Raw genomic sequence first — 114,132 nt, 5'->3', positions numbered from 1 at the left:
ATGCTTGAAGCGAGAAAATAAAATTAATTAATTAATTAATTTTATTAAATAAATTATATACATAAAAATGATAATATTACTATAAAAACTTGAAATTTTATAAAATAAAAAATAATAGTATATAGTAGTTGTGTTTATTCCTCACGATATCCAGAAAACATTTGAGTTTCTTATATTATATTTATTATTTACTATTTAGTTGGTATATCTATTATCCGCTTAATTGGTATTTTGTGATATCTGTATTGTATGGTAAATTGGTAACACCGCAATAAAAATATCTTAAGTAAAGCAAATTTTTAATTCATATAATTTAATATTAAAAAAATGTACGAGATAAGTTTTGCAAAATGTATTTAATAATATACATATTTTTAATTCCTTAAAACATAGTGTATACATATGTTGTTATTCTAAATCTGTGGTTTCCAAATTGTGCACCACAGTCTACGGCTTATATTAAAAAATTTATCGTTATAAATGAGACATGAGTATTCTTTTGTTCTATCTTTTATGAAATTCACAACAGGGTACCGCGGCTAAATTTGGTTTAAAAAAAAGGAACCACGGAAAAAACGTTTGGGAACCACTGTTCTAAATCATTTAAATATTGATTTTATTATAATAATCTAAAGAAAATTATTCATTACGCAGTTAATATTAATATATATTTATATATTATTAAAATATATAAAAAGTATTTTATAAGTCAGTTTAAAATTAGTCTAAAATAAATAATTACTTGATAAATATTATAAAATATTTAATTTAAATCCATTCATTAAATGTAATAAAAATGAAGTTATATTATTAATATTTGAAAACAAGCAACAATTAATCTCTTCAAAGTTCAAATTAAGATTCAAACAATTTAGTCAGAATTGATTTAATTTGAAGATCAGAATCATAAAAACTATATTATGAGTCAGTCAATATAAATCATGTCCAATAATGGTAGAAATAAAATACATATATAGAACATTCTAATTCAATATAAAAATAAATTAATTCAAATCCTATTATTTAAAAACGTAAAAACAAGATAATTATAGAAATGTTAAAATGTTATTAGTTTATTACCTTGCTATACCGAAAATATTTATTTGCGAGAATATAGTTTTATATATAAGAAACTGTAAAATTATACTAATGGTATAATTTTATAGTTAATTAAATCATTAAATATCTACCTACATCCTACCATTAAAGAATATCATAATAGGGTTTTATTTTTTGTAATGTACTAAAGTAAACACAAAACTAAAATTTTGTTATGATGCGTTCAACTTTTTTTAGTATACTAGTATTAAAATAGTTGTTACTGTTTAAATCTTAATCGTTAGAATACAAATATTTTTTGCAATTACTTGAGAAATAGTTTTTATAAAAAGTTGTTACAACTTAAACTTAAAAGAGTGTTATCATTTTGAATTTGAAAGCAACGAAACACTATTTTCAAAAAATTACACATTAAGTCTTACAATTTATTAAACATATGTTATAAATTATAACACACTCAAAATCAAATCGTATATATATATATATATATACGATACTTATATTATAAATTGTATACAAATCGTTCAATAATAGACATTGTGGGTTATCACAAATCTTGAATTATCAAACCCGATTTTTCTTAATTATTAATAATTATGGAACATGGATAAATATACTATAATATAATTATATAGTTATATTATAACTAAATTAAATGTTTGTGCCACGTTATATTTAAAACTTAAAACAGTAGGTATATTATTAAAATTATATTTATGACGTATATAAAATATTTCAAAGAAAAGTAATCAAAAAACGAGTGTTTACGAGTAACTAAACAGTAAATAACTTATAATATCTATCTATAATTTAATCGATGTTTTTAAAAAGTTAAACTACTTTAACTATAACACATTAATACATTTGATACATATTTAAATTTAGTAAGATTATAGAAATAACTCTAGAACAATTTTTATAAGAATACATAACATTATAAATGTAATAGTATAGTGAGAATGGTGACATTTTCAAAAATTCCTATTTATAAAACTCAAATCGTAGCTAAATTTTAATAATAGATTTTAATGTTTTTTATCCCCGCAAGTCTCAACCAAAAACAGTTTGGATAACCTAAATAAAAAAAAACAATTTGTTATTTTTTTTTTTAGAAAACAAAAATTTTTATTTAGTTTTACTAAAAGTTCAAAATAATTGAATGTATTTTTCTACTTTTTTATATCTTTTTTAAGAAAAATTATATTATAATTTCAAATAATGTAATATACAGGATGATCCATCTAATAAGCTTCTTCATTTTCTTTTATAATAGAGTTTAATAAAATTCTGATTTATTTTTAAGTATTCTTAAAATGATGCATGTTTCAATTTTTAAACTGTTTGGTATTCTATTTAAATGTTAAGGCATTTACTGTGACGATAAAAACTTCCTTTTTTCAATAGATAAGCAATCAAACGTATACTTTTAACAGATTACTTTTTAAGAAAATTTCGTTGTAATTAAATCAAAAACGAGTAGTTTCTTATTTATTAAAATATTTATACTAATTGTATTAGTTTAAGATTATTTGATTTTGTATTTTTTACACGCTTACATTTTAAAAAAATTATACAATGTTGGTAGATTATCTATATGTCTATATACATATGTTATAATTATATACCTATGTATTTGAAAATATATTTTTTAAGTATACTTAGAAATTCCAAATAACCAAGAATTATAATAAAATCGGAGAGAAAATGCTTGATGAATTACCATGAATAATATTAAAAACTTCTAACATTAAAATCTATAAATGATATATTTAAAATAATTGAGTAAAGATAATTTTGGATCATTTATTTTAATTAAGGTATTTAAATTAAATTAAAGTTTACATATTTTTTATGTAGACAATATTAAGTTTTGGTAGTGTTTTTAAATCGAATTCAATGAATATAAAATATAAAATTTGTTGTCAGTTTAAAAAATTATTTTAACATTTTTATTATTATTTAATTATATAAAAAATGTCCTTTAATAATAAAACAAGTACGATTTGTTAAGAAACATTTTAATATGTTTCTATATATTACATACTAAATGCTAATTTATCTGCTTACCTTGCATTCATTATCAGTTAAATTTTTGCGTTCAATGCACTCTGTAAGCATAACAAAAGAGCCATAACATATATTTTATTAAAAACGTTATCACACTGTATGTCTCGGTTGGTTGAATGTAGTGGTATATTCTTGTACCATGTGTTCTCTTAAGTAATCCTGCATGGCACTTTGGCAGCAGTGCTGACTTAGTATTCGATGCTATAGTTTCTATTTGACTGCCACGCTCAAAACAGCTCAATCACTTCCCTTAATAAATACATTCCCTTGTGTAGTATTAAAAAATGAGTTCATTAATATATTTATGAATTTAAACTGTTTGCTATAGACATTTTTTTTTTAATTTAGTTGATTTTAAGTTTTAATTTAAAAATAAAAACAGTGCATCAAAAATGGAGAAAAGTACAAATATTGATTTTTATATGGATCATTTAGGTAAGAAATAATTTTTTAATACTGATTAATTAATTTATTATTAATACAAGCAAAATAAATTGAAATGTATATCAGATGTTCTTTTTTTAAAGTACATTTTAATTTAAAATTTTAAGTGTTAGAAAACTAGGAGTACCTAACTATTTATTTTTCTTTTATATTGATCAATAAAATATATAACAAGATAAGGTGGCTGTATATTTTATTGAAATTACAATAGTTTTTAACATGAACAAAACTTTTTTTACGCAACGTTTTATGAATTATTTTTAGAATATATTGTGTATAGTTTGTATCATTCATCTAAGATGATATTGTCTAGTATTATGATATACAAATTAAAATAATAGAATTGCAAACTTGTGCATTTAAAATTAATTATTTAGTATCTAATATAAATTTATAATAGTATACATATATGATTTTTTTATTTTATTTAAAAACGATTTTCACTAACATAGAAAAATTTAAATTTTAGTCAGTCATTTAGTAATTAATGGAATAATATTTACTTAATGCGTATATTATATGTATATTACATAGGCGACATCAATAATTGTATTAAAAATATGGTCAAGGTTATTATAATTCGTAGTCTATTACATTTTTTCGGTGTATTTTCTCTAAAATATAACATAATGACCTCATATATCATATAGGTACATTATACTTACATTTATACATTTATCGGGTTATCAAGACCTCAATTTTAATGACTTGAATTTGTAATATATATAAAACATTTTAAAATGAACTTTAAATCTATTGAACACGTGTTATTTATCTATATTTACAAGACTTGCTATCAACAAATAAAAATTATCTTTTTGTTTAATGAAAAACACAAAATAATTTATTGTGTTGAGTTCATTGTAATTAATATACTTATAAAGCTACTATAGTATAGTTTTATAAAATTATATGAAATTCCCAAAAATTGTTTATCGTAGGTACCTGATAAATAATTATTAGACAGATAACAATATAACAATGTTTTTAAAAGTTTAAAACGTAAATGTTGATGATCAAATTATTTTATAATCATCAAGTTTTCTTTATAAGCTTAAAATCAAGATTTGTGTTATGAATTTAAAAAAGTTTTTTTTAGAAATTATTACATTATTACCATAATTTGTAGTACATTATTCATTTTAAAAATATAAAAATTAGGTCAATTTAAACGTTTGTTTGTTAAATCACAATTTTTTAACATTGAAAATTTATAAATTTTAAATTACACATAAAATATTATAGACAATTGTAATGTGTTTATAAGTTAAATATCAACAATAATAAACATAAAATAAATTGGTTCTAGAATATGCACTACTCGTGTTTTATTATACTAACACGTAATTATTTTATAATTCTCGGACAATTATTTTCGTAATTATCAAATACTTTATTTCATGTTATCGAACAATTTAAACTAATAATAATGATTTAAACATTAAACGAAATTAATCTTATCGTTGTGCATAATAGTTTTGTTCATCTCATTTAAATGGAATGAAGCCAAAAATGCCCCAACTACCACTAACTCAAAATACATTTGTCGCAGTTTTACAATATATACTTTATTGACGCAAAGTATTGAGCTAGTTCTAATTTATTTTGATCAGAATTCTGAAAGCCTTTTGGGGCTTCATTGACCGATATCCACAAAACTAGAATGACAAATATAAAGAAATAAATTCCCTACCTAAAATTTTATTTTTATTTTTGTTTTACATTGTGTTTAACGTATATAATATGACGCCTACCTATGTAAATGTAAAATTATTCTATAATATTTAGTAGAAATGATGAATATTATAATTAAACTGTTATCTGTTATCATGTTTAGTATAACACATTTATATTATAAAATCAATAATACATGCGTATGTTTAATGTTATATTATATATACCTGTATCAAAATAAAATACTGTCTTAGTAAATATTATTATATTATAGATCGATATACACGTAGTTTGTGATATATATTCCTTGAATCTAATATTAATTTATATTCTTGTTAAATTTGAGTGTGGCGATTTTACATTTACAATACTGTGGTTTTTTATGACGTCATCTTTAGGATCAGTTAAATAGGTTGGATCTGGTTGGTACACTTTTGAGGAGTAAAAATTTAAAAAATAGTACTTTTCAAAATAAACGGAAAACATTTTTAAACAAATCAAGAAAAATCTAGAATATATATTATACACGACATGAGTTTTTGACAAAATCAATTATATTTTTCTTTTTATATTAAAGTTGAATACCTGTACAGACTTTAAATCACCATCAGCTATTGCAATAAGTAATTTTATACATGATATAGTTTTAAAAATATTTAGACTTTTAGATTTACCTATTTATTTAAAATTTAAGATTTGTTTTTCGATTCTTTTTGGTAAAAAAAACTGTATGTTAAAGCTTGAAAATATAACACAAGGTTCATACAATTTTAATATGATAATTTATAAGTATCAAAAATACAATTGTGCGAAACCATTCATTTAATGTATATTATTTATTAGATAATCACACGTTAAATACAAATATTTTTTGTTATTTTATAATTAGTAAAAATGTCTCGTATAAATTTAAAATGTTAGACAATCACTTAAATTATAAGTTTTAATATTATTTTTATTTATATTTTTTATTAAAATTTTTAGTTTTCATCCATTATTTTATTTTACTAAACACAAATACGTTTTAATTATTTATATCTATACCACAAACTAGTATTTATACCGGTCTACAAAATTCGTGCCGGTATACTGAAAACCAGTGGTGTATTTATATGCAAACATAAGGCATAAACACGTTTCCACAGCAACAAATTTTTGAAGGGAATATTTGTTTTTATTATTGATGGTAGGTATTGACTATTGAGGGTATACGTCAATTGAACCAGAAATAAGGTAGGTATATTACATATAAATTAAAATTAATTTTGTTATGTTTGATTGTATTTGAGTCTTAATAAGATGTAATTCTCAACAAGTTATTTTACTTATCGTTTTTGATTGTTACTTTAGATTAACGCATACGTTATAAGTTAATACGTATAACTGATTACGATTTATAACAATTAAGACATTTTACACTTCAAAATTTGTATATTAGTATTTATCATTATTTTTTTAAATTTAATTAAAATAAAACATTTAAAAAATAAAGTGAATGTATTTTTGTGGCACAAAGAATACCTTTTTAGTTTGTGATAATTCTACCGGCGTATAAAATACGTATACTTACTCGTTTACATGTCTAGAAAGTCGATGAAATTAACAAACACAGGGTGTTACATATATATGTTACGGGCAAAGTATAGGCTTACCGGCAATGTTTTCAATGCCCGGGCATTATGGTACCGCCCAATTATGACGGGCAATGTAGGCAAAATTATACATTGCCGGACTGTATAGAATTGCCCAGTAAAACTTGGGCAATATAAACCAAAAGTTTTTATTTTAAAATTATAAATTTTTCTAATTTTATCAATCTTGCTAATTATTTTATAAGTTGAATATTATTACCTTAACTATTTATTTTTACGATTACCATTACATTTTTGATTGCAATTACATTAAACAATACATAAATATCATCACCTTAATTATTTATTTTTGCAATAATTATTAGAATGACATTTTTTCCTTAACGCCTTACATTTATATTTTTTGTTTGAACATTGTTGAGTTCAATTACATCTGTCATAATCCTGTTCTCCTATGTATGAATATTTCCTCGTTGTTTCTCTCAATGTAATAGTTAGATCAGGCACTTCTTCCATAGTAACCAATTTTTTAATTTTAAACCAATTTTAAACGACGATAATTGATGAGATAATATCAAGAGCTTTGTGTATTGATACCTGGTGGCTCATACTAATATTTAAAGTACTAACACACAATGGTTTCATAATATTATACTATTAGTTCTATACTCTCATACTTATTATTATACCTCAATACCTCATACCTGTCCTCACTATACCTACTTCTTTTTAACTACTTAACACATTTAAAAAAAATGAGATCCGAATATCAACCTAATTTACTTATATTTTATGGTAATCAAGTGTTAATTCTAGAGTATATTTTTTAAGGGAGGAAATTTTCCACATACCTACAAGCGGGAAATACATAAATAGGTACACATTTACTTAAAATTTAATAATAATAACATAATATATGCTATGTATCTAGCATAATTTAGTTTAACCTAAGTACTATGACGTATTACTATTAAAAAAATAAATGTCTAGTAGTAAAAGAAATAAATTATAACTTAACCTTTAAAAATAGAAGCTGATATTACGACTCCACTCAGAATCGTTTTTTGTATACAATGATTCACCATTTAATTCAAGTAATCACAGTGACAAGTCAAGTTCAAAATTAGTGGCGTAATTGGGTAAGAAAATAGGTGGCAAAATTTGTTCACTAAAATCGAAATTATAATCTAATCGATTGTTTTTACACAAGTCTCAAAACTCATTTTATGATTTGAAAACAAATCTTAGGCACCCATATCGTCGTTAAATAATATAAAACACATTAGTCATAAGAGTTCCTAAAAAAGGTATTATAACTTGATTGAAAAAAAAATGATGTGATGATAAATTGGTAATCCTGTAATCATAATTTATGAAATCATGTTATTAAATTATTTTTGTAACACACTGATAATGCGATAACGTTGACAAGACGTCAAAATATATTATATAACAGGTAAAATATAAAATAAATGCATACTTTATGTCTTGAGAATTTAATATTTTTAACTTCTAAATGTACATCAAGTGCATTTTTGCTTTGTTTTAGATGATTTAAATTTTTCTACTGTTGCTATATTTGGGGGCAAAAATATACTTTTACGGCCCTCTTAATAAAAACATTTTTATGGGGCTAATACTTACCCCCGCACTTCAAAACTATGCCACTGTTACATAGTACAGTACAGGATTATCAATAGAACTATATTTCTATACAATAGTTATATTTTAAATTAGTACTAAAATACTCTAAAACTAAAGCTTAAACTTTCAATGTGTTTCAATTCAATCATCATCTTGATGTGGTTTACTTTTTAGTTTTATTTGTAGAGCTATTTTTAAATTTTAAGTAACTTGAAAAAATTAAAAATTAAGATTTTAAATTTGAACATAATATGTTATTTTATAGGGAAACGTTATACAAAGATTTGTTGTAATATCAAATTATAATATACAAACTAAAAATTATACTTAAATAAATCTAATAATAACATAATATTTATAAATGAATTTAAATGATATGCTGTATGTAATTCAAATTTATACAAAAGTGATTTATCCGTTTACTACCGATTTTTAATTTTTTTTTTTTTAATTATTGTAGATTTATTTTGTATTTAATATTAAATGTCCAAATTTAAATAATACAATCAAAAACAATTAATTGTAAAAATTAAAAATATTATTATCATTATTATTTTGTAATTTTTATTGATTTGCTAGTTTTTGCATTTTTTCGCGCATAATTTTTTTCCCTCCAAACTGCAAAAATCATTACAAAACAAAAATACACACAACATTTATCATAACTAAATTATTTAGTCTAAATACAAAATATAAATTATAAAAAATTAATTTTAATATTCTACATTTCTACCTACTATCTATATTTTAATTTTAAGATAGGTAGTACACTTTATTTAGTTTCTGAGATATTTAGAGTTCTAGATTATTAGCGTTACAGAAGTGATCAATAATTATTAATTGTGATTTCATTGATATTTACAGAAATATTAAAATGTATAATATACATTGTATATTGTTCTATTACAATAAAGTTGAATTCTGATAAGATATACTTCATAAAGTTTCAAACTATGTTTATATTAAAATAAATATATTTCTAGTTGATAATTTACTAATCAAACATCTAGTATAATACTTATTAACATTAATTACTATACATAAATAAAATATAAATTTCGATATTTATAACTACAAGAATCATTTACCAGATGATAAAAATAATATTTGCTTAAAATACTCTTCATGTTATCAAAAACTCCAAGATATAAATTTTTATAAGTACCTAGTTTTACACTATGTTGAGATAAAATTAAATTAATAAAAGTTTATTTTCAGTTTATTGATCTCGACCAGTACAGAGTAACATTGAGAGACTATTTGCTAGGCAGTCAGCAGTATATATAGAGTATAGATGAGACATTAAACGGCCTCCATATTACTCATGTGTGCTTAACTCTCAAGCTCTTCATAATTTTATTTAAATTCGTGAATACATTTCATTGACAATAATTTTTATCTTAAATAAATGTACCATAGGTACTTAATAGTTAATACAATTGAAACCGTAAAACATTATGGTAATATTTATTTCGTGTTAAGTATTTTATTCATTTAATTAATTATTATTTTTTATGAGGAAAATGTATGTAGGTATTACGTATAGATGCATAAATTATTATGATAAAATAAAAAAACTGAACAGAATATTATATAGGCTAAGTATTGGGTTTCGTTTATTTTAACATAGTGTAATATGAAATGATAAATTATCATGTACAAAAAATTAATCTAATCAAAATATTTTTACACTTTACTATAATTCAACAATCGCCAATCACCAACTTGTAGTCTGCTAGAACATTTTAATAGTGATATAATGTATAAAACAAATACAATTTACCATTAGGTAAATAAGATAATGATCCGTAGAATTTAAAGATATTGATTCATGAAGTCACGCGAATAAGGATAAGGTTGTTATTTGTAACTATTCAACTTTTAAGTCATGTAAATAAAAAATACAACATCTATTAGTAATTTAGTTTGTATTTTTACTTACAAATGGTGACAATTTAATTTCTCTATGATAATTTATTTAAATCACAAAAGGTAATACAACTAAATTCGTTCTCGTTAGAAATATGTATACATGTTTATATTAAGAACTCTACAAAAACTTTATTAAAAACCCTTTTAAAAGACAATTTTTATTTCATACTTGACTTTACTCAGCGTAATAGTTAACCTACAATTAAAGTTAATTAATATTTTGTGACTTAACGTATTTTTACTTGACAAACGATATATTGATTTGATAGGTATGAAAATAACTATGTTAATGTTAATATGTTATGAAATCAATGATAAAACCTTGAATTTATTGTATAAATTAAAAAATGTTAAATTTTCTAAAATATTATTTGAAGTATTTATGTAGCTCAGTAGTTTTCATTACTAAGGTAGTATATATATATAAATGTGTATGTGTATAAATGAAATGCTGCTTTATTATGTAAAATAATATGATGTATAAGATATGGTGTCAAATTTTACTTAGGTATATGTTTGTAATATGTTACTCATTAATTTTATATTGTTGTATACCAAACATTTTTGTATGTATTTTTCATGTAGGTATATATATATATATTATGTGCATATGTTTTAGGGGACTTTGGATCATACCAACTGCGGCAGTTTTTACTAAATCTGATGTCAGCATTCACAGCTGGTCTACACATGATGGTATTAGTCACTGTTGCTGCTGTACCTGACTACAAGTATATATAAAATTGTCCACTCGTTTTCTCAAACTAACAATAATAATATTGTCAAATATTTTAAAATATAAACTCAGACTGTAGATACCTATACAATAAACAATCAAATTATTCTCAACCCACTTAATTATACTTATTCTATTACACCTACGTCAGATAATATTCAGAAACTTCCTACGCATTGCATAAAATTAAAACTAGAAAGTATAAATTTGTATTATCTGGTAAAATATTATAATTTTTCAAAATGAGTTTATAAATTGTAAAATTAGTTTACGTTAGATAATACCCAATAACATCAGAAATAAAAAATCTGATTTAAATTATTAATTTTCAAGTAATTCATTTTTTTTACAAGAAGAAAGATGATAAACCTAATAAATGATTAATCTGATCAAATCGTCTATATCGTTAACCTTTAATTTATAAATTATAATATTATTTTCTATGTATAATTTTTAAATATTACCTAAAATATAATATGTTGTTATTTATAACGGTTATTGATGTATAAACAATTTTTCGTTCCTATTATGTTAAATTCAATCGAAATATAATTCAAATGTGTTTTCTATCTGCAGTTGTTTAATACCGGATTCGGAATCAGGATCAAATATCACAAATTGGATTGTGGCACCAAAATATAATAACGATTCGTGTCAAGCATTAGATACTTATAATAAAACTATAAACTGTGAAAAATGGATATTTAATGAAACATACTACGGAAGTACTAGAGCTACGCAGGTATAATAATTAATGTAAACCAATTTATATCGTATGTTTTAGAAACCCGTTATATTTTAGTAAATCGTTTGTTATTTAAATTCAATTGAGAATATCGTAAATGAATTCTTACTATGAGTTTGGTTATTATTTATTTTTACTATAACTTTATAATTATAATCTGTAAAATAAATTAAAGTATTGGAACGTTAGAACTGTAACTGTATAGGTTTATCTGTTGATTTCTAGTGGAATATGATTTGCGATAATCGATGGATGGGATCTTTAGCACAGATGAGTTACATGTTTGGAGTATTTACCGGCTCAGTTGTGCTTGGAAGTCTTGCTGATAAGTATGCAATTTTATTAAACAATATATAATTACGTCAATGAATAAAATACTGGGTTTATATACGTTTTAGTTGGTACACATTAAATAATCGGTCATATTAGTTATTTGATAACCTTTTGATTATGTTTTTGCTGGGTCGAGGAGAAAAATAATAATATTAAAAGCTACCACATAATAAACCATTATAAGCTATTATACCTTTTTATCGGTTGGTAAAACTCATTTGTAGACTAAGATTAATTAATTATTATAATTAAGTCTAGTGATTTTTTTATCGAACATACATTTCTGAATGTGTAATGTTTTGTCGAAAGGTTGAAAATAAATTAAACCAAGATATTATTTAAAACAACATGTTTATAATATATAAATATACAATTATAAGTACCTATAGCTAGTTTTGTTTAAATGCAAATTTTCAGGTTACAATAACTATTGATTAAAGTAATAACTTATTTGTTACTGGTAGATTAATATATAATATATAATTATTATATAAACAATGGGTAACCTAGTGTTATAATTTAAAAAAATATTTTTTATAGTAATAGTACGTAGGTAAGTATAACTAAAATTCAATATCTTGCTGAGGATTATATTACTATATAGACGCTATACAGTCTACTTCCTTATGCCAATTTTATGTAGAAAAAAGTCTGTAAATTTGCGTATTATACAAATAATTACTACAAATTGTAAATATTCTTTTTAATAAACAAAAAACTAAAAAAAAAATATTTTTAAAAATATGTTTTAATGTTTAAACCTAATATACTAATACTTTCATAATTACATTACTTATATAGGTATCTTAATATATTTTAGTTCTACTATTACTGTTAATAATAATACTCATAGCATAGTAATTTATTTTATTCGAATATGCCGAAACGTAATTTATATACAATATCTACGTCTACATCTACCTTACCTCACGAATTATGTAAAAATATATTAAAATAACTGAAGTTAGGATTATAAATTATTATTTAGAAGTGGATATAAATTATATATCTATCATATAATACTTTAATGGACGTAAAATATAAATGTTCGTCGTAGGTGTTTAACAAAAAAAAAAAAAATTAAAAAACAATAAATTTCATTAAAAATTAGGTATCTGCCTAATAAAATCACATCATTATTAAATAAATTATATAGCCATTATGGGTATGTACCAACTACAATTTAATCTACCTATAATCTATATATAGTTAATTAAGCGTTATAATATATTATATAAGCTAGATAAGTATGTCGTACATAGGTAATAATATAAAGTATTTTATTTCTTTTTTGTAAATTGTTATAGTCTTTAAGACAAACAATCAAAGAATGTAAAAATATTCGTATAATAAATATTATAATTTTTAATTAATATCTCTAACATAATTAATAATATAACCTATTGTAGGTAGTGTTAAATACAATTATCATACCTACTTAAAATAGTCTGAGTCAATTAAATTTAATAATATCAACTTTATTTAACTAAAATAGAGAAAAAAAATGGAAAATTATTATCTACCTACTATAACTTTGTAAATTAAAATTATCAGATAATATTAGATATATGTACCTAAATATTTCTAAAATAATTCAGTGATGTATTTTATATTTATTATTTTACATTTACTTAACGATATAATATTCAATCCGATGTGCAATTGTCTAAGATAGATTAGATTAAATTCAAGTTCCAAATACCTTTCATATACTCACATATCAAAATAATAAATTAATATGTGAAAAATTGAGTATATTTAAAACTTTATAAATATTGAAACTTCATTATATTTTAATATTATTTAACATGAAAAAAATATAGCCTTTTCCTAGGTATACAAATGTGATAAAAAATATATATTGTAAATTTTAAGAGATAAATGTGTGTTTTTTTTAATTTAATTGTATGCCAGTAGGCTGTGCCGGATATATAACAATATAACGTACATAATATGCATTGATGCACGGGCATAGCACACGTTATTCGGTGTGCAATTGAGTATAGATAATTTATTCTTATTAGTTATTATTTATTATAATCAATTTTTGTTATTCTAACAATTTAAAGTTTCATATTTTGTAAACTTAAAGTTTGTAATCGTTATAGTCTTACACATAGTTTCATGATACATTTGATTTATCATACCTAATATTATATTAAAATACACAAAGCATATAATTTTATTAATTTGAATCATCTATATATATTAACAGATTTGGCCGTAAAAAGATTTTCTGCATTTCAGCCGTAGCACAATTGTTTCTTAGTATCGGAGTAGCATTTATTAATCATTATTGGATATTTATAGCTACCACATATGTATATGGAATTTTCGGTTCATCGGGGTCTTATATTTCTGGATTTGTGTTAAGTATGTGTAATGTGTTACCAAAAATACATTTTCGTCAATAAACTTGACATTTAATTTATTTTATTCGTGTTTGTTATATTTTTGTTATATAGCTATGGAGTTAGTAGGACCCTCAAAACGTTCAGTATGTGGAATTCTATTTCAAACTACATTTGCTTCTGGTATAATGGCCGTAGCAGCATGGGGATATTTCGTCAGGGATACCTTTTTACTACAAATTATATATGGCTTACATAGTTTAATATTAATTCCTCATTTCTGGTAAGTAATTTAAATTGATTATTTTTATGCTTAGTGAGTTAACAGAGGCGACACAAATTATAAAAATAATTCAGGATAAAAAGTGTATAGTTCTAATAATCACGAACATAAAATAAATAATTATAATCTTAATTATTATTATTAAAAAAGTTAGTTTATTTATTCATTCAAAGTATATTTAACAGTTTAATACTATACATTAAATTTAAACTGACGCAATATAATAAAAATATTCTTAAATATTAAAAAATTTTGAAACTAAATATTAATTATAAAATATATACTATGATCAATTATAAATGTAAGTTGAATCAATTGATTCGCTGAATTTAAAAAGAATATTTACGTATTGTTTACCAACGAAAATAAGATTGAGATATTTTGTCAATCACATTAATAATTTTTAATTTTGGTTGTTTGAACTAGGATTTATTTTCTGATTTTCTTTTTTTATACGAAGAATTATTTACCACAATTATAAGTACACTTTATAAATAAATTAATATCTATTTACTATTATTAAATGCATTTTTTTAAATATAATTTAGGCTGATTGATGAATCTCCAAGATGGTTATGGGGTCAAGGAAGAAAAGAAGAAGCAATTAAAATTATACAAAAAGCACTGAAGACCAATAATAACACAATGCCAATATTATTAGAAAAAGAACAAATGGTGTCATTAAATAATGATGAACCCGTCAAAGAAAACAATCAAAATCGATCATATTCGATAATAGATTTATTCAAAACTCCAAACCTGAGAAATAATACAATCAACGTTTGTCTTTATTGGTAAAGTCACTATTCTGTGATAAAATATATTTCTTATAGATAGATCGTGGATTCGTGGATAATACCTATATGTATTAGATATATTAATCGATTTTATGATTGAAATATATGTTATACTTGGTAGTTAAATAATTAGCTAAGATAATAATACACATTCTATGCATTTAAAAATTATTAACAAATTTATGTTAACAATTTAGGTTTGCTGCTAGTTTTGGGTACTATGGTATTTCACTTCGAACCGGAAATCTACCAGGAAACCCTTATTTTATGCTTTTTGTGATGGCTGCTGTGGAAATACCTAGTTACATATTTGTAACATTATCAATGGATCGTATGGGAAGACGGTTTCTTAGCAGCTCAATGATGATTGTAGGAGGAACTGCTTTGCTTGTTTCTGCATTTTTTCCCTCGGGTAAATTTATTTTATTCATTGATTTCTGTATATTAATAGTATTAAAACAATTTACGATTTTAGATCCATTATCACAATCAATATCTACCGGTATTGTGTTCCTTGGAAAGTTTTGCATAGCTGGAGCTTTTGCTATTATATATAATTATACTGTAGAACGTTTCCCTACTGTGGTTCGTAACACTGCTATTGGACTTGGAAGCATGTTCGCGCGTTTAGCTGGAGGTTTTACTCCTTTAGTTACCTTATTGGTTAGTTATAATAAATATTTTAATACTTAGAATTAATGTATTTAAATTTCAAAATTTTCGGTAACTTATAATTGTATTAATGATACTAAAAATAATTTATAGGACTCATATGACGCAAGAGCCCCTGCTATAACGTTTGCTCTGGTGACTCTTATATCTGGAGTGTTTAGTACTTTACTTCCTGAGACACTTAATACAGTAATGCCACAAACCATGGCCGACGGTGAAGAATTTGGAAAAGGTGATACATGTTTTACAACTGGATGTTTTGGACGAAAAAAAAAACCACAGCCAAAACAAAAAGAAATACCTGCTGAAGAAAGTTACTAATTGTAAAAGAAAACAATATAACATAGCATTTTAGTAATTGAGTTTTTTTTATATAAATTATTTTTAAAAATGTATATTTTGAAGATAATTATTTACATTTTATACATAATTTATTTTTTAACTCATTCGTTTTTATTAATCAATATCTGCTAAAATTTAAGGATTACAACGTCATTTTTATAAACAAATATAATTTCCTATCAAATTATAAAACAAAAATATAGCTTAGACGTAATCACAATAATTTATAATATTATTATTACTAATAAAAGTTTAATATTTTAAAATGTGGGAGCAAAGTACAAATTTAAAATATCTACTTATAAGTCATAATATAATATTAATATCATTAAAAGTAATTATATATTTATAAATATATAAATTTACGTATTTAATTTATATTTTTATAAAAGCAATAAATAGTTGAATACACGTTTGTTCAAATAATTTTTTTGAGTCAACGATGAATTTAATTTTATAACTATTATTATCTTTAAATCTTTTTAACCTAACCTAATATAGAAGAGAACATTAGTTATTTGGTGTAAGTTTCGTTAAGGACTCAGCAAAACCTTAGAATTGAATGCCATACGACCATATTAGCTCTAAGCTCTAAGAGAAGTTTATTATTATTGTAACCAATGAGTTTATATCTAAGGAGAAGTCCTTGATGATGAAATCGATTGTCTAAACCTAATATTTTAATGTGTATATGGGAACAGTTACTTGGCCTCAGTGTAAATGTACAATAAATAGAACGGGATTTGTTCATTTCAATTTCTAACTCTACTCTTTTTACAGATTTAACTTAAATTTAAAATAAACGTTATATTCCTCTGTAATTCTGTCTGTCTGTCACGTTTTCACGCCTGAACCGCTGAACTAATTTTGATGATATTTAGTACAGAGATAGATTATACCTCGAAGAAGGACATATAGTCTATATTAATACTCAAAACAAATCAAAATTACAATTTTTTTTCATAAATTATATATACATTAAACATTTTTTATAATTTTTTATTAATATGTAATGATTTTTATAATATTTAGGTATATGTATTATAATTTTAATTTTTTTATATCAGAATTTTTAAATTTATTCAATAATAGATATGTAATATGTAATATTATATGTATTAAAGTAAATCAAAATTAAAACAAAATATATAGTAAAATAAAATTCATAAATATGTAATTCAATTTTTTTTCTCACTTGGCCTATAAGATTCATTCGATTATAAGACACTTTGTGCTGATCCCAATAAGTCCTGTGTGCTGGTACCAGTCTTATAAGCGGCGTCTACTGTATTACCTCCAATACGCGTTAACTAAATATCCAACTAATAATTACCAAATAAAAAAAAACCTACTAAATACGCATTACTAACTACATATGTACTTTAAAATCATTAATTTATAATACAATAAATAATAAATATTTTATCATTTTAGTATAATAAACCTATATTGATTAGCAAATATATTAATAATGTTTTCAATACTGATATTGATATTTTTTTCAATGTATAATATTGAAGAGTTATTAAATTGTTTAATCCGTCGTGATGGTCGCCCGGTGCGTGCCGATGACGAGTAGGTAGCTAGATAAATGTTGTAATAATTATTATATTGACTAAATTTCGGGAAAAATAATTTTTTTTGAAGTTCCAAGATTTTAGTAATTGTTGTAAAATAAGTCCGATGTCCGGCCGGCTACATGACTTTGAAAAATGTTCAATAATTTTGGGGGGCTTTCGATCTTTTTTTCTTTTCTTTTTTTTTTTGGGGGGGGGGGCTAAGCACCTCCAAGCACCCCCTAATCTCCGTCTATAGCATCGTGTAGGTATGAATTTTTCCGAGAAGTAAAAGTCGACAATCTATCTATATACATATAGACAATATAGTAATATATTCTTATACATAGAAATCATGTTTACTCGGGATGAACTCCGAAACTATAAATAATTATAAACTAAAATTACTTAATCCAAAATAATATATTAATTATATTATGAATCTTCTTGATTTTTTTTTTTTTAACGAAATAGTATATCACGGAGGAGGTTTCTATCGCAATAGCATTTGTCTAAGTTAAAAAACCTCCGAGTGTCTGAGTTATCTACTAAAATAAACGTATATTATTAACGTGTTAATTGTATAAATCGTACACCTATAAATATACGAGTACATATACACATAGGCGTAAATTGCGGGGACTTAGGGAAGTTTACCCCCCCCCCCTACATATTTTAAAGTTTTTCAAGAAATTTAAGGTTATTTATCAGAGAAAATTATAAAATGTAAAACGTAATTCTTTATCAGAATATCCGATAGGTATATGTGTAAATGTAAAATGTGTTATGCTTGATGTATGATTTTCAACAAATGATGCATAATCAGTTAATCGATTGAAAAAATGCAACTCTATATAGGCAGTTATAGGCAACCAAACTTAACGCAGGTGCATTTTGTACGGGTGACGAAGTGCACGGGGACAGCTAGTTTATAATAATAATATTCTTTTAAATTGTTTGACTGTCATAAGATAAGGGAATAAGTTATGCCACACGTAAAGAGAGATGTTGTCAAATATCTCTCGGTAAACAATGTTATGGACACTAAGCAAGTAACGTCATACCCTATAGTTTCTCAATTCTTTAGAATTATCAGGAGTAAGGCTGAAAGTTGGTTTTCGGGTTCTGTGAATGAGAAATCTAGACGCACTAAGGCTATGTAATGGTAAACGGCAACTAAACACTTGTGACACAATATTATAAAAGCTATAATTATGACTGAAATGACACCTATAATCTATATAACAATAATTATAGACAATAATATTTTTGAGGGTTTGATAAATTTTTATTCTAAATATCGTCTCAAAAATATGAAAATTGTAATTAAATTTAAATTTATTCTTATACTTATTTGTTATTTTTAAAGGTAATATATTTATATATTAACAAAAAATAAATAAAATGTAAAGCCGATATCTCGAGCTCTGAAAATATTATTCTGTAAATGTTCGTAATATGTGTATGTACAATGTACAATTTACTTAAAAAATTATTCAAGAACGAAAAAAAAAAAAATTAAAAAACGATTTAGTTTTAATGATTTTTAACTACGCTGTGCGTGGTTTAGATAGAGAATAAAAATAATGTTAACATCAGGCCCGCCTGTACTTATAGTGGGAGGCTAGGGTTAAGAATTTCACCTCTTCCAGAAATTGAACTTAAAGGGTGATAAATGTGTATACATTTTGGTATTTATATATAAAATAACACAATGTGAATTGTTTTTGTTTATATTGTATTTTTGATTTTATGGTGAAAATTTAAAAATTAATTCTATACATTAATCATTTTTTGTAAAATTAAACACACGTATGAATAATATTATTATAATTAGAGCAGATTTAATAAATCTTATAAGTTATAATTAAAAATTAATTTAATTAGCGTGAACTTATAACAGTAGAAGTTCATGATGATTAGTAAAAGGTTAAGTTTAAATGTTTAATATCAAGCGTGATATAAGACAATGGACAAATAAAGATTCATAATATTGTATATGTATATGTTTGTGGGTATAATTTATGGTATATAGAATCTGACAGTGGTCAGTGATGTACCTAAAATACTAAATAGGTTATCTTTTGACTTTTACACCGTGTGGTTAAAATTTAATTTTTAAATAATCAATAGGTAATTATGACACAATTTGATCAGAATATTCATCTACTGATCTACTTCAAAACAAACAAAAAATTTTTTAACGGAAAACTTAACTCAACATTTTATTCCACTCACCTAATCATATTTTTATTAATAGAAAAAGATATCCAAATGATCCAATGTACAAATACTAGCGCGAAATAATACTAGGTATTTAAAAAAAAAAAGCTTATTGGTAAACAAAACATAAAATTGAATGACTTCCAAGTATTGTGTTTATAGTTTTTTAAAACAGCCTGTACTATAAATGTGTAAAATTAATTTTATGATTATTTATTTTAGTTAACTTAAACTTATTTTATATTGGGTTTTTGGTTATTTTGGTTTTTTATCCAAAACTATTATTGCATAGTACATACTATTTTATTATTTGCAGTATTGAAAATAATACGCCAAGAAGTTAGTTATAAATTTATGCAAGAGCAGTTGTTTATTGCTTATACTTGTACAGTAAAACCTGTTTATGGAACCAGGATGACCACTCTTTTATAGAAAAATCACTCGGTCCCGTCGACATTGATATATTTTTTAATACATCATTCCCTGAATAAGATGGAACCTGTGTAACATACTAACATGGACTAACAAACGACATTTTATTATCATACATCTGTTTATAATAGTAATAACTATTGACTATTCTAAAATTATTAGACAAATTCCTATCTGTCTAATCTAATATATATATAAGATATTTGCGTGTTAAATACTTATTATTACATACATATGCGTGTCCAGACCTCCATGGTGGGGGGGCGAATTGTAAAATTTTAGTTTTTACATACTATATAGGTTTGGTACTGGTTAGGTAAAAACCTCTAACAAGTCGCTGGGGAGGTAGTTGCCCACCCTGCCACCCCGTAAACACGCCTAAATTTGAACTTTTACTAATCCTCAACCAAATTTGTGCTACAAAAATAAAAGTAAGTAATCTTTGCCCTATTTGTAAATTTCTATTTAATTTAAATCTTACAAAATATATTAATCATATTTTCATTTTACCTTTTTCCAGCACAAGTGGCTTAATTATTTAAATATTGTAAATATATTACATTTTAACATATTTAGAACTATAGTTAGCTAGGGAAACTATTTCACAAAAACTTAAACTAGAGGTAGATCGAATAGGATCAGTTAAAGACATATTTTTTAGGTACCTATGAATTATGATATAAAACGTTAAAATAATTGTGTGTTTTTAAAATCAATGTTTTAAATTTTAGTGAGAAACTTACCTAAAATTGAAACAAATTAAAAAAAAAAAGAAGAATAAAACTACTAATCTATTCAAAAATTTAAATATTATATCTAAACTAAATCTATAACTGACTATAACTATATAAAATAATATAGAATAGAAAAATAAAAACAATATTAAGTTATAAATATTATCCATTGTTAATGTGTAAAATGTAAATATAAGTGTAATATCCATTGACATAGTATTTTGATATATTATGTCTATGCTTATATCACTTATCATTTGTCACTTATCACAACGACTATGATTTTTTATTACAATTTATATCTGTATTTAGTATTTACATTTACTGCCACGGCTATAGATACCACGCACATAACATTTTATATTTTTTATATATATATTTATGTAAACAAATAACAACAATCTACATGTATAACTTAAGCATTTTTTTATTAATAAGTTAACAATAAGTATTACTTTAAAATTGAAGTTTCGTTTTATTTCGTAACTAAAATTTCTTTTAATAATTAAATTATTAAAAACTAAAAAAAAAATAGAAAGTATCTAGACTAAATGAATCATGTTACCAGAATCTACTTCTATTTATCATGAGAAACAAGTAATAAATAAAAAACGATTTTATTTAATACAATTTCACTTATACAGATTTATTTAACTATCTTATTTAATGTAATAAGTCAAAGGAATTATGTGCATTACATGCTCTCAACAATTTGTTTCAATCAAAAGAGGCATTCAAGCAAATGGAACTAGATGCTATATGTTTTTCACTGTCGCCTAACAACTATATAAATCCACATCGTTCGATTTTAGGTATCGGTAACTATGATGTCAACGTTTTGATTGCTGCATTACAAAACAAAGGCTATAGTGCTTTTTGGTTTGATAAAAGAAAGTTAGTATCATAATAATATATTATAACTTTTAATACACGACTATTTTTATAAGTTCTGTAATTTTGATATATGGTTAATAATAATTAATTAACTAACCAAGGCTAAATCGTTTTTAACTTATCACTATTTTGGGAGAATTGTTTGATGAATATTAATACAAAGACAAATAATAAAATAAAAAAGGTAAATATTAAAATCATTTCTAAGCTGTTATACAGTGTTTTATTTATTTTTTAATTGTAATTGTGTTTTTGCTTATAAATTTAAGCAATACTATTCATAAAACCCTATTTTTTAAAAACAAAAATGTTAGGGAATATATAAATAATTCAAATTAATGAATAATGTAAAAGTTACTTAATTTTATTACTTTCTAAAAATAATTTATCCAGCATTACAACGTTTAGTTATTAAGTTTATAGTAGTATGTTTTTATTAATACATTTTTCTTTTCTGACATTGAATTCTTTTTAATTCTAGTCTAATATTAGCCAGTAGTATTGTTGTAAATATTGTTTTTGGGTATACACATAAATTGAGCAATATATAATATGTGAAAGGCTTTGCCACCACACCCCCCATAATCTAGTTGATTTAAATTTATTTAAATACATAATAATATATAGTTCTATCATAGAAAATTTATTTATTATTATACACTTTTCTATAACCAAAAGATTAACAAATCTATGCTTCAGCAGTCAGCTTCCAACATATTTGATCGAGTTCCATACATTAAGAGGTGTTCCATTTATATTGATATATTTTTATTGTTAATTTGAATCTTAAATCTGAATATATTATCATAGGGGTGCGCACGAGGGGTTACGAGTGTGCCTGGGCACCCCCAACATATAATTGGGGCCCTAAAATTTAAGTCCTATAACATATATATGGGTCTATATTTTAACTAATGTTACTAGAATAAAAATTATATTTTTTCTAAAATATGTTGTAAAAAACTATGTTTTGAGATAAAAATAATAATACAACTTAAAATATTTTAAATTTGCGTGGTAAAACTTATTATGATTATAACAGCTGAATGTTATTGACTACAAAAGTAAAAATAATAAATAAAATATATTGCAATGACAGATGTAGGTATTTAATAATAATTCACAGTCCAATTTTTGTATTTCATTTTCACCGTGTTTTATATCAACATCTTTTGGCCATGTATTTTTGTTCAAAATTTGTATATTATTTAATGTTATGTTTCATTTTTATTGTTGTCTAGTTAACAGAAATATAGATTATTACATATACTTGTTATGAACTGATTTGACTTAATACAAATTAATTTTTAATTTTTAGTCAACGTGATTGTTTTGAAAATCATATTTATTTGAGCTACCTTTGCTTCTAAAATGTTTTATTCATCCTTAGTTTTAAATGATTTCATCACTCTAATAGTCATTTTAATAAATTGATGTGCTTATTATAATGTAACCGTATGACTGCAATTAAGTAGATAAATAAAACAATTCCATGAACATTTAGTAAGTGTCAAATCTAAAACAAATTGTGAACTTCATAATTTTTTATATAAACCAATATACTTGGATTGAGTTTTTTTTAATCTTTCATTGTGTCATTTGAAGCATTATATTTATATATGATTTTATAAATAAACCTAAATACACTACTACTTGATACTATCTTCAAAACTATTTGGCTTTGCTTTTGCTATTTTTTTGAAGAATTCATGTAGGAATACTTTTTTTTATTGTTTAATGCCATTATAAGAAAGGAATAAAAAAATCAGACTTTTTCAAATTATCAAACAGGATACAATTATATAACTGTGTATTTGTTTTATTTTATTTCTTACACATTTAAAAATGTTAGCGTTTTGGGTATACGCCTTTTATGCGCGTATACCTACCACTACATCACTGATATTTGCTTATTATAAATAATAATATCTATCTTTTAATACTTCAGTTTAATAAAAAATTACTTATAACAAAAAATAGTATTGGTACTTTTACATTTAGTATTCAATAAAAAAAAAATACTGATTTTATTAATTTATATAATCAGCTTAAATAATTTAATTTTAATTTATTAAACATTTGAATATGTGACATAATTTTGTATCTTTTGTATTATTATATTTTGAAAAAATACTGAATTAATTATTTATAATAATTTTTGTTAGTTTTAATAAATATATTGAAATAAATAATTATAATAATTATGATTAGGCGCAGATACAAGGGGGGGGGCTATGGTGGCTGAAGCCCTACCCTTAGGCCTAAGGTAACTACTTAAAATATTTCAAAACTTAAATTTAATGCTTATGCTTTTGTGCTTGAAGTAAATTTTTTTATTCAGCTCCCCCCCTTATTTAATTTCTAGATCTGCGCCTGATTATGATTATAGTTTATCTGAAGATGAAGTATATTATTGTATGTAAGAAATGTAAAAAACATTTTTTTTTTTTTTTTTGCAATTGAAATAAGAATTTTTAATAATGTTTTATACTTTAGGGATCCAAAAATGTTGAAATTGGATAAAATATTTGGTTTTGTTATGAACATACCCAGTGAGTGTCGTTTAGGATTTTTATGGTTGCCATTAAAACGAAGACATTGGATATCCATCAAAAATATTAATGGAATTTATTACAATCTAGATTCAAAATTACCTAAACCATCACAAATTGGAAATGTATGTCATAGTTTTATTATATTTTATTTATAACTATTACTACCATAAATTAATATATTTGTTTACAGGAAGAAGATCTTTATAATTATTTCAGAAATCAACTTCATATAAATGACAATCAGTTATTTGTTGTTGTTACTGGTGATAATTATAATTGGATTGAGTCAGAAGACAATTCAACTTCAGCTGATCAACAACAAATACAGTCACTTGATAAAAGATAGTCTTGTATAACTAATAAATATATATTTTTTTTTTATTATAAAATGTATGCAACATATTACTAAAATCTATGAGCTAAACCATTTTTTGATTTTGCATTAGATTGGTATATTTTGTAAAAATAGCATACTAAAATGTGATTTATAATTGTTATATTTTGTTACCAGTATTTATCTGAAATAATATTAATTGTTATTTTAATTTATAATTGCACCTCACATTCAAATAAAAATATTATTTTAATAACAATATTATTATATATATTTTTTTAAATATCTTAAACATTATCAATCCATCTTAAAAAACTAAAAAAATGTATTTAAAAAAAAAAACAAATTGTAGAAAAAAATCACAAGTCTTGTTCAATGTTGATTCTAAACATTTTTAAGTTCAACAAAAACAGTTGATATTTTTAATAAATATAAAGTTAACTTAAGTGAATTACATTTAATATACAAATCAAAATATTTATATATAAAATAGTGCATAAAACAAAATATTCTCTCTATATTTATTAACTAATAAATTAATGCTTGAATAATAAATAATCAATAATAAAAATAAAAATATTATCTAATCTAATCATTAATCAAATGTATGTATATATAAATATATCAGTAATAATTTTGTACAAAAATAAAAATTTAAAAATTTTGCTTATAACAATAAACAGTAATATTATACAGAGTTGGATAATAAATGCATTTAAACAATTTTGTTTAACATATAAACAATAATAAAGATAATATTTCATTAATGAGAATTTATTGTTTGAGAATAAATATGTATAAGAATTGAGATTAAAAAATAATAATAGTTTAATTTGAAATTTAGACCAAACATTTTTTTATCTTATTTAGTTATGACAATGATAATGGCATAATTTGTTTGCTTTTATTTTATTTTTGGATATCTAGCATATTAAATGTAAATAGTTACTAAATTTGATTTAAGGTTTAGGAATAGATAGTAGAATGTACCTTATATAGAGGAAGATAACTGTAAGTTGAGATACAATGAAAGATTCATGATGAAATTTAAAAAAAAAAAAATTACAAAAAAAAGTTCATAGTTTTGTTTACAATAAACATTTAACAAAAACCGGCATAAAATCAAAAAGTTACTGAAGCATTAATGATTCTAAATTTCTATGTAAAATTGTATCTTTAACAGCATTAAATACAACTTTAATGTTTTCTGTGTCTACAGCAGTTGTAAAATGATGAAACAATGATTTTCTGGGATCCCGTTTCGCTTGACGAAAGAAATCTAATAAAAATGTTTGTACATCAGGCAAACTATGAGGATCTCCTAAAAAACATGTAAATAATATTTATAATTAAACTAAATATTCCTATAAATAAAATGATTTAAAAATTTAATTTTGAAAAAATGAAACTCACATATTCTCATAAAAAATAATAATGGGCAAGCTTGAAAACAATTAAATACAAACAAACATATTTTATCATAAAATTAATTATGTTAATAAAACATTGGTATTGGATATTTTTTATAACAATTATTTTGTATACTTCATCATAGATAAAAATTACCTGCAAAATGTGGAAAATAATGCTTAATATTTGTTTCTCTTCTTTCTAATTTGTCAGCCAATAAGTCAGTTTTGTTCATAAATAGAATTATGGAAACTCGTCGGAATATTACATTATTTACAATAGAATCGAATATGTCTTTTGATTCTTCTAATCTATTTGTTTTTCTAAAAAAGAAAAAGAAGTGTTAAATAGATAATTTCATCTAATGTATGATTTATTTGGAGAAAGAGATTATATTTTTAAAACCACTTAAAATTAAGTAAAAATGACTAAAAGGTTGATAAGTCACATAAGATATGAAGATTGCAGGGAAAAAAGAATTATAATTTTATTTGCACCTGTTATGATTGTTCAAATAGTAGCTATTAATAATGTTTGGTTATAAGAGCTTAATTAAAAACTATGTTAAATTATTTTTTAGTAACTCAAAAATAAACAAGTACTAAATGCATGTGTTGCCTTAATATTAAAGTAAATTTACCTATTATTAAAATTAAAGATAAAAATATTATAAAGGGCATCTTATAGGCTTATATTGATATTATTAAGTGAGTTATAGTTATATACAATTTTACAACTTTAAAATGATGATATTAATAAAACCTTATAAGATAGGGCTAGATGGCCTAGATTATATTTTAACTTTTTTGTTTGATAATAAGTAAATTTACTCTAATATTAAAGCTCACAATAACAAATTAATTCTGCTGAATGCAAAATTGATATATTGGATATTAGTAAGATGGAGACAACACATGCTAATTTTAATACCCACACAATAACAAAAATACAAGAAAATATCTAAATTAAAAGGATTTATGGTGGTTTTTTAATTTTTTTTTTTCAATATGGAAATATGATACAAAATATTGAGTAAATTAACAGTTCAATATTTTATGTTTACATGTAAATATTTTATTTTTTGGGCGATTAATCAAGTATTGTCACCTTATTTTGTCCTTAATAATGCTTTTATAAAAATTCTAAGGAATTTATAGTTTAAGGAATTTTTTAAAAACAATTAAAAGTTAAAATTCATATTTACTTAGAATTTTATTCTATTTAAGAAATATTTTATAACGCAACACTTTTTATTGTAAATGGTTAATCAGATAATTATTAATGAAAATTGATTTTGTTTTTTAGATGTAACTTAAAAATAAATAAATGTAGATACTTGAATTTTTTAACAAATGTTTATAAGATTAATTTTTATACATAATAGTATTTCTACTCTTTCTAAGTTATTCATAGACATTCAAAATTTTCCATTTTTTTTTTAGCTTTGTTATAAATGTTGATAAAATTTAAATAACAATATTCATTATTTTAGTTCAAAAACATTATTCACGGAGACCTATTGAATTCAAACAAAATATATCCATTACAGTGATCCATTCGATATCTACCATACAGTAGAACAATTCTCACTTCCCACTTTTTTTATTTAAGTTATATTACATAAGAAAAGATTCTTTTTGATTAGTGTATTTACACTGTCAATTTGATTTATCCATTATGATTACTTATTGTAAATAGATCATTAAAGATAATTATACTAAAATAATATTTTTTTATACTAATCCAATCTAAAAGTTAAAAATGTAACATATATAATAACATAGAAACTGAAAGTCATTTTTATAATCAACCCATTTATTCTAATAGTATTAGACATTTTGAAACAGATTCTGTATAACCCCAACAAAGTTTGATACTATCAATTCCTATTTAGCAAGATTACTGTACTAGATATTTTATAATTTTCAAATTAACACAAAACATACCTGTCTTCTACAAGAACTTGATCAAATTCAGAAGAGGATACAAGAAATAATATTGATGTGACAGAATCAAAACATTGAAACCATTTCTGTCTTTGGGATCTTTGTCCACCAACATCAACAAATCGAAATGGAATATTATTTATTGGAATAGTAAATTCATAAATGCCTTTAGTAGCTCGTCTAGCGTGTAAAATATCTTTATTTGTTGGTAAATAGTCCTAAAATAGTAAATTATTTAAGTTATTAAATTAATATTATAAATTATATTATATGATAAAAGAATAACTTACACTTCGAGCAATATTTTCTATATTATCAAGAAAATATTGTACTGAGTCACTAAGTTGAAACTCTCTCCTTCGTTCAAATGCTCTTTTAATAGCAGCATCTTTCCACAAGCAGTACATTGATGGAGCATATGATAGGAATAATCGTGTATCCAAAGTGGTGCGATTGTCAAAACTCAAAATAAATTCAGCATTTTTATTATTATCAGGATTTTCCCATGGTATACCCAACTTTTGCCTAGCATCTGCTAATACTTTCATACCTATTTAAAATAAAAATTTAAAATAATCTTGTACAATTTATATTGACAAAAATATTATTACCTCTCAAGATGTTTTGATAGATTATGTGCTGATATTCGATAACAAGTTCAGGTTCAAAATGTATACCGTGAATAATGCGCATTTGCTTGAGAAATGTTGATTTACCACTTTCACCGGCTCCCAACAATAGTAACTTTACTTGTCGACGCAACAGGTGTTTATCTTTGTCTATAAGTTTGTCAATTTCTTTACTTCTATACCGTTGTTCCATTTCTTCAGCGCTGAACTTGAATCGCCAACAACACGGACATGTAATTGTACATCTTGCCATTTTTCAGGTCCTATCATCTTTTTCCATAAAACAAATCAACAAAGATAAGAAGTTCCTTTGATTTCTAAAAATACAAAATTGTGAATTAATAATAATATTGTTTCTTATAAATATATTTACATGCACATCTAACACAAAAGCGAACAATAACTCATTTTAAAAAATAACTACTTATTTATATACATTGAATAACATTAGAACAATATAAAAATAAGGTGGATTAGAATATTCATTTAAAATATACTTTCGTACTATACAACTAATACTTAAAACATATATTGTTAAATAACTTACAAAGTTCAGAAAAAAAACATGCCTCATATTTAATCATTTAGACAATTAATTAGAATATTGTACTCTGGTCGGCAATAACATGTAATAACGTCAACTTCCAAATTAATAATATTAATATTAAATACTCTACTTTTTAGGGCTTGTATCATAAATTTCTTTTATTGTGTGTGTTTGTATTGATAAGAAGATAACATATTTCCACGGCACCGCGTACTAACGCTATCTTGCGGCTTATTTAATAGCTATTGAGAAATAATTATCATAATTCAGAACACAAACAATCGCCACTCGCAAGCTGTAGAATATCAACAACTACAACAGCCGTACAGCCGACAACGTTTATGATTTAGTAATTGGAATTATTTTACTAAACAAATTTTCAATTTTCATTTCTCAATATTTATTCAAAATGTATTGGAATAATGGTATGTATTTAACTCTTATATTTTACACATTTTATAAAGTTCCTAACAAATGAAAATAATTGGCGTTTAGCGCATCTATAACATAATATTGTAACAATTAACAATTTAAAAGATGCTATACATCAGCAATAAAACTATTATATACTAACAAATTATGCATTTAAAGATTTTCAGTGAGTTATTTTATTCTTGAATATAACTTTTAGAGGTACTTTAATGAATACTAAACTACATTACATAGGTAGCTCATATTCTACCATAATATTTGTACCATAATGGTGCCGTTGCATTTAAAATATTTATTTATATTTAACAATTTCGTTTTTATTGTAGATAAATTGCTATAGTTTAAATTTGAAATACTCACTTAAAAGTAAATGATTATTTAATATAATAAATAACTATAGGCAATATATTTACATCCAATATTTAATATATAAAGAATTAAACAAAAAATGAGTTTTAAAGTTTATTGAATGCTATTGAATTTTTTTCCAAAATTAAAATTATGAATAAAATTTAAATGAATATACTATGTACAATTGTGTATTGATTATATGTTGAATTCATTAATACAAAATTATAGGTATCTGTGATAAATATACTATTATCAATAACTTTTGGATCTGACCCATGTCGTCAATATGAAAACATAACAATCTACAACATTCTATTAATTTATCATATAGTACTAAGTACTAACTATAATAATTTTAGTTGTAATATAAGTATTTATTCTAAAAAAATATAGATTATATTAATTGCTTGTTTTAAGCTAAATAACTGTATAATGCTTGGTTGAATAAACAATTACTAAACATAATGAATCAGTAGTGATCTAATGTTCCTTTAAACATAATAGTACTTATAATATCATTTATAAAAAAAAAACTATGTTCCTTTTAGGAATAACTACAAGCCTTATAAATTATTATTATATTCATTGGATAATAAATGCTTTCAAATACAAAAATGAGCCTAAAAAGATACTAAAATTATATCTATTAACCTATTTATAATGATTAACATCAGCCCCAAGTATATAAAGAAATGTTTTTATTTTTTGTAATTTTATTAATTCTATGAACAGAGTTTTTTAGTAGCATAATTGCAAATATTGTGTTGTACTACTTATTGAAAAGAGATCAAATGTGGACTTAACATTAGTTCTAAGAAGTTATTTTTTCAATTTTCTTATTTGGATATGTGAAAATATTACAGACAACCATTTAAAATGTTCTAATTTTGGTTTGAATATTGATTATTAGACGATAGGTAAAGTAATTTATACTTACTTCTTAACCATAGAAGTCTAGTAAAATTGTAAGTATTATTCGTGCAGTGTATCATCTATTATATAAAATATGTACAAATCAAATAAGTTGTAGGTATTTAAACACTTATGAACTTATGAAAGAAATACTGTAATTTAAAATATCATGACTGTAATTCACTATAGGCTAAAATGAAGTTAAGGATATATTTAAATGTGATCAGTTTATAGTTTGTACTCTATATAAATGGGATGTTTGAATTTTAAACAAAAAACAGTGATTGAAATAAATATAATAATTTAATGGTCTATTATATTTATTTATTTTAAATTAACATTTAATGTGAATTAAATACACAACAGTAAAATAAAATAAACTTAATTTATTTTTTTAGAAATTATTTTTTAAATAAGACTGTTCAAAATTAAATATGTCGAAAAGAAACAATGATGAAGGGGGCTCTGAAGAACCACCTATGAAAAAAGTTCAGTTCGAGCCTGTTAGACTTGGCCCTATTTCTACTATGGAAGATTTAGATATGAAAGTTCTACAATACCAAAACAAAAAACTAGCTCAGGTTAGTTAATATTTAAAAATATAATTTATAGTTAAAATAGGCAAAATAGTCCTAAAAATTATATTATTCAAAATTTTAACTTTTAGAGATTAGAACAACGAAATAGACTGGAAGCAGAATTAAGAAATAGAATAGAGCAGTTAGAAAAAAGACAAACACAAGATGATTCTGTTTTAAATGTTGTAAATCGTTATTGGAATCAATTAAATGAAGATATTCGTGTACTGTTACAAAGGTTTGATGCCGAGACCGCTGATGAATTAGAGAGCAAAAGTAATTTTATTTTAGTGTGTAATAATTTTTTGAAAATACATTATTCATTTATATATTTAACTAAATTATTTATTTTTAGATGAAAGTGAAGCTACAACTTCATTTTTAGTACAATTATCAACATGGGATAAGGAAGAATTAGATGAAAAATTAGCTAATCGAGTGCAGGTATCAAAACGTGCAGTAGCAAAAGTTATACAAGCTTTTGATAGGCTTATGCAAAGAAATGAAAAAATTACCCTTGCTCTAAAAGGAGAGTTTGAAGGAGGTAAGAATTGTATGAATTTAATAAATTATTAAAATATACTAGTAATCTTTAAATACTAACATTAATTTAATTTTGATATTGAATTATAAAATATAAATAAATATAGTTTATTTCTAAAATATGGCAATTCTTCTTCTGGTACAATTACTCTCCATCACAATCTCCCTCCATTTCTCTCTATCCTGAACTAATTCCTTCCATTCCTACACACCCAATTTATCAATGTCTTCGCTCGCAACATCCAACCATCTTTTCCTGGCCGCCCTCAAGATTTTTTTTCTATTGATTTCCTATTTATAACTGTTCTACTTGTGTCCCAGCTATCATTTGTTTTTGTTCCCTTATGAAACTAATAACTGATGTGATTTCCAACTCTTTTTGTAGTTCTCTGTTAAATTATCTTCTCCAAGTTACCTATTCATTATATAAATTGGTCCACATATTGCCCTCTAAATTTTATTTTCAAAAGTTCTAAGCTTTCTCTTGATTGTACTGATGGTAGTCCATGTTTCATACTAATAGGCAAGTGTAGACCTTATTACTGTATATAGTGTTATTTTAATCTTTTTCTAGAAAAATTTTGAAAAAAAAATATTGATGTTAATTTAAAATGTTATATCATTATTCTTTTATTGCATTCAATAACATAAAATTAATTATTGAAGATAATAATTTAACATACACGTATAATTTACACTTTTTAATATAATAACTAAAAATAAAATAAATATGAATTTTAATAGATGAAGCTCCTAGTATGGACGAAACAGTTCGTCAAGCAAATAGTGAACTTCAAGCCGAGAATCAGAAGTTGCAAACTTTAAATACCTCTTTACATAAAAAGTATCATACAATGTCATTGAAGGTGATAACCTTTATTATAAATTATATATAATATTTATTTAATATAGTTTTAAAAAATAATAGATTTAAACTGTGGTGATTTATACAAGATTTGTGTCCGATTTCTTATTATTTTAGTTAGCAGGCTTACAAGATAATGTAAACTGCAAAGAAACAGAAGTTGCTGAAATGCGAAATCAGATTGAAGAGTTACAATATGAATATCAAAAAATTCTGGAACGAAATTATAAACTAGAAACTCATTTAGCAGAAGCAAGAGATAAGTTAAAAGGATTGGAAGCAATGCAAATTGATGACAGAGTTATTTCAAAACCAGATACATCAATTGCACAGTCAAGCGTATCATTGCAAAAGGTATGTTGTATAATCAACTTTATTTTAAAATGTAATTATCCAATATAAAAAAAAAAAATCACTAACTTGCAAAGAAATAGTACCATGTAATCAAATAAACTCAAAAAGACTGATAGAACTATAGATTAAAAAGTAATTTTTGGATTAGGTACTAAATTTATTTTTTAGTTTGATATAATGTATAATAAAATATATTTTAGAATATAACTTACCAAAATAATATACCATATTATAATCATGTATATTAATTATGTTATAATTAATATTAATTGTGTATCAGTGTCTATTAATCTTATCAGGCGATTATTATTTAAATATACAGTAAATTCCCGTTACAACTAAAAATCTCGTTATGACGAAAGCCATAGAAGTCTCCTGTCGAAAATCAGGGCTTATTCAAATTTTTGTTACAACAAAATTTACATTATAACGAGAAAAAAAAATCGGTCCCCCAGAGTTTGTTGTTACAGGATTTTACTGTATATTAGGATATAATTTTAACATATTTTATCTAAAATAAAATAGTATATATAACATTGTATAAATTAAAATAGGTAGAAGAATTGCAAAAAGAAAATGAAGAACTTAGAGAGTTGAATAATAACCGTCTCCAAGAACTTGATAAGTTACATCAACAACATAGAGAGGCTTTAATGGAAGTAGAAAAATTTAAAATGGATGTATGTATTAGTGTGTATACAATAGTCTTGATAATCCATCACTAGCACGGTCTCGTAGTACTGCTAAATTATTGATAAAACTATAAATATAAATAGAAAATTTATCTATCACAATTTAATATGACTGAAACATATTTGATTTATTTAATAATTTAATATACTAGTAGTTTGAAATGATATTATTGAAATTATAATTCATAAAAAGAATGTATTACACAATGTAATAATTGTAAGCGACTAGTTTATAATTTTTAATAAAATCCCAACAACATTGTTAAAAATGAATACCATACTAACATATTATATCAAAATTTGCAATTAGAAAAAAAATTTGTATCGTTACTTGTTAGATTTAATTTTACAACGAATTGAACCAAGCTCAAGACACAGTATATTTTTATATCAGTTTAAACAATAGATATAGAATAGAAATATCTTTAAAAAAAAAATTAAGTAGATACTTATTTACTTTTCTTCATTTTTTTTTTTTTTTTTTTTTTTTTTTTTTTGTCACTTTCATTATCTTGGTATACATATTTTATTTTCCCGATAATTGATTTAAAGTCATATTTATGAAGACTGTTTATATCCTACTAGTATATTTATTAATTTATGTTGATATTAATCAAAACTATAAAAATATTATTTTAGTATACAATAGTATATATTTCAAAAATGTCTAAAAAACAATTAAAAAACTTTGAAATATGCAAAAAGTTTTTATAAAGTTTTCATTTTTTAAATCATTATATCATAAAACAAATTTTGTGCTCACTTAATATATCATACAATCAACTAGAATAAATATGCAAATGCATACAAATCCGGGCTTTAATGATAAATAAGAAATATATTTAATACTGGCAGTCTTTAAAAATACTAGATTGTTGTTGAGGTGCTGGATTATCAAAACTCAACTATATATTATATTTAAAAAATATTGAACAATTAATTTTTGTTTATATTCTAGCTAAGACAACTTCCTGAAAGTGTAATCATTGAAACAACAGAATATAAATGTTTACAATCACATTTTTCTGTTTTGTATGGTGAATTTATGTTAATGAGAAATCAACTACTTGAATCAACAGGACTACTTCAAAACAGTAAAAATACTCATTTACGTCAAATGGAAGTAATGGAGGTAAGTTATATTGACTAAAAATATCTAAAAAATTGAACAATTTTAAATTTACTATGACAATAATAATTTAATTTGATTAATCTAATAATGATAATTACAACTATGCAGTTAATACTTTTTTTTTTTTATTTTTTGTATTTTACTCAATATTATATTATAATATTAATTTTGACAGAGTGATGAATTATCAGCTCAAAAGAAATTACGTTCAGAATTGATGAATTCTGAAGATGTTAATGCTCAATTACGTAAAGAGTATGAAATGTTACGTATTGAATTTGAACAGAATTTGGCTGCTAATGAACAAACTGGACCCATAAATCGAGAAATGAGACATTTACTATCATCTTTACAAAACCATAATAACCAGCTTAAGGGTGAATTGCATAGATATAAGCGTAAATATAAAGATGCCAATGCAGAAGTACCAAAAGTAAAAATGAATTTATTGCTATATACTTTAATTAGAACTAGTAATGTGATAATCATACATTTTTAAAGGTAGCTTAAATGTATACATATATAGCTTTATGGTTAGCCTCTATAAATAAAATATTATAACATGGTGAGACAAATATAATTTTAATCTATTTGAGTAACTAATTTACTTATATAACAATATTTATCAACTTAATATAATTATAAATATTTTGATTCTTCACTATTCCTAGATATATTTTGCTTAAAGTATTTTATTAAAACTATAATTATGTTTTATTTTTTCAGTTAAAAAAAGAACTAGAAGAAATTAAACTAAAGTTGGGTCAACAAATTACAACCCCTATACTAGATTCAAAAGAAGGGTTATTAGAATCTTGTAAAGAAGATGAATGTGGAGTAAATGAAAATATTAAAGAAGAATTTTCATTATCTCAAGTTTTATTAAAAAAAGAAGAAGATTTAGAAGTAAATTATTCAATTATATAATTTGTGTACATCAATTATCTGTATTTAATTTTTAAGGGTATATCTCAATTAATGGATGAAAATGTTCAAGTCGATGATAAAATTGATGTTAAAAATGTTAAAAAAGAACAGATAAAAGACGGACAACAAACACCTAATAAGACAACAACAGGTCCAACTACTACTCCAGATCAAAAGACTGTTAACCAAAAAGATGTCATCAGGAATTGGGAAAGTGAAGCTCTCAGAGATTTAAAAACGCAACTTAAGTAAATATATATCATATAAAAATAAAGTTAATATTTAGTTGCATGTCCTGAGTGTCCTGTATGAATCTCAATTTAGAACTTTTCTACTTTTGGATTGTTTTACAATGTATTTTTTTTTTTTGTTGTATGCATTTATATTCACTATATTAAATTTAGTGATCGGTATTTAATAACAAATATATTATAATAATATATTTATATTACAGAAAATCTGTAAATGATCAAAAAGAAATGAAATTATTATTGGACATGTATAAAGGAGTTAGTAAAGATCAAAGAGATAAAGTTCAATTAATGGCAGCTGAAAAAAAACTTCGAGCTGAACTTGAAGAAGCAAAACAGGCTCTAAAAAAAATACAAGTAAAACACTTCAACATTTTTTGTAACATAACTATGTTAATATTTTTACTTACATTAGGAAGGCAAACGTGAAGAACGCAAGAAACTAGCTGATGAGGATGCCTTACGAAAAATTAAACAGTTAGAGGAACATATTGTTCAACTTCAAAAACAAGTTGCTACTCATAAACAAGTATGTTTTAATTTAAAATATTTTAACTTAAAACAAAAAATTATTATTATTTTTTTAAGGAAGAAGAGGCGATGTTAAGTGAAATGGAAGTAACAGGTCAAGCATTTGAAGATATGCAAGAACAAAACTCAAGACTAATTCAACAATTACGTGAAAAAGATGATGCTAATTTTAAATTAATGACAGAACGTATAAAATCTAATCAATTACATAAATTAGCTCGTGAAGAAACTGATACTCTCAAAGAATTGGTTAGTTTCAATTTATTTTTCATAGAATTTATATTTTAAATAATTCATTTTTGTATAATAAAAATCTAGATTAAAACTTTAACAAATCAAGTTGAGATGACAAATACAGTAGTTCGAAAACTAGAAGAAAAAGAGCGTATATTACAAAATTCTTTAGCAACAGTTGAAAAAGAATGTACAATTAGACAGCAAGCTATAGAAATGCACAAACGAAAAGCAATTGAAAGTGCTCAGTCTGCAGCAGATTTAAAATTACATCTTGGTAATTAATTATTATTTCATTCAAACATAGATATGTAGTATAATAAAATATCTTATTTAATATTTATTAATGATTTTAAAGATAAATATCATGCGCAAATGAAAGAAGCACAGCAAGTAGTAACAGAAAAAACCAGTGCCCTTGAGGCTGAAGCATACAAAACCAAAAGACTTCAGGTAAATACCTTATTAAGAAAACATTTTACCTGCATGGATTATTCTGTTTTACAGAATAGAAAATTTTACATTCAAAATAATTTAATTTACCCTGTTATTATATTTATTTAATATTTAACTGAATTATTGTATTATCAAATGACAAATCTAAAAGTAAAAATATTACCTAGAGCTTATGTTTAAGATGATAATCATCTTACCTAAATTAATTAAAATCATTTTCAGCTAAAACAAATTTTATTTTTAATATCACTAACAATTTCTAATTTATTTTATAAATATCATTAATAATATAAAACTTAATTTTATTGAAAACATTTCAGGAAGAAATAGTACAATTAAGACGGAAAACTGAACGTATGAAAAAAATTGAACAAGCTGGTACATTAGATGAAGTTATGATGGAGGAAATTAGGGAATATAAAGAAACACTTACCTGTCCATCATGTAAAGTTAAACGAAAAGATGCAGTACTGACTAAATGTTTTCATGTGTTTTGTTGGGATTGTTTACGTACTCGTTATGAGACAAGACAAAGAAAATGTCCCAAATGCAATGCAACATTTGGAGCTAATGATTACCATAGGCTTTATCTTGGATCATAATTATTTTTGAGAGTTATTAGTAAATTATGTAACTTATTGTATTGGTATCTTGTAACATAATTGTTTTGTCGTTTTTCAGTCCTATTTTTTTAATTATATTTTGATAATTGTTCCAAGATTTGTCTAGATTATTTTAGTTCAATATTATTCCTAATCAAATGGTTTTCAACTACATTTATTAAATTTAGGAAATTAGAATTAAATGTGTTGCAGTTAAAAAAACAGGATCTTTAAATATTTATTGGATTTTACATAGTATAAATATATATAATAAAATTACACATAAATACATGTTTCTTATAATTAACAACTAAAATTTTGTTTGTATTATACATGTTATTTAATGTTATTGTAAAAAATATTCTAACACTATAAAATGTATTACATCTTATCATTAAACTGTGTATTAATATATTGTAAATTATTGATGATAAAAAATAATAAAAATAATTTGTTTCAAAACCAAAGACTGAAATAAATTAATATTTTATACGATCAACACTTTTATACATTATCAATTGAAATGACCAAGTTGTAGTTATTATATATTATTTATATATCAATTGGAGCAGTACTTTTTTTAATGGTTAGTATTATTTTTATTTTTACATTATTTGTATAATATTAACTAAAATTGTAAAAATCAATAAACTCTTGTTATTAAGAAATAACTGTAACTATTTTCTTTGGTTGTTAAACATATTAAAATTAATATATATTGTAATAAATTGCCAATGTATGTCTGAAATATTGTGATGTTTACTTTAAAATCATTTACCTATTATAATATAGTTTATATAGATCATAAATTCATAAATATTATTCTACTTCAATAAACATAGAACCAGTAACGAAGTTGTATTTTATTTATAAGTAAAAAATAGAAACCATAATATTGTAGTATGTAAATAATTTTGACTAAATATTTATAACATACAAAATAGAATATTTATAGGTTAGGTTCTTTGTGTATTATTATTGAAAATATCTTTAATAATTCATCATTAAATCATTGTTGTTATTATATTCATACCTACATTTCTTTGTCTTTAAATATATTATACTACCCCATTTTAAGTTTACAGTGTTTTTCAATTATTCAGTTGCTCAATGACGCAGTACACTGACAAATGGTTGACTAAAACACGATGTTTACATATCTGTAGGTATTTGTTCTTATACACACATAATCATATTTGTATTAAGAAACACAAATTGTTCCAAGTGCAGTAAGTTTCCTGGGGGTATAATTTTGGGAAATTGGCAATTATAGTTTAGTGTTAGGCAAAATTTTAATTCAGTTTTCATAAATAAGCATTCTGACCATTAGATGCCAAGTATTTTAAACATAATTACTGGTAAAATAAATCTTACTAACACTTCGTACATATTATTTGATAATCATGAATATACGGGCTATTTTTATTTAAAATATATTAATTCCACTGAAAATTAAGTTTCTTTTTAGTCAAAAGGAAGAGATGATGTTATGAAAACAAATTTAAAAGCAAAAATTTGAGACATTTTATTAAGCATATTTGGAATATTAAAGTATTACATGTTTTACATTGACCACCACATTTATTAATAAACATTTTTTTTTAATATTTTACTTATGATAAAAATTTTAAAAAGTAAAAATTAATTATATAATTTTTGGTATTAAAAATGATTCAATTGGTCATATAATATTAATAATAATAAATAGATATAAGTATATTACACAGTGAATACACAAATATATATAATTGTTAAACCATATTTTACAATTTTTACATTGTGATAATTAATAAATATAGGTTGTTTCATACAGAAATTGTATTTTGACCAATTCAATCCGTGTTTTCTAAATATTGTAGACTTCAATTGAACATGATATTTTATCTAGGATGATGAGGTGATTTCTTATAGATGATCTAGTACACCAAATTATTGTTCAATGACTGAAAGGTTTTTTTTTTTTAACTGTAAATAAAACAAAAATTAATAGTGTAAATTAAGATATATTGGTTTTCTTTATGGATTAGCATAACTGAATCAAATTTAAATATTTTGAATGACTTGTAGTTTGATACCATTTCTAAAGAAAAATTGGTTAGATTATTATTTATGTACAATAGGCACATAAATAATCAATAGTTGTAATGGGTTCATTTAACTTTTAAATACTACGTGAAAATACAATAATTATTACAAATTAATTTAAAATTATAATAATTAGTATACAATATAAACCACATAGTCATTCTCAAATCCAAATATACCTTAGCAGAAATTTTATAACAGAACCAACATTTGAATAGTTTACTTTTTCAATAATGAAAAATTCATTCAACTTAAAATTTACAATAAAATATAAATTAACTTATTTACTTTAATGTAAATATATTAATTAATATTATAACTATGATTAGATTAAGTATATAAAAGTTACTAACGTTTTGTAATTTTTTCTCGGGCTGAAAATTAATTTTTAAATTTTATTTATAGAATAAAACAAAATATTTAATAAAAATAAGGTTCATTTATAAATTCAAAAACTTTTCTTTTTATTAAAAAGAGAACTACAATATTACAAATATAATTATTTACGGTAGCGCATTGGTGCTGGTCTTCTCATAAAACGTTCTGGAGTAGTTATGCAAACATCCAAATAATCACCAATAGTAAATCTGAAACATAATTATTAAATAATCAATACATTACTAAATCAAAATATACCCTATTTATTTATTATATTAAAATTACAAAATATGCATTCAAATAACAACTCAATAGGATCAAAAATTGAAAACAAATCCTATTTAAAAAAAAATTGTTTGAAAGATAATTCTTGTATAAAAATTTACTTCATTTAATTTATATTGTAATGGAATAAACATAATTTTATTTTTTTTCCCTATTGTCATTAGTTTTTGATATTTTGAGTTAAATTATTAATTTATTACAATCACTTTGTATATATTATATACAGTAAAGAGTTTGCAAAAATCCCAAATTGTTAATGATATATTTTATTAATATACTATTATACAAGAAAGTAGACACGTGTTAATACTTTTTGTGATCGTTGAAGACATTTTCAATGTAAAATAATTTTTAAGTTGGAATGTTTATAAAAATTTTGTCAAAATACAAGGTGTCTTGTGAGAATTTACCCATTGCGATATCTCCTGAAATAATAGATATCATAATTTTGATTTTTTTAATAAGTTTCACAGGGACAAGAACTACAAGTATTTGATGTTTTAATTTATTTTAATGTTTTGGTAAAAAAGTTAAAAAATATATTTTCAAAAAATAGTAGATAGCCATTTTCTAGAGTTTATTTTTCTGTAAATATTGACATTTCAACATTTTAATTTCATTAATCTCCTGGTTTTTAATATTTTTTCTAATTTCGAAATAAAATATGAAATATTTTATACTATAGTAGTATCAATGTATCAAACATGTCGCTCGCATGTTCGTACGGCTGCCAAACGCTTTCAGTGTATTCACAATTTTTCTCGAAACTAGAAAAATTATTAAAAATCAGGAAATTAATGAAATTAAAATGTTGAAACGTCTTAATTTTCAGTAAAATGAACTCTATAAAGGCTATCTCAATTTTTTTGAAAATAATTAAAAAAATAAATATATTTTATAACTTTTTTACCTAAACTTTAAAATTACATTAAAACATGAAATATTTGTAGTTCTTGGCCCTGTAAAACTTATTAAAAAATCAAAATCATAATATATCCATTATTTCGATTTTCGGGAGATATCGCAATGGGTAAATCCTTATGGGACACCCTGTATATGGTTAGGATTTTTATTTCAACACAATAATTAAATCAGCTATTATATAATATATATTTAAAGCAAGATTTTTCGAACTATAGCTTTTATAGGCATTCTAACTGCAGCAAATCATTCAAAAACAAAATATTGAAATGTATGTACTGAGTGAGTAAATGTAAATTAAAATCTTTGGCCTGCAAATTTAAAGGTTGAATAGTCCTCGATTTAAAGTTTTATGACCCTATTTAAGAGCTTTAAAAATATATAATAACTATAACTTTTATATACCTTGTGTTTCCTAAAGTTTTCGAATCATCTGGAGATCTATTTCCAGCTACAGTATGTCCGATTTCAAATGCATTAAATCTTGAGTTATTATATTCCGGTGATACTAGAACAAAATCAAATGTTGTTCCACGGACTCGAGACTCAATGTTTACCTCTTTAATCAAACCAGTCAATTCACGTAGTGTAGCATCCATCCTAAAAACAAATTAAAATTAATATTGTTTAATACCTGAGAGTAGATAGAGGTAGATAGTCTTATGGAAATGTAAGACTAGAGTGAGCAACCCCATATTGGGAGAGAAAAATAAAAAAATATGAAGTTGTTACTCTAGAAACTAAGAAATATGTACCATGTATATATTTGAAGTTCATTCCCAGGTACGGCGCCACGATAGTATTCCGATAAATTATTATGATGTCCCATTGCACAGAACACTCTTAATAATAATGGGCAAGTCTGAAATAAAAAATATTTATACTTATTAGTAAGCCAATATTATTCGAAGTATTAATATTAACCTTTTCTCTATTAACAGGTTTTTCTTCGACTTTTACAAGTGATTCAACTGCGGCCATTTCTATTGTATCAAGCATAAACTTAAGTACTAAAATGTCATATATCAATAAATATTTACTTGGAAATTCTCAAAAAAAAATTTAAAACACAATACCTGAATTAATTTATTAAGACGTGAATTGTATTCTTTATTTTAACTGTACGAACTATGGAATATGGAATTTAATTCTAATTTCTAATCTATACTCTTACTATTTGTATTATGTACAACATTAAATATAAAAACATTTTGAGTACAGTGTGGCGTTAAGGCCAAAATAAAATATCACAAAATAGTTGTTCCAAAGTCAATATAATTTTTCTAGTGATGGCTAAGCTGAATAAATTCAGTGAACTGATAATATAGATTGATACTTGATAGTGTGATTTTTGATTATATGATCTACCGCGTGTCCGCGTGGTTTAAACGATAATACATGTCAAATGTCAATATTCATTATTCACTATTCACTAGACCTGACATTCAGAGTACAACGAATAACGATTAGTTCAAATTCTAATCCCTATACTCTATAGTAAGGAAAGTGAGTTGTGGTGACTAGTTTTGGTATTTTATTCTCTTCGGTCGGAACAACGTTGTAAAAACAGTTACTAAAAAATGTCTGAATCGGAGCATGAAAGTGAAGAAGAAATGGTTGTTGAAAATGAAAACGACGAAGGCGGCGAATCGTCTGGCATAGTTAATAAAAAAGAACCACGACAAGTTTACTTACCTGGTCATCAGATGCAGGAAGACGAGTCTTTGGTATTCGATCCATCTGCTTACCACATGCTGCATGACATCGATTCCGGTACATTTAGGCGTTGGATAATTTGTTAAATACTATCCTTATTGTTTTAAATGATCTATTTTCTATGATGACTATTAGGTTTGCCATGTTTGAGTTTTGATGTGATCATTGATGACTTGGGCTGTGGCCGTAGTGACTTTCCACACTCTATGTATTTGGTTGCCGGAAGCCAAGCAGAAAAACCCAAAGACAATTGTGTGTTTGTTATGAAGGTACGTACGTACTTTTCTCAATATCCCTAAAATTAAAATTTAAACACTGTATAAATTATTATTAGTGTGAAAAATTGATCTATTATAATATTCTATAATTGTTTGTTTTAGCTATCCAACTTGAATGCAATTAAAAATGATGAAAGTAGTTCATCAGATGATTCAGATGTCGAGTCTGACAGTAGTGATGATGAATCTAATGATCAACCTGTGTTACAGATATCTTCAATTCCTCATTTGGGCACTGTTAATCGAATTAGGGTAAATTACCCACATTTTTATTTATATTTTAACATGGGTTGTGATAATTATATCATAGGTACACTATATTATTAAAATAATGTAGTACATAGTATTAACACATAGTCAGCAAATATTTATTCAGACTGCACTGTAAAGTTTATTTTAAGCATAATAACTATTTACCAACAATGAACAATTATAAAATATATTTATTTTTTTGACACCTAAAGTAAACTAAAAGTACATAACCTACTCTGTTCCTCTATTTCTACCTTGATTGACATCCTCTATATTCTGATCCTTCTACTTAAATGTTTTAACATAATATTCATATAAAATACCCCAAAACCAGTCTTTTTAATCATATTCTCTATAAAATTTATAAAATTGTTTCTTTAATAGAATACTACAGTTGATGACAAAGTATTTGCAGCTGTATGGTCAGAAAGAGGTATTGTCAATATTTATGATTTAAATACTAAATTGAAAGAAGTCGAAAAAGCTAATAGAAATCGTAAAATTGGAAGTGAAGAGAAGAAAAAAAAGTTTGGTAAAGCTGCTCCTAAGAGATTAATGTCTGAACATAAACCTTTATATTCATACTCTGGACATAGAGATGAAGGTTTTGCTTTAGATTGGTCTTCAAAGTCTCCAGGTATTATTTAAATTTTTGTCTTTGATAATATTGAATAAATACTAAATTAATTTTTTTTTTTTTATCAGGATTTTTAGCTAGTGGTGATTGCAAAGGAAATATTCATACATGGAAACCAAGTGAAAGTGGTTGGGTTGTTAATTTACATTCATTAGGGGGGCATAAAGAATCTGTTGAAGATTTACAATGGTCTCCAAATGAAGTTAATGTGCTTGCTTCTTGTTCTGTAGACAGATCGTAAATAAATATATTACATTTTATGTTACCAACAATGTAAATGATCCTACAGCTAAATATTTCTTTACTATTTAACAGACTAAGAATATGGGATACACGGTTAGCACCAAACAAAGCCAATATGTTGACAATTGCTGACGCTCATGATAATGATATTAATGTCATAAATTGGAATAAAAAAGAACCATTAATTGTTTCTGGTGGTGATGATGGAAAACTTATGATTTGGGACTTGAGACAGTTTAAAGTATATACTTTAATATTTATATGACATAGTAATATAATTCTAATAATAAATCATTAAATTAGAAAGATAAAGAACTAGCTGTATTCAAACATCACACTAGTGCTATTACAACAGTCGAATGGAGTCCAGATGATAGTTCTGTGTTTGCTTCTGGTGGTGATGATGATCAAATAGCAATTTGGGATTTAGCAGTTGAAAGGGATACTACTAATGATCAAGATGACATAAAAGTAAATAAACTAAATTAATTAAAAATTAACATAATAAGATGTTTATTTTAATAATTAACATAGTATTATATTTATACCATAAAAGTGTGCAGACCTTGTAAACAGATATTACTATTTTATAAAAAGAGACCTATAAATCTAAAGTATTCCAGTATATTTGACCTATTTAATGCAACAAATTAATAAAAAAAAAAAAAAAAAAAAAAACATTTTATAGCCATACATACTCATACAAGTATTAAATTTATTAATATATTCCTTTTTATGTTGATTACTGAAAAATATAATTTTTAAGCATTTTTTTCTTTATATAAAATAAAATTCACTGATAATTAGTAAAGGTTCTATTATCAAAATACTTAGTTATTTACCAAGTAAAGTAATTATTACTTATTAGGTGCCAAAATAATAAGTAGTGTAAATGAAAGATTACTGGCAATATGAATTGGCTAAAAGGCCTATCTGTTGATTACGAGAGTAAAAAAAAAAAGGTCTTTCTAAAATACCGAGTTTTTATGGGAAAGATCGGGGCCATTTTGATTTTTGCATCTAGTCCAAATTTATATATTTACATCCATTTAATAGAATAATATTGTAAATTAAAAGCTATTCATCTTCTTTTCTTTATTATTACTTGTTATAACTAGGGAACCGATTTTATTCTACCTAAATGCTTATTTTTATTGGAATGAGATATTTTAAATCTGATAAAAAATGTGTACGATTTAGATTTTTCTAATTGAAATAAATCTAAATTTATTTTACATATTTTTACATATTTAGGTATAAATACATATTTTACATATTTGGTAAATAAGTATATATTTTAGTAATTCTTGATTTTTGCCGGCGTTTAACACCATCTTCTTTGTCTAAACAACAAGATATGTAATTTTTGACATAAATAAATTGAATTCACTTCTTCTGATATAGCGAATAAGAATTATGCCTTTATCACGTCTGTTGAAGTATAACGGTCTTTAAGCCACTACAAAAATATTCTCCGACCAAACCGTCGTAATTTTTTATTTGCAAAACCTATAACAATATGTTATTTCTCATTGCTTTATTTTGGGGAATAATATTCATGATTGTATATACCTACATCATTTGTATTACTTTTATCTAATATTTATAGTTATAAAATATTTATTTTTTGTAATTTTCAATACTAATACATTATTTCAATATTCACGTATTTTAGATTTTTTATTCCATATTTCAAGAAAAATTGATACATAAATTGATTTTTTTATTACAATAAAATCCATTCCCTACCTATAACATTTTATAATGACATAAGTAAACAAGTCTTAGGCCTTAGTATTGCCGAGCAGATAAGGTCCAGATCTATGATCAATATGCTGTTAACACTTAATGGTTATAAATGATAAATAACCCTTGGGGACCACTTAAATTGTAATAAGAAGCTGTATTTAGCAGGTTCTACTATGAATTATATTTGGTGTATTATATATTCAATTATTTTATTTAGGAAATTCCACCACAGCTTTTGTTTATTCACCAAGGACAGGAACACATCAAAGAACTTCATTGGCATCCTCAAATTACTGGAGTTCTTATTAGTACTGCACAAACTGGTTTCAATGTTTTCAGAACCATAAGTATATGAAAAAAAATGTATAACAGATAAAAGTATATTTATTATTTGCTTCTATTTTACAGTAATTTTTTTAACATATAATAAACATAACACACACAATTTATATTTATGTTAATATATATATATATTTGGAATGATTCTGTTTCTTTATTTGATGGTTAACGTGTTTTCCTTTTTCACACTACAGTGATTCATGTATGCTAAAAATGAACTCCAAGCTAGACTGCATAGACTAACAAATGGAATCCTATTTTTTTCTGGAATCATTGTATAATTGAATACTTGTAGTAAAGGCCAAACTGCTACACCCACCTGTTTTATAAAATTATAAAATAGAGTTGTAACAACATAATATAATGACATTTATCAATATAATTTTTTAAATAAGACAACAAAATCATAATAAAAAAGCAACAGAAAAAGAGGTTCATTTTTTAAAAACTACAAATATATAAGCAATTGATAACTAATAACTGTTAACTATCAGCTAATTGAAGTTATTATAATTTTTTGGTGGAATGGCTAAAATTGTATAGTCACTTGTCTGATTTTGAAATTGTTTGTTGATGTTTTTCACTGTACAGAATTTAGTTATATCTAGTGAATTCATTATCACTATTTATGTATAAATCTAAACAATTTTGATGTTATAGAACTAAATTGAATATTGATTTTATTTAAAATCGGCAAAAGTGGCAACTTACCATCTCATAGAATTTATACTAGATATTTATGGTTATAATTAAAATTGTACAACGTAAAGTATTTTAAGTACATATATCTTAATATCTATAAACTATAATAAACCACAGAAAAATATTCAAAATTATAGATTTTGATGCTATTATAAATACTATAGTACTTATTCTTGAACAATAGAAACTCGTTTAACCGTCATTCTTTGTTATCCTTTATCATCAAAGAAAAAAAAACAGTTAAAGCGGCAAAACGTCGCTCAAAAAGCTTGATCTTTGAAGAAATAAAAAGAGATGACGGATTATTTTTTTAGTATGTATATTTTATAATATGTTTTTATGCATATATGTTTATTTTAATCTAACTGTGTAATTATAAATTATAACCCACTTGTAAAATATATACGTCTATTCTATTGAAAAATAGCAGTTAACCATCATGGTCCCGACAGTGATGGTTAATCGAGTTTCTACTGTATATCGGTAAAATAAATAAAATTGTATTTTAGATCACTAAAATGTATAGTTGTATAGATAATACAGAAACGCCTTCATATAACTTCAAACTGGCGTTTTTATTGTTTATACTATTTTCAGTTAAATGTTTTTGTGATGAATTAAAAAAAATTTTCCCAAAAATTAATCTCTAATTATTATAATTACTAATCTTAAATTTTTATTTTTATTATATTTTTGTAGGAACTTATTTTTAGCTAAAATTTGATTGTTTTGGGGTATTATTAACAAATATCATAAAATTTGTACCTGATATGTTGGTAAAAATTTTTTTTCTACTTCTTTTTTTGCTTCCTCGACCGTCTTCCCTTCCAGTAAAGACATACCAAAATAAAAGCTCACCATTGCACACGGTGAGTATGTTACTTGCTCCAAAAGTGCCTGATAAATATTAATTTTAACATTATTTGTATAATTTTATTTCTTTAACTGTTTGGTGTTGGTGTTGAATCTTGTTAGCTCACTTTGATGATTGCGCTACGGAGATCATTCTTTGGATATAAGTAACGTGCAACAGTTAGCCATGCATTCAAAGTTGGGGCCACATAAAATGCTCCAAACAGTCCAAACCGAGCAGCTCTAGCAAAGTCAAATTTGTCATCTCCAAAAGCTAATTGCTGTATTAAACATCCGGTTGGCCATATCACTGCATACGAAACCATTCCCCTAGTAACTGGGTAGGCGATTGAAAACTTTACTATTCGGGCGAAGACGGTCGTCATTTTTGAAGATAGTTATTTTTCACGCGGGACCTACAACAATGTGAGCTGTGAGACTGCATGACGGTTAGGAGGTTCTCATTATTTTTATGCGTGTTATTATTTATAGATATGATTGCGGTTGCCAATTACAAAATTGGGCGATCTTGAACAAACCTTGAAATTGACCATTGCCAAAATTGTACGCATACAACTATACAAGTATTATTAAATAGGTACATAATATGTTATTGATTATTTATTTTTAATTTTAAAAATGGAAAAATTGTTTAGGTACGAACAAACGTATAATAGTAATCAGATACCACGCGTCTATGCATAAAATAATAAAATATATTTTTTAAATTTTTTTTAATTATAATTTAATACATACACGGTACCGCAATAAGCATGAGTGTTCAATGAACAATAACAAAGGATATATACATTTGTTGATGAAACTATTTAAAATAATATTAATTATAAACAGCGTTTACTAAAAACATACATTTATCATGATCAAAAGCCATTGGGATTTACAAAAGAAACGTACAAAATATAATATACTCGTACATAGAAGATAATAAATTTATAAATCTTGTACAATAATTAATTAATTTTAAAATGTATTTATTATAGATTTGAGAATATGAAGTCGACTATTGATTTGAATTAGTCCGGAGAATTTCTAAGCGCTGTGGACATCTACTCTGATAGAATAGCCTTTTCCCTGATGAAAATGTGATGCATTCCATTAAGATATGTTTAATACCTAGTCAGTTGGACTCCTCATGAAGGGTGGGTCTTCTTTGTTCGTTCGGAAGCTGTGCAATATTTGTAAATGGCCAATGCGAAGCCTGTTTATTCCTACCCCAAATTTCCTTTTCCTTGACATATCTAATGGATGTGACCAAGTTTAAGTTTTTATAGCTTATGATATGAATAGGTATACAGTATTATAGTAAATCAATAATCAATATTACCATCCACCAGTTGAAATCAAATTATCATCTCTGAAATAATAAAGTTAGTGAAAAATAATATACTTTATGAGAATATTCTATTTATAGATCATGCATAGATACTATTTTAATTATTTCTAATTATTTAAGCTCAAACCATCCGTTATTCATTTTTATTGACAATTGATGAATAAAGTATTATACTTATACTTCAGTATTATAAGTGTGTCATCAGATGGGTGACTGCGGGAATGTAACATTTATCTCAACTTTAAATCGGACAAAATTGTCAACACCATTTTCTTTCTATTATTTTATTAAATTATGCCTACATTTAACATTGGCTACATTAAATTATTATTGATTTTAAAAAAATATACTAGATTCGTTTTTAAATTATCGGTAAATTATATGATAAAATTAAAAATACGATAAACATAGGTACTATTTATCCTTATATTATGTACAAAAGAACAGACCTTTTTTATGTTCCAATTTTTTGATGACATTATTTAACTTTTTTCTAATTTTTTTTCACTGAGATGTTCCAAATACTCTTCTGGGTATTGATTTAAGAATCATTTAGAGAAAAAGCAAAACTACAAAACTAAGCCGGGTAATTCAGTTATTTATTGTATTATAGTTGATTTTTTATTAGAGATAAAGCTTTAATTCATTATTAAAGGAAACAATGTGGTGAAAGTATGCTATTTTGTGAATCGCCCTGTAATATGTGTTACAGTGGAATTCAAGGGGGCTGAGGAGCCTGCTTCGCTAGCCGCTTGTCAATTTATATTATGTATATATAGCCCAAAATCAGTGATAGATCTAGGATTTTTTCATGGGAGGTGCTAAGGTTAAGGTCTCGTATTCTGTATACTCCATCCTGAATGCAAGGTCTTTTTTTAGTTCTCAAAATTAGTGTGCTTTAGTGTTTAATATTCAAATTATCAAAAGGATGAACATTTTCTATATGAGTAGCAACTTTAAAAACAAATCTAAAATAAAAGGTGAGCAAAAAAAGTGGGTATCGCTCTGCTGTATAATAGAATTGGAAATTAGGTCATTATGATGGATGCGTTAAATTTGAATGCAATATAACAATTGATGTTGAATGAAATTTGATTCACCCTAGCACCGGCCCCCTCTGGATCCGCGCCTGCCTAAAATCACATCCTGAATATTATGTTATGATATGAATATAAATAATATAATAATAAATAATAATAATATGAAAAATGTTACCTCCCCCCCCAAAAAAAAAGAAAGAAAGAAAAAGAAATCTTAGATTCGCCACTAATGTGTTGGTTACCTACCGGATTAATAAATTACTTACAATTACACCGATTTTATAGTAAATACTACAACTAGGAATAAGGTTTTGTCACCATAAAATTTAATATTTTCAACTTGATAATAGGTCAATTTACTCTAATACTAAGAGGACGTTATACCTGCATGTGTTGTCTCTGTCTCATTAATGTAGAATATTGTAGATCATAGCAAATTTGCATTCAGCAGAACACATTTTGTGATGTTAGCTTTAATATTACAGTAAATTTACCTATTATAAAATTTAAAGGTAAAAATATTATCAAGGAAATGTCATATGTTTTTTGTTGGTATATTAATTTTAAAGTGAGTTATGAATATTTTGTAATATTTTACATAGCTATAACTCAAGGTTTATAATCTATAATGATATAAGACTATAAACCTTGGCTATAACTCACTTTAAAATGATAATACCAATAAACGCATAAGACATTTTGTGGATAATATTCTTATCTTTAAATTATTGATATTAGGTAAAATTACTCCAATGTTAAAGCTAACATCACAAAATGTGTTCTGCTGAACACAAATTTGCTATGATCTACATTAAAGAGACATAAACTACACATGCGTGTATAACAATAAACAATAAACATAATAACAGAGTAAAACAAATTCTTCTGAACGTTAAATTGTCCATGTTATACGTTTCCAAGATGGTGACAAGTGTTATACGTATGCGGGTATATCGAGTTACGACTTTCTAATAACTAAAAAACTATACTCATTTGAACTTTGAAATCAAAATTTTCAATAATTGAATTTATTGAACAATATGTAGGAAAAAAAAATATGGATATGATCAAGGCCGTCTTTAACCTTTTTGAGACCCTGGACAGTGGTATAATGGGGCCCCTAGTCCCCTACAACTTAGAGTAATATTAATTAATTATTTTTCTTTTTGTAGATGCTTGGATATGATGATCGCTATCGATTGATATCAGTTTATCGCTACACCTCAGTACCTGACGCAGGTATTATATAATAATATAATATTATATTATACATGACTTCAGTACCTCACGCAGTAAACTCAGAGAATCTATTAAACTCTAAGTATTTAAAAGTATGGTCTACACCAGTGGTTCTCGACCTTTTTTATGCTCACTGCACATTTCTTATAATCATACATTTTGACGAAACTCTATAGAAATTAAGTAAGGGAAATTTTTATTTTTAACATCTAATATTATGTGTACCACGTGTTAGACTCTAAACATACAAATTTCAGAAATGCTTGTTTGAATAAAATCGTAATTAGGAGAAAAAAGAAGCGAGTTTATTTGGTGAATTATCATTTATTGTTTTATATAAAATACATCATGTGAAATGTGTTTATGAATAGGTAGTAATATGGTATATTTACCTAATATAGACTTACCTACCTAATACACATCAATAAGTTATGCACCTTCTCAAAGAAATGCAAAATCTCTACATTATATTTAGCTAGGTTTGGTAATTGGAATCAAAAATAGATTTTGTACTTACTTAACTTCAAATTTGAGAAAACATGGGGGGCGATCGCCTCAATCGCCCCCCTCTGGATCCGCCTCTGCATTAATGTATATAAGAATATAAGATATTTTTTATCTGTAGACACTAGACATGACCTTCGTTAGAAATCAGAAAATATAAAATTTTACTGTTTTACACTTACAAAGCTAATTTTAAAAGCAAATTTGGCATTAGCCAATATAAAATAGAGGCACAATAAATTATTTCAAAACTAAATAAATGTTTTAATATTTGCCAATATAAAACAATTTTAATAAATAGTGTGCCAAAAAAGAACTTACAATTAAATTTTCGTCTATTAAATTTACCAATAGTTTATATCCTTGCCATGAAGAGATAGAATAATTTATTAAAAAAAAAAATTTAATTTTCAAGTAGGTAATAATATAATAATAACAGTAAGTAATAATCATAATTATCAATTAAAATTATCAATTATAACCATTACATGACTACTAACAGTACTGAGGCAGATTCCAATGTATCGGCGAAGTTGCAGATACTTATTATTTTTATATACCTATAAATTGTGTCGAAAAATTGAGAGAAATTTAAATAACAAACCTATAGTTAGGGTTACCACCTTTGAAAGATTGCAAATCCGGAGATGAGACGATAAGCAAAAAAAAGTGGTCACCAATTTTATCTTATCTTATGGTGTATGAAAATCATGCTTATCGACAAAATTTATATAATTATATAAATAGTACTAATTAGTAATTTTCGACGAACCGGAGAATAAATTCACCAAACCCATAACTCGTAGATTTATCTGTAAAATAAATTTGAAACCCGTAGAGGTGGCAACCCTACTTATAATAGGAAGAGATAATAATCGAATTTAGTCAGGGCCCAGGGGAATTAATATTAACCATATTATATTTATTGAATCTAGGAAAAAATGACAAGGGTAAAAAACGAAATTTTATAAATAAATTATACAGATATCATATCGAATAGTATACGACACGACAAAAAACGTTAAATGCAGTTAACTTTAAATTTCAAATAGGTATTAATTAAGTATAAATATATTATAAAAAGTCAATTATTTTTAGTTAATTATTAAATTTTCGGACAGTATCGCGTATTCACGTCGAACAATCAAGACGCCTAATGATTTACAAAATATAGTAGAACCTATAGTTTATATCCACAATCTTACCATAACATCCAAAGTCGTAATTTAAATTTTTATTATACTCAATAAGTAATAGGTGTCTGTTCTCTCTATTGTTATTATTATCGTTGCGACTTTGCTCATCAAAACTACATAGGTACCTAGGTATAAAATACGATTACATGTTTAACGATAAAATTTGGTTTATCGCAACCCATGTGTATCATTTTATAGGTACCTATACAAATATATTACTTCTAATAAAATATATATATATATATATAACTTACATATTAAAAAAATTAATATAAATGTAAAGTTTATTTCAACAAGCGTGCTTTCGAATTTCTGTGTAATTTAAAAATAATTTTATTTATGATGACAATTATTTTAATAACTTTTAATCAAAATTAACGTTTTTCACTTAGTCGTTTTTTTCCGTGTCATTTTTTACCCTTGTCGTTTTTTACCGATTACCATATTTATTAGTTGTTGGTAGTTGTGTTCTATATATGTACAAATTTACAATTTATAATTTTAATCGACTCATTTTCAGAGTAATGAACACCAATCTTAGCAAAATATCTGCTTAGTTTATGTATTGATTATAAATACTAGTTTTTAATTAGGTAGGTATTGGAACTTGGGGAGATTAAATTATTTTTCTTTTATTTAAACAATTCTTGGTCTACAGTCTATTAAATTTAACCTATATAAGGTTTAACATAATAAGTGGCTATAACTATAATGTAGGGAATTTCGGTAAAATAATTATTATCCGTCTTTTAACAGATTATTAGATGGAAACGTTTAAGATTTATTTGAAAATACATTTTTGTTGCTGTTAATAATTTATTATTTACAATTACAACAGCACAACTATTGAGGCATTGAACCATTCCCGTGGCTGTAAGATTCACTGGATTATAGTAAAATAAAAACGTCCATATGCCATATAAAGTTTTATATATTTATTTAGCAATTTTTTTTTTTTTTTTTTTAATAATAATATAGTATAGCGTGTGTGCCTATTGCCTAAAATTCCAAAGTCATTTAGGTATCGAAATCCAGGGTTAGGCAAGATACTAAAAAAAAAAGTGTCATGATACGTGCATTTAGCGTACCTAGATACAAGATACATTGTGAATGTAGAAAAGATACAAGATATACACGTATCTATTTATGCTTTGATACACGATACTTTTATATTTCCAATTGAATTTTATTAACTATTAAACATAGAAGGTCTTTACAGTATACACAATACACTATACTGTCCATACTCTATATTCTATAGTAGTTTAGCATTATAACATATAGTATATAGGTCGTAGGTACAATAAAGTCAGAAATATTAAATAAAACAATATTATAATTCAAATTTAAAATTATTACTAATAAATTACTATATGTATTATGTACACACAAAAATGAATAAATTACATAAAAATTACAATTTAAATTTTACTTATATATAATTATTATACATGTGTTTAATTGGTAATGGACTTATAGTTAAAGATAAATATATAAATTTAATTGGTTATAGTTTTATGGTTAGTTTTTAAATTAAATGTTATTTTTATAAATAAAATTTTGATTTCCTTAAAGAAAAATTAATAAATAATAAAAATTATCATTACATATTGTTTCATTTATCTAAATTTTGAAGGTTCTGCAAATCGAATTCAAATTTCTTGGTACTATTCAGTACAAATATTTACAATAATAGTATTTTGTATCAGTTGTATCTTTTGACAAAAAAAAGATACTAGATACTTCTAAAAAATGTACTATGATACATGATACTTGATACCTACTTTTAAATTATGTATCACGATACAAGGTTAAGTTAGGTTTTTATACAAGATACAATATTGTATCTTTGATACTGCCCAACCCTGTCGAAAGTATTGATGTCAATTCGTAGTTGAAATAGTTTGTTTATTTAATATAGCACAAGTAAGTTTTATAAAATGTACAAAAGTGTGTGGCGTGAAGGTGCTAAAGACAGTAGCCAGGGTTTCACTGTTGCGGTTCTTAGAAAAACTGTAGGTACTTAACGAATACAATCAAATCAACGGGTATAATTAATGAATACAGACATAGGTACAGTCAATGGACCATGGATGTATTTAACGGATTTAGTGGTTAATGATTAACCATAAAACTCAGACTTGGGTAGTATTCGGAATACAGTATTTCAAATATCTTTTTGAATACTTTTTACAAATATTCTTAATACAGTATTTGGAATACATTTTTACCGTCTAATCATACTAAAAATAATTTCATTACTTCTTCTGTCATAAAAATTGCTTTTGCACTTGTATATAACTATATAAGCACCTATAATCTATGTATATTTCTATTCAAAATATTTTATAGTAGGTAATATATTATTGTTTTATGCTATTTTTAGTGGGTAATGTTATTTCTAATTTGAAACGTTGAGTTTGTAATTATTATTATTATTGTACTACTTTTTATAATATTAATTAAGTATATTATAATCAAGTATTAATTAATAGTTTTATTTTGTGAGTATAATGTTCCTTTATTAGGTTTTACTAAAAAAGTTGTACATTTTATTACTTAAAAATGAATCACATAATATTATAATTTGAATATAATTTATAATGAATAGATTGCACAATGTTCACTTATAAACACTGAATTGAAAAATATTTTATATTTTTGTTATTGAAATCTAAATCTACTAAAAAAAAGTATTTGAAAATTATTTGGAATACTTTTTATGAAATATTCCAAATACTTGGAAATACTATTATTATAAAGTATTTTACCTAAGTCTGATAAAACCACATAATATGATTCTCATATTGGATAAATTGAAATAGACGCTAATTGAATACAATAATCTTAATTGTTATTCATACATTAAGATATTGGCAACACTTTTAAAATATCATTATGACAAATGATAATATATTGTATGTTTGTCTGAGTTCCGTGAGAATTGTAACTTGTAAGCTCGTTGGAATAGAACTAATATTGAGCTGAAATAATAAAACTTGCTATGAGACTATGTGAGTGCCCCATTTCAGACGTTGATTAATTATGGTTCCAAGATATTAATATATTTTCTAATTTTTTAATTATGTCAGATGAATAATTTTTTTACTTTCTTGATTTTTAATTAAGTAAGAATGGTAATTGGAATGAAAAAAGTCTGAATTTTTAAAACTTAAGAATTTATGGAAAATGATAAAAATGTGACTCAGTTGTAATGAGTAGGTGGATAATAATTAAGCTATCTTTAATATAAAATATAAATGAGAGATCCGAAATCACACCCTAGCGGCATAATGATTTGAATTCACAAAAACGTAGGCGTGAACAGTCTCAAAATTTCTATTTTTTAACTTTTCTTGGTTGATAGCTCATTAAAAAAGGATTATCAAGTAGATACAAAATGTGAGAATAAAAAAATTTTCAAAAAAAAATTATTTAATTTTTCATAGCTAGATTAGGTTAGGTAGATTTTCATTTAGTGTGGTAGATTACAGAAACTGGAGAACGGATTTTGTTATTTGGGGTCTTGTTAGATTCACATAATTGGTTAGGAGAAGTGCTGTGAAGATTTTCAGAATTTTATCTTCAATCATTAACTCACTATAAAGCTATAAAACTGAAAAACATAAAAAACGCCCAATAAAATGTGTTTTAATTTTTTTTTTGAAGCTCAGTAGTGAATTTACTATAAAAGACAAAGTTCTAAAAATCTTCACTGCACTTCTCCTAGCCAATGTGAATCTAACAAGACCCCAAACAACAAAATCTACTCTCTGGTTTCAGAGAATTATTTCACTTATTGAAAATAAAATAAAATACATTATACATACATATTGCATACAATTAATAAATTTCTAAAAATTTTAAATCAAGAATTTACATGCCGATCTTTGACTTGGCAAGCGGTTTTTATTTAAAATTTGGTTTGTAGTTTTTTTCCTAAGTTCTTTAGTTTGTGTTCTTGAATAAATGTATTATTACTTATGTAATAAGTAATGTATTTCTTTTTAATTTAACCTTAAATTATGTTTGAGAATTGAGAAATCATAAATTTACTTAATTAGTACCGCAACTATTAACTCTGAGACACACATACAAAATATATTTAGAGGCCTCAAATTAATATTATTATTTTTTGCTTGATTTTTGTATTAGTAGAGCAATTAATCAGTACTTTTTTAGTATTTTAATTTGTATGGAATAATTTCTGATCTTATACGTACATCATACTAATTAAACAAGAAATTTACCTTATTATTGAATGTATATACTATAGTTATTATATTATTAATGTGAAACTTTATATTAAAACTATTTTCATAAATTATCTTTAAATTAAACACATGCATGATATTTTGTAGATTTAAGGTTTAATTGAAAGCCACTTAAAAAAAATTAAAATATTATTTTTGACATTTCTGTGATTTATAAAATAAATAATAATTGTTATTTATTAACTAATTATATAATAAATAATAATAAACTAGATGCTAACATTATAGCCCATAGGGTTAACATATAATTAAAACAAAACTGAATATAAATAACCATTTTTGTAACAACTCGCTACACTCGTTGCAAAATGTGTAAAATCGAGTTTCCATAAAAACAAAACAATGATATGATCTCGATTATTGATACCTTTATACAACAGATCTATTAATGCATATTATAAAATGCTTAGTACTATTATATTTTGGTGTTAGGCACTTGCATACTATTTATCTCTACTTAATAATTATGCATACAACTAATTTAATTTAAAAGCAACAACCTAAAATCAAAAAATATTCGTAACAAAAAAAATATTGAAAAACAATTTTAAATTTTAGATTTTTATTTTAGGCCCCTTAGAGCTAGATCATAGAGACCCGTGAGCGTGCATACCTTGCACACTCAATAGTTGCGACGCTACTTACTTTACCTATCAACTTCTGCGTTTTGGCAAGAATTTTTCTAGCCATATAGTTTAGAGTATAAGTATTAAAATAGTATCATCTTTCAATAATTTCAGTAAAATAGTTTGATTTTAATCATATCTTACATTTTTCATTATAAACTGTAATTTATACATTGTCATAATTTATTTTACTTTGAAAACGGCGAAAATTGACTAATAGTAGTGTATTATAACTAAATTAAACATTAAAAAAGAGTCATATAAAATAAGTATAAAATAAAATGTATGCATAATATTATATTGTACTTTTAAAAAAATATATTTATATATATACTAACATACCATGTATAAAAAGTTAAATAACTAGGTTAAAAATTAAAAAAAAATTAAATCAATACATAATTCATATTTATAGACATTTAGTGATACAAATTTATATCAAAAGATAATTGCAAACTTTATCAAAGGTTCTATCTGTTAAATTAAGCTCATTTAATCCTACTGCCTTAAAAGCATTACCTAACAACCAAGCACATTCCTCATTTAAATTGATATTTCTATTATTAATTAAAATATTTCTTATTATAGATCCTTCTTCGGTTTTTAATCCAATAAGAAAAGTGAGTGCTGAAGAATTAGTTGAATCCTTAGCTATAATATTACTGAATGTTCTTAAAATAGGCACTAAACATTTTATATCAATGATATCTTCATGTAAGGCGTCCAATAAACGATCTATACATTTTGAATCTTTCAAGGCAGAATCTTGACAACAAGAAATTTGATACACTATCCAAAATGAATCTTTCCATGTACTCAATCGTTTATAACATACATGTAGCAATTTGTTTAAATCATCAATCCTAATAACATAAAAAAAAATAGTTTTATACAATATATTATACATAATAGTTTTAAATGTTTTAATTTTCAAATAATTTTTTCTTACGGTAAATAGTGCAGGTAGGTTTTAAGAAAAAGTCTTAAGGTATAAAAGGTATCAAAAATGATTCGATCACAGGTTGAATTTTGTAAGCGATCAACCAGTGTACCAAAGAAATTTTGATTTTGAAGCAATTTACATGCATCTAGACTAGAATCACTCAAATTCCCAAGAGTCCAGATAGACATAGCCTAAAACAAAATTAATTAATTAATAATTATATAAAACTATAAACAACCTTAATGTAAAAAATAAATTAGAAAATAAAATGTTTAATGAAGGAAAATAAAAATTAATATTTAATAAGAATACTAAAAATGCATAATACAGGGTGTCCCGTGAGGTTTTACCCATTGCGATATCTCCTGAAATAATGGAGATATCATAATACTGGTTTTTAATAAGAGACAAAACTACAAATATTGAAATATTTCATTCTAGTTTCTAAAAGCCCACTACTAGCATCCGGGTTATATGTTTGATACAATGCCACCACTATCGTATAAAATAATTTGCCGTTTTTATTTTTAAACTATAAAAATATTAAAAATCAAGAGATTAATAAAATTAAAATATTGAAAGGTCAATATTTTTAGAAAAATGAATTCTACGGAATGGCTATCTTAAATTATTTTGAAAATGGTTAAAACATGAAATATTTGTAGTTCTTGTCTCTGTGAATCTTATTAAAAAACTAGAATTATGATATCTCTATTATTTCAGGATATCGCAATGGGTAAATGCTCACGGGACACTCTGTATGTATAATATCAAAAGTTCAGAGCTGCGTCATAGAAACACTAGTTATTTTTTTTCAACATTTAACATTACAAGTAATAGAATTATTGTTTTAAATTAAATATTTATCATTTTATTTATTTAAATACATTTAAACAATTTAAAGTGGAAAAACTAATAGGTTGATAAATTAAATGTTATAAAATAAAAATATGAATGAAATCACCATATAGAATAGACTCCTAATTATCTAAGGAAAAGTTAATCCTTAACTAACTAAACTATATTGAAATAAAAAATATTATAATTATTATAAATTAGTAATAAACAAAAAATAAATTATTACATAGCTTTAAACCTATCGTAATGATTTGTTAAACCTATTTGCAATATTGCAATGAAATATAATACGTAAACTTCTCCTCACTCAACAGCAATATCAGACTTTTAGAAAGCACTTGGTAAATTTCTCTTCAAAATCTAGTCTGCAATTTTTATTATTACTCTCCTATTAGTTTATTTTAAGATTCTTCGAGTGTAAATTGTACATTGTATTTATTTACTGTAATGTTATATGTTATTACACAGATAACCATAGTCCATGAATAATCGGGAGTTTATTATTTTTTTAGTAGTTAAAATGTAAATAATTAAGTCATTAACTTACTGATATATTAAAATTCAAATGATTGATGTACATCATCAAGTATGGTGCAACTAATTTTGTCAATTTGTAACATACTTCTCTATCTCCTAAGCCCATGTTACAAAAACATTGAATTGCTGTTAACTGTATTTCTTCATTTTTATCTGGAATTAAATAAAGTAATACTTAGTAGATATATAAAAACAAATATATTGAAATAATAATGATATTAATTTACTAGAGGCAAGATGAAGCAAGGAATCAACGGCCCCTGGAACATTGTAAAACAGTACAATAAAGTCTAAGTAATCCAGAAAACCATTATGTAACAATTTTAATTGTTTAACAGTAATTTGTTTTCCACGTTTAATTTCTAATGCCATATTTTGCATGTCTTCAACAGTCAACTCATTATTTAAACCTTCATCTTCGATTTTAACTCCTCGTCTCGAATTCATAAGTATTTGTTTGTTTAGCTGACGATGGATATCTACATCATAACGAATCTTCTCTTTTACTCGAGCTGTTGAGGCGGAATTCATGTTAATGAGTTAATGGTAACACAATTTAATAAAATGCACAAAATCAAAAACTGTACTGTCCGACTGTGTCAACTGTTAATTGAGTTAGTCATGCCATAGAATTATTCTGTGGTTATGCCTTTAGGCTTCAGTATCAGTCATTCACTATGCAGTAATCAGACATCAGTATGAACTATTGAACTATGAATATGATGAAATCGTTATTTACGTTTTAAATAATAAACCACGGACTAATCTTAGTCCGTGTAATATACTTGGCATAATAATGATAACAGATAAGAATGAAGAATCATTTCCATAGTCCTAAAATAATGTAGTGGTTGCCTATATCATATTCCGCATATAAGTTGCATATGTTAGTCCCTTAAAATAATAATAATTTTAATATTTTATCGAATATATCGACTATGAATAACAATGATAGTCAAGGGCGATCATTAGGGGGTGCAAGGGAGTGATACCCCCCCAGGATAGAAAATGTATTGTTATTTTCTTAGTTATGAATAATGAATTAATTTTTCTAATGATAATATTACTAAAATTTACTTATGATTATGATTGTCACCCCCCTAGGTTTTGACAGATGGGCGCCCTTGATGGTAATCAGAAAAAAAAACCACGGAAAGAAATATATAAAAAAAAAATAGTGGTCCCTTAAACACGATTTAGTGGCCCATGATTGGTCCATTAAATTTTTGTGAACCATTTAATTTAATACATTTTTTATGCAATAGGATTGGACGGATTCATGGATTAGTGTTGTAAATTATATTATTAATTCTAATAATAATTGCTGAATTAAGGATTATATATGTTTGTAGATCGATCTAGACAAAAATGAATATTACACTGCTTTTAGTAATAAGTAATATTTTACTAACACATGATGTATTGACGTAGGTACACATAAGTGATAAGTAATATTATAATGTATAGGTAGGTAATGCCTACAGTATAGGTACACTAAAAATCGCGTGATTTAACAATTTGCGAAAAACTATTGTTATTATTGCACAATGCCGCAACACGTTACTTATATTATACAATAACAAATTATATTCAACGCAGGGCCTAAAATTATGTGCAGTAGCAAATTTAAAAGTTTACAGTATTTTTTTTTGGATTTTTTAAATTTTTATTTGATTAATATTCAATGTTGATTGTTGAAAATTATTAATTAGTAGAGCACGGATGTTGTAGTACTAAAAATTAGTAAAATTGATTTCAGTATACACTAAAAAATACCAAAAATTACACTTAAAAGTTAAAGTATTAAAAATTGCATTAAAAAATATAACAGCGTTCTGTTATAAATGTTTTAAATTTACTGCTATCTAAAATTCTGCCAAAAATATAAATATAAATAATTCAGTATTCTAATCGAAGTAGCTGAAGAACAAATTATAACTTTTATAAATTATAAATTATTATTTGCCTTGTTAGAAGGGGGGCTAAAATTATAAACATAGAACAGACCCGCGGAGGATTTCGCTCCCGTACCCCTACGGCCCTACATATAAATTTTACAATTTTATTGTAACATTTATTGTATAAGATGTATATAAAACTTCAAAATTATTTACTTAACGGCATATAATAGGTACATAACTTTTTATCGTTATCGTTATAAAATATTATAAGGTATACGTATAGCTCAATCATTTTAATTGTATTACAAATTTACAATATAAAATGCATACATGAAGCTTAAATGTTCACATAACACATACCTATCGGATATCCTGATTAGGAATTGCGTTTTACATTTTATAATTTTCTCTAATAAATAACCTTAAATTTCTTGAAAAACTTTAAAAAATGTAGGGTGGCAGTACAAGCGCGTACCTATACAGCCATACAATTTTGAATTTGTTTTATTAATTGTATTTTATATGATCTGATAAACAACATTCATATTCCACATAACACATATAATACATTTACAATCCTTGTACCTAGTTTATTTATCTATCCTTGCTGCTGTATCCGCTGGTGTTGAATTTACAATTCACAGCGTTTAATGAAGGTATATACGATCACGATGTTTCAACTATTTTTTGAAACATTATTTAATATATTTTTAGTATTTATAGCGCATGCAGTTCAATACATCGACCATGAAGTTGTTGTTCATGTAACTCTATATACAAACGAATCTTCTGTTAAGTACTTATAAATAAATATTATATATTAACAATTTTATAGCTCTGAAATTATGTCAATAAAAAAAACTCATATATTTAATACGTTTTTAAAAATTGAATTAATTTATAACATAGGTTATACTGGTTATAGGTATATAGTATATTTATAATATGACATATTATGATATACATTGTATAATTTAAATATTATTATTTGGTAAAACATTTTACATAATATTCTCATTTATTCTGCAATGTCAAATGTCATTTGCATTTGAATCTGATGAATTATTCTTTGAACTGTCGTCGGTGTTGTTTTTGAAGTCATACATCAGTAGAGTGGATCATAAAGTTCACCAGGGTATTAAAAAAATCTATTAGCATGTCAAACATTTTGACACTAATGTTTAAAAATAATTAATTTTGCCATATAACCACAATAAAATTATTTTTGTGGTAGTATTATACTAATGTGTGCCGCCACAATGTATGTATAAATAGGGGGGACTAGTGAGGGCTTAGCCCTCCCTGAGCTATCTTAAGTCCAACTAAGATATTTTAATATGCAGTAGATACCTATATAAATTACTCGGCAAACAGTGATCGGGAGGAATCTGTTCCTTTGATTTCGTTCCATTTTTAGGAACTTATCGGGAACGTATTGGAATTTCGTTCACGTTTTAGAGGAACATAATATGATACACATCTTCGTTCATTTATTTTTAAATAATAGAACTTAATTAAATCAACAAAAATGTATGGCATCTCTTGAAATTTAATAGCTAATATAAAGAGGTACATATAAAAATAAACCTGTATACGATATTATTGATAATGTTTACAAAAGTTAAAATAAAACTATTACTTAATAACAATGTGTAATGTTTAAAATTTTAAAATTAAAACAATTATTATAGTATAAATATGTACCTATATTTTTTTTATTTTATTTTACTTCACATTAAAAAAGAACGAAATTTAATTATTAAGACGGGAACGGTAAAGGATTTAGTTCCTTTTTAACAAGAGGAACGTGAACGTGAACTAGTTCCTTTTTTAAAGGAATTTTCCAAGTATTGTAATGGCAAGTCAATAGACAGTAGATATAGCTGTAATTCAAAAAATAAATAAAAGTAAAAAATAATTAAATTTTTTTGAAAATTTAAAAATAGTCATTTTGTAGAGTTCTTTATTTGGTATATGTATATATTAATATTATACATGGAGAAAAAACAAATTTGAAATCGGTTAAATTTTGAATGAACGAAAGAAACTTCTATTTCAAAAATACAGCATATTGCTATTATATATATATATTCGGTGTGCACACTGAGTACCCTACAACCATGGTAATGTTGTTATTCTATGATTTTTATTTAGAAACTACTAGATGTAGTAGTAGTAGTTGTAGTAGTAGTAGTATAATATAGGAAATACTGATAAGAAATCTTGTGCTGACAACACTTACTGACTCACTGCCACGATTTAAAATACTATCTTAAATCGTGCTCACTGTTCACTGAGCCTCAGACAAGTCACTAGTTCACCACTTGTATCAGATCGCAAATGCCAGTATTCCTTAAATTTAATTCATTTGTGGTCTGAGTTTTGAAACGTTATCAAAAATTATTCTAGTCCTTACTCCTTTCATTTTACAATTTGACCTACAAACTTGAAATAATTAAATACTATTGTTGTTTTTAAACTCAAAAAATATGGTGAGTGAACAAATTTTAAAATTATAGTTAACACTTATTTTTGGACCTACTAACTAAGCTTTGAATTAATTACATACTTATTTTATGTACAATTAGGATAGTAATATTCCAATTGAAATCCATGCTCAAAAACTAAGTGAATGGCTAATGAGCAGAAAACACTGTAAAAAAGATTGGCATTCACATATACAACCCATAAGACAGAAAATCAATGTAGCTATACAAGATATGCCCGAAAACAACGAGATTGTACAATTGTTGTCTGGGGCATGTAAGTACTTAAACTGAGATTTTTGTAAATCTTAGGTAATTATTTATAAATTCTGTTATTATTTTTTTTAGATATTAATTATTTCTATTGTAAACGTATAATTGAAATATTAAGAGAAACTGAAGCAGATACAAAAAATTTGTTTGGCTCATATGGCTCACAGAGGATGAAAGATTGGTTAGAAATTGAAAAATTGTATTTAAAAGACAATGTTTACCTGGCTGAGGCTTGTGATCTTCTTGTACAAAACATCAAATATCATATACCTGCAGTCAAGAAGCAAATAGCTAAATTACAGTCTGGACAAACTGTAAATAATTACAATTTTACAATTATCAATATGACATTTTAATGTTTATAAGTAACAAGCTAATTATTTTATTTTTATATTTATGAATATTATATAGGATTGTGATAAAAAGATTGAAGATTACACTAAATCTATTCAAACATGTAAAAAAGATTTGGAAACATTGCGGAAACAGTTCTCTATTGTTGATGACAACTGCAGTTTTAAACGTACTCTTATAGGACGGCTATGTGAACTTCAAAAAGTTTATGATGATGTTATGGAACATGTAAAAAATTTAAAGAAAGCCAATACATATTTTTCTTTATTTGTAGCAAATATTTTAGGTTCAGACATTAATTTAACAATGCTTCAATATATTTTGAGTAATTATTGTTTTCTTTTTAATTGTTTGATTGTGATCTAATAGTTTATACTTTCAGACAATGGTAATACTACCTATTATGAATATCTATACGGAGAAAAACCAAGTAAAATTGAAGAACCTGTATTAACAATCGAAGAAGATATTAAAGTATGCAATTTTCTGTTTTTATAAAAATAAAGAATTAAGGTTTTAAGAGTATTGAATTTATAGGATACAACTGCTGATGAAGAAATCGATTGGGGTGATTTAGAGAACCCATCTGAGGTTTGCAATTTGTATGAATTAATTTTTTCATAATTTTTTAAAAATTATATTTAATTTTTGTGCATTTAGGATATTGATTATGGTATTTCTCTAGAAGAAAGTGGAATAGTAGTTGAAAATTTACAAGCTGATGGTAGTATTGCCAGAGGCAATGAAGCTTTGACTTTATTAGATAATTTTAAAACAAAAAATGAATTTATGAATGATATTTTAGAAGTAAGATACCACGAATTAAAAAAATTTCATCATGTAGTAGGATTATATTAATACTATTGTATTATAGTTAGAATCATTTTTAAGTATGCGATTGCTTGAATTATCAAATGAAACAAACTCTGCATTATCAGTCCATTCTGGTGGAGAAATTAACGAATCTAAACCTGAGATTGCGTCTATGTTGGACGTTATAAAAATAGTGAAACAAAAGCTTAATGATCCAGTTGTGCAACATTTGCAGCAAATTAAACATTCACCAAGGTAAATTTAATGTATTATCAACTATCAAGGCTATATTTGTGTGGTGTGTTTTTGCCCTCAAGTAGCAATTTTTCTTAATAATGTTATCTTATTAGCACAAATAACTTAGTCAAATAAACATAAAGTGATTTAACCTTATCATTAATTTATTATTACGATGATGTAATAAAAGAATTTCCAGTAAATTAAGGAAGAAAATAAAATTAAAATTTTTTATTTTCATTATTTTTTAGAATAATATTATTAGTTAATTTTAAATTAATTCAATTTATTTTCTGCCCCCTATAGATAGGAAATTTCTAAGTATGGCCCTGTTTATTATGCTATGTATTTGATTTTAATATATATAATCATTTGTTTTATATCATCAGATATCTAAATAAACTAGAATCAATGTTTCTTCAAAAAGTCAGCAATATTGAAAAAATGATAAATTCTCAAATTGCCGTTTCAAATAAAAAAAAAGAGTTGGCTGAAGAATATGATCAACTGGTTCCAAAGCTGAAGTTGATTCAACAAAAAAACAAACAACTAATAACTGAAGTAATTTTTAGTAAAAATAAATTATTTCTTTAACCACATTATAATCTTCAGTTATTTTTGAATTATTTATTCTTTATATGTTTATTTCAGATTGAATTTGATATATCAAAGAAGTACAAAAACCGTCCAGTGTACATTATCGGAACTTCAATATTTGGTTCTTAATAATAATTAAGTCACTAAAACAACTGCAAGTTGTAAAGTGATGCATGTTACACGCATGGTTTATTTAGCTTTTAGCTATTTACATTATACAATTAGTAAGACAAATTTAAGTGGGAAAATGTTTTTTTTTTTAAATTTTATTGTTCATAATAAAGTATTTTATTTTTACATGCCAATTACACATTATTATAAATTATGCTAAAATTCATATTTAGAAACATTAAATAAATATATAAATTCTATGTACTAAAATGAACAAGGGAAACACAAATGATGTTCACAAATACTTAATACACAGTATAAAAACAAAATTGTGAACTATACACATATTATCATCAAAAAAGGTTGTTTTCAGGAAATAGAGAAGTTGAATTGTTAATACTTCATGATCCTCTGTAAAAAATAATTTAAAAAAAAAATTAATGAAATATAATAAATATTATATTATATTAATATTTATAAGATTTATTAACATATATTACAACTAAAACAAATAAATAATTATTTATAACATCTTTGTTAGTATATTTATTTTTAACTGTCATGCGTTCATTAAAATAAAATTATTCCTTGCTTTTCTGTATTTTCAGACTAATAATTTAAATTAAGTTGGGTGAATTATAATTATGTTTTAAACTAGTTAATAATTAATTGATAATTGTAAACAATATAAAAATATATAATTCCTAAAAATGTGATAAAATATTTATGATATCTAATTCATGTTTATTATACAAATACATATTAAGAGCATGTGATACACACATATTGTTTCAATCTTCCAAACGTACAGCTTAATAAATCTAAATCAGTCTTCAGTAAAATTACTTTGTGTTAGTTTTAATTAGCCTATAAATTTAAAGATAGAATAATTCTTTTTCTTGGATTTAAATTTTAAAGTAAAGCAGTTTAATACTTAAAATTTTATAAATTCACTTAGATATAAAAAAACAAAGAGAATGTTGATAATATTCTCACATTTAAATTTAATAATAGGTCAATATAAAATTTGAATTAATAACAAAAAATAAATTTCTACTGAACGCAAACTTATTATGTTGTACATACGTAAAACAGATAAGATATATGCAGATATTGAATAATAATATTATTTTACTATTCAATATTGTAGGGTATTTTCATTATCTAAATAAATGAAATCAAATTATCACAGATATGCGAGCTTTTTTTAACTTAATAATAGAAAAACCCATAATAATGTAAAATTAACTGAATAATTCTTTGAAGAAGTAGTACTTACACAATGATATTGTTGATGGGTATGTGAATAAGTTTAACAAAGAAACCGATGAAACCCATAATGCAAAAACCAATGGCCGTAGCAATTGCAATTTTTTGAAACTCTGTAAAATAAAATTTAGTTACGTAAAGCACAAAGAACAATTGAATGGAATAAAAATCGCCTTTACCTTTTCGGTCAGGTTTAGTACATCTTTTTACCAGTCTAACTGAGTCTTTGGAAAACTGACGTCCGGGTTCCAACACTTTTGTAACTTGATCCATATTTTTTTCTGCGTGTACTCTGTGAATTAAACAAAACTTCTGTTAGTATACCGGACAACAATCATATACCTGCGTTTAGTATACTTATGAGAACGGCGAGTGACAGTACCGAAGAGAGTTCGAGAAGTGAAATGTGAATAAATGGGGTCGTTTTACGAAGAGTTTACAATGTAATATGTGCTACGTTGATCGTTCCACATTACTCGTTGGATATTACTTATTAATGAGTAGTGACACGTTTTGATTGTTCTTATCAATAACGGTGTACGTAAACATAAGATCGATGCAACGTCATCGTTAGCGTTGGAACACTATAAAACCAAGGACTACTTATAAGTAATTGGCGGCTAAGCGTTCGTAACATCCTTGGGACGTATATAAGTGCTGAATGCTGATACGCCGTCCAGCTGTAACAGCAGCTTAAGCTCTTTCAATTCCCAGGTCATACTAATAATTATCACCATTCCGGAAACCTGTTCGACCGCCACCGCCGCCGCCTTCGGATAATAATAATGATGATTGATTGTCAATAAATAATTGACACCAGTTGGCTGGTTAAGCTTCTGCTCTGCGTTTCCTTCCGTGTTTATATGGTTTTCCTGAGCCGGAAAAACAGTTTTACATCTCAGGAGACCAACTACACGATAAATCCGTACACGATTAGCATGCGTGGTGGCCAATAAACAATAATGGCTTTTCTGTGTCCCGTGAGAATACGCCGAGGCAAGAAGAAAAAAAGTATGATGATGATGAACAATACTTACCCGTCCTACTCTTCCTGCACCACCACCACCTACAACATAATTAATCCTTTTCATTGGGGCCCTTTGGCTTATCTTACTTAGTATATTTTTGTTTATGTGTTTTAATTGCTGTTTGCAGGTGGTTCTACTAGTGACTTGGACAAAGAGGTGTTAAGAGGAACCAATGCTAATGGACCGGTTCCCGGCATGGGACGTATTACGGGTAGTGCATCCATAGAAACACTAGTACGTGTTGGGATCGAGAAAGAAAATGGTTTGTCGCCTGATAGCAAAATGGTTGTACTTCATGATTTTACACCTTGTGTAGATGATGAGCTGACTGTGAAACGAGGCCAGGTAAGAATATTAACTGTACAAATATTATGATGTATATTGTATATACTACAAATAATATATTAATATTTGAGGACCAGTAACTACATTTTAGTTTTTTATAAGTTAAAAAGTATTAAGTTATTAAATAAAGATTAAATACTCTGCGTTTCTGATTTATGAAGTAAGTAGGTAGCGCTAGCTTAAATAATTATAGTAACTAAATACTTAATTAGTTTAATCATTTTCCTGATCACATTAGTGAACTACTTACTCATTTTAGATTTGAAATATTATCTTTTTTATTTTTATAAAAACATTTTAAAGTTTAATTATGTTTATTAGAATAACATTAATTGTATTAGTTATATATTTATTTATTTTTATAATAGTAAACAATTTTTCTTATACCTTTAATTTTTTTAAATTATAATATATACGATTTATCTATTTTTAACTAAAATATTCAAATGATACTCGAATAGGTATAAATAACTAATAAACAATATTTTTTTAATTTTTACTTAAAATATTATGTAGTAAAATGTTATAAATTTATTACCATTTTTTCATCCTTTCTTTAAACAAAAATTATTTATTATGTTCTAGGTGGTGAACATTCTATACCGAGAGAATGACTGGGTATATGTAATTGCTGAAGACAGTCGTCAAGAAGGATTTATACCTCATTCGTACTGTACACCTTATAATTCACAACTTGGTGAAATAGCTTTAAATAATGTCAAAAAGAAATTACCACGTGCGCCAGCTGCTACACCAACTGAAACTGTTGTTGAAGTTGAAATCAATGAGCAACCAAAACATGGTTTGTGTAATTGACGTTTAAAATATTGTTTTTAATACATAATTTATTATTTTCATACTTATATAACTGTTTTATTAGGCAATTGTGGTGATTTATCTGATTGTGAAAGTTTTGGAAATAAAAATCAAAATAAACAGAATATTAGTAGTTCTAGAGCATCTTTATTAAGTGCATCTTCACATCCTGAGATTCGGCCATTTTTTAAAGTAACTTAATTATAATCAATTTTAATTTAAGTATTAAAATAATCTTTGATCATTTAGAAATGAGTAGATCTAAGAATACAATTATTTGTAACATAGTATTACTGTGAAATACAAAAATTAATATTACATTAATTTTATATAATTAAATTAAATTAAATTAAATATGATATACTGTCTTTAACAAATATTTAGGACCCTGCCGGGCGTTACATTGTGTTATACACTTTCATAGCAAGAGATGAAAATGATGTAAGTGTTGAGAGAGGTGAATTTGTGACTGTATTAAACAGAGAAGACCCTGATTGGTATTGGATTATTCGTAGTGACGGACAGGAAGGTTTTGTTCCTAGTGGCTTTGTATATCCAGCTGATATAATACAAGGTACATAATTTAAATAATGTTAATGAATTATGATTTATCATGTTGCAATATTATAATAGTTTTGTTGAATAGGGCATATAAATCAAATGAATAATAATCAATGTGCTGGTACTACTAATACTGGACTACCTCCGGTTACACGAGCACGGCCTCGTAAAAACTCTTGCGTGGCTGATGATGATCCAGCAATTCATGGTACTGAAATGGTAATGCTTTATGATTATAAGGTATGTTTTAATTCATTTATTTTTAAACTAACATTTGGTTTGCTCAATTATTATCAATTAATTCATTTTTCATAGCCTCAAGCCCCAGATGATTTGTCAGTTAAGCGTGGTGAATGGATATATGCAGATCTTGACAATCAAATGGTTGAAGGGTGGTTATGGACCTATGCTCCCAAAACAAGAAAATATGGTTTCATACCTAAAGCATATGCTCATCCACCTGCTATGACCAGTTTGTAAATATATTACAGCTGATATTGTTGGATAATTCCTGTATAAAAATACTATTTTAAGTATCAAATAAGAACCCAATAATATTATGTAAGCTGATCATAACTCCTTTATTTCTATTTATTATTCTTCTTATACCTTCGATGATCTTTCAAAACTAATAACTGTGATATTTTGTAGGATAATGGGATTGGTAATGATAATTATTTAGACATATTAATATAGTTTTATAATAACAATAGAATATTTAAATTTTTATGATAGTAACATAAATCATGAATCTGATTTGTTTTAAAGATATGAATAATAAAAATAAGACTTAAAGTTTATCCTTAAAAAGGTTATGTATAAAACTAAAATTATTTAAAATATTGTTAATTTTAACTTAATGAGTAACTTAAACCTTAAATTACTCTTGTAAATGATACTTGAATAATGCTCTAACTTTGACTTATATAATAAATAGATTAGGGAAAACGGTTGATAAGTAATGTCCACAAAACTTCACTTCCCTTTATTTAAAATCATTCGTGATTAAAAATTATATAATGTAATAGCAGTTGAAGTTAAAAGATGAAATTTATCAATAAAAAAGGTCAGAATACAGAAACCTTCTATATTCTTTCCGAATGACATTGTAAAAGATTTTTTGAGGACTTATTATTTAGGTTATCAAAATTTATCTCGACAAGATTTGAGTTGTCAGAATTTTACTATTTAAAAATACATAAGAGATTTAAACTTAAATGTCTTAAAAAACTAAAACAAAAGTTGTATATTTGTATGTTTTTGATTTTTTATAGTTTATGTGCTAGTTTTATTAATTGAAAAATCCATCGCTGAATTTAAAATGTTTAATAATACTATAAAGTTTTTACTTCTATTATATTTTTAATTTCAACATTTTTACTATAGAAATTATTATTTAAATAAGATGGTGCATACTTATTACATTATTTTTGTATTAATAATGCATTTTAAATGAAAAAAAATATAATTTTGTAGAATCAAAAATAATATTTTATTAACTAAGTTGTATAAAAAAAATATTTAATAATTTGTTATGTGATATTTTATTGTTAAATCAAAATTGTAGTAAGTAATAACAATATATGACTTATTTTTGTGCAACAAGATCTTAAATAACTATATATCACTTGATATTTTTTCACTTTGTTAAAAAAATAATTATATATATTTTTAGTTTGAATATAGGTTTTCTAATGAATACAACCGTTTTTTTATGAAATCAATGTTGGAAACATTTATTGTATTATGCTATTCAATAGAATTAATAGTTATAAGCTTTTTATGTTATATATTATAAAAAACTAAGTATAATATGTGTAAGCAATTTTGTATTACTTCATTGCTTAATTTGTATCAATTATCTGGTTAAAAGTATTTTTAACTGTTTTTAATGTATAAATTAATAAATGTATCTGTGATGATTTATAGCCCACAACAATCGATTTTATAAGACAAATAATAGTGGTTAATATGTTCAAATCCGTCCATTTTGATCTTGTGCCATACTGCCATTGTACTTTAATAGTTTATTAAGACTGTATTGCTCTAAATCACTTTTATATTTTATTACATTTTGATACACATTAAATGTATACAATAAATATTATTGACATTAATTTGCAATTTTATTTTTATAATACATTTTAGGAATGAATGTATTTTTAAATATTTATTTTATTATTAAGCCAAAAAAATTATTACAGTTGTCAAGCACAAAAATTATGTAAAAATTATTTGTATTTATTTTTTTAATAAATAGTGTTGTGAACTTAAGAACATCATAATTAGTTGACAGTGTTAAATATTTTATGAATTATAACTGTTCATATGGTTTGGTGATTTAAATAATTGGATGTAACAAATAGCTAGAAATGTTCAGTATTCCTCATTTATGCATTGACATATGGTCAGAGTTGTATTTTTTATGCTTTTAATATAATTTTCAGATACTTGAATTATTTTTTTTTATTGAAATTGTTTAAGATAATTGCAAGAATATATTATGCAATTTTTATTTAAAATGTGTGTCTTATTAATTATCCTCAAATGTACAGCCAGTGAATTTCAATGTTTGTCTTCAAATAAAAACATCGATAAATGTCAAGATTGGAAACAAATGTCTGTACTTGTGGCTGACCTAGTGGGTCGATCAATTGTTGATAATAAAGTTGAAACAAAATCTAATATGTTAACTCTGTTGATTCGTGCAGCTTCAGGAGTTATCGGATATGGCTCCAATGCTCTAAAAACTATTATAGTAAATGGATTGGTGCTTCTGACACAAATTGTAAGTTATCTTTATGTTTTATGGAATGACAATAGTATTTTGTACAAGTATAATATTTATACATTATATGAAACATTATTTAGGTTTTAACTGTTTCTGATTATGGAACAACCAACTATAGAGCTACTACTGCTACTAGCCAAAAAATCAAGATTTTTCCCGATGGCCGTCCAATCGACTGGATTATGAATAATCCATATGTATGAACACTATAACTAATTATTTTGCACTTTAACTACAAAATTGTAACCAATATATTAAATCTATTCTATTGTAGTAGCATTGAGTGGTACAACTAGGTATGGCAGTACCCCCAAGCAGGCGCGTAGCTAGGAATTTCAAAGGGGTGTTATTCAAAATTAATGTTGTTACTACACCTGTAACACCCCTGGCCCCTTGTCTACACGCCTGCCCCCGAGTTTCCCAAATGGTTACAAATGTTTAATTGATTAATAATTATACACAAATATTTTAAAGGCTCCTCTCAGCTAGTCAGCTCTTTTAAAAATTCAAAACTTTGATACCTTCAACAGCTCCAATATTTCGTTTCCAGTTGTGCCTGTATGTTTTAGGTACCTGTTATATATTTAACTCGATTTCAGATCAAATCGATGATGGATGATGCAACAAATGAAATGTTACCAGATCTGTTGATCGAACAGTTGGCGTCTGGCTTGCCGTGTGTTCAATTACTTCTTTGTCGCCTGTCACCAATCATACATTATATGCAGCGTCAGGTAAAGGAGAGTAGACGCAGTTCGTCTCACAAATGGCTTTCATGGAATGTGTCTGACTGGCAGCGAGTCAAAGGGAATGCAAAGCATTGCGTTGAAAAACATAACGACTGTGTGAAAATTATTAAACTGAATTCGTTTAGGTGATGTGAATCACATATTCACAAATTATAAGTAATATCATCAAACGTAATATTATCTAGTGTCTACGTGGTGACATTTCAGTTCAAAATCCGGTTTTAGTGTTTTACGTTACAAAAATATTATTGATCGTAATATATTAAATAATAACTATTTTACTGTGTGTAAATATCTGTATTCTATATTTCTATACTTCTGTGTATAATAATATACAAAGGCGTATTTTGAGAGGAATGGGCAATTGCTTTGGCCAGAACATTTTAAATTAATTTTAATTTGATACTTAATTATATAAATTATGTTAAGATAGGTAGTAAGTGTTATAGAATATAGTATATCTTATAATATTTCCGGGGATGTGGCCAATATGATGATGGTGAAAAAAATCGTAAAAATTGTTTAGTTATTTAAAGCCTTTGTAAATTTATTATAGTTACAAATGCCGTAAATTTAAATGTAGACAATTCTTAATATGGCATGGTGTATTGCTTTGTTTATATTCTATGTATAAGTATTAAGTACCTATATAATAATATAATTAACAAGTGTGTCAATAGGACGTGTATAGGTACGTTGTTGCCTAAATAGCGGTTAGGTTACGAGCTATACGCATATTGTTTTTTAATCATAGATTATAATTCTTGTAATGCTGGTTGATTCATTTAATGCCCGACAATCATTTTTGTAAAGACAATATTTACGTTTTTAATTCCTTATTCCAAAACTGAAATTAATTGAAGTATTTTGATTACATAAAAACTCATTTTATGACCAGTACTGAGTAGTTCGGTAGTTACAAGTTATTACTGTTACAATAAGTACCTATAACTAGAGGCGTAGCCAGGATTTTTTTTATGGGGAGGGGGGGGCTAAATAATTTTAACTTGTTATTGAAAATCAAAAACAACAACAAAAATACTGGTAACATATTAACGTTGATTTGCCGTTAAGTTATTTAATATTTTAAATAATTACAATTTGTAAGACTATTTCCATTTTAAATTTAAAAAAGGTGTGCATTTGATGTCGCTCTGCTGTATGGTAGAGATGGAGAGTAGGCCACTTTAATAGATGTGTTAAATTTGAACATATGACAGGTATCATTGTATACGAAAAACGATTTTGAATGGAGAATTGTCAGTCTAGGATAATTAGTAGGATATATTATAGTATTACTTATATTTAAATTGTAATAAATCGTTATTTTACTTGATTTTATAAAAAAATAAATTTCATACGCTTATAATTTTTTTTCTATATTGACGCTAGAGTTTTTTTTACAGATATTTTAAGAAAATGTAATGGAGAATCTTGTATTGGGTTTTTTAACCTTTGATATAAATCACAAAATTTTTATGAATTTTCAACTTAAAAATTCCTTGCAAATTTTCGCGATTTTGACATATTTTGTAAACATTTGAACTTTAAATGCTTATAAACAAAAATTGTGACTAACAATAGTGATTTTTTTTTTACTACGATAAGTACAACTTATAATAAACCTTCTATTATTAAATTATAAAGATTTTTTGGAATGCCAATTTTTTTTTATTCAAATTTAAAAAAAACTTCAAAAAATCAAAAATTTCAATTGCCTAAATTCTAAGCTTAAAAAAAGTCAAAATATTTTGAAAATTTAATCTTAAATAGATAACATTAATATAAAGACTTAGAGAAAATTTCAAGTATTTACAATGATTCGTTTTTGAGTTACAGTAAAATAAAAAAACGATTTTTTTCGAAAACTGATTATGCGTAAAAATTTCCATAATACGTTACTTTTTTAGGATTTTGAAAACTATTGAAAATTTTTTATTTTTGACCCCCCAAAGGACCAACTACATTAATTTTTTACTTTTTTACTTTTTTAAAGAGGGGCTGAAGTTAAAAATCAAAACATTTTTTCTATTCCAAACGTGATGACAGACACAAAAATAAAAAAAAACATACATCATTGTAAAATCAATACATTCCTCACTCCGCTCAGAATCTAATATTTCAAAACAATATAAAAAATACGGCTAATGGGGGGGCTATAGTCCCTTTAGTCCCCCTTGGCTATGCTGCTGCCTATAACTAATAAATTAGGTACTTAATACTTATCCAAAATTTGATTTTTATAGAACTAAATACTCCTATAATAATCCTGATTAGGAATATGAAAATGAAACTATAAATGTATATTGTCATTCAAAAGAGTGAAATTTAAAAATGATAGTCATAAAAAATTGTAAATAAAAATATTTTCAAAAACGTTAGTATTTTCTGAAATAATAAGTGTAGTCTTACATTAAATATAATAGTTCACCCCGTATTGTAAATTTGTAGATATAGTTTTAAGCAAGTACACGTATTCATTAAAACCTATATATTTTAGTGTGAACTCAACATATTACATAGGTAGTAACAACATAGCACCTACATTTTAAATTTTAATGGAATTTATGTAAATATATATTTAGATATTACCTAAAAAAACTATTTCCGGAGGTCAACTTCATGCAGTCCCCTCCCTCAACATTATTCAATAGGTTTGAAAATTCTGAATTATAAAAGTTTTTTACCGGTTTCCCAAAATGGTTTTTAGCTTATAATATTTTAATGATTTATTTTCAAATTCTAAACACTAATTTACAATTACATACAGGTGTATAGTGTATTCGTGTATTTATAAGTATATATTTACTGAGTAACTGGATCTGCATAGTGATATTTTATTAAAGCTGATTACACTATAACGGTATTATTAAGTGGGGGTATGACTGGGAATCCGGTTGGCAACAAAAATAAAGCATAATTTAATATGTGTACTTGATATACACCTAGATAACAGAATATACCTATATAATGCAATATTTTAACGATTTTTGAGGCGTGATGAGTGAACACATAATCTAATACAGTAATACGTCGTATCGTTAGTCGTTGCAATTTCCCTATATTATCAACATTTTTATAATTAATCTGAATATATATCTATACATTTTTAGCATAGGCAAACATTAAGTCTGAAATAAAATAAAATCAAAAATCATTATAATATAATTAATTAAATTTTTCATGGTACTTGAAATTAAAATATTACGCATAAATTATCGTACATTTTGTAATTACCTAGCTAAAAGTAGGTATATTATTAAATTAGCAGTGACTATTGCAGTGTATATATAGGGGTGACTGGGGGAACTACGATGAAGTTATACGCAAGAATTGTTATATCTCAGATTCTAAGACTCTAACTCTAAATGTTATGGTACTACAATTAATGTATTTATTCGTGGATGCATAGGCATATTGACTATACCTACATTATGTCACAGCTTCAGATTTTTAAAACATAAGGTTATATATATTTATTTTTAATGCAAATGACCGGTATTGCTCTTACCCCCGGGGAATACTGTACATACATAAAAACATGCAAAAAGATAGGGATAAAATGGTTTTAAAAAAATTCAACTGAATCAAACTGTTTAAATTAAAAGTAGTCTTTAGAGATAATTACTGAAAACTAATACCAATAGGAAATACTGGATTATAATATAATATCAATGAAATATATAGTTTTGATAAAAATAAGGTTTCGTTATCATTATTAACGTATGCGTATAGTCCATGATTAACTAAGTTAGTTATAATTCCAAACAAAATTAATAATTTTAATATTTTAATATAATTATGATCGTAAAATTGGGAGGAAATAAGCCTAGTTATAATTTTAGTTTTTTTTTAATACTCGTCCATAAACATATATTTCTCTGGGATGCAAATTGTAAAAAAAAGGCATGTGCGCTGTAATCTATATTCCATAATTATCTTCTTTCCTACAAATACGTCACTGATTATTTTATTTTTATTTATTATTTATTTTATTTAAATATACGGACATAAGTCCTATTAAAATTTTTAAACAATTATGTTCAGACAATTTTGATTATCTATCAGTGTTGTAAAGATTTTTAATGCTTATTGTTGGAAAAAGGAATAATACTTTGAAGATAATACAGCTGAGCGACGTCTCCGTTTTTTTTTCGGTTTTGTATGAAAGGGCCAGTATTAAATATTTACATATGCCTTTATATTTTGTCTACATTTGTTTAAAATCCTTCCTTGATTAATTCTAGACTACACCACTTAAGACATGCGGTGCCATGTATAAAAATGAGGTCTCTTGTGATAGATACGACTACTATAAAAAAAAATATATATAGGTAGTATATATACATCGTTTCTAATTAGTCTTTAAATACCCTTTCTATACCCACTGCAGTGTTGTCTCTATCGTACAACATGTAAGTGTTACGTTTACAATAATCTATTTTACTCTGTTATTTTTAAGATTAGAGTGAATCATAATGTACCCAGTCTAATAATATACCTACCTACTATAAAATTAAAGGTGAGATTATTATCTAGGGCAATGATTTTTAATCTTTTTGGGTCCACGGCTCCTTTTGATTTTGGAATTAAATTTACAGCTATCATACGATTAATAGTAATAATAAAAAAAATTGTTTGCAATTTTATTTTTAGTTTATAGTACAGACGCGGCTCCTTTAATAATAACCGATGACGCCCCTGGGAACCGCGACGCACAGGTTGAAAACCATTGATCTGAGGCATACCAGAAACTTTTATTGATATTACACTTTAAAGCAAGTTATGAACGTTATGAAATTTATAAAATATATACTATTTTAAAATGTTCATAGTTTATTTCGTAATTAAAATTGAATTATTGTGAACGAAAAATTTGCCATGTTATATATTATGTTTGTAACTTTGTAAGACGGAAATAACACAATGCAGACATGGTATGTTTTTAATTTAAAATTTATATTATAGAAATGTATTCATAATTTTATTATATTAGAATCTTATTCAAAATTTAGTTATAGTATAGGTACTTAAATAACCTGGTATATATTTTTTAAATAACTTGAAAATACGAGTAATTTTATGCTGCGGAGAATTTATTAAACTAAAATGTATAGTATAGAAAATACTTTTATTTTTAACAGAAATCACAACTTAAATTTACAGAAATATTCAATCATTTTTTTCTAAAAAATATATACAATATTATTATATAATATAATTACTTATAATTATAATTATATATTTATTATAATTTGCTAATAATAATGGTATATAATATTTATTTTAATTTTTTTTTCATTCCAGCTAGGATAATTTTGATATTCATGTTAAATTGTTATTATGTATTTATGTAGCAATAATTAACGAAGATCTATAGTTTTAGATGCTGAACGAAGCGATGAATGTAGGTATTGATTTTACAATGATGCATGTGTTGTTTTTTCTGTCATCATCACCTTTTGAAGTATTAAAAGTGTTATAATTTTTAACTTCGAGAGTGGAAAGTTTACAAATTAGATCTAGTTGTTCTTTGGAGGGCCAATGAGTCAAAACTAAAAAATTCACAGTACTTATTTTTTAAAATAGGTAACCGAGAAAAAGAAAAAATAATTAAAGAAAAACAGGAATCCTTTAAACCTACTTAAGTATATTTAACATAATAACATGTGTATTTTACAGTTAATAGTTGACACTAAAATACTTGGTACCTACTACGAATATATATGCGTATAATATTAATTATCTAATGGATACCTAAATACTAATCCCCTGTGGAAATGTAATTATAATAAACAGTCATAAGAATACAATTAAACAAATATGTGCTTAATATTTAAATATATTTAAAGTATCTTAGTTTTCTTGTTGTGATATAATATAATTATAATCTGTATACTTTAAAAGTAAAAGTAGGTATAGTGTAGGTTATAAAGGTTATATGTGTATAAAAGGAATATAGAATATAAAATAATAAAATAAGTCCTAATATAATTAGATACCTAGACAATATAGCGATATTCTCGAATGACTTCTGTGAATCGTAATAATAAAAGTATAATATAGGTATGTCATAATTTATATAATATAATTAATATATTTTAAACTGCAATCAGATATTTCAAGAATAATAAGGTGCTATTTATTTCAACATGGTATAATTATGCAGTAGGTACAATTAGGTTTCTATAAGAACTTGACACATTGCTAAGTTAGTACTGTCTTAACTATGGCCTATACTCAGATATTACTTGCATTAATGAATTAAAAGAAATATATTAATTAAGGCTATTTCAATGCATTTAAATATAATTTTTTTTCTAACAAAGAATGTTTAATAAGCGCATCTTTTATGCATACATCGTGGTTTTTGAAGTTTTAAGGGATTCTAAATTTCTTTCTGATACTATAATATTTCGTAATGTGGTTTAAAATATTACAGGTTTTGGAGTTATACGTACATTATATATATATATATATATGTATACATAATATTTTTATGTAGATGCCACATATATAATATATAGATTCAATAGGTATATATACTATATTATATATATGTATACCTATTATAATATAATATATTATACTCAAACGTGACGAGAGGAATACGACTAATCATTTATTATATTTAATAAGTATTATCCTCGAAAATAACAGTACATTTACATCATTCCTACACTATACCCAGAAGTACCTATACTCCATTAAAAACACGCGTTCTCAATTACCTACACATTTCATTATTTGCTATTATAATACATAAGTCATACACAAAACAGTACGAAACATCGAGCTATGTGTATTGTTTTATTGTAGCTTATATAGATAGTAGGTAGGTCTAAATATATTTTATATATAAAAGTTATAAGTAGATACCTACATATCAAAGGTTAAAAATTGAATTTATTGTTTTTAATACCTATATCTACCGAGCTATTTTTATTTTTTTAATTTATATTTTTACAATTCTACACACATATTTTTTATACTGCTATATAGACATAATAATTTGTATATTATAGTGGATGTGGTTATTAAAATAACTATTACCTGTGGTGTATTATGAATCATAATTTATGATGTATTGGTGTATAACTAATCGAATAATTTGTTGAGATAGCTTACTGTATATTCTTTACTCTATGCTGAAAATATATGCCATATACGGGCTAATTTTATTGTAAAATCGACATCTTTAACGTTTTTATAACCATCTAAATCATATATTTTGTGTTATTCAATATTTATAAAATATTTACCTGTATAATAATATAGAAATAGGTGCCTATGTTTTTTTTTGACGTTTAGAGATTTAAATATGCACGTGCTCTATATTTTTCAATAATGAAAAATATGTTTAACAATAATAATAATATTATTATAAAAACTACTAAGTAATAGTTATATACTTATATATACCTACCTAATAAAATGAAATTTAATAATACACGTTTCTATATTTTTTTTACACTATATTTATGAACCGGTAGGTATGTAAGAATTTTCATCTTAACGAACTCGGACAACCGTTTTTGTTTTTATATCTAAAATAAAAATAAAAAAAACCTACCTATAGGACTTATATCAACATATTCAACCTAAATAACATTATTAGAAAAATTACATTAGTCAGAAGTAAGCATTTTCTATATAAATATTCGTATAATTTTCTTATACTGTAACACATATGCAACAAATTATATTCATGTTTCATTTGTATAGGTTTTTCATATGTATTATGAATACATAAATATAATACGGATATATTTTAGACACACATCTACTAATCTATTTTTTAACATAATTTGATTAAAAAAATTTAAAAGTTAATATACTATAGTACTATACATGTACACATAATACCTAATTATAAATTATCTTTACACTTAAACATTTTTGTGTATGAAAAATTACAATAAGTGTCTATCTCATAGGCGCAGTTTGAATTTTAAATTTAGGAGGGGCTATTATAATTTGCATGTATGTACTGTGTGTAATGTGTATGCTCCCTGAGATATATAAAGGTGGAAAGGGATATATACGAACCATTTGATGGGACTTAGCCCTCCAAGCCCCTTTCAAATTGCGCTTATGATCTGTCTAGCTATAATTGCAAATGGTTATTTGTATGTTTTTATAAATTATATGTACAAGTATGTGCGAAGAAATTTGTTTTTGCGAAATAATATAGTATTTTGTATTATTTTCATTGCATTTTTATTGTTTGCGATATGAAAATAAACCATGATAAAATCGACACTACTGTATTATATATAGGTATACGTGACATGATTATAATATTATACTTCTAATAACCCATTGAAGTAGGTATCGAATATTCCCACCATAATATCATAAATAATCCTATGAAAAATTACTAAATATAATATATAACATACCTACCTAAACCTAATACGGCTTATACAAGTATAAACGAACAAATCGTTATTCATTATTGTAACCTACATTCATATAAATTAAAAGATATTTAGACGAAGCTACAAGCTAACGGCTATATTCGTATTATAATACCATAAAATGTCTGTTCGTTTTCGTAGATAAATTCAATATACTAGGTAATATTAAAATATGTATACTGGTCTTGAAGCATTTTCCTGGTGCAGTAATGTGCCTGATACAATATCAAACGTCTTCATTCTATATAGACATATCAATTTGACAACGAATGTGTTTAGACTTGTAGAATTTAGAGCAATTTCATAATACATAATAATTAATAGACATGACATAATATAATATATTAATATATCAAACATCATGGGTATTTATTTTGAAAACGTATTCTCTACCGGTATTATATGATTGCAGATCCGCTTCTCTGTGGATTCGCAGTGTGTGCTTAAAAACGGAAATTAAAATTAGTCATGACAGGATTTAGATTTTTCGTTGTACAATGATACAGGCGTACATATAAACTATATTAATTGTATAAATTATGAAATTAATATGGGAGATATTAATATTATGTGTTACATTACCTACAAAATAATATATATTTTTCTACATTGTATCGCAGTATTCTAGGATATAGTTGTGTAAGTATATATTGTTCGTCATGCCAATTGAAAAATAGCGGTATCACGTGTTTCGAATGTGACAAAATGTATACCTAAATTATTTGTTATTAGACATACTTTATTATTATATTTTATATTGTAGGTATAAAATGTGTAAATGATCAATCTCTTCACTCGTCATTATTATATTATAAAAAAATTATTTATGATGGATAAAAAATATCAACATACATCTGCAATTTTAATGTTATGAATGTTATGATATGTGGTGGTGATACATCATCATCTTATCATTTACTCTTTGTGTCACAAAAGTAGAACGCGCTGCAGCAGTATAAGAAAATACAATTCATATTTGTAGATTTAAAAACCATTAACAATATATTTAACGATGAAAAGGCCAATAAACTATGAATGGTATGTATTATATTTAAATCCCTTATTGCTTATAGTGTATAAATGTATAATGTATGTTATATAAATGGAATAGGTATTATAAGATTAATTAATAAGCTGCAATTCCAGTTTTTACGAGGAGGGGTAGGGTATTGTGGTTTTCCAAAACTCTTTTGGATTCATCAACTGCATTATCGAATAATAAATAGATAATTTCAATTTTCATAATACGCCACTTATCACTATAAGAACTATACCTACATAATATTATACATAATGTATACTGCAATGCGCAGAGTAGTAAATTTATTTTGTTCACTCCATAATTTTCAATGGTTCTTATTTCTCACTAACCTATATAAATATAATGATCATGTTTTGTCAAATTTTACGAATATTTTAAATTACAAACCAATATAGACTATAATTTACTAATTAGACTATTATTATAATGCATTAATTTTCCTATTTTTTTCATTGACCTATGCTTACCGTAGATGTTGAACAGTGAAATTCATCGGTATAGGGACCTTTATAATAGCTGCGTGACTCGTCCTCACTTAAAATATATTTGTTATTATTGCATATTATATTATTATGTTTCGAAAAAAAAATGAAACCAGATACCTGTTGACTATTACTTTACTTATACTTGAAATTATGGCAAAAAGTACTGTCGCTTTTTAATTTTTAATCGATCCTTATTTGTCCAATGAACGAACAAGCATAAATGCATAATATATTATAGAAACATTTTTTTAACTATAGCATCAGGTACTATACACTTTCTACAGTACCCGATCACTTTTAAACAGACCGATTATTTTAAATGAAAATAATTTTATCTTCGATTCGGATTGGTACACAGGTTATTGTATTATTATGTGCCTTGCAGTCATTTAAAATGTGTTAGTAGTGACATTTTTATTTTATCGCAAAGGTTAGGTTAGGTTATCCTAAAGACGGTTATAAAATGTATGTCCTTTGGTAGCTTAATTGGTACATACGTCAATAATAAAGATTATACAATGTAAAAGGATTAATAGTGACCTAGGTAAACCAAAATCCTATGCATCGTAAACGAAATTATAAGTCATCGTCTATATATATGTCCGTTTATACAAGCCAGCTTGAATTACATGTTGAATTATTCATACATTGGACCTCAATATAAAGAATCTTTGTGGAGTTAGTTCTCCTCCCTTAAAAAAAAAAAAAAATAAATAATAATTTCTAATTTTTCAAGATTGTATTATGTTATCAATTATTATTTATTAACACATAAAAATAAAATATATTATAATCCTTTATTCAATTTCTCATTTTAACTAATTTAAAGACTTATACATTTATTACAAATGTATCATTTGATTTTTTTTAATAAAATCATTTTTTTATTTTACTTTAAAAAAAATGTTGAATGTGCGTATTAAATAAAAATTTTGTGGAATAGGATGAGATCCTTAAATCAATGATTTCCTATCCCGGGATCATTCTTCCTTGTCACCCTTGATTATGGATTTTGTGTGGCGTATAATTTGATTTACTTTTTAAGTAGTACATCTTTAATTGACTCTTGTTTGTAACAACTCTCCCTTGTAAAAAATTGTCTATAGTTATAGTTATATAAAGCTATAAAAGAAAAAATTGATAAATAGTCAAAATAACAAAGATCAATTCAAATCATTATTTATAAATGGAACAGATGTATTTTAATTATCATCGCCGGATTGTATAAAATATATATATTTTCAAATTTGTATATTAAGTTCAGTTTTGGTATGAGACTGTTATACAAAATACAACTATATATTTTATACAAATATATCAATTTACAAGTTATATTTATTGTGTAAAAATATATTATGTAATTAAATAAAAAGTATATCCAAAAATTAAATTAAATTATTTATTATACATCGGTATGATCCACCGTTATTTTTTAATTAAATAAAAAAGTAGAATACGCTATGTATACCGTTTACAAGATACCTACCTATCATTGCAGATTGAGTCAACGCATTTAATTATTAACCTAAATAATAATAATTTTGTTATGTTCAAAAATAGCTACTATTACAGTGTCGTAAGTATGCAGAATTAAAAATCAAAATATTAATATAATGTTTTGTAATTGTAAATATAATAATATTTGGACATAAATGTACACTTAATATTATATTTATTTATTACTTTAAAACGTGCCTAAATAGTGTTATAGTGTTATAGTATTCTATAAAAAAATAAATTATTATTTACGTGACGTTAATTTGAAAAATGATCTCGTTTGGAATAACATTGTTTATGATACATTATTATTTACTTATTTTTAAAAAATATTCCTCTATATGAATATAATATATTAAACAAATAATTATAATATTAATCGTTTAGATATAATATGGTACATTATAATTTATAATATTATAATATATCAATATATGTATATAATTACATTTAAATAATACATTCAAATGGAAATAATTATACATAGTTGGAATTTGCCATTTACAGGTATCAGGACAGGTAACTTATTTTATTATTATATTTAAAGTTTTAGTACTTATTAAGAAGACGTAGAACCCGCATGTGTTGTCTCCGTCTTACAAACGTGCGACATAACAAATTTTTGTTCATCAGTTTCAATATTGTGCTTTTAGTTTTGATATTAAAGTAAACTGACCTATTATAAAATTAAAATGTAATATTATTATCCAGGGCCTCACTTAGCCTTTTATTGATATTGTTATTTTCAAATGAGTTATGGTAATTTTGATATGTACAGTTTCAAAAAGATTATAACTTACTTAAAAATAATAATATCAATAAAAAGCTACGTGGGGCCCTGGATAATAATCTTACGTTTGCATTTTATAATAGGTCAGTTCACTCTAATATCAAAACTAATGTCTAACAGCACAATATTGAAACTTGTGAATGAAAATTTTCTATGTCACATTTGTGTAGGACGAAGACAACATATGTGGGTTCTATGTTCTACGTCGTCTTAATGTTTTTACTTTAGAAGACTGTGATTATTTTAAGCATTTAGACAGTTATACTATGATTACTGTAACCTGTTCAAAATAATTTATTAAGTTCATACCTGTTATTTGATCAATAAAAAAAAAAAAAAAAAAAACGGTAAATCTGCAGCGTATCTGAAAAAAAAATTGTTAACACGCGTGCAGTGTTACATATACATATTACGTACATAATATTATATATATTTTTATATTTACCTACTTTATGTACCGATTATGAAGGGATTAAAATTTGTATTATTGAAAAGCAAATTAATTAAATTTGAATACTCGTCATTATATTTTTATTAGAAACCAATAGTAAGTTATTTTTAGAAATAAGATGTGAGACTTAAAAACTACCAGTAATAAAAAGAAAAGAAATATTTTAATGACTTATAAACTATGAAAAAAATATCTAAACATTTTTAAAAATGATTAAAGCAATATAAATTTCAATTTAATCTTGTTTATCGGAATAACATAATCAATTTATAAACAAAATATTCGATAGCCGTGTATATTTTTGGTATATGAGCGTCTGTAATATGTTTGTAAAACTATATTGTGTAGTATGACACGCAAACATGCATGCAGTAAATCTAATCACAACAAAAAATCTACATATAAATCATATAATAATTAAAAATATCCAAAATTCAAAATACAATTAATATAATACTGTGAAGAATGAAACATGTAAAAAGTAACATTGACATAAGGTATTTTAATCTTATAGGATTAATATAAAGGGGGGGGTAATAAAAAGTCATCAACATCCTATCTTTAATTATATTATGAATATCATGTTTTTATATTATACAAAATACACACATATATGGATAATATATATCAGATACTTCTATATAACTGAAATATAGATTATATAATATTATTATAAATAATATTTACAATTAAACCAAAAGATCTGTGGCTTAATAAATTAATGTATTGCCGTGTTGGTAGTTAATTTGAACTTATACGCATTATATTTTGTTCGAATTATTTTTGTCACGTAATTTATTTTCTATTTATAATATTGATCTAAAAGTTTTATAATCGAATTTAAACTGTAATGATAGGCGATAGCGTAGTAAGCAGAAAGGATAAAATGTAATATATTATTTGGCATTTTAACTATATATTATAATTATTTAAATTATATATACTTACATATTATTTTCATAGTTGTTAGTAACAATTAACAGTGCATACCTTTATAAGCTTTAATGAAACAAAGAAATACGATGGGATATTATGATGATTGTACACAGGCACGTACACAAAAAAAAATTTTGGAGGGGTTTACAAAATTTAGCAATACGAATTGTGCTGCACCATAATAAAACAATTTTTTTCTCGTTAATCAAAAATAGTTCCGCGGGGAGGTTGAACCCCAAACCCCCTCACCCATTGTATACGTGCCTGATTGTATACGAAATAATATTTTGGAGGACTTATTGTGCGGAAAAAATCAAGTATACAGTTTTTATTTTAAGTTAAATAAGAACTTTGACTTAAATTATTTGTGTTTTGTTTTTATATCTGAATCTGTAATTTTAAGAAATTTTGAAACGTTGAAATTCGTAAAACATTTCCTGCATACATCAATACACGATAAAAAAAAGACAATATTAAATATTTAAACATTAGTATTATATTGTGTTAATTGTTTAAAAATATAAAATGTTTTAATTTTAATAGAAAAAAGAGATGAGAACAATGTTCTACATAGTATCAAATCAAAGTATCTATTAAATATATTTATAAAATAATATAATATGTATGTGCATTTTAGAGAATTATTTATAAAACCATTTGACATTAATACAAATGCGCTCCTACTATATTAGTACTGTATACTTATTATATTGGCGCTTACACTATATTAATATATTATATACATATAAATATATAAAATTATAGGTATAGTAATCGGAATTCAAAATTTTTGGACTATGAAGTATTAATGCCGTTCCGCCGGAATTAAGTGTACTAAAACAAAATCACAACGGCGATTATACATATAATGTGTATAGTAAACTGTATACCTATATCCTATAGTAAATAGTATATACTTCTGGGTCATCACTTTAGGTTGCGAGGCGACACACACACACTAATTATTATCATCGTTCATACGATTACCGGTTGTGTCTGGGTGAGAGGAAGGAATGGAATGTGTGTTACAGGCGCTTTTTGAAGACACACACACATACACATAGGTGGGTCAGCTTCGTAACGGTAATACGGAATGATCGCATACCACAACACCATCAAATCTAGGTTGATATAGTATAATATATAATACAGATAATATTTATATAAATAAAAAAAAACCTTTATTATAGTAAATAAACAGTAGTCTTATACGTATCTTATAAAAAGTAAGTATAATGTAAGAAACAAGCATCACAGATTCACAGCCCAAATGTGGTGAATTAAATTTATATGATGGTTATCACAAAAAAATTAAAATATTTAATAGTATTAGAATAAACAACTAGAAATTATTTATTGTAACCCTATAGATTTACGTATAATTTGTATTTATTGTTAGATGATTTGTCATACTCCTGTTACATACTTATTATAGAGATAATATTATGTAGGTCTTTATACTATATCTTATGTTATTAAGCAGAGATGGCAAATCCATGGCACACTAACATTTAAAATATTTTTATTATATATATGTATATATATTCAATATAATATATATAATATTTTTCATGGCATCAGGCCCCCCACATCATATTTTTGGCCCGGGTACACAACTAAATCCGGGCTTCTCTTAAATAACAATGCATTTTTCGACATGAATATACCTTTAACCTTAAATATTAGTTTTAAGTATAAATTATAGGAGTAGGTATAAAAATAGAATATAAAAAATAAAATATCAACAAATTTATAGGTATCTTATAAATTGAAGACATTATAATATTTACGATTTTACGAACCTATGACGTGCCTATACGATACGCGGTTGTAGTAAAAACTAAAATGAAACCAATTATCAATTATTGTATAAATATAAATATTGCTTACATTTCGGATTATAAATTTTGTTCGTATCATATTTATTTATACATTAGTTATTATGAACACCGTAGACATAACCACTATTTTTGTGGGACAATGAAGAATCATAGACATATTAATAAATCAATAAATGTTTTAATATTTAATATGTCTATGTGTAGAACTGCATGTTTACACAAAATAAATATATGACAATAATATAACATAACGATATAATATATAAATATAAATTAACATTTATATCTAGAAAAATATTATTCAATTAATATGACACAACTAAATTATTACGAACAAAAATACCACGTATATACATTTATAAATTAACCAACTTTGGTTACTAGTTAAGGAAAGAGAAGGAAAAATTTCATAGGCGATCAATTGTTTTCAAGTTATTAATAGTGGTGTGATATCATAATATTTAGAATATGATCATAAGCTATAGATTTTTCATATGATTTTCGAGTTAATTAAAAAAATCCTAAAATAATTTATACTTGAATCTTGAAAATATTTAAGTATTTAAAACATTTTTCTAATATATTTTGATGTAATTATTATTAGCCCGGCACGGACGACGGGCTCCTCGAAAGTCCGGGCCCCAGTACCATGGGTCCTCCTGACCCCCCTTTGAGGGGGCCCTGCAGGCATGCTCGGAAAAAAAGGTAATTTTTGGCAGGTAGAATTTAAATAATTTGTCATCCCTTGCTATAAAGTAATTCATATATCTATATTAAAATTAGTAAAATTTATAAAATTGTAAGTTTTTACTTTATTATATTATGTTCTTTATTTTATTCTTTATTTAAATTTAATTTGTCATTACTATTTGAAAAACTATACAGGTTTGCGTTGTTAAAATTACGATTACACCCAGAACGGGCCAAACAAGTATTATATAGTTAAGCATAACAAAAATACATTACAGCAGTATAAACAAATTGCATTATTTAAATTAACGTTATAAATTTAAATTAATATATTATTTTAAATCTCTTATACATTAATATAGAAAAATTAAACAACATTTATTATAATATACATATTCGAATAAAGTTATTTTTAAGAATTCAGATAAATATATTATACAAATATAAACAATATTAAGTATAATATATTCACAATACAGTTGTATTTATACTTTAGATAAAAGACACCTAAAATGTTACAAAGTCCACATGTAACTAGTCTAAGACACTAATATTTTTTGGAACTTTTGGTTTGAATTGTTTGAAATAGTTTGTAAAGAAAATTATTTACTATTGTAACTAAAAACTTCAATGTTATTATTATATTAAGTATGAGTTGTCTAACAAAAATCAGAATAATTTTTTCAGAACGATTATTATTCTTAAATATTTATTGCATGGAAGAGGTTTCATTACGACATATATTATTTTTTTACATATTATTTGATAGGTATTCACTTTTATAAGACTTAAATAATTTTAAAGAAATTAATCATAAATTATTAAATCACACTATTTTCGAATAATGAATTTGGAATTTATAATAAATTCTTCACTATCGCTCTTCCTGGGATATGAAAGTATAATAAAGTAAATGCGTATAATGTATATTTTCGAGTTTATATACATAATAGATTAAATGTATTGAAAATTGAAATTTCACCCATAGGTGAAATATACGTATACCTACAAATTGATTTTATACCTTGGAATTTCATGTTTTCGAAAGTATTATGTTCTAACACATTTATGATTATGTTGGGTTTAACAATGTCGCAATGATATGAATCACTCTTTGTTTATAATAAAACTACAAGTTCTTATTAGTTACAAATGTATCTAATAATTATATAATTAGATGAACACAAGAATTAATGAATAATTATATTTTTTAATTTACGTATATTATAATTAAGTAATAGGTATAAGTACTTATAAAATATTTTTTTTATGATTTTTTAAAATCCTTTATTTTTATAAATTCAATTTTTACCCGTGAATGTAACATATATGGGTGCACAATACTCATTACTCATTGCACATGGATAATTACAACATAAGAAAGCTAAATTCACGTACGGGTTTGTACAGATTTCCTACATAAGAATTTCTGATTTGTCATAAAAAATAAAAATAAAAAAAGTTAACCATTCATTATTATACATCTATACCGGTCTATACTGAAGAAAGTCATTATGATCGCTTTCCCTCGTTCCACGAAACAAAATATAGTATGCATCAGCCTAGGAATCGGTCATCGGCTAATAAAATATTCTTCATACTTCATCTTCATAAGAAAATGACGAATTATTATATTAATTATTATTATACTGTTTAATCATGGATAAGTTGACCTGACAATAAATTATAATTAAATATTTTAGATTTTAGATACCTTGCTAATTAACACTTAATAATATTTCTAAGCAAAATCTCTAACTTATGCATAAATATAAATTAATTGAAATGTTATAAATTAATTAAAAGTTTAGAAAAATATAACTATTGTCTATAATTCTATATTATTGTTCAGTTATGTATAATAATTGTAAGAAATATAAGTAAAAACGTATTTAAATCATCCGTAAGACTTAATTTTCCGATTAAAATGCATTATTGTATTTAAGATTCATAGCAAAGCGTAATTTGTTTTTACAACGAAGTTTTTTTTTTAATACTTTTAGAAGACACAGTAAAAATACTTTTTTGCAACAAATATTATTTATGTATGTAAATTAACAAGAAAATTAAATCTAAATCGAACAAAATTACAAATTGAGAAAAATATTGTAACTAGGTTCTTGTGAAATATAAATAAAAATAAAAATTTAAAATGCATTTTTAACATATTTTTTAGTATTATTTATTACTTGAAATTTAAGTTTAAATTATATTTTTAAATAAGTACTTGCATTTTATAAGTTGGGCTTATGATATTATGATTGTAAAATTATTTCTCCTGAAAAAATTGGTAACAATGTTAATTACTCTTACTGTTTTGAATTTCTGAATCATCTTTAAAATGTTATAATAATCGCTTTCGAATTTAATGAATCATTCCACAGTTCCGTCTCAATCAAATCTACTCAAAATAATTGTGATGTAATAATATGTTTGGTAGCCATCATGCAAATACTATCCGCTTTTTTCAAATGCAAATAAGATTAAACAGTTATGATTTATGACTTTAATAACAATTAGCTGCTTTCTATTACATAATACACATATTACTATACATACAGACATTGTAGGTATTATATGTACTACAAAGCAGTAGCGGCTTTTAGGGGGAATAGGGGCCATGCCCCCCTCCAAGACATCTTACTCTTTATTTTGTCAAATATTTTCATTGATTTAATTATTTATATAATATTAATGTAAGAAAACTATTGCCCCCCCCTAGGTTAAGAACTAAAGCCGCCCCTGCTACAAAGTGAATATTTTCTAATATAAATCAGTCTATAACAATTGATATATTTCTCAAAATTGACTCGTTTTTCATACCTGTGTATCAACTTACAAAAGGAAACATAATATGATTGTAATGCCAAAATGCATATTATATTATTGTATATTGTGCCTACTGTTTATTTGTAGAAAAACTTCGGTTTCTTTGTTTCATATTTTTTTTAACTTCATAAGTCTCTAAGAATATATTACCGTCATCACTGTTCTCCAATCTTCTCGGTTCTGGATTTGATCTTTCTCTAGATACTTGAATTGTTTAACCTTTTCAAAGACAAAGTTCCATATTTTCCTCCTCGTTTAGCAATATAGTTCCATTACTTTATTTTATATTTTTAATATTACCCAAATTTTAAATGGTATCGGGGACTAACAACTGTTTCACTAAATAATTATTTTGTTTAAATATATAGCAGACTTAAATTATGTTATTTATTTTGAAAATTTTGAAATTTTACATTAAATTACTAGAATCATCTGGAACGTAGGTAATGTAAATAAAAAAATGAATAATTTATTTATATATACCATTTTTAATTAAAATAATTATTGAAAACTCGAAACTATCCACAAAAATTGAGTGGTCAATACGATTCCTATAAATTTAAATGCTTCGTTCGCCTATCGGTTCAGTATAGTGCGATGATCTAGTATATCTATTTTTTTTTTAAATGCGAAAATTTTTTTGTGAGATACTCAGTAGCTCTGCTAGTCTGCTTAGGCGAAATAATGAAAACATATTTGGCTTATACTTGTAATTTACTAACCTTATAGTTGAATACTGTTATAAAATATCTTCTATTACCTAGGTGGTAAACTATGTACCTAAATATATTTATAGTATAGAATGGTTATTTATCCGTTATTGTCAATTGATATATATTATTTAAAGTGACGGAAATTATACACGGAAACGGGACATAATAAATCGTTTGAAGATTATATTATTATATTTTTTGTAGGTACTTCTTATTACTACGCATTTGGTATAATGGCTCTCTTTCAAGACTTGTGAAATTGATGTGCCTGTCTCGTCCGTACCGTAACGCTATGGTGTTTAATACGAATAACACAATTATATTTTGCGTTAATTATATCGCACATAAAAAAAAATATTTTTACGTGCGAAGTTAATTTTGAAATTATTTTTTAAAATATGATCTCTCCATATAGTATATTGAATAGTTTAAAATTATACATGATTAGTTATTACTTATCCGAAAATTAATTTAATTTTTAGAAAACGAGTTCTATAATAAGTTCATATCGTTATTATTGTTTAAATGAAATATGTTGATTACATAACTTGATTATTTTAATGTTAATTTTTTTAAATTAGTTAAATTATTTTAATTATGTTAGCATACAATAAAATTAATGTTTACTATTATGAAACATATATATGTTACGCTTTTACTTGTCATTGTTTTTAAATATTTTTAATAATTTATAGAAAAAAGAGAAACCATTATAATTTGTGTTTAAATACATAACATTATGCCTTACATACTTTTGTTGTGTTTGGAATCACAAGGAAGTTGACAAGAAAAACATGTTATGTGTTTGATATTTATTATTCTTGTACATACGTTAATTTTCCACTGATTGGCTTTCGGTGTCTCGGTGATAGTATTTGTTTCATCATACGTTTGACATCCATTTGGTACCTATATAGTATATATATATATATAGTAACAAAACAAAAACAATTGTACAAAATATTTAATGGCGATTATGCAAATGTTATATAATGACTGTATAAACAATTATTATTTTTTTGCAAAATTATTGTTATTATATTTTAAAAAAGATCTCACTTACCGAATAATTATGATCATATGCTAAGAAAAGAATACTATACTATCTATTATACATACAATTAAGTAATATAATATAATGCATGATGTGTGCTTTTTATGTGTAGTATAAATAGTATAATATGTTAGTATAATATAATAATATATTATTGATTTGATAATCATTTAAAATAGTAGGTACATATTACAAAGCCGTATCTAAGGAGGGATCAATACACCATAGAAATTTTCTCACATTACGGAAACTTAGAAATGATTTCATTATTATTTTATACACCGCTTACTAAGATTTGTATAAACCCTGACATTTTTTTCTGGGTACGGCCCTGGGGAGCAGAATAAATTGGGTTCGCGAAAATGTGTGTATATTTTGAAAGCAGTTAATTGAGTCCCGGGTATAAATAGGTAGTAGGTAAGTTGGGTACCAGCTATAAACCATTGGTACAACTATAGGTTTAAATATTAAAAACTTAAAACTTTAATATTTTATATTTATACAACAGTTTAAACATAAAAAAAGCAATTTTTTTTAAATATTTTTTTTAGTTAGCCATTTCTAAGACCTGAAGAAGTTGGCGAATGTTTTGTAAAATATTTAATAGCTATACAACCAAATGACAAGCGAATACAGATATTTTGCGATTATATACTATAGTATACTTATATCTTACCTGATGCTATACATTTCCCTCAAATATTTGGTGTGAATTTTCAGCTACCACCGTGCGTACAACAAATGGTTGTAAATAATATCATGCTGAATTTTAATTTGTCAAATATTTATCATTTATGTTTTTACTGAGAACATGATATTATAAAAACCATATTATGCATTATACAATATTTATATTGTAAATATAAAATTTGACTTACTATATTTAATATACTACCTTTTTTTCCGAAACCCAATTTAGCAATGCCGGGCTCTGAGTACATAGGTATCATACATTTATACCAATGTGGTCAATAGTCAATTGAACAGTCAACCTATAATAATATGCTTTGTAAATTCATCAATTTCTTCATATTATTAATTACTATAGTAATTACATATATACATATATGCACATTATATGTCATTTATAATTTAAAATATAATAAGTATAGGTTGACAGATAGTACTGTATTAAGTGGCTTCATATGGTTTTTAATAATGATTTAGTTAGATATTTATTTTATTTTATTCGTGATGAATGATAATCTTATCTTGAAATTTGTTTACTTTAAAATTATTTATTCTATTTATTGAAAAATATATTGTAATGTATTGTTTAGCTGTATTATATATATATATATATATATATATATATATATATATACTGCAGGTGTTTAATTATTGAATTAAATACGCGTGTAAATCTGCTATTGCCAGATTTAGATGGATATTAAAATGCATGAAAACATTGTGTCCTCAATATAATTCCACTTATTTTTCTACATTGTAAAAATAAAATTAAAAATTTAACTTAACTATATTAGTTACGGTATTCCACAACTGTTTACCGTCTGTACCTATACATATAATGACTATTTGTGAAATATAATATATGTAAGTAATGTTAGTGCCTTATATTTAATACCTTCCTATATAGTTAATATATATACGTTACCCAGCTATTGCAACAAAATTGTTAAAAATACAATGTTGTGATTTATAACAATTTTTGTGAAAAAATTACTTTATTAATTATAACAATTAAAACTAAACCCTGTGACTAAATAAATTGTATATAGATACAGTTATTATAGTAACTTTATAAGTATATTTATAGAAAAATTATTTTAATAAATGAAGAATTTTTGACAATTTATTAGGTTATTAAAATTTGTTATTTTTTGTTTAATAATAAACTGTGATACGAGCATATTATATAATACTAAAATGTGTTATTAATATTATTTTTTAATAATAAATATTTATTATATTATTAATTTTATAATTTATATAAATATTAAATATAGGTATTATGTAATACATTATACTATTTATACTACCTAATAGTATATAAATATATATAATACATTAAGGTATGAATTTATGATTTATATTACATTTATAATAATAATCAGGAAATTTAAATTATAAAATTAAATTATTTTGATACAAACCGTTATTAATATTATATTTCTTATAGGAAGGTATACGGTATACCCCTATTTATTGCAAACTTAAGAAATATAATATATGAGCAATAAATTATAGTCGTATGATAACTCAATAATAGCTATAGTTTATAATATTTATATAGTATTATATACTTGTATATGAAATACTGTAATGATGATATATATTAAAATAATAAATAAATCTAAAAATATTTTACTATTGTAAAATTTACAAGTTTTACTTTCTTTTATTAAAACATCTAAGACTTTTATTGTTTTATAAAATAATTACCATTTTCATTTTGAATCTGATTTTTTCATTTGGTTTTGCACCAAATTATTTAAATTTTAAATATCATTAAAATATAGCAAAAACATAATTAAATGCATTATTATATCTAAATCTAATATTAGATATTAGAGTATCTATGCATTATACATGTATATTAATTATTCTAGTAAACCAATGTGCAGTTATACAATATTGTACATATATATATATATATATACAATCGTTTAAATTTATAGTAAATAAGTTTTAAATACCCAAATGTATACTTTTGAATATGTCTATATAAATAGTATAGTACTCATCCAGAGTTCATGCGCAGTACACGGTTTAGTCCTATTATTGAATTAAGTATATGTCGTGATGTTCACAAGATCTTTTTTATTTATATAATTTATTTTTGGCAAAAAATAAATTTATTATAGTCTAAAAACTAAACGTTTTATTTTTTATTTATATTCTATAGGGGTTGTTTAAAATAAAATTCAAATATTTCGAACCATATCACACTTTATCTTAATAAAATAATTCTTCACAATGATCATGGCAATAAATCAATCAAGAACGTAGTTGTACTTTTCTATAGACGTTTTTTCCTAGACTAAAAATCATTGGAATCCTTCCATAAGAATTCTATAAAGTTCATAACCCTTCTTTTCCTTTTGGAATTCCTCATCATAGATTCAAATAAAATATAATTTTTACTAACCTTTTAATATTAAACTAAGTTTCATTAATAGGTGACTTATTCATATGTATTTCCCTCTTTGTTTATATCCCTCTTATCGTAATTATACATAATATATATACTTAATAAGTAATCATTACTTATTGTGCAATAAACTTGCAAAAACCTGATGTACAGATTGTGGGTACCTTTTATACTAATTAAAATTTAAAAAAATATAAATTTAAACTGTACTGTACACGAAGTTGCATAAACGTGCAAAAGTAATTGTAGTCTTTGCTAGTCTTATCAATTATAAAATTGTTGGGTATAAAATGTGAAGAATACAATGAAAATTATTCGTACGATTAATTTATATAATGTATTATTATTATTATCTATACATTATATAGAACAAACAAATTATATTAATATTATTGTTTTTGGTTTGTATAATAAAATTATATTTATCCATGTCTTAATAATCTTTGTCACGGAAAAAATCGTTTAAAAATACAATCAATGACGTCCATCGTTACAATACATTTTTAAGAATAAATAATGGTGGTGGTGGTGGTCTTGAAATGTGGGTCACCCGCGGAGGCCGGAACAAGTTCAAGGAGGGATTGCCGGAATGAGAACCGGTTGCACTCTATACAGGGGCCATTTACCTTCCGTCAGTCGCGTCGCAGTAACCGTCCGAGAAAAGGTAGTTCCAATATTGCTGAATTTATACATTTGTTTAAAATCACGTTAATATTTTTGAACTTTAAATATTACTGCATAGTTTCATTAGAACAATAATATTGTCTTTGACAACATAGAGAAGAATATATTTTGGAGACTTTAACGCAGGTAAGAACAATAATATAATATTAATATTTAAACGCAGTAAATTTAGTAGTAATTTATTTTCTTTTACTACTGCAGCAATAATTATTATCATATTCTGAACTACGATTTTTAAATACACTAATAATACTGTTATTTATAAAAGTTAAAGGATATTCATAAATTTAAATCACATAACAGATGTACCATAGTATTGAGTAGATATTATGGTTATCTATTTATATGATATAAATAATGTTTAGTTTGATGTTTCAAAAATGTGTAGTATTTAGACTTAAACAAAGTAATACAAGATAATAGGTCTTTATTCTACGGTGTTATATTATAAGTTAAAACACGTCATGTCATTACTTATATACGATATATTTATACTTATATTATACACATTATATATAGTTTTACAAAAATTTTTTATATCAACGATATATATTCACATTAAAAATATACTCGTGTATAAAAATTTTGTTTTAAATCTGAGTGTTTTATTTTTATAGTAATAAGTAAAATATCTGTGATACAATTTATATTATAAATGTCCGTATCGTAATTTCGTTATTAACACGAGAATAATTTAAAATAACTGGATTTAAATTATTTGAGTATGTATAGTGTATTACGATTTACAACTATATATATTATATTAATAAGCGATTAGTCTGTTCGAGGTGTACTTATATCTGGTACTTAGGTGTATAAAATAGTTATAAATAATAATATCTATACCTATAATAATAATAATATCTGTACCTATCTATAAAAAACGTTTGAAAACTGCAGTAGAATATTATAATATATATATATATATAGCTACCTATATACTCATATAAATGTGATGCTTATTTTACGTGTATATACTATGTCTATGATTCACGCGACGCCATGTATTTACATTGGTAGTATACGATGAGGTCGACAAGATGATTTCACCGAACTTTCTCCCAACAACTATGTGTCATAAGCAATAGGCATAAATATCGGTTCCAATTACAAAGTGAAATTTGTACAAAGAAAACATCTATCGACAAAGTTGCCATCATGACTATAATACCAGACGTTGCACATATAAAATGCAGTTTTATATATGTTTTAATTTTTCTTTATACTTACATTATACTATATTATGTAATGATAATATATAATACAATTTGTATTTGCAAATAATCAAAATTAAACTATAAGATTATTATCTTAAGCATAAATAAATCCGACAAAAATTATGAGTTATACATTTAATATTATAATATATATGTCATTATATAATATCGGAAATGTTTAAGAGTTATAAGAAAAACGTACCAAAATCTAGGTCAACGAAATATATATTAGTATATGAGGAAGTAAAAACAATGATGGGACAGTCTTTAAATAAGAAAAAGTATGGTAGATATTTACTATTTAAATGAAAGTAACTGACCGGACTATGTGGGTTACTTGGTTATTGTTGCGTATGCGTGACACAGGCAATGGTGGTCAAGGTTAAGAGTAGGCCACTTTTTGTCGGTAGTTACATTCCCAGGATCTCTAACACAATGCTGTTTTAAAAACATCCATTTTTATCGTTTTGTAGGTTAGTACATAATATTTAAAATCAATGTTATGTATGATATATTGTATATACTTATAAAATATGTTTAAATTATGTGCATATTATATTAAATATACAATTTTATTTTAAATTTCAGTTGTTACAGTTCCATTGCTTAAAAAATATGTTAAAAAATATCTATCCCAGTAAGTAAGAAATAAATAATTTAAAAATTGAAGAAAAACAGTCGTAAAAGGGTTTTTAACGAAATGTTATTGTAACTTTTTTTTAATGTGAAGTGTGTATAATAATCAAAAGATAACTACCTAAATTTGAATATTTAATTGAATCTATTCTAATACGCAATTATTTTTATTTTATTTTAAATTGTATCAATCTTATGGAGAGCGTCAAAAAGTTAATTATTTGACAACTAATTATTCATTTTCTAGTTGAAAAAATAATATACTTCTATTTATAAATACATAACTACCTAAATTACAATAATTAAAATAATCTATATAAAACTAAAAAGCATCGACGAAACCGTTGTTAAAAAAATTTAAGTTTTTTTTTTTGTTAATCAATATAATAATTATCAAAATATAATCCGTCGAATTAGGTTAATTAAAAATGCTTTATATAATAATAATAATAAGTAGATACAATGAAAAAAAAACTATGTTAATTAGAATTATGTTTGTTCATACTATACGTGAACGATGCAAAATATCTTATCTATTGTCTTCAGTGCACACAGCGTAATTTTATACCTACATTAATACATCTTATAAATTATAATTTATAATAGCTAGTAATTTCGTTCCATCACCATAAAAATTAATCCATAGAAATCGAAATGTACTTATAATCCACATCTGCATGGCATACATTTTACATTATATTATTATTTTATTGCTAAGTACTTGCTATTATAGGTATAAGCTCATCCACTGCAGTGCGTGATGCATAAAAAATGATATACATGTAATATTTTTCTTTTTAAAACAATTGATTTGATACGTTTTTACTTTTTTAGATATGATCGCCTACATATCATGTTTACTTTCTAAGCGTCTAGACAGAACAAGACAATACAATTAAATATATACCTACTAAAATATTATCCGCGATAAAAAAAATTATATATATATATCTACATCAATATGTTTCACGGTCTAATGCTAAACCGCGACGAAAGTATTTCTTTCTCTTATCGAAGATCGGAACATAACCACGTAAACATAATTTTGATAGGTATATAATGTACACTATAATAATATAATCGATAAGTAGGTAGGTATACATTGGCAAAATGAAATTCCTAAGTTTTGACCTACACACCCATTAACCTAAGTGGTTGCTGTCCAAGCGGTATTTATTATTTAAAATTGCATCTAATGGTGATTGGTGGATCATTATTGTGACTATAAACATACTGCAGGGTTATACCGATTATGTAAAATATAGTTCAAAATATAATATTCATTGGTAATTCGTATATTTGTATGTTATATTGTTAAATATTAATATATAATTACTACTTATAGCAATTATTGTTTTAAACTATTAAAACAAACCTTAACGGTTTTAAATATGATGACTATTGAAATAAATAAATTGCATACGCAACTTTGTACATATACAAAACTGTTTCAGGAGAAATTAAAATTTGTTAGTACCGGTAAACTCACTAAGTAGGTACTAAAACACATAGATATACGCCATATACAAATCATATTTAGTCACATAGGTCATCACTCATCATTATTGTTTAATATTGATTGTTGGGTCAATTTAATATTCATTACGAAGACGCGTTATTAATAATAATGCATTTCAATGATCAGGGTCATTGACGTTGAAATGTGAAGTATGAAATGCAAGGTTTTTGAACTCTACAATAATTAATAAGACAAAAATATTACTTTAGACACTAGAAGAAAGTCGCACAAATAATATGCATTGGATAATATTGTAAAACCGGTTTATAGATATCATTTTAGTGATTACTTTATTATTATGTATACAACTATAAAACAATATTTAAATAATGATAAAGATTCAATTATTGTATTTTTTTAATGATAAACATATGTATGAAATATGAATAAATATATTATATAATAAATATTAATTTTTACTGAAAATGAAAATAATATTTAGTTATAATTTGGTCTTTTTGAGTTATAAAATATAATTTTTCTAATATAATATAAAAATAGCTTTTCATATTTTTTTTTATTATTCCACACATATTGTATCTATTTAAAAATTAGGTATAGGTTGTGTAATGTATATTATATAGTGGTATAATGGCACAGTGGTATAATACTAGTAAACTACCAGATTTAAAATTATTATTTTAAAAATATATAATATTATTTTTACGTTATTATTTTCCCAGATCAAATTATGGCCAACAAACAGGCTATAGGATGGGCTTTCCTTTGCCTGATGGGAACCACACTGATGGCACCGGCCGTATTCACCTACCCACAAGAACATCGTTCTTCTCAAGCACAAAATCAATATGAACCACAACATCCCGTCTATCAAGGAAATTATCCGGTTTATCAACCTGAACAAGATGCAAGAAAATTTGTTGAAAAACCAAATTCTAATAAAAAAGTAGTGTCATCAACTGCAGGAGTTGTAGAAGATCGTAATGACTTGGAAGATGTACAAACCAATTCTATATCGGTTAGATAACAAAACACGATTGTAAATAAAAAAAGAATATAAAATAATTACAATGTAATGTTTTACCTTTTAGCAAGACGCGGCGGGTGGTTTTTCGTGGAGTAGTGTTTTGGGAATGATAATGCAAATGCTGTTCAATCCAGCAAGTGCAGCCGCCGGACCTAGTAAATCAGATGTTTTGGACGGTGACCAGGTATAAACTAGTTTCATTTATTATTTATAGATAAAATTTAAAAAATGTTAGTATATAATTATTTTAATTATTATAAATTTATAATTTTTATTTTTAGGCTATCGCTCCAACATCGCCTTGGGCTAATTTGTTATCAGTAGGTTTGAAAATTTTAACCGCATTTTTGGGCGGTGGTAATGTAGCGGGAGACGGAATTGATAAAGTTGATAACTCTTCTCCAATGCAGGTAATTAACAATATTAAAATAAACACTATGTATATATTATATGAAACTTATTATAATGGATGGTTCAATCATTAATCTTCAAAAAATATATTTAAATATTTTATTTATAAATTTAACTTATATTTATTGTTTAATTAAAATATTATATCAAATATTTGTTTAGTTTTTATGTTTTGAACCATTTATTAAATAAAATAAAATGTATAAATGAAATTTGGACCGGGGGTTATAATAGGTATACGAGAACTTAAATACACCTTCTATAATCTGTCACTATATTAAATACCTACTCGTATTAATGTTAAAATACTATTTTGTATAAATATTTAGCTTCTGACTATAATGCATAAATATTAAGTAAGTCGTTAAATTTATTTAGTTTTAAGTAAATGATTCAAGCGCTTCTTAAATGATCTGAATATTATATAAAATTGTATGATTACTATCTTAATATTTTTAATAGAATTAAAAAAACAACTTACTTGGTAATTGTTGTTTATTCTATGCAATTGATATAATTTTGGTAATTTACTTTCAATTTTCAAAATTGATCACAATATTCTACTGTAGATATGAATACATATTTATGACAAACTTTTAGATAAAAAAAAAACGAATATTTGCTTATTTATGTACATTATAATGTAGTATCTATTGACTTTTATTATTATGGCTTTTAGTGAAGAAAATTGATAAACTATACTTATTTGCTTATCTATTCTATGTAGTTATTTTTAGATTATTTTTCAAAATATTAAGTATTTATGTTTAGTTATTACCTATATGTATATATTATATCACAAAACTATACATTATACATATTTTAAATATATTCACTGATAATTAAAATTAGAATATAATATGGAAACAATAAATTAATATCCATAATAAAGTAATATTAAGCTTCAAGTCCCCGGTCCTTAGGATCAAAACATGCTTTTCTTCTTTTTATAAATATTTAATGAATTGGTATATGGTGGCACGGTACGTAGGGTGTATTGGCGGCGGTCTTATCTACAGTTCTTGGCAGCAGGGATCCCGATCAAGTGGCCACCATGGCCAAACAAGCTGGAGAGGTAAGATACCCACACACTGCTTTAGCTACCACCCAAATTAACTTTTTATAGGCAACTGTTTTTATAATTCTTAATTTGTGATTAAAATATTTCAAATAACTACGTAATGTTAACAGTTCATCAATATCGTTGTGAATCTTTTGGATGCTTTGAAAACATCATTCAGTCACAGATCTATGTCAGCTAGATCTTTAGGTAAAAAAGATGCCATGTCTGATGCTGCTGTAGCCAGCTTATCCATGTTCAAAGTAAGATATTTTACATTAATATTTTATTTTGAAATAAAAAAATAATAATTTTTTTTTATTAAATCAGGGATATATGAAAACAATGAATACGGCTAATGATGTTTGCGCTCAGAAGTTTGTATGCGAAGCTAACAAAGAATGTTCAGGTGAAACATCAAGTTCTAGTGCCATATATTGTCAGCTTGGAACGTAAGAAAATAATATTTATTAATATCTTAGTTTTAATTTTTATTGAATTTATGATGTGTTAATAATGTAATGGGTTAATGCCTTAATGGTTTATATAAGCTTGATTGTTTCAAAATAATAATATTATAAATAACTTATTATTTTAGATATGCAACAAGTTTCTTGCTACAAAGGACTGGTAATGCACCTTTTGAAGTATATTATGACGCTGGAAGACGTGGACGATCTGGAGATGACTGTCGTCAACTCTACTTGGCTTGTAATGAAGTCTAAATTTTGATTTCCACCGATCATACAAATTAAATACCTAATAGTTTTTTCACTTTAAATTACCTTAAACGATCAGTTTCATATTTCGATATCTAAAATAGCTCTCCTTTGATTTCAATCCGATCAAAAACAAAGATCTCGTCTCTTAAATTGACCATTTAAACGTACACAATAAATCCGCATTGGTTTCTTATTAGAATTATTAGGATAATATTTTATTACATATATAAATATTTTTTTTTTTTTTTTACTGAGTATTATATTTTATATTTATTCCTATTGTTTGTATAACAATACACTTTGTACCATAGTAGTCTGACCTATTAATTATGTATATTTTTTTTTAATTATTTATACTTTATTTATTTTAATTTATTGTTTTTAATAAATTATTATAGGGATTACTTTTAAATAAAAATTTAAATTGTTATTTTATTTTTCCTTAATCCTTATCAGTTATCCGTATTATTGGATAAATTTATATGTATCAGGGGGGTTACGGGTGCTCGATCACCCCCTTTGTCTAAGCCACTGTCAGGGATAGTAAAATTACTCCAGAGGAAGTTATTGAAGAATTATATGTATAATAATATATATAATTTTTAAGTTAATATTTAATAAATAGGTACTGATGTTTAAAAAAAAAAGTTGGTTCTAATAATTAAATAGAATTTAGAAAGTAATAAGGTGTAACATTATTTTTTTTGGAGCACCCCCTGTTAAAATTTACTAAATCCGCACCTGTTATGTATGGCTGTATGACATATGTAAACCATAATAATTCATTATACATTTATACACCAAAAAATACTTGAATTTTATTCATTTGCAATTCATAAATTGTAACGCATCTAGTTGAAATTCATTTTTTTGTTATTAATGTGGAATATATTGCCCATAGTTAAAACAAAAAGAATAAATTATTGTAAAATTCCTACAGTCTATAAACAGTATAAACACTATAAGTATTAGGTAAGATATTACTAAGTATTATAGTATTTATAAAAATTTAATTTTAGACAATGTATGATGCGTAAAATTCTAAAAATTTGTATTGTCCTTATTTGTATGTTCTTACTAGTTATATATAGGAATGTTTATCACAAAACAAGTGGTGACCAATATTTTTAATTTCATAAATTCATGTAGAAACCCAAAATACTAGAGTACATTTAAAAAAATATGGGCAGATAAAATATTTTATCATATCTATATTGAACGAATAGTTGTTTCACATATTTGTGTAAAACGCATTTAACATTTAAATAATTCATGCGTATGAACCGAGGAATGTACAACTAATTTGGCGGATCGCTGGCGAGTCACTGGAACTGTGTCATATGCTCGCTAGATCCGACGTTCGCGCGACTTGTCATTTCTGCGGAACGTAAACTGCCGTAGCTCTGCGCATATGTCGACAATGACGATAAAGCACAGGGAAACGGGGTTTTACGAATATACGTTCTGTTTGGGAAACATACTTGAACACTTACCATAGGCGTGCGCAGACATTTGTGGCAGAGTGGACTAAGCCAATAAATATTAAGAAACTTGAACTCTGATGGAAGAAACAATTAAAATGTTACATACTTTAATTTACCTACTCATAATCACCCACTATTTTAAGGCATAAACCATTCATATAATTGAAAACAGATACATATTTTTTTTAGCTAAATAAGAAATATTGTAATTGCCAACACAGTTTAATACAATTTCGCAATCTGTAATGGTAATATGACAATATGTAATCAATTTTATTTTTAAAGACATTTAATTTATTATTATTTATTATTGTGTTTTGTGTATCAGTTATTTTTCACCTACCTATTTAATGTTTTATGATTTTTGAAAAATCAAAAATCGTTATGTTTAGAACATGTATTACTATGTATAAAAATTTCGGTACGGCTCGCAGGGTGTGCCACGGCCCGCCCAGCCCCCCTCCCTGTGCGCACGCTTATAAGTAGGAATACAGTAGATTCTTATAACTTTGATAAAGTTGTGTAAAAATTAAAATCAGCTTTTGAAATAACACCTCTATGACTTTAAACTTTGAAATGTTCATATTAATTCATTAATTTTAAATAAGCAACTATATTATATTCGTTCTACATTAACGAAACAATTAAAGTGATGTTCCAAACTGCATGCTTTGTATAATATTGCACATTTGCATAATTATAATGGAATACATATGATTATTATATAGGTATTATCTCACGACTCACCACAAACTTTTCATATTTATACTGCTTTTTTTAAAATTTCAAATTAAATTCTATAAGAAATTCTTATAATGTATGCCTGTTGTACTTTTTTTCGGACCGTCCAGCCATCCTCAAGGATCACGGATAAACTCGTTGTCATGTTACGACTTTTTCAATAATATATTTTATAAACCACTATGTTGTCTTTTTAACAATCTTCTACAATTTTGACAAAGTTATGTAAAAATTAAAATCAGCTAATAGTCTTGATACATAAAGTAGGATTAATATTTCAACCATTTTTTTACTTCCCTAATGTTTTCTATTTATTAGAAACATAGAAATCCAACAATCCCGAACACATTATACCTAAATGAGTATAAAGTGAATCGCAACTGCAAACGTCAAAAATGACATTTTATGCGTTTTATTAAATAATATGTAGATATGTTAAAAATAGTAATAACGTTTTATAATTAATTTCAAATTTTACACACAGTTAATCGGTAGTGCACAGACTTATCCTGTCATTTTTATAATGCTGTTCTCGAGCCGTTCGTCAAGTACATAGAATTTTCCCCGACGGCTTCAGACTCATACCATAATCACGGTAACAATTAACGCTGCAGAACGGAGCATTTCTTCGGTACTGGTTATAATGTATTATAGTTCCCTGTCAGAAAGGTAAAGCAGGAATTCTGCACGGCGATTTAATATCCGTAAACTTATTACCGTATTGTTTGGAGGTTCGTTTCATAGATACTATTCGGCACAAAGATGGCCAAATATGACTGCATGTGAAAGATTCCACGAAGTCTTCGGAGATAATTCATGTACATCGTTCCCGGATACTATTTGTCGTGAACTCCGGCGGGTATAGTTGGATTAGGTATGTCAAAGCGCTAAGTTCTCATCAGCCGGTACCTTACTACACGATCAACCGAACTGAATCCGGGACAGGATACCCACAAACGTCTTAAACATTCGTAATTATTCATGTATTATATGATCGACTTGACGCTGACCGCGAATTTCGATAACGTACAAATCTTCAAAATTAATTGTTTTCTGTGTTATTAATTAATAGAATAAAAATCCCGTTATACGTTGTCATGTAAATATTTAATGATTTACGCGTCGATTTTAAATGGACGAATAAACATTTTATAAGATTACTGATGATAGTATTAATATTATTATTGTAAAAGATAATTTCAGATTATTTCTGAGAAAAAATTCTTGTTATAAATATTTGTATAATTTACGGAAATAATGACTAAAAACAAAAATAAAAATTAGTAAACAACTCATATTATATGTATAGTGAAATGGCGTTTTATCGACTTACATATTCGTATAGGCACAAAAGATAAAATGCTTTCCTTCACACACGGGGCGGCTAATATAATGTGCGTTAATTCTGCATTATAATATAATTTTAACTCATATCCAGTCGTCGCCGTTGGTTTAATCTAAGCGGAATTTGCCTGCACTGAATAACTATACACATTCGTCCGCGAAACCGTTTTTACTGATTTTCATATGCGACTTCGGGCATATACGCGTAGACATTTTAAACACGTCATATTATTGGCACATTATGATTTGCGGTTGTAGGTTTCATTCGGCTTTTTTGGTCTAACAAAAAAATTCACACCGACACATCAAACGATATCTGGTGCGCGTGTCGCACAAGGTGCGTCGAATATCCATTGAATTATCATGGTACTGCAACGGTGCAGGCAAACTTTTACGCATCTTAAACACTATCGTAAATTACACGAACAGACAATAAAATAATGAGCGATCGTGGTCTACAGACCTGCTGTGTCCGACTACGATATATTATAATATTATTACCTATATAATAATAATAGATTACAAGACATTAGTAGTGTAAAAAGTTTGGTGTCCCAAAGCGAAACACAGACGATACGGGAGTTGATTTAAAAATAATATTATAATACAGTAAATCGATAAATCTTCGTAAACGTGAATAATTAATTATTAAATTATACTCGACGGTTGTATAATATATTGAATTATGCTTTTTTAAAAGAAAGGTTAAAATAAAAAAAAATAATCACAAAAACATCTACATCAATATACATTATTAGGTTAAGATATTAAAAATCGTCGGAAATTTTTCGAAATTAAAATACTTTGCTGAATAAACAAGCAACGACGTCGTCAAAACATACGCGTTGTCATGATGTTATATTTACGTTACCAATCAATGGAAATTGCCCACCAATAATATTATAATAATAATAATATATATATATTTATCATTATACAGTCCGTGGGAATATCCGACGTATGAACGCGCATGATATTATATGTAACTGACTTTGGTGCCTATTGTAGTCATATTGCACTAAACTTATATAATAATACATAGAAGTTAGTTTGTTAAGTTTTTTTTGGTATGATTAGTGTTGTTTGACATGTTTTTTTCACGTATAGTTCAATCGAAAGAAGTAAAATATTATAATTAAAAATAAAACACCTAAAAGTACAAAACAAATAATAAGCTTTCTCATTTCAAATTGATTGTAATTTAAATTATATACATGACAATTACTAGAGTATATACAAATATACAATAGTTATTTTATCTTGTTTTATATCAATTTATTAAAATACTTAAAAATTTAAAAGCTAAATTGTGTTTACAAATATATATTATACATATATAAGGCCGTAAGTATATTGAGGGCTTCTAAAATTATGATTTTCCTGGGCTATTTTTGTCTCCCAGTCCGCCACTGTTTATATATATTTAACACAAATATATATAATAAAAATATGGTCTTAAAACATACTCCAAAAACTATAAATTAATCATATGTATTATAAAATGATTTTTATGATAAAAATGAACACAAAGTAATAATATATGTTATAGTTATACTATTTTTCATATTTCTTTATACCGGCCATTTTTTGTCAAAAATAATAAAATTGTTGTCGTCAAGGAAAAGATTAGATTTATTGTTTATTTAATGAATATAAAAACGAACATTTATAAATTATGTCTCATTACCAATTCAGAAGTGTGCTGGATAACTACTAACTGCCAAATCGAATATTTTTGAATCGTCATCTTAGTTTATTTTCTTCTTGTATCTATCTAAAATTATATTAACGTTTTGTGGTCACAATGAACAATATTAACTTTGCAAGTTTACCTAACATTTCATCGGAGTCTAACCTGCAGCTGTCAACAATAAACAATTTGAAATACTTGAACCGCAACGTCATTTCCATGCCGAATTTATCTATCACGGAAGATTCTAGCAAATTGTTGAAGGACGAGATCGTTACAATTGTTCTATCGAATAAGTCGGATCAGCCGAAAACAATCACGAATGACATAAACCTAATCAAATGTAAGTCTTTGCCCAACATTTTTACATTATTAGAGTCTCGACAATTATCAAAACTTAAAGAAATTAAATGCCTACGCCGCACTGCATTTTCAATGCCAAACATATGTATTATGGAAACGGAAAACTCTAGCAGATTGCTGAAGGATGTTCCGGTTACAATTGTTCTATCGAATGAGTCGGATCAGCCAAAAACAATCACAGACGGTATGAACTTGATCAAATGTAAGTCCATGCCCAACATTTTTACATTATTAGAATCTGACCAGTTATCAAAATTGAAAGAAATGAAATGCCTACGCCGCACCGCATCTTCAATGCCAAATTTATATACAATAGTAGCAGATAGCCAAGAAGAGCAAAGTGATACGACGCACCGTAAACGTAAATCTTTATGGAGTAGAACCAAAAAGTTTATGAGACGTATGTGCTGCTGCGCATAGTTGAAGTAGTGTCGGTCACTATTGTAAATTTATAAATATTATATATTTACAATAATATGTTTATGTTAGTTATGTTATATCATGTTTGTTTATATTTGTTTATGTTTATATTTATAATGTTTATGATTACCTATCTTGAATAAATGTTTTTGTTAACTTATTTCATATTGATTTTTACTTCGTATATTATTAAAAATTACAAAATTGTATTGTAAAATTAATTTATACAATATGAAAATTATGACTGTATTTTTGAATTGTAAAAAACGCATAGAAAATCTTATGTGGAATAACTGTCAATTTTTTTGACCATCAAGGAACAAAAAATGTATTCACAACATATATCGAACTATATTTATTTATTAAAAATACGGTCTGGTATCTCTACAGTACTGGTCACATTACAAGTAACATTTAATAATTAAAATATTATAAAACGAAGAAAACATAAAATATGTATAATAAAATACAGCAAGTAAATTAGAAGAGTGAGTCGGTTCAGTATTGACAATTTTTATCATTTTTATAAGTGGCTCATTAGCATTAGCAATATAGTTTATGTTACAAAAAGGAATATAAAATCGATAATTATTACATTTTAGTAGGAATACAGTGGATTCCGTTTAATGTGGGCACGTTAGGACCAGTCCTGTTGGCCCACATCATGCAGTTGCCCATAAAAAACGAAATTGGTTAAAAAAAAAATTATAATATTAAAAAAAGTCAACAAAATCCCTTTCTGTATGAATTTTTATTTTTTTCCGATTAAAATATACTTATTGTAAAAAAAACACCAGGATGATGGGAAAAATATTTAAAAAAATATTCGAGTGAAACTACCCCTAAAAATTGATCAAGACAAA

General features: G+C 25.0%; 13 protein-coding genes across 18 annotated transcripts; 8 read left to right on the top strand and 5 right to left on the bottom strand.

The window, feature by feature from the left end:
• Window positions 1–3,288: 3,288 nt before the first annotated feature.
• On the top strand, window positions 3,289–16,771 carry LOC113552818 (organic cation transporter protein). Of its 2 annotated transcripts, XM_026955764.1 has the most exons (10): window positions 3,291–3,561; window positions 11,032–11,143; window positions 11,725–11,890; window positions 12,119–12,222; window positions 14,442–14,599; window positions 14,692–14,860; window positions 15,409–15,654; window positions 15,855–16,069; window positions 16,133–16,320; window positions 16,423–16,771. In XM_026955764.1, exons 1-10 carry the CDS (start codon window positions 3,519–3,521, stop codon window positions 16,648–16,650), a joined length of 1,629 nt encoding a protein of 542 aa, XP_026811565.1. In that variant the 5' UTR covers window positions 3,291–3,518; the 3' UTR covers window positions 16,651–16,771. The 2 variants fall into 2 exon arrangements, with proteins under 2 accessions (XP_026811564.1, XP_026811565.1); XM_026955763.1 differs by having other exon boundaries at window positions 3,289–3,561; window positions 15,855–16,320.
• Window positions 16,772–21,991: 5,220 nt separating this feature from the next.
• On the top strand, window positions 21,992–25,617 carry LOC113553142 (josephin-2). The gene is made up of 4 exons (XM_026956317.1): window positions 21,992–22,213; window positions 22,293–22,510; window positions 25,007–25,187; window positions 25,256–25,617. The coding sequence occupies exons 1-4, from the start codon at window positions 22,175–22,177 to the stop codon at window positions 25,409–25,411; spliced, it is 594 nt and encodes a 197-aa protein (XP_026812118.1). The 5' UTR covers window positions 21,992–22,174; the 3' UTR covers window positions 25,412–25,617.
• Window positions 25,618–26,248: 631 nt separating this feature from the next.
• LOC113552929 (guanine nucleotide-binding protein subunit alpha homolog) lies at window positions 26,249–30,068 on the bottom strand. 2 transcript variants are annotated; one of them, XM_026955969.1, is made up of 7 exons: window positions 29,932–30,068; window positions 29,367–29,701; window positions 29,046–29,305; window positions 28,756–28,973; window positions 26,966–27,132; window positions 26,813–26,842; window positions 26,597–26,720 (listed from the first exon to the last, which is right to left on the bottom strand). In XM_026955969.1, coding segments are annotated over exons 2-7 (948 nt in total). In that variant the 5' UTR covers window positions 29,638–29,701; window positions 29,932–30,068; the 3' UTR covers window positions 26,597–26,718. The 2 variants fall into 2 exon arrangements, with proteins under 2 accessions (XP_026811768.1, XP_026811770.1); XM_026955967.1 differs by lacking the exon at window positions 26,813–26,842 and having other exon boundaries at window positions 26,249–26,720.
• Window positions 30,069–30,226: 158 nt separating this feature from the next.
• Window positions 30,227–39,025, top strand: LOC113551809 (E3 ubiquitin-protein ligase Bre1). 2 transcript variants are annotated; one of them, XM_026954306.1, is made up of 17 exons: window positions 30,227–30,356; window positions 32,025–32,207; window positions 32,294–32,480; window positions 32,560–32,748; window positions 33,492–33,613; window positions 33,730–33,966; window positions 34,521–34,646; window positions 35,617–35,790; window positions 35,966–36,223; window positions 36,517–36,696; window positions 36,754–36,965; window positions 37,172–37,325; window positions 37,384–37,497; window positions 37,557–37,748; window positions 37,818–38,010; window positions 38,092–38,186; window positions 38,510–38,791. In XM_026954306.1, exons 2-17 carry the CDS (start codon window positions 32,061–32,063, stop codon window positions 38,789–38,791), a joined length of 2,862 nt encoding a protein of 953 aa, XP_026810107.1. In that variant the 5' UTR covers window positions 30,227–30,356; window positions 32,025–32,060. The 2 variants fall into 2 exon arrangements, with proteins under 2 accessions (XP_026810107.1, XP_026810108.1); XM_026954307.1 differs by lacking the exon at window positions 30,227–30,356 and having other exon boundaries at window positions 32,061–32,207; window positions 38,510–39,025.
• Window positions 39,026–40,638: 1,613 nt separating this feature from the next.
• Window positions 40,639–43,659, bottom strand: LOC113553608 (histone deacetylase complex subunit SAP18). The gene is made up of 6 exons (XM_026957012.1): window positions 43,537–43,659; window positions 43,385–43,470; window positions 43,216–43,322; window positions 42,866–43,060; window positions 41,384–41,463; window positions 40,639–40,756 (listed from the first exon to the last, which is right to left on the bottom strand). The coding sequence occupies exons 2-6, from the start codon at window positions 43,457–43,459 to the stop codon at window positions 40,728–40,730; spliced, it is 486 nt and encodes a 161-aa protein (XP_026812813.1). The 5' UTR covers window positions 43,460–43,470; window positions 43,537–43,659; the 3' UTR covers window positions 40,639–40,727.
• A 167-nt stretch (window positions 43,660–43,826) lies between these two features.
• Window positions 43,827–47,784, top strand: LOC113551553 (glutamate-rich WD repeat-containing protein 1). Its single transcript, XM_026953851.1, has 8 exons — window positions 43,827–44,233; window positions 44,312–44,445; window positions 44,557–44,706; window positions 45,091–45,343; window positions 45,412–45,580; window positions 45,659–45,827; window positions 45,890–46,057; window positions 47,553–47,784. The coding sequence occupies exons 1-8, from the start codon at window positions 44,041–44,043 to the stop codon at window positions 47,688–47,690; spliced, it is 1,374 nt and encodes a 457-aa protein (XP_026809652.1). The 5' UTR covers window positions 43,827–44,040; the 3' UTR covers window positions 47,691–47,784.
• LOC113551554 (PXMP2/4 family protein 4-like) lies at window positions 47,725–49,696 on the bottom strand. The gene is made up of 3 exons (XM_026953852.1): window positions 49,357–49,696; window positions 49,142–49,273; window positions 47,725–47,993 (listed from the first exon to the last, which is right to left on the bottom strand). Exons 1-3 carry the CDS (start codon window positions 49,612–49,614, stop codon window positions 47,829–47,831), a joined length of 555 nt encoding a protein of 184 aa, XP_026809653.1. The 5' UTR covers window positions 49,615–49,696; the 3' UTR covers window positions 47,725–47,828.
• A 9,329-nt stretch (window positions 49,697–59,025) lies between these two features.
• Window positions 59,026–62,570, bottom strand: LOC113553444. The gene is made up of 4 exons (XM_026956776.1): window positions 62,027–62,570; window positions 61,810–61,952; window positions 60,411–60,595; window positions 59,026–60,324 (listed from the first exon to the last, which is right to left on the bottom strand). Exons 1-4 carry the CDS (start codon window positions 62,328–62,330, stop codon window positions 59,895–59,897), a joined length of 1,062 nt encoding a protein of 353 aa, XP_026812577.1. The 5' UTR covers window positions 62,331–62,570; the 3' UTR covers window positions 59,026–59,894.
• Window positions 62,571–65,938: 3,368 nt separating this feature from the next.
• LOC113552292 (CDK5 regulatory subunit-associated protein 3) lies at window positions 65,939–68,759 on the top strand. The gene is made up of 10 exons (XM_026955095.1): window positions 65,939–66,192; window positions 66,289–66,463; window positions 66,535–66,773; window positions 66,871–67,138; window positions 67,196–67,287; window positions 67,351–67,404; window positions 67,474–67,620; window positions 67,688–67,881; window positions 68,253–68,424; window positions 68,515–68,759. The coding sequence occupies exons 1-10, from the start codon at window positions 66,190–66,192 to the stop codon at window positions 68,587–68,589; spliced, it is 1,419 nt and encodes a 472-aa protein (XP_026810896.1). The 5' UTR covers window positions 65,939–66,189; the 3' UTR covers window positions 68,590–68,759.
• LOC113552294 (protein transport protein Sec61 subunit gamma) lies at window positions 68,709–70,357 on the bottom strand. Its single transcript, XM_026955097.1, has 4 exons — window positions 70,198–70,357; window positions 70,020–70,132; window positions 69,851–69,953; window positions 68,709–68,982 (listed from the first exon to the last, which is right to left on the bottom strand). The coding sequence occupies exons 2-4, from the start codon at window positions 70,111–70,113 to the stop codon at window positions 68,973–68,975; spliced, it is 207 nt and encodes a 68-aa protein (XP_026810898.1). The 5' UTR covers window positions 70,114–70,132; window positions 70,198–70,357; the 3' UTR covers window positions 68,709–68,972.
• Window positions 70,358–70,555: 198 nt separating this feature from the next.
• LOC113552293 (SH3 domain-containing protein Dlish) lies at window positions 70,556–73,961 on the top strand. Its single transcript, XM_026955096.1, has 7 exons — window positions 70,556–70,851; window positions 70,996–71,213; window positions 71,799–72,015; window positions 72,094–72,221; window positions 72,414–72,603; window positions 72,676–72,830; window positions 72,906–73,961. Exons 1-7 carry the CDS (start codon window positions 70,803–70,805, stop codon window positions 73,068–73,070), a joined length of 1,122 nt encoding a protein of 373 aa, XP_026810897.1. The 5' UTR covers window positions 70,556–70,802; the 3' UTR covers window positions 73,071–73,961.
• Window positions 73,962–75,075: 1,114 nt separating this feature from the next.
• Window positions 75,076–76,286, top strand: LOC113554521. The gene is made up of 3 exons (XM_026958401.1): window positions 75,076–75,378; window positions 75,462–75,578; window positions 75,981–76,286. The coding sequence occupies exons 1-3, from the start codon at window positions 75,094–75,096 to the stop codon at window positions 76,257–76,259; spliced, it is 681 nt and encodes a 226-aa protein (XP_026814202.1). The 5' UTR covers window positions 75,076–75,093; the 3' UTR covers window positions 76,260–76,286.
• A 24,316-nt stretch (window positions 76,287–100,602) lies between these two features.
• Window positions 100,603–107,645, top strand: LOC113551676. 3 transcript variants are annotated; one of them, XM_026954061.1, is made up of 8 exons: window positions 100,603–100,800; window positions 104,730–105,025; window positions 105,099–105,218; window positions 105,316–105,444; window positions 106,437–106,520; window positions 106,637–106,768; window positions 106,836–106,957; window positions 107,104–107,540. In XM_026954061.1, exons 2-8 carry the CDS (start codon window positions 104,738–104,740, stop codon window positions 107,228–107,230), a joined length of 1,002 nt encoding a protein of 333 aa, XP_026809862.1. In that variant the 5' UTR covers window positions 100,603–100,800; window positions 104,730–104,737; the 3' UTR covers window positions 107,231–107,540. The 3 variants fall into 3 exon arrangements, with proteins under 3 accessions (XP_026809862.1, XP_026809864.1, XP_026809863.1); XM_026954063.1 differs by lacking the exon at window positions 106,437–106,520; XM_026954062.1 differs by lacking the exon at window positions 100,603–100,800 and having other exon boundaries at window positions 104,738–105,025; window positions 107,104–107,645.
• The last annotated feature ends 6,487 nt before the right edge of the window (window positions 107,646–114,132 follow it).

The sequence above is a fragment of the Rhopalosiphum maidis genome, chromosome 2 (genome assembly GCF_003676215.2).
Source record: "Rhopalosiphum maidis isolate BTI-1 chromosome 2, ASM367621v3, whole genome shotgun sequence".
In the NCBI taxonomy this organism is placed as follows: domain Eukaryota; kingdom Metazoa; phylum Arthropoda; class Insecta; order Hemiptera; family Aphididae; genus Rhopalosiphum; species Rhopalosiphum maidis.
This window is presented reverse-complemented; position numbering and strand designations above follow the sequence as displayed.

Excerpts from the sequence above, each read along its gene's own strand:
- LOC113552818 (XM_026955763.1), top strand. The coding sequence starts at position 3,519 with ATGGAGAAAAGTACAAATATTGATTTTTATATGGATCATTTAG. Across the intron at positions 12,223-14,441 it reads CTTGGAAGTCTTGCTGATAA|ATTTGGCCGTAAAAAGATTT; the intron begins GTATGCAATTTT and ends ATATATTAACAG. Across the intron at positions 14,600-14,691 it reads TATTTCTGGATTTGTGTTAA|CTATGGAGTTAGTAGGACCC; the intron begins GTATGTGTAATG and ends TTTGTTATATAG.
- LOC113553142 (XM_026956317.1), top strand. The coding sequence starts at position 22,175 with ATGTTACCAGAATCTACTTCTATTTATCATGAGAAACAA. Across the intron at positions 22,214-22,292 it reads CTATTTATCATGAGAAACAA|TCAAAGGAATTATGTGCATT; the intron begins GTAATAAATAAA and ends TAATGTAATAAG. Across the intron at positions 22,511-25,006 it reads TTTTGGTTTGATAAAAGAAA|GGATCCAAAAATGTTGAAAT; the intron begins GTTAGTATCATA and ends TTTATACTTTAG.
- LOC113552929 (XM_026955967.1), bottom strand. The coding sequence starts at position 29,637 with ATGGCAAGATGTACAATTACATGTCCGTGTTGTTGGCGATTCAAGTTC. Across the intron at positions 28,974-29,045 it reads TAGAAAATATTGCTCGAAGT|GACTATTTACCAACAAATAA; the intron begins GTAAGTTATTCT and ends TTACTATTTTAG. Across the intron at positions 26,721-26,965 it reads TTATTTTCCACATTTTGCAG|GAGATCCTCATAGTTTGCCT; the intron begins GTAATTTTTATC and ends CATGTTTTTTAG.
- LOC113551809 (XM_026954307.1), top strand. The coding sequence starts at position 32,061 with ATGTCGAAAAGAAACAATGATGAAGGGGGCTCTGAAGAACCACCTATG. Across the intron at positions 32,749-33,491 it reads AAAAGGAGAGTTTGAAGGAG|ATGAAGCTCCTAGTATGGAC; the intron begins GTAAGAATTGTA and ends GAATTTTAATAG. Across the intron at positions 37,326-37,383 it reads AGGCTCTAAAAAAAATACAA|GAAGGCAAACGTGAAGAACG; the intron begins GTAAAACACTTC and ends TACTTACATTAG.
- LOC113553608 (XM_026957012.1), bottom strand. The coding sequence starts at position 43,459 with ATGCTTGATACAATAGAAATGGCCGCAGTTGAATCACTTGTAAAAGTC. Across the intron at positions 41,464-42,865 it reads AAAACTTTAGGAAACACAAG|ATTTACTATTGGTGATTATT; the intron begins GTATATAAAAGT and ends ATTATGTTTCAG. Across the intron at positions 40,757-41,383 it reads ACCAGCACCAATGCGCTACC|TTAAAAAAAAAAAACCTTTC; the intron begins GTAAATAATTAT and ends TTTTATTTACAG.
- LOC113551553 (XM_026953851.1), top strand. The coding sequence starts at position 44,041 with ATGTCTGAATCGGAGCATGAAAGTGAAGAAGAAATGGTTGTTGAAAAT. Across the intron at positions 44,446-44,556 it reads ATTGTGTGTTTGTTATGAAG|CTATCCAACTTGAATGCAAT; the intron begins GTACGTACGTAC and ends TGTTTGTTTTAG. Across the intron at positions 45,581-45,658 it reads TCTTGTTCTGTAGACAGATC|ACTAAGAATATGGGATACAC; the intron begins GTAAATAAATAT and ends ACTATTTAACAG.
- LOC113551554 (XM_026953852.1), bottom strand. The coding sequence starts at position 49,614 with ATGACGACCGTCTTCGCCCGAATAGTAAAGTTTTCAATCGCCTACCCA. Across the intron at positions 49,274-49,356 it reads TCCGTAGCGCAATCATCAAA|GCACTTTTGGAGCAAGTAAC; the intron begins GTGAGCTAACAA and ends AATATTTATCAG. Across the intron at positions 47,994-49,141 it reads AATTTTTACCAACATATCAG|GTGGGTGTAGCAGTTTGGCC; the intron begins GTACAAATTTTA and ends TTTATAAAACAG.
- LOC113553444 (XM_026956776.1), bottom strand. The coding sequence starts at position 62,330 with ATGAATTCCGCCTCAACAGCTCGAGTAAAAGAGAAGATTCGTTATGAT. Across the intron at positions 61,953-62,026 it reads CTTGCTTCATCTTGCCTCTA|ATAAAAATGAAGAAATACAG; the intron begins GTAAATTAATAT and ends ATTTAATTCCAG. Across the intron at positions 60,325-60,410 it reads ACCTACCTGCACTATTTACC|GATTGATGATTTAAACAAAT; the intron begins GTAAGAAAAAAT and ends TTATGTTATTAG.
- LOC113552292 (XM_026955095.1), top strand. Across the intron at positions 67,621-67,687 it reads TTATGAATGATATTTTAGAA|TTAGAATCATTTTTAAGTAT; the intron begins GTAAGATACCAC and ends ATTGTATTATAG. Across the intron at positions 67,882-68,252 it reads CAAATTAAACATTCACCAAG|ATATCTAAATAAACTAGAAT; the intron begins GTAAATTTAATG and ends TTATATCATCAG.
- LOC113552294 (XM_026955097.1), bottom strand. The coding sequence starts at position 70,113 with ATGGATCAAGTTACAAAAGTGTTGGAACCCGGACGTCAGTTTTCCAAA. Across the intron at positions 69,954-70,019 it reads TACTAAACCTGACCGAAAAG|AGTTTCAAAAAATTGCAATT; the intron begins GTAAAGGCGATT and ends TTTATTTTACAG.
- LOC113552293 (XM_026955096.1), top strand. The coding sequence starts at position 70,803 with ATGGCTTTTCTGTGTCCCGTGAGAATACGCCGAGGCAAGAAGAAAAAA. Across the intron at positions 71,214-71,798 it reads TGACTGTGAAACGAGGCCAG|GTGGTGAACATTCTATACCG; the intron begins GTAAGAATATTA and ends ATTATGTTCTAG. Across the intron at positions 72,222-72,413 it reads AGATTCGGCCATTTTTTAAA|GACCCTGCCGGGCGTTACAT; the intron begins GTAACTTAATTA and ends ACAAATATTTAG.
- LOC113554521 (XM_026958401.1), top strand. The coding sequence starts at position 75,094 with ATGCAATTTTTATTTAAAATGTGTGTCTTATTAATTATCCTCAAATGT. Across the intron at positions 75,379-75,461 it reads TGGTGCTTCTGACACAAATT|GTTTTAACTGTTTCTGATTA; the intron begins GTAAGTTATCTT and ends AACATTATTTAG. Across the intron at positions 75,579-75,980 it reads GGATTATGAATAATCCATAT|ATCAAATCGATGATGGATGA; the intron begins GTATGAACACTA and ends ACTCGATTTCAG.
- LOC113551676 (XM_026954062.1), top strand. The coding sequence starts at position 104,738 with ATGGCCAACAAACAGGCTATAGGATGGGCTTTCCTTTGCCTGATGGGA. Across the intron at positions 105,026-105,098 it reads TACAAACCAATTCTATATCG|CAAGACGCGGCGGGTGGTTT; the intron begins GTTAGATAACAA and ends TTTACCTTTTAG. Across the intron at positions 106,769-106,835 it reads CCAGCTTATCCATGTTCAAA|GGATATATGAAAACAATGAA; the intron begins GTAAGATATTTT and ends TTATTAAATCAG.